We start from the raw sequence: 120,020 nt of genomic DNA, 5'->3' as shown, positions 1-120,020 counted from the left end.
CTCCCAGGTCCTTCTCTGCTAGGCAGCTTTCTAACCCCTCATCTCCCAGCCTCTAGCACTGCTTGGGGTTATTACGCCACAGGTGCAGAACCTGGCACTTGGCCTTGTTGAACTTCATACAATTGGCCTCGGCCCTTTGGTCCAGCCTATCTATATCCTCCTGCAGAGCCTTCCTACCCTCAAGCAGATGCACCTGACGTGGTGTTGTCTGCAAACTCGCTGAGGGTGCACTCAATCCCCTCATCCAGATCATCAGTAAAGATATTAAAGAGAACTGGCCCTAGTACTGAGCCCTGGGGGACTCCACTAGTGACTGGCCTCCAACTGAAAGAAACTTCATTCATCATGACTCCTTGGGCCTGGCTACACAGCCAGTTTCTAACCGATCGAAGCGTATGCCAGTCCAAGCCAAGAGCAGCCAGTTTCTTGAGGAGAATGCTGTGGGAACCAGTGTCAAAAGCCTTACTGAAGTCAGGGTAGACCACATTCACAGACTTTACCTTATCCACCCAATGCATCACTTTGTCATAGAAGGAGATGAGGTTCGTCAAGCAGGACCTGCCTTTCATAAACCCATGCTGACTGGGCCTGATCACCTAGTTGCCCTGCAAGTGCCATGTGATAATACTCAATCTGCTCCATGAGCTTCCCTGGCACTGAGGTCAAACTAAAAGGCCTATAGTTTCCCAGGTCAACCTTCCCTCCCTTCTTGTAGATGGGCGTCATGTTTGCTACCCGCCAGTCGACTGGGACCTCCCCTGATAGCCAGGACTGCTGATAAATGATGGAAAGTGGCTTGGCCAGCTCTTCCATCAGTTCTCTCAGTACCCTCGGGTGGATCCCATCCGGCCCTATTGACTTGCATACATCTAAGTGCTGTAACAGGTTGCCAACCATTTCCTTGTGGATTGTGTGGCCACATTCTGCTCTCCACCCCCTCCCACCAGCACAGGGTACTGGGTATCCAGGTTTCCCCCCAGCATCTAGTAAAGGATGGAGATTCTCCTTTGTCCTCCTTTTTGTGTTAATGTATTTATAAAAACATTTTGTGTTATCTTTAACAGCAGTAGCCAGGTAGAGCTCCAGATGAGCTTTGGCCTTTCTAATTCCATCCCTGCAAAGCTTTACAACATCCTCATACTCCTCCTGAGTGGCCTGCCCTCTTTTCCAAAGATCATAAACCCTCTTTTTTTTCCTAAGCTCTAGCCACAACTCTCTGTTCAGCCAGGTCAGTCTTCTTCCACGCTGGCTTGTCTTCAGGCATGTGGGGACAGACCAGTCCTGAACCTTTAAGATTTCCATCTTGAGGAGTGCCCAGCCTTCCTGGACTCCTCTGCCCTTCAGTACTGCCTTCCAAGGGTCTCTGCTAACCAGTGTCCTGTACAGCTGAAAGTTTGCCCTCCTTTATTTCAGGAATTTGCTGTGGTTGTCAAGTACCCTGTTACAGTATGGTAGCATTACTGAGTATGAATGGGAAGCTATCCCCATTGAAAGGCCGAATAAGGAATGAACTGATACATTTGTAGAGTTCAGTGGAGTGACTCCTTAGGCATGTGTCTTCCTGGGTCAGGCCAAGAATCTGTGAAGACTGGTGCATTAGTAAACATCCTCCGTCCCCAAAGCATATGCACATCTTTGTATTCATAAGGAAGAAAGAAGCTGTTGGTAAATCTTTGAAAATAGCATTCCATTGATGACCCTGGTTGATGTGGACATCTTCTCCTAGGTTGAGACATTGCTGTCATTGTCCTTAGTTTCCAGAAAATACTTTGTAGGCGTTTCTTTGGTGCAGTTTTGCCACAAAAATTAATCTTGTAATGCACATGCTATAATAAAAGCTGTGGTCTGGGTTATTTCTCTGCTTTTCTTGACTTTGGTAGTATCTAGATAAAGCTTCTGTCTTTTGCATGGTTATTGGAAACAATTTTTTCCAAAGTCTTCAGCTTGTAAAGCAGAGTGGTGAATTTCTTCTGTCTTCAAAAATAGTTATCTGGAACAACCTTTGTCCTTTTGGCTATACAGTCACAACTTTATTCCTGACACAACCAAAGTACCAAAATGCTGGATTATTTGTGCATCCGTTCTGTCATTGTTGACAGAAATTTTGTGAAAAGACACAGCATACATTGCAGTCTCCATACTCCCTGTACTGTAAGGCTATGTTTGAAGTCTGCTGCTAAAAATGAAAGGTAAGTCACTTATTTACAACATTGTTTCACGGTGTTTTTCCTGTAAACTTGATTTTCTTGGAAGTTCCTCTGTGAACTGCTGGAGGAGAACTCATCCATGTACCTTCATTGAATCATAAAATCTGAATTATCTTCCTGTATTTGCTTATACCAAAAATAACAAAAACAATAGTGAAGTTAAAGTAATTAATCACACACTATCTTGTAGTATGCATTGCTATTTTCAGCTTTCCAAAAGATTCAAAAATATGAATTAAACCCTGTGAAACATGTAAATTACTGTGAATCCTGAAAATTGAGAAGGAACATGTCCCTGACTTTGCAAAGGGAAGCTGGGTGTGCTCAGAGTTTGTGTTATGGCTTAGTCTTAGTGTGTGCAGAAGGAATGAAAGCAGAAACTTCACTTTCATTAGCAGTTGCTGTTTGGATTACAGTTTGTGACTTCATGTCAGAGAAAGGAGAGGATGTGTTAGGAATAATAATATTAATGGGAGATTTCATAGTACAAATGCCTGCTCATCAGAAGCAGGACTTGGGTCACTGGCAAACATTGCCTCGATCTTTGAACAGCTTTGCTGTTCTAGCATACTTTTTTGCAGCTGTGAACAACCTGAATAGGTTGTAGGTGTACAAAGTCCTAAAGTCTTGAAGTCACTTTGCATTTCTACTTTTAAGTCAAGCTGGAAACTTCTGTGCATATACTGTCAGTGTTGGGTTTGAAGTGCTCTGGATTTGTTTCACAGACGAAGTTTGGAAATACTTGTTTTCTCTTTCTTCCCCAAGATAAAAATTTCTTCTTATTATAAAATAATAATTTAAGCTGAGCATGTCCTTGAAGATGATTGTGGGAGCTATTAAACATCTTACTGTGTTTATCATTTAAACACTGAGAAACTGAAAACTTTAGTCTGTTTTGGCTTGCCTGAATGAGTGAAAATGATTAAAAAGTTAATCAAGGCTAAAAACAATTCTGTTGAAAAAGAAGGGGTATAAATAGTCTTTAGAGGAAGTCCATCCACATTCAGTAACTGAACCAGAGTAATCAGATGTAAATAAAGAAGAAGCCTCTGTAGCATTAACAAGGTGGGGAAGGGTGATGTGTGTGTGTGTGTGTGTGTGGAGTGGATTTGGGAGAGCGTAAAGAGTCTTTGCAAGAGCTCACGGTATGATTTTTGAGGAGCACTGCCATCAAGAAGGTGGCCTATAAAGGTGACAATTGTGTGCCATGGGCAAAATAAATCAGCCGGGAATGATGAACTGAAAGTATTACAATTTAAAAACAAAAAATCCCATCCTTAAATAGATGGGGTTGGAAAGAAGTAAAGCTACAAAGTCTGGAAATTTTATTTGATTTTCCTTCTTTCCACCAATCTTATACAGAGTGTAAAAATGTCAGGACACGTCACAGGTCACTTATATCATTAGCTTGACCCTGTGTCAAGCAGGAAAACCATCATCTGTGTTCTTACTCAATCCAGATGCCATCTGTTCTTCAAATCTGTTGATTAAAGTTACTCTCTGCTTGTGAAAATTGAAGCTCAAAAAGCGTTTGAACTGTCTGCTGTACTATAAATCTTCTGCCTGCCTCTTCTATAACATCAAGTTAGTCCTAAGAATAGCTCTGTGTTTCCAGTCTGCTGGCTGTAATCTGCTGGTAAGCAATGGCTACTTCTGCTTTCTCCTTTGTGGCCTTTGTATGTGTAGGGCTTTGTGGAATCCAGACACGATGAAATCCTTGAGGAAGTCAAGTTCCTCCCTCAGTCTGAGGAGGGAGGAATTAAACTTGAGGCCTAGGAGCATAAAGACAGAACCATCTACAGCCTCTTGACATAGCAAGTCCCCACCTCTCCATGCAGCCTGCAGGTACTGGCTTGTGTGCAATACTCCTCATCCTACGATGGGCAAACGTCCTGAAAACTATGGCAAACATTGTTCCCTGTGGGATCAGGCTGGGTTCTTCTCTCTCAGATGAGAGACAATAGAATAACCTGGCTATGGAAATGCAGACCTGATTGAAAAATCCTTGTTTTTCTTTTTTTCTGGGTACTAGTCTTGGTACAGAATTGACAAACCTAAGGACCGAGCAACTGGTGAGATGTGTGAGAGCTGACCTCCTCTACAGCCCTAAGTCTTGTGCTTTTTGTGCTTTTCCTGTAGTGTGTTTGAGGCCTGGTGAAAAAGGCAAATTGCAAGAACCTTTCATTTTTCCCTTTTTTCTTTGCCAGGTTGATGTTTTGATAGGGAAACTGCACCTGTGGCAATTAAGTTCAGATTACCTTAAACTGAGGTAGCTTTCAGATTTGTTTTGTGGTTTGTTTCTATTTGAAACCATCGTTATAGTGTTACAGAATGCTTTTGTTTAAAGGAACATCTTCATTCAGTGCTGCCTATTGGCAAAACCTGTCTCTGCTGGGCAATAACTTCAACCCTCAACCAGAAGGCCTCTGGTTAGTACTGCGGTAATTTGGAGCAATCCCTGTTCTGCATTTGACATGTGAGTAGCCCATAAGGCACTCAGCAGAAACACAGATTTTTGTTTACCATTAATTATTAGGTGGCTGACATTTCTTCATTTACGGTTTTGTCTTTAAAGAGTGATTTGTTGAAAGACTGGATGTTCGGGTTGGACTTTGAACCAGAACATGCACAGTTATGATTTCGTTAGGATTTTTAATTTCACATCTTTTAAAGCTAATATTGATCAACTTTGCCTGGACTCATAATACATATAGAGATATGGAAGTAACAAACATGTTAAACCTACTGAAAAAAATGGCTTGAAATATTTCTTTCCTAGTGTTTGTCTCGTAATAATGAAAAAAATTGTGTTAATTTGTTCTAACCAAATGAAGTCAGAGGTTGGAAGATACTGGATATTACACAGATAAAAAATTCTTCAGAAGAAGCTGGTTATCTAAACGAGTGAGGGAGGGTAAGGGAAGGCAACAAATGCAAACTGAGTGACTTGATCTGTGTCATGTATTTTTTTAGGTGCAGGGAAAGAAGGGACCTCCTGGGTGTTTCAGACCTCTCTAATGTGCAAGTGTCACATCACCTGGCCCCACATTCCTGTTTTATATCTTAATCCACTCTTTTTTGGGTAACTGACTATTGAAAGAAGCAGCTGCACTTGCTGCCCAAAAACAGAGGCCAAAGACTGATCAGGGAGTAGAATATGAGCTCCTCTTAATGGGGCTAATTGTTCTGGGTATTGCTGCTATCAGCATTAAGTAGTCTGTGCATAGCTTTTCATTTTCAAGTGTTTTTGAAAGCTTAAAGGTGAGAGAAAAAAATAAAGATAGTATGCCTTATTCAAACCCCATAATACATTTTCATGTCTGGCTGAAGCCTTTAACCATGCCTGCCAGGACTGTCAGCCCTGGCAACATTCACACAGTTGGCTGGAGATACAGCGAAGGTAAAGATGATTTTAGTGATGTATCTGGGAGACCAGAGTTAATTCTGACAAACATTCTTTGTAATACAGGATGTGTTGGGAAGTGTTGTTTAAAAAGTCATGGAAATCCTGTATTAATAACACAGTCACTTGGATTGATGTATTATTTATTCAGATGCTGAATAGCTTACCCTTCCTTCCACTCTACTCATCATCCAAGTTGGAGGGAGCTCCACTCAGTACATTGCCTTTGAAACAGCAAATTTGAATCCCCTTTACAGTGAGCATTGGTCCACCAGGAGGTTTTGGTGCCAAATTCCCTTTGACTTCGATGGGAGTTTGGTGACAGAATAAATCAGTGGACCAGATCCCTTTTATGTTACTTTGGCTGTGAGAAAGAACCTTAATATCGACTGTAGACAGAGAATGTTAAGGGAGTGGTTTCACAGATGAGATACCTCACCTTTAATCATAGATAATGGTCTGCAGCACTGCTGCTCTCTCCCCTCCCCCCATCCTTGCCCTGTGCCACTGTGAACCCATCTCCTCACGTCTGCCAGTGCAGCTGTTTTTGCGTGGCTTCTCTCTGGGTGGGAGTGCAAAGTGAACCCCGGCTCAGAAGCAGACAGAGGTGGTGGTTTGTTTTTTGCAAAGTTATTTTTAAGCTGCTTGAGTTCCTTTATCACAGTCACAGAGCAGCCACATCTGCATTTGTGCTGACAGAGCTAAGGGAACTGTGTGTCCTGGGACTGCCACCAAGAATTTGTCTTGTGAACCACACACAGCCTGTGCCAGGAGGGAAGGGGTTGCCAACATAGAACTAGCACCTGGTGTAATGAGGCAACCATAAGGAGCCTTAGCATAGAGACTAAACCCATAGGTACCATAACAAAAACATACCAACAAGGGGCATGCTTCCAATGAGCAGTTTAGAGTTCCTTTTTTTTTTTTTTTCTTTTTGTTTTGAATTAACGCACAGAGAGAGCTAAAAAAGAGGGAACTTCACTGTAGTGCCAAGTGAAGGAAACAGGAACTCTTGCTATTCACACAGTTATTGTTTCTCTAAGTCCCTTGGGAATGGCTGAAGTTGGCTGGGAGAATGCAAAACTTGTTAGGAAAGGAGGAGGACCCAGGAGGGTGGCAGTGGCTGTGGGCTGCTGCAACTCAGCTCTCATGAAGAGCATATTGCCTGCTTTATTTTCATGCCTCTTCCCGGCATTACAAAAGCACGTTAAAAATTTTACAGGAGGGGAGAAAGGGAGAAAAGGGGAAAGGGCCCGAGTATGCTGGCCTAGGGCTCTGCAGTCCTGTTTGTTCTCTGATACTCTTCCAGCTCTGATTTCCTGTCCATGGCGAGCTGCAGCTCCTGCTTGATGATTTGGATCTGCTTCTCCAGCTCTGTGAGCTCTTGCATCACCGAGGTCCTGGCAATGCTGAGGGAGTCTGCTTTCCCGTTGGTCGTTAAACAAGCTGGAGTCTCTCTCCTCACCTGTGGCAGGGAGATGTCTTGGTGCTGTCCGATTGCCACGTCATTTTGCCCCTCGTTGGTGCAGACGTATTTTTTCTGGTGACAGTTGCCCACGTTGGCTGTATTCCACACAGCATGCTGGCTGTTCCCTACATGGGACCTGAACAGAGGTGTGAGGGTTAATACAAAATCATAGCCTTCTCTTGTGAGTATGCAACCCCTCCCTGGGAGCCATCCTACTGGAAAAATACGCTGCTGCTGTTATCAATTACATTTAAATATTATTCGTTTATCTTTGGAATTATTTTTCCTCAGACGTACAAATTATAAGCACAGATGGCCAAATGTCTGTGGTAAGCCATAGCAAAGAATCAAACAGAATCCTATAGTTCAAGTTCCCTACATTATTTTATTTTTTTTAGGTATTGAATTACAGTCCTCTCTACTCCAGCGCAGGAAGATTTAAGTCTGCTTCCAAAGCTTTCTGACAGCTTTTGTGGCTGCAACATCTAGAGTTCTTTACAGCATTAGTCCTTTGGGGGAATGGACATGATGACATAGTTTATCCAAACCTTGCAGTGCAGAAGCATGAGCTTCCCAATTGATATCAGAGTCATTATTGCTAACCTGTCATTTCACATTTCAGATACATTTTTTATTTCACAGTTTAAAGCACAGCTCTCTGATAAGGCTCAGGTGATCTGGGGAGGTGGATGTAAGAGGGGTCCAAGTCCGCAGTTAACACTTGTGTTTCATCAGGAAGTGAAATGCTATAGAGTTCGGCTACTGATGTTGAGAATTTTTCTTAGTGTGGAGTTTAAAGAGTTTTGGAAAGTTTAGACCTGAAAAAAACAGTGGAGTTTCCTCCCTGAGGAAAATAGCAGTATGGTAATACAAATTCTTTCCACCTCTTTTCTGTATCTTGGTGCTTTTAGTAATTCCACTGTCCTCAGCAGGAATAAAATAAAGTGCAGTAATATAATTGATTTGATAGCTGTGGGTCCTATCTTATTATTCATTACAAGCTGGGCACCATGTTACTAGGTGTCTGGAGTTAAATTCACCACAATTCTATGCAAATGGCAGCTTAGACCACGTGAAGAGCAAACACTGTAGGTGGGCATGCAGAAACACACATGTGAGCTGGGTGTTGCACAAACAGGAGTTTTTAGCAGCAGCACGTCTTCACTCTGAATGATTGAAGAATATTTGTGTACTTTTTTCTAAGCCATAGCATAAGGCTTGCGGCCATTCCTTGTGTTAAGAAGTTTTTGCACTGCTCAGTATCTGTCAAATAATTCAGCCAGTGCTTTTTTTTTTTTTTTTTTTTTTTTATCAGAGATGCAATCAGAGTTCCCCCACTTGGAAGGACTCCATTGTCCTTGGACTGTGTTAGGACCTGAGGGTGGTGTCAGTGTGAATGCTACTGCCCCTGCGGGAGCAATGTGGGAGGAAGGAATGTTTTGCAGCAGGCTGCTCTAGTTACTGCTGTTTAGAGATCAAAAGCAAGGAGTTGCAGTGGCAAGGAGGTGCTACACTGGGGATTTATTGGGGCAATAAGATGAAGGAATGAACAGCGGAAATTAGTTGCCTGCATTTTTATGAACTCATTTATATATAGGCAGTCTAGAAGTCCATAAGTGTTTATTTCTTATATTTGCTGACATTGGTGCAGGACTACCAAACTGAACGTATTCTGGCCACACTGAAGTTACATGTGGTTTCAGTCATGCCAAATACATAGCAGCAGCCAGGATGATGTTTCTTTTCTATATTCTGTATCTCTACTCATTTTCTACTTGGGTATAAAAGCTGTTGCCTGCATCAATAGTTTTAAGTTACTGAGCAAGTGTTTAGTTTTAAGAGAATGCCTTGTGTTCCCAAGAGTCATAGATAAGTCAGACTGTTTGCTCTTCAGAGCACATGGCAAGTTTGTTGCCTACTTTTTTCTCCAACAAGAGACATAGGTTTTTGAAAGGACTGCGTTTTCCTTTTTTTTCAGCTTAGTTCTTATTCTGAAAAATAAGAAAACTGAAAAAAAAAAAAAAAAGTAAACATATATCACCTGATCAGTTATTCATTGCAAAGCTGTCTCACAGGGCCCTACACATCTGCCAGCTTGTTATTATATGAGTAAAAACAAGGCAGCAAACTTTAAAATCTACAATGCCTGTGTTTAGAATGGAGTGCTTTTTTGTAGCTATAAGGGAAATCATGAAAGAACAAGATTTCTGGATTTAATGCTTTCTGTTGTAAACAGCTCATTTCTGCTTCCCTCTCTTGCCTCTCTTGTCATTTCTATTTTTTTTTTTATTTTTATTTTTATTTTCTTTTTCCTGTTCTGTTATTTTTGGGGTGTATTAGACCCATAAGTAGATATCCAGACACACTGCGCTTCATTTCAAATTAATTTCTGTACTTTGTTTTTTAAGGCATACAAAAATTCCTACCTCTTTTCTACTCGTTTTGTCTTAGGCTGGCATTTGTCTTCAAGAAATGAACTGTTCAGAGAACGATGTAATCTCTAGAGGGAAAAGAAGAAAATAAATTACTAAAAGCAAGATTAAAAATAGCTCCATAAATACATACACAGTTTGGGCTTTGTGTGATGGACTTGAGTATAAATTATTTTGCTTCACGGATACAAGCAATGTCTGTGCTTTGTCATTACAACAAATATATGTTCCCATAATTTCCTGAAGAAGGGCAATCTGAAAGGTAGGTAGATAGTTTGCAAGCAATCTTTCGTGTTAGAATTCCAGAGAAGAAGGGTGGATCTTAGCAAACTACATTATTTTCTAAAAAATCTCTTTCACTGTACTGCTTGAAAGCAGTAGAAGAGCTTTTATTATTACTTTTTTTTTTTTTTTTTCTTCCTTTTGCTGCAAAGTAACCTCTTCCTTTAGAGTAAAGATGCAGAGCAATTTTCTTCCATTTTTTTTCTTAGAGTAATGGAGGAAATTACCCAGCACTTCGTGAATCAAAAAGGTTAGGAGCCCATTATAATATGATCAAATCTTTGGGCTATGCAGGCCAGAATAGTGACACTGTTGGTGTCCAAAAGAGTGGTATGGTTAAAAGTACAAATGGAAAGGCCCTTTCTCTGGACTTTGCAGTTGTGAACATTTCATAGATTCATAGAATTGCTTGGGTTGGAAGGGACCCCAAAGATCATCTGGCTCCACACCCCCTGCCATGGGTAGGGATGCCACCCACTGGACTGGATTGCCCAGGACCTCGTCCAACCTGGTCTTGAACATCTCTGGACCAGGTTGAGAAGTTTAGAGGAGTTAGAAGCTAAGGGAGTAAAACTCATGATATATCATTCAGGGTTTTGAGGTCTTGATCTTTTTTTTTTTTTTTTTTTTTTCTTTTTTTTTTTTTTTTTCCCTTTATTTTCTTTCTATTTTTTCTTTATTATTATTATTATTTTTTTGAGTTAGAATTACATGAAAAATATGCTTGAAGAAAATTTCCTCGTTCCTAGAAGGAGACTAAAGAAACATTTTCTGTGTGACTTATAGAACCTGGAAAACACGCATATTATTGCTACGGCCAAGAAAGAAAGATTGAACACTTATAAATCTGAACAAAAAATAATATAAAGTAAATAAATATTTGAACGTATATCCTTTGTGCTTTTGATTTTGTCCATAAGTAAGACTTCACATTCCAGTAGCTGCTGTCACACCTCAAATGCCACTTGGTGGTGCTCTTCTTGCAGCCTTTTACATGTTACTCTTGTCCAGGCATTCCTTATCACCCTGACATTACTTTCACAGGGTTACTACCGAATACTTACCTGACTTGTATGGAGCCAGTACTTCATCTTGGATTTCTTCTTGATCCGTGGTAGAACCAATCTGTACACAGTATGTTCCCCAATGGTAGTTAAAATAGACAAGACAAACCCAATGCACAACATCACAAAGAGCCCAGAAAAATGTTTGATGCCCATTTGCAGTGTCTGTGAATAAAATCAAAAGGGGAAGTTAATTAAGGAGACTGTTAGTTTATTTTAATAGATACTTCTGTTTTATCATTTGGAAATGTGGTCTGACTGAATACACAGCAATGAAGTATTGCAGAATAGTCTGGATCCTGGTCACAGCAAAACCTTTCTGTGCTGTGTGGCCACTTCAGAGCTTGGTGTTTAATCATAGAAAAAGACCTGTAATGGGAGTAAGATTCAGGCCACAGATCAGGGATTTTTATATATATATATATATATATATTTGCTGTGCTCTTTCCCTAATGTGATGAAGTGCTGAGCACTTGAGAATCCAGTACTTGGGGTATCTTTGCATTTGCATTTGTAAAAGCACATACTGCTTGACAGAATATACTCAATGAACGAATGAGCGAATGAACAATGAGCGAATCTTTCATCAGCAATGAGCTAAGACTGTTCATATTTTCTAAGAACTGATCATTAACTTTCTCTTTTTGTGCTTTATTCTTGATGGAAGGTCGTGGAGAAAACGTTTTGAAGTAGCACAAACATGGCATCTCTCTGCTCCCTACATTAACACGACTAAAACTGTGTTTTTTAGGAATCATCACTGCCATTATGTAACATGTTCACTCACCTTGGCTTCCCCTGACCCACTCCTTTCATGTAGTTTAGGAGCCATTTATTAATTTGAATCTCTTATTGGCATTAATCATGTCTGAAGACTGAGGAACCACGTACAGCAGCAGTCTATACCACAAAAACCTGCTCTCCAATTCATAGGTCAGGTATGCATGTTATGTAAAGTCTTAGTACCCTTATTGTCATGCCCCTGTAACTCAGTTATGAATTCATCAACAATTAAAAACTCTTCCTAATAATTACTGCCCACAGACTACTTGGGAAATATTTCCAAGAATACAGATTCTACCCCTATCTTTCTAGTAAAGAATGTTACTCATCATGACATTAGAAAATCGCTTGGGTAGGGTTACGTGTCAGGAGATGCCATCTTGGAGGCTATCACCATGAATAATTGACCTTTGTGTTCCTTGAATTTGTTGTTTTTGTCATGGGGGTGGGGAGAGTGCTCTGTTATGACTATCACTGTGCAACCGAGAAAAGAAATCAGATCTAGTTGAGAGTTAGATAAATCACATTTTTGGATAGATCTTATTATCTTATTATAAGATCTTATGGCTTATTATGGGGTCATTTTAAGCAAGAATTGATTTGTGATGAGTCTACTGAAGTTGAAGACTCTAAAGTCTCTTTATATACTTCTACTGGGTTACTGATACGATTTCCCTCTCGGTTTCTTTATTTGGTTTCTTCTCTTTAGAACACAATGATATGAGGCAGCACATCACAGGTTTTTGAGAACAAAGCTTCAGCAGTTAAGCAGAGTGTGAACACTTGTACGTAGCAATGGCAATGAAATGTCATTTTGAGGGTCCTCTGCAACCTTCTTGGCCCAAGCAGAATTCTTGAAAAGAGAATTCTTTTACTAATGAATCAACACTTCAAGAGCTGTAATGGAGGTGTAAAAATAGTTTCTAAGGAAAACTACTGCAGCCAGGAAAGGAAAGGAAGGAAGAAAAATACAAGATAATGACTTTGGGGTAGAAGAGTCTCAGAATGTTGAAACAAGGTTTTGCTTACATTGACAGTTCATCAGTTCAACCTAAAACCAAAACTCCCTCTCAGCACTGGAATTTCTTGTTGGCAAGAATCTGTTGTCCTATAGTTTGTACTTCTTGTGAGGGGAACAGGAGGGGTTACAAAAATCACAAGTCTCTAAATCACTGAAAACAACAACAACAACAACAACAACAAAAAGCAAATTCTTTGATTGGAGCTTTGTGTTACTGGCCTGTTTTTGTTTGTTTGCTTTTAATCAGCAATAAAACACAAGTTTTAGCCTACATAGCGTAAAAGCAGATTGAGGCCCTGCATCTGATCTTTTTCTCAGTCTGTAAATCTGAATATGGCCCATCTCTGAATTCAGCATACAAAAGTAGTTATAAGAAGCCAAAGTGCTGCTATCCATGCTAGCTGAACATACTGGTTAAATATGCTCTTGTTAATTCTTCCCAAAGCATTAATGCAGATCACTTGCTTCCCAAAATAGGAAGTTCAAGGACCAGTATGAAACAACATATTTAGAGTTGTAGACTTAACAATAAATACAAGAATAAGTTGAATGAGAAACAGCAAAATAATTGATAAGAAATGGACTTGCTCAATCATCTGAAGAACACACCTATATATTGCTCCCAGGCTGCTGCTGTTTGGTGTCACACAGAGGTGTCTGCAGAAGGACACTGAACTTGCCATAGATATCCCTCGGGACAGGAAGCTGTGAACCAGCTGGGCAAAGGTCCTTTTCTTTAACTCCATGGGAAGTAACACAGAAGTCCCCAGAAGCATGGGAGATCAGTAAAGAGGCTGATCTGCCAGCGTTAGGTTGCTGTATGCCAGGGAGCATCTATCTTGCTCTGAGAATAGAGACTAGGTTTAATGGAATATGAAAACTCTAAAAACTCTACCAATTCAAAGAGAAAAAAAAGATAAAGGAGACACAGTGGCAGTTGCAGTGGGGTGCAGGGATTCCTGCACACCTGAGATGTCTCCTCCAGCCTGAGGTTGGTGATTTATGCCATTCTAGTGCTGGCTGCAGAAAGAACACATGGTGTTGTGGTTTAACCTGGTCAGCAGCTAAACACCACACAGCCGTTCGCTCACCCTCCCCTCTCCCTCTCTGGGATGGGGGAGAGAAATGGGAAAGTGAAGCCTGTGAGTTGAGATAAAGACAGTTTATTAAGATAGGAAACAATAATAATAATAATAGTATGTATGAAACAATTGATGCACAATGCAATTGCTCACCACCCGCTGACCAATGCCCAGCCTATCCCTGAGCAGCTGGCCCCCCCACCCAGGCTAGCCACCCCTATATATTGTTTAGCATGATGTCAGATGGTATGGAATACCCCTTTGGCCAGTTTGGGTCAGCTGTCCTGGGTCTGTCCCTTCCCAGCTCTTGCTGCACCCCTAGCCTGCCCGCTGGCAGGACAGAGCGAGAAGCTGAAAAGTCCTTGGCTTAGTGTAAGCACTGCTCTGCAACAATTAAAACATCAGTGTGTTATCAGCACTCTTCTCATCTTAATCCAAAACATAGCACCCTACCAGCTACTAGGTGGAAAATTAACTCTGTCCTAACTGAAACCAGGACACATGGCCAGCTCCTCGCATGAAAAATAATTCTCTTGTCTTCAGTAAAGTTGTGCTGATTTATGCTGTTGAGGTTCTGGCTCACTGTCTTGTCAGCTCTGCAGAATAGTTTTCTACCTTTCCTGGAAATAGGTGAAAGAAATTCCAGTACTGGCATCCTAGATATGTTTTTCACTTGTAATGGATAGCTTTTGATACTGTCCTGAATAAGACATCTTTCACTGGGAAAGGCTGTGCCAAAACGAAGCTTCAATAGTATTTCATCTAGCAATAAAGAAGATAATGTATTGCAAGAGCTACCAGATAAAGGCTACACATTAAAGGGAAATCTTGAGAATAAATTGCATGGCAAAGAGGTGGAGGAGAAGTAATTAGCTCAGTGTGTCTTACAGAGTATGGAGTTATCTGTAGTAAAGTCAGCAGATTTACGTACCCTTGTAAGAAGATAGATTATCAGCTGTTCATAATTACTCAAGACACATTAAACAGTAAAGATAAGCATCTGATAGAGGCACCTCTCGTTTCCATAATATCATGATGATCAGTATCAGCAGCAGACTCCAATCCTTATTTTGTCATTTGTGTATGCATTTGTAGGTGTGCATATAGGCTCTATTGTGAAAGAGCAGCAATAGACTATATTCTCTGTACACCCAGTGCTTTCCTGGCTGCTGAAGTGGGGTGGATCAGGTTTGTATGCTAGTCCTTTAATGACAATATAAAAGCAACAGATGACTTTTTTAGTGCAGGTGCATTCCTTACTAAGGAATAAAAGCTCACACTGTGGTGAGCTTCTATTAACGTAAAATAAAGATAGAGTTCTTGCTCCAAATTTGTAATCATAAATTCAGGAGGTAGCTCCCTGCATTTTAGAAGCAGTTTTGTCCATGTGGTGGTTCTGAGGCAATAAGCAACCACGGACAATCCTTTGATGATTACAGCTGATAAGTGGCAAGGACACAATGGCAACAGCCTCTGACTCATTTGCCACTTAAAAATGGCCAAACCGGCGAGTTGTGAAAACTAACAAATACAAGAGCAGACATGGAGGTATCTGCCTTTTTATATATCCTTTCAGAGTCATTTCTGATTTATCAACCCTTATCTCCAATTGCTACCTAAACATTTCCTACTGTCTGTTCCATCCAGAGTTACGTGCTTTTTCTTTGGGCACCGAAGAGAAGGTGGTGGATGCAGAGAAGAGTTTGTATTCTGTTTGAAGGGGAGAGCAGAGACAAAAACAGCACTCAGTGCTTAATTATTGGATTTCAAGTGCAAAAATCCTGCTTTAATCTATGTTTCAAGAGACTGCGAATAATTTATTCTCCCTCGTTATACTGAAAGCTGTGAATAGGCCATCAAATACATTTGTGGTCCAGCTTTGACTAATCAGAAGCCTCTAAATATTTATGTGGATTCCTTGCAGGTTGGCAGCACCACACAGCTATTACTGCTGTACACTGCTGAACCCAAGCTCTGAGGGGGGATGTCATTTGTGTATTACCTGTAATAATGAAATAAGCTACCCTTTTTGATAGCATTTTCCCCACAAGGATTTTAAAAAGCTTTACTGAGATCAGGAAGTTAAATTTTGCAGCACCTCTGTGAAGAAGGAATTATTTCCAGCTTTACTAGGGGATAAATGGTTATGAAAGGCAGATTTTTAAAGTCATTTGGGCATCTCAGTAGATTTCCAAAATTCTGCTGACACTGATGCATGTATTTATGTAACTAAACAGTATTAAAAGCAGTCCCTGTCTCCGGATTGTGGCATTTCTTGTAGCTGCAGACTGGCTTTTATTTATTTTATTCTTATGGCTTTGTGTGCTCTCAAAGAAGTGGCAGCACTGAAGTAATACGTATTTAATTTCTTTAGGGAGATTATCCTTGGCAAAGACAGGTGACTATGAATTTAGGATTTCAAGTGCCAGATTTTGAGATACTGTAAATCATTTTGTCTCACATTAACAAGACAAGTTCCTTTCCCTCCTTGTGAAGAGTTTTGCACAGGACTGGAAAAAACACTCTTTTCTTATAAATCTTTTTCTTAAGGCTCATCCATTATCTAAGCCCTGTCTGTAGCAGGAAGAACAATACATATACAATTGGAATTAGGTGGTGAGATGTTTTTTTTTCTGTGATTTACATGCTGGTGAATTGGGAATAATAGTTTTGTCTCCTCAGATAGAGAACTATTTTTTTTTTTCTCAGTTTGGACAGGTGAATCTAAATCTGGTATTCATTTTCCAGAACACTCAAAAAGTGCTTCTCCAGACTGTACTGTCAGAATCCAGACTCATATACCCCTTTATTCAGGACCATGGTGGAAAATATTTTTCCTCTTAGACCAAGTGATACCCCTTGAGTGGAAGGCGCCACTGCATCTTCCTGCATTGAGACAACCCCCTCACAATGCAGTGTCTGTCACAGGGTAGTGCTCCCCTTGTGGAGGAGTCTGCATGGCCTCCCCTTGACACCTGCAGTGCACCAGAGACAAGCAGCCAAACCATAGCTTCGCAATGACGGATAAAAACCCAGCTGTTGAGCTGTCACATTACTGGTATAACAAAAATTGAAAGTAACTGTTGACCCTTAAGGAAAATAGTCAAAACTAAGAGCACAAAGGCAGTTTGCCAGGTGATAACTGGGTAAAAGTATTCAGGATGAACGGCATGATACTGAACAAAGTACTGTTTAATTGTGCATCCCACATGATACTGAGGCCAAAGATCACCAATGTAGGCACAAGCCACAGCAGGTCAGGTTTGGCCAAGTTTCCTCACAGACTCCAGAGAACAGCAATGGGTGGATTCCACCACCAGTGAGAGGAGAAAGGATGAAAAGACCTTGCATTCACTGCATTCCTTGTCTGGACAGGACAGGAGCTCATGGTGAATGGCAGATCCCTGTGGGGAAAAGCTGGGAGGAACAGTGGGTGGAGTAAGGGGTCACAAGTATCCGGGGCGGTCACGTGTACGGGTATAAGAGGCTATGTTACGCAGCAATAAATTGGCACTTGAGCTAGACACGTAGTGTCCGTCTCTGGTGTCCCTGCTCAGGGAGCTGACGTCTAGGCAGCCAATCGATGTTGTCTCTCGGGCTGGGGGTAGTGTGGAGAGAGGCAACAGATCACCACCATCAGCAGCATGAGGCATGCACAACAACGTGGCTTTGCCAGTGGAAAGCAGCACGTCTGCTGTAACAGGTCAGTCTGTGCCAGCATCATCTGTGTGTTTGCATATATTGCTGTTGTAACCTGCTGTTGGCAGGTTACATACTGTTTGTGTATTACTATGAAGCATCAATAAGTTGTTTAATTTTACTGCTATGTATCAATATAGAAAAGTGTAACTTTTTACTCCTTGTATTGGTTGCTATCTAACTGAACTGCCAGTTGTGTGTGTACAGCTAGCTCTTTACAAAGGTTGTCTAACCCCTGGCTTACAATGGACCCTTCTCGTTCATACTGTGGTGAGAAGCCTTTCTGTGCTGGCTCATCTCCTGAACACTACCCTGATCATTACTGCTTGGCCTAACAGTAAAGACCGCTGCTCAATGATAGGCAACTTGTCCATTCTTGTTATCTATCCTGCCTGCAGTCATAGTGTCTCTAGCTGTTCTGCTGCCATAAGTCAGAAGTTGCAAAGCTACCAATTCGCTCTATTTTGGTTTGCAAAAATGCTACAGAAAGAAGGAATTTGCAGTCTGTCCTAAGCTTGGGTGGAGCTTATGTGCTGGATGGGAAAGTCCTAGAAGTTTGGTTCCTGCTGACATGGTGATACTAGGAATAATGGTGGAGTGAAGAAGATCTAAGTGTATTACTGTTTGCAAACTGAAAATGCAGTGGAATGATTAGGTGATTCATCCAGATGTAACGTGCAGGTATAGCTCTGCCACCTCCACTTCCCTTCTGAACTATGCTCTGCCCTAAGTAGAGAGACATAAAGAAATTTGATTGAGACTACAGAATCACAGAACTGTCTAGGTTGGAAGAGATCTCCAAGATCACCGAGTCCAGCCTCTGACCTAACACTAACAAGTCCTCCATTAAACCATATCCCTAAACTCTGTATCTAAATGTCTTTTAAAGACCTCCGGGGATGGTGACTCAACCACTTCCCTGGGCAGCCTATTCCAGTGACTAACAAACCTTCCAGTAAAGAAGTTCTTCCTAATATCCAACCTAAACCTCCCCTGGCACAACTTAAGCCCATTCCCCCTCATCCTGTCACCAGGCACCTGCGAGAATAGACCAACCCCCACCTTGCTACAGCCTCCTTTAAGGTACCTGTAGTGTGTGATAAGGTCACCCCTGAGCCTCCTCTTCTCCAGGCTGAACAGTGCCAGCTCCCCCAGCCGCTCCTTGTAAGACTTGTTCTCCAGACCCTTCACCAGCTTCGTAGCCCTTCTCTGGACTCGCTCAAGCACCTCCATGTCCTTCTTGTAGTGAGGGGCCCAAAACTGAACACAGTACTCGAGGTGCGGCCTCACCAGAGCCGAGTACAGGGCGACGATCACTTCCCTAGACCTCTTGGCCACACTGTTTCTTATGCAAGCCAGGATGCTGTTGGCCTTCTTGGCCGCCTGAGCACACTGCTGGCTCATACTCAGCTGACTATCAACCAAAACTCCCAGGTCCTTCTCTGCCAGGCAGCTTTCCAACCACTCATCTTCCAGCCTGTCATACTAGAGTATAACAATTTTAAATCAAGAGAATTCAAGCTAGCAACTAGCAATCAGTGAGGACAGTCACCACTACCAACAATTACTTGTAGTGGAGAGGGCAATTCAATGTAGAAATTCATTCATGTTCTGTTAGCTGCATCCCATGTGAAAGAATACAGACCTGAATACAGCAGTTGGATTAAGGCTCTCATGATTAGAGGCAGGTCTCTATGCCCTATCTTCCTCACACCTCCTTAACCTATATGCTGCTAGTAAGGTATTGCAGGTCTTCCATATTAGTTCTCATGTCTGAATGAATCTGAGCTGTATCAACGCTAGCTTTCTGGATGCCTGAAAACTTAAGTATTTTTCCTTTTCTCACTATGAGAAAAGAATATACACGGGTGGGCTTCTTCACTGTATGTCTGTTTAAGAAGTCAGAAGCCACATAATGGTGAGCTGGATGAACTACTTCAGAGATTCCCAAAAACCTTAGGGATCGCAGGAAATACTGGAATCCTTCAATATAAATGAAAGGGGGATCTTATGCTTATAGCATACTGTGCAATAACAAGCTTGTCCTTATTGATGAGGCAACAGACTCAGTTTTAATTCTAGTGCCTGGCATCAGGGGAGCTGTAGATCAGCATTTCCCAGGTGCAAGTATTTGTCTGGATTTATGTACAAGGAGGGAGGGGAAGAGCAAGGAAAGAAAGTTAAATATCCAGTGGCAGCAGTTATGTTTGCAATGGAGGAAGCTGGAATTTGAATCAGCATGTGAGATTTTGTAGGTATCTAGAAGGCAAGAGGCTGGGAAAAGAGACAGGCTTGTGAGCATTCTGTTACTTGTTGCTGTGCGACTGCTCAGATGTCGCTGATGTGATATTAAGCATTGTTAGGCCTTTGCACATTTCATTGAAACTTCAGACAGCATCTTTTGGGGGATACTATGGTTAGGCTTTTGGGTATCAGTATCACATATTAACATAAGTGACACTAACAATGATAAAGCTACCTTTTCATGTGATTAAATCCTGTGAGCCACAGAAGAAACTGGTTTTCATGAGGCTTCTGATTACAGCTTCATATTTAAGGTCACTTTTAATTCAAAAGAAATGGTGCTGTCCCTCTGATTACAGCTTCATATTTAATGCAAGGTCACTTTTAATTCAAAAGAAATGGTGCTGTCCCTTGCTATGACTGCGGATTGTTTCAAAATATACTTTTCAGGCAATTTTTTACCTTTTTGCCCTGTTTAAAATGCAAATAATAAAAGTACTTAATTGTTTCACTAGGGAATTACTTACATGGTAAGTTTGTCTCTGCTATAAGGAAGTTTTCAGTTTTAAAACAGTTGGGGTAATTAATACTGTTACGATCTGCTAATTTTCATGATATTTAATTCAAAAGATTGTGTTAAAGTGTAGAGTGACAAAGGGTCACTGAGTGAAGTGCTTGTCAGGAACGGATCTGCAAGCTACCTTTAAAAGAATGTTCTCCTGTCCCTTTCTTGTTAGATGATAGTTTAATCTTCAGAACATCCAGATCAAAAATAGCAGTGAATAAATTTTTATTTAGCTGTGCTTTCTTGTGTTGAAGCAATCACAAAAAATGGAATAAGTTGAATAAAAATAAATTGGATTTTCTTATACAAATGCCCACTGTTAGAATTTATTTTATTTCATATTGGCATAATCTTAATGAAAAAGTTAAAAATGTAATAGAAGAAGCAGAAATACCCAAGCAACCAAGGTATTAGAGCAGTCAAAGTTTTCCTTCATCTGACCTCTAGAAAATAGGAACTGCTAATTTTCTAGTTATACAGTCAGCAATGAGAGGTTGCAGACAAGAGGTTCAGGTGACCACTAAAGAGCAGGAATCAGAGCTCTGGGAAACTGGTCTTCCCTTTCAGGAGAGAACAGCCACGCTACCACTTCCTTGGGGAACATGGACGGTTGTCTTGATGTTTGGCTGAACCTGCTCTGAAGAGAAGACAGCATACTCTCAGCTATGTGTTTTGTACCAGTGAGAACACATAACTGATGTGTTTTGGAACACCTTGAGTTAAAAATCTGCAGGCATGCTAGATCTTTTGATTCCTTAGTACTTTATCTTTTTTCACTTGACAGTCTTGAGAATTTGAGAAAAACTGCTATTCCGATAAGAGCAGTCTTTTTTCTCATAAATAATGCCTATATCTTCAGCTGCCACAAGCTGGCATAACTCCTCTGATTTAATACCAGTCCATAAATCCATGAGGATTTGCTTCCATTTCTTGTAAATGTACTTAGACTTAAGACCTGCTGCTCATCAGTTCTTAGCAGGGTATCTTGGTGGGGTGTTCCTAGGCTGCAGTCCTGTCTTTGGTGCAGACACCTGTGACCCATGTTAGGAAGCAGTCAGGGTTACATTACTAATTTGGGATATATTAAATTCCTGCTGTCTCTGTTTCTTTTGCTTTTGTCACTCTTTGTGTGGACTACTTCAGCAATCACTCCTGTGAGTCCAAAGTCCCTGGCTGCTTCTGTAGCTGGTGATACATGTAATGGAGTGGAATCATAGATTTGTTGTGCACTGGGCAGATCACTTTTTTAATGCACCATTACATACCCTGCTTGTCTCTATAAGTGCTCTCTGGTTGCATACACTGCCTAACTTAGCAGCAGTGTCTCGCTGATGTTTTTCTTGTGCTCTAACCTGAACACTGTTGGGTGTAACGACTCTTGCTTCTGAAGCTTAATGCTTTCCTTCAGCTGTAGCCCATCACTGTCATGTGTGTAAGTCTATTGCATGTTGTGTAGGAGGGGAAATAGCTGGCAACTTGGGCAAATCCTCAGCACCTTCAGTTAAGTGACCAATTGTTCATCGCTTACCTCCGTGACAGCAAAGCTTCTTTTCCCACATGGAACCACCTTGTACCATTTGTCATGCAAAACATCCATGAATCCGTGGGACTTGTACTGACTTATCAGTTCAGAGATGTTGGAGGTGAGCGGAGAGTTAGGGGGAAGACCAATACCATATCCTAGAAGGAAAAACACTACAGTCACATCTCTTTCTTGTTAGCTTCTTACTGAATATATTGCTTTCTGGTATTGAGTGCCATCGTGGCAGAACAGGTTGGCATTTTATTTGAGGTCCAAACCTGGATGCTGGTTTCCCATGGATGGAAAAAGCTGAGATGAGACACTGGTGTGCAAAGTAAAGTAGCCTAATGTAAACAGGATTCAGAATGATTAAAGCCACAAAATAGTATGTAAAAATGGAGATTCAAAAATTTAAGATGGCAGTACATATAGATGAATAAACCTGTTGTATATTTAGAAACACAGCCTTTGTGTGCCTTCATCATGGGTTCTTCTGTTTTATATTGATTTACCAGTGCAGAAGTAAAGTCAAGCAAACCATTGTGATCCCTTTATACTGTTAGAGACATGGATGTGATTGTGGTGTCAGATGTGACATTTTCTTTTCTACTTGTGTATTTTCTGACAAGAAGCTGTGTGCATGTAAATGCACATGGAGCAGTTCATATTGTTATCACACAACAGTTTAAACCTGAGGGGCTGGACTTCCCATTCATGTAGTTCTGCTCTGGCCAGAGTTTAATTTCCACATGTTCTTTTACCACTGCAGCATGCTAGTAAAGGTCTCAGTCTAAATGCAAGTGGATTCAGGAACTTTAATATGGTCTGCTACACTTTACTGAATCCTGGCTTGGATTTAGAGAAATACAATTTATGCCTGGAAAATATGCAGGTGCCCACAGAGGTGTCCTGACAATATAGAGATTCCTTTCTAATTCACTGTGGATTTTTTTTTGTTTGTTTGTTTATTGTTTTTGTTTGTTTTCAGCTCAGAATGCCACATTTCACATTGTCCCACAGAAGAAAGGGAAGGGAAGGGAAGGGAAGGGAAGGGAAGGGAAGGGAAGGGAAAAAAACAAAAAACAAAACTTAAATGTACAGGACTGGTAAATTTGCCAGCACAGTGCCTTGCCTTTCAGTGATGTAGTGATATGTGTACTTGCTGCTGATTTTTCTACCTTGTGTCTGTATTTCTACCTGAATATATCTGCTAACATTGAAGGAATGGTTTCAGATAAGGCATAGCTACCATTCATTGTTACATTTACAGTCTATTTAACTGTTCCACAATTAGGTGTTATGAAGTCCAGTTCTTTAAAAATGTGTATTTGCAGGTTAATTCAGTTTTTCTATATTGACTCAAAGTTGTGGAAGCTGTTGTCTTACTTTGGTAGAGCTGTCCTCTCTGAAATTGAAGATATATTAAGTTACACATGCATGGTGAAAAATGCAGCTGCACACACACGTCCTACTTCTGTCTGAAAAGCTCTCTGCACATCTATCGTTCCAGTAACACCAAAAAAAAAAAAAAAAAAAGGAAAATGGATTTCTTTCAAGTCTCTGGTGCAAACTCAAATGGGAAACAATGACAGAGTGAAAAGAAGCATTCTATTAAATCTCTAGTGCTGGTGACTTTTAGCTGAACTGTTTAAAATGCTCAGCTTCTCCTGGCCTTCATTTAGCATTTTGCCTTCCTCAGTTAGATTTGAATATTTCCAAAGGCGATTGTTTTAATGGCAGATGGGAGAGGCCAGTGTGATTGCCCTTGGAGGGGAGGGAAGGAGGAGCTTCAATCATTTTTGCTGGTTATCCATCACAGAAGTGATTCCTTAGGACAAACGGCTGCTAATGTGTTTGCCCATGCTGTAGGTGGCTTCAGACAAGCCTTGTTTCCAGGCTGCCTTCTGCTGCCTTCTGCTGGGTCTTTGTGAGTACAGCAGGACTGCAGGAGACCACAAACCCGGCTAGGCTCTGCTCTTTTGCTGCAATTAGCTACAGATTCAGCAGGGATCCTGTAATGACGTTTAGAAAGGGAACGGTGAAACTGTGGAATGGCATTCTGAATGCACTTCTCTGAATTTTGTACATGTGTAATGAAAGTGAGCCTAGAGAAAGCAAGCCTTATCTCAGGAGCAACTTTATTTCATTGTGAGTAGTGAAAAGGGCTGTGTCTCCTGCTTCTTTGGAGGCAGACCATTTGAGCACTTTGAATAATTCCTATACAGAGTATGGAAACAGATGGTGCAAATGATCTAAAAGCTCAAAAACAAACAAACAAACAAAAAAAAAACAAACAAACTTGGTCCTGCTTCATCACTGAGAATTTTACCATAAGCTGCAAGGGGTCCACCTATACAGTTTCACTGAATCACAGTAAAGCAAAGTATGAGACATAGAGCAGCATGCTGTAAAATGATTACCTTCAATGGCAAAGGGCTTTCCCACAGTTAGAAGCTTGCAGTCGGCATCTATTGATACTTCATAATCTAAGAGTGCTTTATCCATAATGAAGGCATCAAGTTTCTCTGGATCATTCCTGTATTCAACATCAAAGTCAGAAACAGAATCATTTCACTATCTAAGACTCAGTGGTACTCACTGAACATTTATCTATCTAGTTCTCTGGAAGCTTACCAAACAGAAACAGGAACCAGGGACTGCTATTTTAAATGCAAGACTGATTTATGTTTGAAGGAGGGAAATGAGCTTGAAAGATACAAACTTTGTGCATCTAGAACAGGGCAGCAGGGCTATGACTTACATTGCTCCCATTAAATACCTGATCTGAAAAATGGAAAACACTACAAGTTAGACTTTGACTCAGCTGAAAGGCAGCACACAGCCTTATTGGAAGAAAAGAGCAAAAATTGCCAATACACTTGTGCTGTCCTGGTTTCCTTGTGATTTTGAAATTTAGGTCATTAGACCAAAATGCAGGAGGATAACTCACACAAAAGTGTTCCTCTCCCTTTTTCCTGAGTATGTGGTAAATTCATTTCCTTCACCAGACCAGCTTTTCTCTGTGTTCAGATTTCACGAACACAGGCAATTAGATTTTACTAACCCAACGATCAACGAATAGCACAATTACATAAGCTGATGATAAAAAGGAACAGTTGCACCACCTGTTTTCATCTGCCCTTGGGGCTGCACCCTCACCCTTGTCACTTTAAAGGTCTGGATGTTCTCCTGACGTGAAGTTATACTGTGTCATTGATTTTGATTGAACGATTCCAATTTAACCCAAACAAAGAACTGCCATGTATATGAATTTTTGTTAGAATGGGCTTGGGAAAAATATGTAAACAGGAAACAACTTCTGGCGAAAAATCCTCAGGCCATCTGCTATGCAACTTTTGTGTGTAAAACGAATGAAGAATTTCAGGCTTGTTATCTCCTCTCCAGTTTCCTAGCAGAGTGAATCGATTGTATGACCCCAGATTGTTAGACACAAATTTATTTGAAACACAGGGATATCACGATTCCCTAAAGTAAAATTTGGTGTTTATTTCTTTTTACCAGTCTAATGCTGCTATTATTCATTTTAATGACAAATGCTTTAAGGGTCTGTCTGACAGGCCTTCTTTTCCACTAGCATGGTGAAGATGCTGAGGGTCTTCATCCTCAGCTTCTGCCTGGAGGGTAAGGAGTTTTTCCTGAATGTTTCTCACTGTCTCATGAAGGTCTCCAGGAATAGAAACCTGCTTGATGGCACCCTACTAGTTAATGCAAAGCACAGCTTCCCCTGGAAACGCTTCAGCTGGTGCTATGTTAGCTTGCTCTCCAAGTATCACTCTATCCAGGTGATTACATGCTTGCCACACTGTCTTCAATGACTATTTTATGGGATGAGAGACACTCAAAGTGGGAAGCGCATCGCCATCTCACTGCCATGCCCGATCTGCTGTTGCATGCAGAGGCTCACTTTAGATATGCTACTCCATCGGGGGTTGCAGGGACATTGTACCGCCGCATGTACTCATGCATCTCTGGGAAGCTTTGCCTCACATAGTCTTCTGCGCTGCTTTCACGCACAGTTCCAAAGCGAAACCCTTGGGATGGGTGGTGGAGCTAAGGAGATGAAATTACAGATTAGCAGAGTCACTTGCCTCCTTCACATACAGTATCTTGGTGTTATCTGTGAATGTTTGTCAGAAATTCTCAGCATAGACCTTTATCTTATGCTTTCCTATGGTCAGCTTTCTATGTCACAAAATAAGTATGTAAGGACTTACCAGGTGACTGATTAGCCTGTTTGCGTACTCTCAGGATTTTCTTAATTACATGAAAAGCATTTCCTTTGAGACACCAAGAACTCCCAAATCTAGGTGTTTAGTTGTACCATTTGTCCTAAAATGGTGTGTAGTGATAGGACAAGGAGTAATGGTTTTAAACTAGAAAAAGGTAAATTTGTATTAGATAACAGGAAGAAATTCTTCACTCAAAGGGTGGTGAGGCACTGGCACAGGTTGCCCAGAGAAGCTGTGGCAGCCTCATCCCTGGAGGTGTCTAAGGCCAGGCTGGCTGGGGCTTGGAGCAACCTGGTCTGGTGGGAGGTGTCCCTGCCATGGAAGGCTGGGGTGGGCTAGATGAGCTTTAAGGTCCCTTCCAACACAAATCAATCAGATTCTTTGATTCTATAAATTTACTCTTCTGCAGAAGGGCAGCACCACCATTTAATCTCTAGAAGCCCAGAAATCATGTTACAGACTGCTGCTGCCTTTGCTGTCACTCACCACAGTGAAACTAAAGACTGAATTGTTGTGGACACAAAAATGCCTCCCCTGGCTGAAAGGAGGATGAATACCCTCAGCAAAGCCCAAGGTCTACGTTTGATTACCCAGCTATACATACCATTTTTGTACCAGACAAACATGCAATTGTGTGTCCTTTCCTTTTGAAAACCTGCTTCCTCGTTCCACCCCCTGTATTACAGTCCTCAGTAGTCTGTCTGATCACAGATTTCACAGACTGATGTTTCCACAGTATCATGCTTGTCTTGGGAATATTTAACACTTCAGAGAAATTCTCAAAGTGCAGCAGCTCAGGCAGTGCCCTCTAGTTATGCTGAACACTTCCTTGAGATGACTGAGTGTTGCCAAGACCATGTTAATTGGAAAAGCCTTCAGCAGTGTACCAGCCTCAGAGCACAGGAAGCCAAATAAAGCTAAGGCAGACATACTCTGTTTCCTGGGAAGCTGAAGGTCTCCACCTCAGTTTGCAAAGACGATCCCAGCATGGCCATGCTCTGCTTTGCAAAGAGCAAGCAGAGGGGTGTTCTGCCAGTCTATCTGGTTCCCTGCATTATCATCTATGCAAAACAGAGTGCACAGCAACACAAAGCTGTACAAAAAGACCTTCCCCATGCTTCTCTTCAGTGACCCCACAGATAAAAGAATATTCATAGAATATAAGGATAACAAATGTAGGACATAAATTCATGATCTTCTAGTTCAGTCTGAGAAGGAATAGAGAAAGGTCTTTTGAATGGTATTTTGGTATCCTGGAACCCATGAGTATACTTTATTTCCAGTAAATTTATCTGGAAAGTGGGCAGCTGCTTTTCACATTGTGCTCTGCTGAGCTGGTTCTTGTGGTGCAATCCAGAAATAAGACCTGGAGGTAAATGCTTTTGTGTGGGCATAGAGGGAGCCTTAGCATATTTTCTGAGGTGTCCTGGTCTGGATGACTACAGGATGCATGATGCACGGCGTACATCCATCAGGAGCTGGCCATAGTGCATGCTATGCCAGAAGGACTGTGGGCGCAGAGGAAAATGTTCTTGCCTGGAAGTGTGGAAACAGCATTTAAGTGCCAGAAGACATAAATAACAGAGCAGCGCTGTGACAATACATCACGGAGCCTTCCAGAACAACATCAATCTGAACTAGGTCTAGTCTCCAGACATGGAAGATGACCTGCTTAAAGAACGACCCTGGAGAAGGCTCCATGTACTCTACGACCAAAGAAGCTAGTCACCACAATAAGTGTTAATTCTTCAGGTTTTATTTCTTGGCCATTTCAGTGAAGAGACCAGAAACTTCTCTGGGTCTCAACATTGAACCATACTGCCACCTTTCAAGTCAGCTTAGGTGTTTGTTGTGACATTTGTGGTCTACCTAGTGATGCCAATTGCAGTGCCACATCTGCTCTGCAGATAAAGACTGTTGATGGAAGGTGAAGTCTAACTGAGACTGTCACCAATGCAGCAAATCTAGCTAGATTTTTACGCCTCTACGAAAAAGGCAGGTACAAATGAAAGAGTTAAGTTGATCTCCAATTTTCTGTCCCAAAAGCCTTACTGAGGACTATCCATGCTTTGCTTTGTGTTGGGCACGTGTCAAATTTCACCACAAATGACGACAACAGTGGAATATGTGTTAGATCAAAGGTCCATCTGTCTTAATATCCTGTCTCTAGCAACACCATATGCCTGGTGGGATGTCGTGGAAAGTTTGTGTAGGGAAGTTATGTAGTGATCCTTTGCATCCTATGCTCTTCCTGCTTCCGGTGATTTATGTTATCCTTAAGCATAATTATGTGTCTGCAATTCTGTATTTGATGACTCAATTCTTTTCTTGAAGGATAAATCTTAACGTTCTAATCCTGTATATCTGTTGTGACTTCTGCTTTCTTCTTACTGCTGCTTATTCACATGAGGAAAAGGTTTATTTGAAGCTATACTGAACAGCAGATTAACAATGCAAAATGCTGCCAAAAGCAGATAATGGACTACCTGCACTGCCTTCCCTGCCTAATCCACTAAGATTCCTAAGGGTTACTCGCTTCAAGAGAAGATAAAAACTTCAGGATGTAAACAAGACTTTTCAGTTTTCACTGTTGTGTCACTGTTGCTTTCTTACTTTCTGTAGTCCTCTCTGGGAGAGATTCTGTGAAAAGATGAAAACCACGAATATCTGTATGCTGACAGTACGGGTAAATGTCAGTCTTTGTGTGAGTTTTGCCTTATTAATTGCCTCTTTCCTGTTTATCGTGCTCTGCTTCTTTTGTGTTTCTTAGATCTTAAGAATTCTGTATTGAAAGAGTCTTGCCAAAAACAAGTCACACAATCCTAATGCTTAGGACTTCAGAGAAATCCTTGAAAACATGAACTCTAAAATATCAGCATTTTAAGAACCACAATTTGAAGATTCAAGAGTTTATTTACTGTTTAAACTCGTGATTTGGTGAAGACAGTTACTTATGTCTGTTATCAGTTACAGCAAATATAAAAGCTGTCTCATGGAGAAGAAATAGCCAATTTATGGGTATTTTTAATATGTGGAGACTGCACTTCTGTCTATATTCTGTTGCGTTTTTTCATTCAAAACTTAAGTCAGTATGAAAGGTGAATAACCAGTACAAAGCAGGTAATGGGCACCAGGAACTGCTAACAATTTTTGCACCTGTTGAGTGTCTGGAGATTTGCTGGTGATGCAAGTATGATTAAAATAAACACAAAGGCTGCAGATCCATCTCCAGGTGGTGGCAAGTGCGATCCTGGCTCCCATCTTAAAAAACCTTTCAAGGTGCCTCCAAAATCAGGTATCTAACACTGTTAAAAATCAAAGGAACTGGGTTTGTTTTGGCCTAGAGAGAAGCTTTCAGCCTTTTCAGAAAAACAAGGAAGTCCCAGTTTGACAATGCATTGAAAAAGCTATAGAGGTTATATAGGTACAGATGACGTATCTCTTTTAATTCACCTCTTGAACTGCCAGACCTCCCTTCTGAAGGCCTGGGAGAAAAGGAAATCACTCATTTTCTAAAAGGGTCATTGCTCCTGACTGCAACAGCTCCTCAGCCAGAAGACTAATTCTGTGCACTTCCAAGTAGCCTCTCCAACACAATGCATGGGAATCGAGCATTGCTGCAGTACATGGGACTCATTTCTGTTTAACAAGGTATGAATGTTAGCCAGTGAGGCCACCACAGCACACAACTCCGTGAAGTGCAGTGCTGAGCTACGAAGTGGGAGATGCAGGAAGGCATCACTGGGAGCTGCTGAAGGACAGAGCAGAGCCCAGGCATGCTCACTCCCTGGAAGGACCTGGGTGCACGTATCATGGTTGAAAACTGAGAGAGGGGTGGTCAGTTTGCAGCCTTTCAGGTGTATCCCAAATTTTTAAACCACCTCCCCTGTCTACTGTGAGCTAGCTGGTGCACATGAAGTTGTGATACACATGGAGGCCTCCCGTTTGGATCTGAGTTCATGTGTAGGGCCATCTCAAGAAAGAAGAGATGGATGTAGTGCCAGACAGGGCTGAGCACTTATCTTCTTCAGTCAGCACTCTGACTTCACATATGCAGGGCTGTGAAATGCCAAGACTAAAGGATCTTGCAGCACAGGTCTGGGGGTGGTTCATGAAGATGACAAATCTGTGAAGACAGAGGTTGTGGGAGGCCTACAACATGCTGCTGGGAACAGCAGGACAAAGGTGCAGAAGAAAAGCTAAAGACCTCTGGAAGTAAGTATGCTTTCTGTAATTAGGGTACCAAGACTGTCTCTGTGGCCTCTGAGGACAGTATCTACTGTGGGATGAATATGCTGGTGTTTCTAAGGACAATTCTCACTGCATAAGAAAATGTGGTATCCAAGGTAGGGCTGGTGATTCAAGGTGCTGAGAAGGTGAAGTGTTGGTTGGGTCACTTGAGTACTGAGGCTCAGGTCACTCGGTGTTTAAGGGAACTCAATATCTCTGCAGAACACCCAACCTCTCTGAAAGTGCCAGGAAAAGCTTTGGGACTTCTCTGAGTCTTCTGTACTTTGTATAGCATTATGCTACTAGACAAGTGATGTTTGGGAAACAAATTTGCTGAAAGCAAATACTGCAGACACCATTTCCATTGGCATGCCACCTTACTTCTGGATCTTCTTGGTTTCTGTCTTCTCTTGTTAAAACATCTGCTGAGTGGGAAGTGGAGAGCTAGTGTTTTATTTGGGAAGATGTTGAGAGGAATTGGGTATGTGCATACATCTATGCCTTGGGGTGCCAATTATGCATGAAAATACCAATGTGATAAAACCACAGGAGCAGAAACAGAAAAATAAAATCCTAAATGTCAGGGATTTGATTACCTGGCACATTCCAGTTTATGTAATACTCTGCCACTGCATTCAGTACCATCAGCTAGGCTGAGATCACCTAGACTCAGACCTGAAAATACTTAGGCATAGAAATGTCCTGTGCAAGTTGGGATTTAAAGCTGAAAATGCATGAGATGCTGCTAGGAGTTAACCTCCAAAGTTGGCTGTTGTGTTTGGGGATCCTTCTGGCAGATTTTGGCTTCTGAATGAACTTTCAGAACTTTCAGAGCTGCAAAACTAGGTTTGTCTCAAAGACTTCATCCTTGGTGTCCTGGTTGCTGTCTCTACTATCATTCTGAGGTCTGAATTACATTTGGTTGTCATGTATTCTTGCAGTGTGTAGGAAATGTAGGTGTACAGAATATAAACAGTGAAAAGATAATCTCAGTTCCAAAAAAGACTGGCAATAGAACAGGGGGAGTGAAACTACTCAGTGAGAAAACATTTTTTTCTTGTAGAAGTTCTCTGTCACATCTTCATGGTCCTCCTAAGTAACTAGCTCTCTGCATTTGTATGTGAATAAGAGGGAGAAGTGGAACAAGGAATGACTAGCTGATCACAATGCATCCACTGTATTTAGGGAAACTTTCACAGAAGCCCATCACTGAGGCAGGAGATGCCAGGCTGTGTGTCCAGAGTACTTAATTAGTGAAGCACCGTGGGGTCTCAACATGACAGAAGCTACGCTGAAGCATGAATTGGCCTGGTGGACTTGTTGAAGTGAGGTTTGGCTTTGCTTCCTTCTGATCCTGTGGAGTTTGAGCTTGCCGGGAATGGTGAAGAGATAAGGAAGTTCTGAACACAGAAACTGTAAGGAAGTGGAATTATGGCTATTTTCTGTAAGCAGATAGATCAACATTACCATAAATGACTGAATTCTAGGCATTTTTTTTCCCAGTACTTGACTGATGGGGTGCAGTAATTGTCCCAATGAATTTGATTCAAGATCATTTTGTGAATGCTGATGGCTGGTTTAAGGAGGACTGGTCCTGGGACTGTTTCTAATCAGCATCTCAAATCATGAACATGATTTTGTCATTCATTCAGCTAGCCTCCCCTTTCCAAAATTCACCTCCATGAAAAGGGCAACGCAGTATGCATTGAGGTGCAGTGGCAGTGACTGCACCTTGCAGTGACAGATGCAGAAGTAACACAAATTCAGTTTTTACCGCCACCCGCGATACTGCATTTTAATTTTAATAGGGTATAGAAAGAGTGAACATGGCTGAAAACACTTCCCTAAGTTTTACAAAATACTTTAAGGAAAAAATATTCTGAAAAGGCTTTGTTAGCTCTGCCCCGTGCTATTACTGGTTACCTGGTGTAACACTGTAGTGTTCAATGGTCACCCCACTTATCAGCAAGCAGGCTGCTGGAGCCAGCACGATCTCTGCCAGGCAACTGCTGCGGACTCTGGAAGAAATGTTCAGTTTTGGTTGTTAACTGCTGGAGTGTGGCGGCATTAAGTGGTCTGCTCTGCTGTGAAGGGCTGACATGCTTTAAGAGTCTGTTTTGCAACAAGCCTTTATGAATCAGTAGCTTTTTATTTTGCCTTCCTTAACCTAAACTTTTAAGTGGTTGCCTACCTGCTAATAGATTTCTCATGACCCACTGATAGATAAAATTCAATTGCTAATGCCAAGAAAAAATTCAGGGTAAAAAGAACAAAACAAAATTAAAAACAAAGTAGAACTATGTTCATGGGCTTTTCCCAACTTATCTGCAAGACTTTTTGAACGCTAACTCTTAAGAATATTTATGCGGTGCAGAGAAGGATGAAAGAAAAGAAAATTATTCATAGTGAATAACCTGAATTTCAAATTTTAGCAGATGAAAATTCACAGCTGAACTTCTGGAAGTGTAAGCTTTGTTCAGAAGCTGTCCCATGTGTTCAGGCTTGGGATGTGGAGATGTTCTCAGGGACTCCAGGAGATGGTGCAGGCAGGATATATCTGAAAGCTCGCATTCCTTTCTCTATTGCAGGAAGCATCAGCAGAGCTGATTCTTGGCTTGCCAGGATAATGACAGATTTTGTTAAAATCCTGTCACTTTGAATCAACTCAGCTAGGTCATTAGCTGGCATAAATCTTTACAGCTACATTGAAATTAACGAGCAGTTTCAATCTGGGAACCAATGCACAGTCCAGTACTGAGAGTTTCTTCTCCTGTATTTCAACCTAAGTTTATATGAAAAAAAATCTAAGATCTCTGTTTAAAAATATGAGGCTTCTTTAGTGATACTCCTTGTGTGAGTGCTAAGAATTAATTAAAAAAACTTCTTTACTCCTCTGTGGGCCATAGAAACTACATTGCTAAAGGGTGAAACTGGGCACTCTGGTCTGCAAAAGTATTAATTTCTGAGGATTGTTTTGCTAATTGACATGCTGGGCAGTATCTTAGTGCAATAACATTCATAAGAACAGAAAGGTGGTGAATAAAAACTTCAGGGTGTGTTTATCTGTTTTTAATAGCACTTTTTCTGGACAGAGGGATCTTTCAGGTGGGATTTATTCTAGGCGAGTTGAGAACTGCAAGATAGTATGTGCAATAGTTATAGGCAAAATTGATAGACTGAAGGGAAAAAAAGGGATGTAATTCCCAACAGACAATAGATCACTAGTTCCAGTTGTACTTCAGCAGCACAAAGCAGCCATAAAAATGCTCCAGACTGTCACTTCACCTACTGTGTTCTTCTGCCTCCCTCCTGTAAACAGGGCAAATGCTTTAAGGTGAAGTCCTTTCCAAACCAGAAGGTAAAGAGAGCTGCTTGGCTGAGTATGTGTTCAGTATCAAAGATGCATGGGAGTTTTCTGGTTAAATAGTCCCTCTTGGCCTTCCATTCTGGGTTTCAGGTTTGCTGATGAAAAACTGCCTAAGAGCTGTATAATATCAGCCAAGGGCTGGAAGGGGACTCCTAATATTACAGCAGCATATTGTGGATGTAGCTTCCTCACCCCTAAGCTTCAGAACAAGTGTCTTTCAAGTAATTTTTCTTACAAAATCCTCTTGCTCCAGCTGTTGCTGGTCAATCAGAGCCATCCTGCCAGTCCTCCTGCCCTCTGGCACTTGTGCCCCAGGTGACAAAGCATGAACACTGTCCTCTGCGGTGACAGTGCCTAAGCTTGGGCGGTAGGGGTTGTGTTCTGTAGCTTCTGGGAAAGGAACAGGAAGCAGTTTCATGTTGCAAATGGGTCACTAGTTACAAGAAATTAATGTGATTAGCACTTTGCCTCTAGGAACACCAGAGCTTTCCAATCACTGACTGTGGAACTGTCTACCAGCACAGCTGTAATTTCTCAAAAATGTTACCTGCTATCAGCAGATCTTTGTTCAAAAGCATCAAATGACCGTAAATCAGAGGAAGTCCTTAGTTATCAACAGATCCAACGCTGAAACTAAGTGTTTTGGGTTTTTGTTTTGCTTCTTGGAATCAATTTTGAACAGTGAAGCATGTGTGAAGCACAAAGAAAAATGATGGGATCATTTAGATGCCTTGGCCTCTTTTACAGTGAAATACAGACAACACTACTTGACTTTACCTGGTGTTCAGTCAAATCTCATTGTATTTGATGAGAACTATGATTCTTTCCAGGGGGCTTGACCTCTTGGCATCCCTGAAATCCAGCGGTGCTGGTGCTGACTGAGGACTTCTGTCATTAGGAATAGCTGGTATCCAGGTGTGTTTTTATAAATCACAATGGTTGTGAGCAATAATAAATTTATTTTGTCCTGCTAAGTCAGCTGTACAATGATCCTTCATCTGTCAGGAGGTAAGATCAACCTTATGTGTCTTCTCTGTCCTCTGTTCTTTGCCAATTACTTGAGCAGCACCTTCTCCTCATCTTCATCTGCTTGCTTTATTTCTTTCAAGGGTCTCAGCCTCATCTACAATGCAGCTGCTGTTTCTGGTGGTGTGTTCACTTTCATTAATTTTGAATGACATGACATACAGGTATATTGCGGCTTGAGAGTAAGAAACTGATGTGAAGATGGCTGGGAAAATTGTAGAAGACATTAATTCCTTCTGGTGCCAAAAGAACAACCTTCATGATGTTCTTCAAGAGGAATGAAGACAGAAGGACTTTCTCTCTTCCCATGTGCAAGCAGCACAGTGAAGTAAAGAGCAGTCATGACAGTCGGTGAGAGAACAAAGCATTCTATGTAGAGGAAGACCTGGAGCAGCAGGGGATAATATGCAAAGATACCACAAGGATGATGGTTGGCAAAAAGGCACAAAAAATAGGTTTTGAAGGGAAGGGAGACTTGATTTGGAGAGTGGGGCAGTGCACTGTCTGATACCTTGGATATAAGCATGAAAAAAAATCCAAACTATCCAGATTCTGAACTGTCAAAGCCATAACTTTACAAGAAATCTTTAACAAGGTGATTGGGAAGCTAAACAAGTTAAGTTTTTACCACCATAAACAGCATGGGGGAGATAAAGAAGTCAAGATTTCACCTCCATACATTGCATGCCCATACAAGATTAGTCTGCAATGTCTGTTCTTCATTCTGACTCTTCGGTTTCATACTTAATTTCTCTTTCATTTGATTTTTTTTTTCATTTTGTCTGGTCTCCATGACATAAAAAGTCATCCTGAGTTCAAAACCATCACTGACTCAGAAAGGCACCATACACTAATTAGCAAGCTGTGGTGCTGTCAGTCATGACCTTCCTCTGTCCAGTAACTTCCCACACAGAAATTTATGCTCTCTAGACATTGCAGCCCACTTCTTGTAACTCTGAAAAGAAATGAATCACACAGTCCTGGACAGATACAAAACCCCATGGGAGCAATAAGATTTCTGTTAACTCCTCCAAGGTTGTTGATTGCTTTTTAACATACAATTTAATGCATTTAATGCATATTTAAACACTTGCTGTTTCATTATATATTTAATACAAAACAGTGTAAGTAGCACTTCTGATAATGATTCCTCTTAGGTTGATGCAGTGAAAGACCCCAGCAGCCTTTAAGTGCATTTATGTTGGTGTAATTCTTACAAGACTTCTTTTTTTTTCAGGAAGAAAATTTGTCAGTAAATGCATAACAGTTACGGCCTCACTCTAAAGCTTGTTGGACTCAGAGGAAAATCTCATTAAATGCAATATTATTTGGCTCATGCCTCTAACTGTGAAAAAGGCCTATAAAGCGGCTGGAGCTTTCCTTTTCTGTGGTTTGATACTGCTAAATCTCATCTGCAGTTACTCATTAGTTGGTGTTTCTAGATTGTTTTAACACTACATGTAACAATGAGTTTTCAGCTGATACAGTCATAACCATAAAGCCTCTAAATTAACTTAATTTTTCATAAATCAAGATGTGAGACTTTGCACCCTCGCATTTTACATTTTAAATTTAGAAACGAAAAGCCAGGTGATTGTAAACATTGAATTCCTGAATAACAATATCTCAGTAATCTTGTTTGGATTATTCAAAGTGCACAGTCTTGTAATAAACAGATGGACAGCTTATAAAAAGCAGGTGTTCTGGTGGCACGGCAGTGGGTTAGAGATTTCTGGGAGAGAGCATCTGATATTTCTGAGGATTAGCTCCAAAGCACGCCAAGGTGTCTGGAAAGACATGCCAGATGGGGCTTGTCGGAGTGATTGTGGGTGTCTGCGGTGTATTCCTTGGGGACACTACAGCGTTTGCAAGATATGCTCCATCACCATCATGCATGCAGGAGAGAAGCAGAAAATTTCAGAGTCTGAGTGATCTCAACCCAAAGCGTCTTCAACAGAGGACTCAGCCAGATGTGCCTGCCTCTCCCAGCTAATCACGAAAGCATACTAGATTGTGTAAATTACCCACAATGCCTCCACCATGGGTGGACATGTGAAGTTAGGTGAGATAACATGATAAAATTGATGATGGTGGGATTCAGAGGCAAGCATAGCACTTTTTGTTAAATGAGTCTCAATAGGCATGATATTTAATGTCAAATTACAATGTGGACAGTAACTTTGCCATTGTCATAGTGTTTTGAAGATAAGTGACCCAGAGAGATTAAAATATAGCCATTCTAAATTAACAGACATAGATGCTAAAGTGAATCCTCAGTTTGGCAAAGAAGAGCTTATAGCTGCTACATCTGTGACAATGGTAGGATAACACCTGAAAAGCTCGTTATATGGTTGAACGCATGACACCTTTATTAGCAGAAAGAGAGGCCAGGTGTTGGACCACCTCCTGGAAAGTCTGTCCAGCCCTTCAGCTTCTGCTGCTGTATGCTTTCTTGTTGGCATGTTTGAAATGTGTCTTCTGTCCTCTGGGCTTCCACAGTCATTTTGCCTCAGGTTATCTGGACTACTCAATATGTTCCTGACTTTTACTGTGCATTTCCAACATAGGATCTTGCATTAGATGCCTGCAAGCAAAGTCCCTGCTTCAAACAACATACCACTGACAATCCCAGCTCCCTGTAAACCAGGACTTCAGTTTGGGATTGACAGTGAGGAGTTGTACTGGATCCAGCCTTATTCTGCAGAGTTGCTGGGCAAAGCAAGGCGCTGTGACTGCCTATGTACTTACAGAAAATCTCTTTTCCCTGCCCGTGGCACCGAGACCTAGACCACTCGCAAGCAGATGGTATCCTTTTATGGAAACCATACTAGAAACTAAGACATAAAATATCAGGGCTTGTCACAAAACTGAATAAAAGACACAACAGCCATATGGACACATGCTTCTGAAGCAGCCTGGCAGCAAATTCTCTTTTGTACCCAGAACCCCTTGCTTATCACCATGCCCTTTCTCCACTCTGCCCGTGCCTGCTGGCTGCGTACTCAGCGTGCAGCTGTTGGTCTGTAATGCAGTCACAGAGGAATGAATGCCTGTCAGTTGGGAAACAGACAACAGCTGGACTCATCTATCCCCCTCTGCATATCTCAGTGCTGCTCTAGCAGTGGTCAGTTTTAACATGTTACCTACTGCAACCTGGTCTTGCTGCTGTGAAAATGTGTACTGGCACCAGCGAAGGATAACAACTTTGGGCAGTGGATGGCTTTTTCAGCTGAGACTGATCACAACATCAAGGGCCTAAGCAACTATGAAATACACAAGGTGGTGAGCAGATGGGGGAGATGTCAGGAATCATGCCAGTTGCCTTCCAGGCCGTGACAGGTAGGCAGGACAAATGACCAGACCAGCTCAAAGGCAGCCTGCTGGTTTGTGTGCTTGTAGGCTGAGCTTGTACAGAAGTTTACACAACAGATACACAGTCTGCCATGCAGTCTGAAAAAGAGGAATGACATAATTTTTTGTGCATCCAAAGAAGTGACATGAGAAGAACAACTGAAATAAGCTCCTGGGATTCAGATGAGAAAAGGGATGAAAGCATGACCCAAATAAAATGTGTTTCACTGTGTCTATCTTCTATATGCAATGAAGCTTTTAAACTTATTTGCCATGTGGTGTTGAGAGTGGTCTGCTGCTTCAGATGGGGGATCAGGGCACTGCAGTAACTTTCATCACGGTAAACAATGCCTTCATCCTGCAGCTATCTTTTTTCTGCTCAGACAGCAGCCTGAGTATGTTGAAGTGAATGTTTCTTCCCCAAAAGACGTCTGCTGGTTTGCACTGGGAAGAGATGAGGGTCTAAATTGTGTATGATTTGAAGGTCTTATTGAGAGATACCCAAGATCACTGTTGATTTAATTTTCTGCTGATTTCTAATGAAGAGGTTGTACCTTTGAGACTCCAGCAGCACAAAAGGACCACGTCTCCTTCGCATAGCTATATCGAGCACTTGCTAAACACTGTACAGCTCGGTCCAATTAAACATCACTGCTATAATCTGTGTTTTTCTAGAAAGGCAGATGTTGTTTATTTTTATGCAGAAAAGGAAGAGTATATATACTCCTGGCGATACTGACTTTAGATACCAGGTTTCTCATCTTGACAAAGACTTTCAATTTTTCCCTACTTGCCTTCTCTTCTGACAGCTTTCAGTCTCAGATGGGATTTACTGTTTGTGGCTGTCAGCTTAGAGAATTGTATGTTTTACATCAACTCAAGAAGGTTGCTCAGTTGCTCATCTATTTTGGGCTTTTTTTTTAAATACTTTTCAAAAGCACAGTACCAAGGCATACCTATATAGAGAGCAGTAGGAGAATGTTTAAAAGCACATTGATATTAAAAAGATTATTTAGATGGCATCCTGTTGCCATCTTTTTCTTAAAAAAAAAAAAAAAAAAAAAGAGGCAAGCAGATCTGAAAAAGGGTAAAATATTCAAATCACGTAAAAATGATTTTAAGGAACTAACTAAATTTGTGGGTGTACCTGTACAACTGCTGTGCTGCAAACATCTCCTAAGCCTCAACTTTACACATTAGAGAGCACTTTGAAAAGGTACAGCTCAGGCTCTGTGTGAGAAAAGGTTGAAACAGTGCATTTTCTGTAATAACTGCTCTTACACACTAAGACTTCAGAGGCAAATGCGTGAATGAAATACCTGAAACTATTTTGCAGTTCATGTCACATCAGGTGATCTTCCCCCATAAAATCTATTTGTTTTATTCCTACATTGGAAACTGGTAACTATTCAGAAGCTGAGCTTTGTTTCATGAAGCAGAGAAATGGCTGTCTAGAAAAGCCTAACAATGCCACTGATTTGCTGGGATCACTGAGGTGATTAACCCCAAACCATAAGTCAATGTTGTTTTTATTCAGGCCTAGGACCCATGTTTGCAGTTCCCAGTATGCTTCAATACTCTGTGCCCAATTTTGTAACCTGATGGAGAAGTTCTACCATGCAGCTTTAAAATAATTTCATCTTCTTAAAATTGCAGAAATTTCCCAATCCTCTTAGGAACTCCATGTGTGGTCACAATAATGATGCAGAAAAATATGATGCATCACAGAATCACAGAATTTTCTAGGTTGGAAGAGACCTCAAGATCATCAAGTCCAACCTCTGACCTAACACTAACAGTCCCCACTAAACCATATCCCTAAGCTCAACATCTAAACGTCTTTTAAAGACCACCAGGGATGGTGACTCCACCACTTCCCTGGGCAGACCGTTCCAGTGTCTAACAACCCTTTCGGTAAAGAAGTTCTTCCTAAGATCCAACCTAAAACTCCCCTGGCGCAACTTAAGCCCATTCCCCCTCGTCCTGTCACCAGGCATGTGGGAGAACAGACCAACCCCCACCTCGCTACAGCCTCCCTTGAGCTACCTGTAGAGAGCGATAAGGTCACCCCTGAGCCTCTTCTTCTCCAGGCTGAACAAGCACAGCTCCCCCAGCCGCTCCTCGTAAGACTTGTTCTCCAGGCCCCTCACCAGCTTCGTAGCCCTTCTCTGGACTCGCTCGAGCACCTCCATGTCATTCTTGTAGTGAGGGGCCCAAAACTGAACACAGTACTCGAGGTGCGGCCTCACCAGAGCCGAGTACAGGGCGACGATCACCTCCCTGGCCCTGCTGGCCACACTGTTTCTTATACAGGCCAGGATGCTGTTGGCCTTCTTGGCCGCCTGAGCACACTGCTGGCTCATATTCAGCCAACTATCAACCATCACTCCCAGGTCCTTCTCTGCTAGGCAGCTCTCCAACCACTCATCTCCCAGCCTGTAGCTCTGCTTGGGGTTATTGCGCCCCAGGTGCAGGACCTGGCACTTGGCCTTGTTGAACTTCATGCAGTTGACCCCAGCCCATTGGTCCAGCCTCTCCAGATCCTCCTGCAGAGCCTTCCTACCCTCGAGCAGATCGACACACGTACCTAACTTGGTGTCATCTGCAAACTTACTGAGGGTGCACTCAATGCCCTCATCCAGATCATCAATGAAGATATTGAAGAGGACCAGCCCCAGCACCGAGCCCTGGGGAACGCCACTAGTGACCGGCCTCCAACTGGATTTGACTCCATTTACCACGACTCTTTGGGCCCGGCTACCCAGCCAGTTTCTAACCCAACGAAGTGTGAGCCAGTCCAAGCCAAGAGCAGCCAGTTTCTTGAGGAGAATGCTGTGGGAAACGGTGTCAAAAGCCTTACTGAAGTCAAGGTAGACCACATCCACAGCCTTTCCCTCGTCCACCCAGCACGTCACTTTGTCATAGAAGGAGATCAGGTTCGTCAAGCAGGACCTGCCCTTCATAAACCCATGCTGACTGGGCCTGATCGCCTGCTTGCCCTGCAAGTGCTGCGTGATGACTCTCAAGATAATCTGCTCCATGAGCTTCCCTGGCACTGAGGTCAAACTGACAGGCCTGTAGTTTCCTGGGTCAGTCCTCCAGCCCTTCTTGTAGATGGGCGTCACGTTTGCTAGCCGGCAGTCAACTGGGACCTCCCCCGATAGCCAGGACTGTTGATAAATGATGGTAAGCAGCTTGGCCAGCACCTCTGCCAGTTCTTTCAGTACCCTTGGGTGGATCCCATCCGGCCCCATCGACTTGTGCACATCCAAGTGCCGTACCAGGTCACCAACCATTTCTTCATGGATAGTGAGGGCCACATCTCTCTCCCCCATCCCCTTCCACAAGTTCAGGGTACTGGGCATCCAGAGAACAATCGGAATTGCCGTTAAAGACTGAGGCGAAGAAGACATTAAGCACCTCCACCTTTTCCTCATCTCTTGTAACTAAGTTTCCCCCCGCATCCAGTAAAGGATGGAGATTCTCCTTAGTCCTCCTTTTCGTGTTGATGTATTTATAAAAACATTTTTTGTTATCTTTAACAGCAGTAGCCAGATTGAGCTCCAGATGAGCTTTGGCTTTTCTAATTTTGTCCCTGCACAGCCTCACGATATCCTTATAGTCCTCCCTAGTGGCCTGCCCACTTTTCCAAAGATTATAAACCCTCTTTTTTCTTCTAAGCTCAAGCCACAATTCTCTGTTCAGCCAGGCTGGTCTTCTTCCCCGCCAGCTCGTCTTTGGGCACGTGGGGACACACTGTTCCTGCGCCATTAAGATTTCCCTCTTGAAGAGCGCCCAGCCTTCCTGGACTCCTCTGCCCTTCAGAACTGCCTCCCAAGGGACTCTACCAACCAGTGTCCTCAGCAGCACAAAGTCAGCCCTCCGAAAGTCCAATACAGTGGTTTTACTGGTCCCCTTCCTGGCCTTGCCAAGAATAGAGAACTCCACCATTTCATGGTCACTCTGCCCAAGACAGCTCCTGACAATCACATCCTCCACCAGTCCTTCTCAGTTTGTGAAGAGAAGGTCTAGCGGGGCGCCACCCCTGGTAGGCTCACTAACCAGCTGTGTCAGGAAGCTATCTTCCACGCTCTCCAGAAACCTCCTAGACTGCTTCCTCTAGGCTGTGTTGTGCTTCCAGGATATGTCAGGGAAGTTGAAGTCCCCCACGAGAACCATGTAATCTGATGTGATTTGATTTGATGGAGGTAATGCTCATGCAAAGAGCAGGACTAACCTAATTTTCAAGTCCATGTTATGGCTTACACAACAATTACTGAAAGGCTCTCATTTATTCACTCAGAATGCTCTGAATAAAACATATACATGATTTCAGCAGTTTTGAGGCGTAACGAAATTAAGGATGTAGAATATAATACATTTTTCTGGAAGGACAAAGGGAGATTATTAATAGAAACTTGGTTTAAGTCATAGATCAGAGTGCCTTAGGCCAACCATAGAAAATTCTGTTATTTGTTTAAAATATTACTGAAGGAAAGGATCTAGATTATGTTGGAAGAAGTGAGTCAGAATGCAGACTCACAAAGTCAAAACTGAACGGTCATCAGTCTGAATGAAAGATCTCACTAACATAAAAGGTGGAGCTTGGTGTCTGGAGGGACATATATAACCTTTATTTTCAAAATTTATGAAAGTAAAATAAATGATCAGTTCCTGAATTCTTGAGGTGACTTATTCTAGTGGTATAATGTTGTATTTAGCTCAGCTACCTGAGACTAGTGGGAGATAGTTTCATAGCCATGTACCAGCAGTTAAGTCATGAGTATAAAATTGTGAACAATACCATGAATCACAATTTTGCTGGAGAAAGCACCCAACAAGGAAAATTTGTTGATGTCATCCTGCTCCCTAGACACAATTGAAGAGGATGCCTGCTCCTGTGTCACTTGCAGCCTTGAATTCTTTGCATAAACCCTTCTGCTCTCTTATTCATGACCATCACTTTGTGGCAAATAAAATCATAATAGTCTTTTAAAATTGTTGGACTGGGGAATTTAGCTTAAACCTAAATTCCAACCAGAATTTGCTTCACCTCCCCTTGGGATTGAGGGAGAGAGCAGATATGAACAGTCCTGATTTTGCATTTTTCTTTGCCTTCCCACTATGTTTTTCTGAGCTATTTGCAGGCAAGTTGTCTACTACATAATCCATTTCCTCCAGTGTACAGTTCCCAGTATGACATTGCAAATCAAATGTTTGACTACTCATAAAGTGAATCCCACTGTTTTGATGCAGAAGGTAGGATTTTTCAAACAATTTCAGTTCTTCTCCATTTGATTTAGCATTCATGGGGAATTTTGCCAGTAATGCCCTTAAGTAAGTACTGTTAGGACCTCTGAAATACTAACAAAACCCTACCTAGAACACCAGTGTTTTTGTATCCATGCTGTGTGTGTGCTTGAGTAAACCTCTGAATGACCCAAATCAGCCAACTGATCAAAACAACTGAAGCAAAAGAGATTTTGGAACTGAAATCTAACCCTGAATCTGCATATAGAAGCCACTTATCATCTCTGCAGTGAGCAGAAACAAAATCCTTGACAACCTTCCTTACCACAGATCTTTGAAATCAACCCCGACACTTCTATGGATATTTAAAGATCTCTCAGTGGACATTTCTACTGAAATGACATCAGATGATCATTAACCGTAGTGTAACTGCTGTTTTGCAGACAGGTTGCTTTCTGATTTTATTAGAAACCACAAATTGTGCAGCAGTGAATTTCAACTAGGAAGAAGAAAAGGATAAGTAAATAACAACAGACATGCTTTACCTTTGGGTCATGTATTCCAGAAAGCTCTTCATAGATCTTTTCCCCTACCATGACAGCAGCTAGGTTGGCTGTGTATGTGGACAAACAAAACAGACAGAAAATAGCCCATAGATTCATTAAAAATCTTCCAGTCCAGCACTTTGGAGGTTTGATGGCAGCTGTTCTTCCAAACAAGATCGCGTAGCAGACATTCAGAGCAGATGAGAAAGAGAAGACTTTGTTCCTGTTCCTTCCCTTGGGGGTCATCCCAAAAGGACTTTTCCATTCATATAAGGTGAGGAATATAGCTGTGATGTGCAGAGCAACAAATATCCCCAGCCACATAGTCCAGTGAAGTGGCCACATAAAGGCTCCAGTTGGAGCCGCGGTGTCTTTGGTCCTCACCAAGATGCCCAAGCTGGTTGAAAAGAAAGGGCTGGTGAAATCAATTACTTGGCTGCGGGCAGTGTTAATGCTGAATGACGTCACTGCCATATGAGCTGTCCCAGAAAGAAGGTCTCCCACCAGTCCTGTCCAGTGGCTGTTCTTCCAGGCTCCGTACTTTCCATCACCAACAATATACAAATCAAAATCAAAGTTCATATCCTCAGCCAGTTTCTCCAGCAGGTCAATGCAGTAGCCATAGCAGCACTTCTTCAGCTCAATGGGAACGGTGTCATTTCCTCCTTGAAGGGTTTCAAACAGGTTATCAAGCACAGCTGAATCATTGGTCAAAGGATCCAGGCACAGCTGCCCTGCTGGGCAAAGACCTTCATCATCTACATCTCTTGTAAAGACAAATGGATGCTCAATGAGAGTTACCACTCTCAGGTGCAACCGGGTGGGGTGTTGCATGTGATTTTTATGTCTCTGGGCTTGTTCTGGCCATATCCCATAGTCCATGACTATCTTTCCTTCTTGCCAGCTTCCCAGACGAGTCCACATTGGGTTCCCAACAGGGTCGTGTTGCAGATTCCAAATGAAGAAGTTGTTTTTTGAGCTAACAACGGAGGAGCCTTTCACCTTAATGTGGCCACTGAGGCCATCAAATGTTGTGTTGGCTAAAAACCTGTTGGGGAGAGAAATCAAGAGTAAACAGAGGCAGACATCTCAAACCATATACAGAAACCATGAATTTACGTTTAAAGGACTAGATTAGGAAATCCAGTTGAACACCTACATAATTCATAGCTTTCTCATGGCACAATGAATTATCTACTTAATTTATGATTAAAGTAACTGGGAATGCTCTCTCTCCTGCATATTTTATGTAATGTAAATGGAAGCTCTTCAGAAATGATATTCTATTTACCTATTAGAAAAAAATGAGTGACAAATTACCTTTTTTTTTCAGTTATCTTTCCTCCATAAGAAAATGAAACATAGGTTAATTCTCTGCTGAACTCACCAGATCAGTGTCAGTTTGCTAGACAAAAGTATGTATGAAAATGGACAAATGGAAATGATGAAATGTCCTTCCAAGAAAAATCTTACAATTTCAGTAAGATCTAGTTTATGTAATAGACGCTACTGAAGTACTGTCAACGGATTTCAAGCACTCTGAAATGAACCAATCTGGATTTTAAAATGCAGATTTGGTATTGGTAAGCCACTTCAGAATGGGGAAAGGGATTGAGTGAAAGAAGATGGCCCTAGAATGGGCAGTTTTAATTATTTAAAACAATAAAATAAAGTATCTTGAAAAGCAATGTTCTTAAGGGTGAGATTTTGACCTACAAGATCTCATTAAGTGTGCCAGTTTTGCACTGTACATTTTGCATTAAAGTTTTTGGACTTTTACTATTCCAGATATTCAGAGTAAAGTTAAGTATTTCCTTTGTATTGTGCTGGCAATATTTGCTAGCAGTTGTCATCTCTTTTTGCAGAATGCAGCTTCTGGTAACTCATTATACAAGATGCTAACATGACATGGATAAACGAGCAGGAAACAGAATGGGAACATGACCAGGTGAACTGCTCTCTGCTAATGAGAAAGCTGTTGTACATTTCGTAGGGGCTGTAGAGGGGCACTACTTAGACTATGCAAGTCTTAGTAGAGTGATTCCATTAAAAACAACTGAGTTAAATTGCTGCTGATGTTGGTGATGCTGGTGTAAGGTAAGTGAAGCAAATATTTTTTCAGTAAGAAGCATTCAGAAGATAGACTATTTAACTGTCACAGTAGAATATAACACGTCAAATTAGCTCTGGGAATTGGATGAAAGTGAGTATTGAAAGAAGTATAAAGACTAAAGTTGTCATTCGAGCCTCAGAAGACAAGACATAACCTTTAAGTGGTGTTAATTGTTTATCAATAGCTAGAGGGGGAAAAAACCTAACCTGAAATTGATTGGAAAAGGATAAATATGTAGCAACTGTTTGTGCATGCATGCTTCTGACTGGACTACAGCCTTTGTTTTGATGACTTTTGGTGAATTTTGATGGATTTTCAGCAGTCAAAACTGCGTATGTGTTCAGATCATACTTTTTTTTTTTTTTTTTTTTTTTTCCCTCAGCAAAGAGCAAATTTAAGAAACTAAATAATATAGTTTTGAGTGTTAGTTGTGTGAGAACCTTTTCAGAGACGGCTCTGAAACTCTTCTTATGCAGCCTATTTTGAGTGTGTTGAGTTTGGAGAAAGCTTACACAGCCAACACTGTCAAAAGCTCTTGTATATGTGTCACCTGAGTCTTAGAATTATGCCTAAAAATGCATGTAGGTGTTTGTATACAGGACTGATGCATAAATGTGAATCACATTTTAAAAACCTTTACCATTTAGTCTAGTGTTAGCTAAATGATACTGCAAAATCATTAACCAGTGGTCTCTGCCATTGTTTGACTGGTGCTTTCCTCCCAGCCCGTGTTTTGTATTTAACTGTGTTTGTGCATGCTCATGCATGTAAACATTATCAAGACAACATCTACAGAAGAACACAATCCCAATCACTAAAGAAGGGTTTACGTAGCCATTAACTTTTATGTTTTCTATCTCTCCCTCTCAGTCTTTGTAAAAAAATAAGCAATTTCCTCCTAACAAGCCTTGCTGGGCTTATATGCTGAGGTCATCACTACGACAATAACTGAATGTGTAGATGTACCTATGCATAAAATTATGAAAGAAATAGTGTGGAAAATAGTGCTAGCAATTAACAAAATGCCAAAATTGAGGGACACAAATTCCCAAAGGGAATAAATTAGCAAAGTTCTGATGGATTTGCCCCCACATTTCCATTGCAGTAGCACAACCTGGATATTAGAAAGCTGCAGACCAGGTGTTTTGGGAGTAGATGAAGCTATGGAATAATGCCTTAGATTTATTTTCTACAGGTAGGATGAGAACAGTGAAATTTATGCACTGTGTTCTCTGACTTTCAGTGTAGAAATAAGCATGCCCATGAGAGTAAACCAAGCACTCGGTACCTGTCCTGTAGTTGAATTGTGTTAGAAGCATTTACCTGAGAGATTTAGTAGCATTTAAATGTATGACTTTTCTACCTTATCGAGGTAGTGGCTTACTTTTGCAACTCATTTGCATGTTATATATTTTTGGTAGTGACAGGACATTAATCAAAATAAATGAGTGTTGTGGTTTAACCCGGCTGGCAGCTAAACACCACACAGCCGTTCACTCACCCTCCCCCCTCCCTCTCTGGGATGGGGGAGAGAAACGGGAAAGTGAAGCCTGTGAGTTGAGATAAAGACAGTTTATTAAGATAGAAAATAATAATGATAATAATAATAATATGTACAAACAAGTGATGCACAATGCAATTGCTCACCACCCGCTGACTGATGCCCAGCCCAACCCCGAGCAGCCGGCCCTCCACCCTGGCTAGCCACCCCTATATATTGTTCAGCATGACGTCAGATGGTGTGGAATACCCCTTTGGCCAGTTTGGGTCAGCTGTCCTGGGTCTGTCCCCTCCCAGCTCTTGCTGCACCCCCAGCCTGCCCGCTGGCAGGACAGAGCGAGAAGCTGAAAAGTCCTTGGCTTAGTGTAAGCACTGCTCTGCAGCAATTAAAACATCAGCATGTTATCAGCACTCTTCTCATCCTAATCCAAAACATAGCACCCTACCAGCTACTAGGAGGGAAAATAACTGTCCTAACTGAAACCAGGACAATGAGGCAAACCATGTGGGAGATACATTTTAACAACATGTTATATATGCGAGTGGCTATGGCTGCTAATCATTTTCATATGCTGTATGCAGTACTAGTGAAACTCATGCCAGGGGCTTCATGGAAAAACTCAGTAACTCACAAAATAGATATGAGGATGTGACTATATTATTAGGCCAGCAGTCTCTAGTATGAAAATTTGGGAAATTTAAAGTGCTGAGTATTACACTGACACATTGGAAATTCCAGAAGTGGTCCTTTTTAGTAGGGCTATGGACAGATTTGTAAGGAAAGATGATGTGTATAGGTTTCAAAAGGTGAAGGGACAGATCCTCAATTAATTAATTTCATTGATGTGCCAGTATCTGTGATTTGATGATCACTCTGGCAGGCTGATTGCTGTCTCAAAGCTTTACTAGCATCACTGCAGTTTGACCAAGCAGTCCGAAGTGTGCCAGTTGCTCTTTTCACCTTTAATCCTGTTTTTAATGTGCTTTGCTGTAAGAACTGCTCATTACAACTTCAGTAGTACTACCGCACTCCAGGAGACATCTTTTAGTACTTTTAAGAATGACTTAATTTAACAATTTAATTTTCTCTCAAGCTTGATGGCTTGGCCATTCTTTATCTTACAAAATTTACCAGAAAGTAAGAGTCAGAAGAGGCAGGCAAATAGCAAGCTGGTGAAATTACCCAAGAGGGCAAATTAAAGATGTAAGCTAGTTCGAGATATAAAGACAAGGCTTTAAAATTTTAGTATCTCATTCTGCCAAAAAGGATGCTCCCATGAGCAGACAGGAATGGATGAGGGAATCAAGTTGTCATGAGAGAAATTAAGGATGGAGATTTACAGCAGCACAGTCTTTAACTGTGTGTATCTCCATGTCAATACCTATATCAATTAAAGCATGTTTTGCCATGGAGCAGATCTTTGTCTCATTCACCATCATTATTCTGCTCTCGGGTGGCATTTAAATGTCTCCAAGGCCAGAGTACAAGCACAGCACTGGCCACAAAAGCCCAGGTGCCAGGCAGGCCAGCCTGTGGGCCTGCTGCTTCTCTGCACACAGCAGCCATGGTGGTGAAGGCCCGTACCTCTGCACCTTCTCCATCCCCACCACCACAGCCCCAAGGCTATGTATTGAAGCATGTGGATCAGCTTAGGCAGAGAAATGCACACGTAAATAAATACACAGTTATGCACCAGATAAAAATTTTGACTTTTGAGGGGCTCTGATCGCCTAAAAGCAACCATGAAATTGAGAGGGTTGGTCACTGTTGAGATGGTCATCAGTGCATCATGACTCAGGAATCACTGTTACAAGGGTGAATTAATAGGTATGCTGGTAACTCAAATATATCAGTTCTGGCCATCAGGAATCTGCCTCACTTACACGCTACAAAAATAGCTGCAGTGCTTCAGGCCAGGAGTTTATCTAACCTGTTGTTTTGCCTTTAATAGGGTCCACAAGCAGATGCCTAGGGAAAAGCAGACCAAGCATATGACATTTTCTTCTAATGATCTGACTGTTTCCAACCATTTTGAGTTCCAGAATCTGTTGAAAGATGTCTGTGTCATGTCCCTTCCTCTGTTCTCACCTCCAGGCATTTTATTCAGCCTTACACTTGAACCCACTTAAGGTGCTAGTGTTTGTTAAGTTCTGCCAGAAACCTTACAGGTGTACTGGCTGTAATGTACTGTACCATTGTCCTGTGGTATGAATTGCTGCTTTTGATTTATTTTGAACCTTTCTGACTTCATCTTCACATACTGCCCTTGCTTCTTTCAGGCAAAAAGACAATGAACTATTCATCTCTGTCTACTACCTCCACTCCATTAGTGATTTTTTAGACCTCCATCACCAACCCCATAAGCTGTCTCTTTTTCCAGCTTATTCAGTCATTCCTTGTAAGGACAGATTTCTCCCTACCTTCTGACCCTTTTTTATTTTCCACAATAGCTTTACAAAGATGAAGGGACTTGAAATTTCAAAGATGTGAAATTTCATTTTGTCACCCAAAATATCACAAGAGTTACAGCAATGTTCATGTGATAGGTAATAGTTTTTTGAATAAACAATGATGTAGAAATACTATGCAGGAATATGTAACGGAGCTTTCATCTTGCTTTTCTTTCTCTTTGTCATTCCTTAATCCTCAAAATCCTCAAAATCCTCAAAATGTCTGTCCTACCAGCACCACTACCTCAAACATTTGGTATTTCAAGAAGCCAGTTTATGGATTTTACTTTTCAGGAAATTAGGTATGATCTAGTTAAAACAGACAGAATGATGATGCAGAATTAGTATCACAAATTGGTGGATATATTACAAAGCAGTGCAATATTACTCCCAAGACCTATTTCACTATTCAAAATCTTTTTTTTTTGTTGTTGTTGTCCCTTATGTTATGGATGAGGGCTCACTAAGGAACTGTTAACATCTCCAGTGGTTGTATTTTGCGCAATGCTCTTACCACTTCATTGTGAAGACACATCTCAGATAGCATTTCCAAAAAAAAGTTGCAAACATAACAAAAGCTTCAAGAACTCTTATCCTAAACCCATCTATTAAAATCTGTAGACTGAAAACCAGGTGAAATGGTGGAAAAATATGCAACAGTCACTGGATGTAAAACAGGTGATGAATTCACATACTTAGCAAGGACTGTTCTGTTTGTTTTTAAAATGAACCATGCATTTTTCCTTATGTTCAAATCCAAAATATTTGTAGATGTGAATCCCAAGGTGGATTTGCGAATAGCTTCAGTACAATGATGTGCAGTGGTCTATAGGACTAGTTTTACAAGCTGAAAGAGAAGCCTCCTGTACCAAGCAACAGAGGGTTTAGTCTGCATCAGTGGCCTATGATACGATCAAGGGTGTTTTGTTGTTTGTTTTGCTTTGTTTTGTTTCTTTCCCATGGAAGCATGCTACCAAGTGCCTGAAAGCAAACATCTGCTTTTATATTCTGTGATTACTTTGGTAGCACAAATATTCTTAATGTGTTTTGTATTCTCTCATGTATCTCAAAACCTGAGGGAATTTGACAATAGTCCTGACTTTTCCCTTACAGACATAACACACAGGCATAATTACAAGATACTTTTGGAGCTTAGTCTGTAACCTATCCTACAATTACTATGCTATCTCTACTGCCATGGAACAGGGTTTTCATCCACAACTAGCTTCATCTCTTCTGTGGCTAAGTTTAAGTTTATTTCTCCAGCAGTAATGAAGTAGGAAGAAATACTGACACAAATGTGCATATTAGGGAGGACAGCATTATAGCCAAGTCATGGAGAATGGTGGGAAGAGAGAAAATTACGATTTTATTTTATACCACAAATGCTAGCTATAAAAGAAAAAAAAAAAAAAAAAAAACAACAACTTACTTTGATAAGTACTGCCCTGAAGTGATATTTTTTTCATCTGTGTCCATGCAATTCATTGTACTTGGAATAAGCGCTAGTTCAGGCTGAATCATGGTGGCTGCTGCTACAGCTCTTGCTACCAGCTCCATTGCATCCTGTACGTAATACTCAAAGACTGATTGTGTTGTCTTGCCATGAGCAATGAGACCAAGTGGCAAACCTTCTGTCCTCAGTTCTTCTACATTCTGTGAATCCCCAATAATCCAGTGAAGTTCTGGAGGCATCACACCAAACTGGGTAGTTATTTCAAAAATTCTCCTTGTTTTTTCCATATTGCATCCAAACATCACCATAGTAGATGTTGTTTCTTTGATATTCTCCAGATAAAACTGTAGGTAGTTCATAAGGTCACTGGTTGAAGTGAGATTTGCTGTGATGTTTATAATGGATCCCAGGTGAAACTTGGAGCTCTGTTGTATGAGGAAGAGAAAATCTGTGATGTTCCACTCCTCCTGGCATATCATCAAGCTGAAATTGTACCAGTTGTTCATTGCAAGGATTGAGAAAGTGACATCAGCATCAGAACTCAATGGGTTTTCTAAACTCATTTGCAGGTGAAGGGGATTCTGTAGTCAAAAATATGAAAGATACTGTTTAGAAATATGCTGGAACCAAAGTCAATGTGTTTGCTTTACTTTTATATGAAGATCACATATTCATTCATATTGTTCAAAGTAATCACCTGTTGATCAAGGTAATGGTGTGAGAAACACAGAAACTTAGACCAGCCCAAGCTTAAATGGACTTCATGGGTTTCCTTGGCTTCGTGAAGTTTGAGTCAACTTAAATAATCACCAAAGAGTAAGTTTCCAGTACTTTCATAGAATCAGTCAGGTTGGAAAAGACCTCTAAGACCATCTAGTTCAACCTTTAGCTTAGTACTAAAGTTCACCACTACATCATGCTATTAAGTTCTAAGTCTACACATTTCTTGAAGACCTCCAGGAAAGGTGATTCAACCGTTTACCTGGACAGACTATTCCAATGCCACACAATCCTTTCAGTAAAGAAATTTCTCCTAATATCCAACCTAGAATTTCTTCCAATCAATAATCTGTATTTCTTTAAATCCATTTTTGGATTTCTTGGTATTCTCAGTTGACGAATTCCATGGTCTCCTGATTGGACATATGAGAAGGTATGCCCTTATTGTTTGCATTCAGTCATGGTGTTAATATTTTGATTTCATGGATGCTGCCAAGTGCTTTGTTAAAAAGTTGCACTGGGTCTGGCTGGGACGGAGTTAACTTAAAGACGGATGGAGTTAAGTAAAAATAAACTCCCTGTTCTTTTAGTTATCTCTTTCTTATTTTTGGTATTTGGGGACATTTCAAACACAGACATGAGTAAGCCAATTAAACAGATCACAGCCTACAATCAATGCACATCATGTACTACCAATAAAACATGAGAAGATTGATTCTTTGGTAAAAGACAACCTAGTGAATGCACAAGAGGCTAAGACATTCAGGCTCCATGATTTCTGAGCTGGGAAATATTCGATAAATAACTATTCCATACCAATTTTTTCCATATTGTTGATAATACCACAGAACTTAGCTGCTTACATTTCCCAACATCATTGCTTTCAGCTGTATGTCTTCCAGGAAAAGAGAAAAGAAAAAGGACATGAGGTTCATTAATCTGCTCTCTTGAGTATTTCCTCCTTGCTTATTATTTCATCCATTAACACTTTTTCCCTTACTCTTACTCCTCCCCCTTTCCTGACCCCCAAAATAAAATTAAATTTTATCTGAAGATTTAATAAGCAAGAATAAATGAAGGGAGCCAAACAATTTCTGACATGAAATTATTTTCTCCTTTACCAAAATGCTTCTGTCAGGCCTTCATTTAGCATATATGCGTTACTTTGCTTGGTTTCAGCTGAGAACTTGACAGTCCATAGTGTAGCTTTACTAAAACTTTATTCCAACTTACTTTGGCATTTGATTCCAGCCATGAGACTGTTCAAGAAACAAACAACAACAAAACTGAGTTATAAAATCAGCTTCCGTATTTTATTTGCTTGTGAGATCTTTGTTATGGCTTAAACATTTGTCAGTATTCATGCTCCCTCAAATCATATGCTACCGTATACAGGCTCCTGTGTTTTATCATCTTTCTATCCATTCTCAAGTTATTAAACACACTTCAGGTCTGTTCTTCATTCTCTTACATTTTAAGAAGTTAACTTGTATTATGTATAAGTGGGATCAGACCTTTACTCTGTTTAAAGCTAGTATAAAAAGCTGTCATTTTGATTTTGATAGAATTTTATCATTACAGACGCCAGTTTGGTTGGATCTTAGAAATGTCATTAGGAATAACTCAAAATTTACTGAAATAAAATCCAGGCTCTCTGATATAGATGCAAGAGGTGAATGAGAAAAAACAAAAATACAAGAAAACAATGAACTAAAGAGCTAAACAGCATTTATAAGCAACAAGCTTTCACTGTGTTAATTTGTAGCTATGAGAATACATCATCTGTTTTCCAGAGCCCATAATTTAAATTCAGAGCTTGATAGAGAGAATACTGTAATTGAAGATTCACTCAGCTCTTTTGTTATGTCTTGGTTTTGGTATCTGTGGCCTGTTTTTACACAGACGCACGAATAAGCTAATTAAATAGATCACGGTCCACTATCAATGCACATCATGTACTGCCAATAAGATGCAAGAGGATTGATTCTTTGATCAAGGACAAGTTACTGAACGCACAAGAAGCTAAACTGTGCAGACTCTCTGAGTTCTATGCTGGAAAAAATTGCTTATTAATTAAAATACATGATTAATTCAAAAAAAAAAAAAAGCTTTGTGCATCATATCTGGATTTGGGAAGCTGATTTGAATAAAATAGTCTCTGAAAACACATTTAAGATAATATTTTTTTGGCTAAGGTTATGAGATAATATAGCATATTAACTCTAGTTTGTCTCTCACTTGAAATAGAAGGGAATAGAAGGAGTTTTCCTTTTGTCCTCTCTGCCCACAATCAAGTAAAAGTATTAATATTTTTTACAAAATTATCTGCCTTCAACCAAGAAAACTTTGCAAGTGTATTGGCATGGTTAATTTGTTAGTTAAGAAATGAGTTATTCTATGTAAGTAGAACATTTTAACAGAACATAGACAGCACACAACCAGACCATACTTGTACTATTAAGATCAAATTTCTCTCGTATATTCAGAATCCTATCATCCCAAGTGTAGTTGTATAGCTATTATAATACAGGTGCAGGTGGAAAAGAAAAAAAAATCTAATGGATGCAGAAAAACAGCCCTGTACTGATGACTGACAGAATTTAGCAAGAATGTCTGCGTCTATACTGCTGAATAAAGCCACCCTACAAAACAAACATGAACATTTGCCCTGCTTACTTTGTTCCTGGTCGTGTTTTGGGCCATGGCAATTAGCTCTGATGCCATGCACTGGCACTGTGGGTTGCAACACGTTTTGGGGATCACTCACAGTTGGCAGTATGGGTAAGACTGCATGAGAAATGGTGCTCCATCTTATCCAGCAGGTTCGTATCTTCGAAGGCCTATCTGCACTATGGTAAGCCCAGTGCTTATGCACTAGGTTTCACACTATGCAAGACTTCTTGAACATAGCACAGTTCTTCTAGTATTAAAACACTTTGAAAGACATACAAAAAAGACATATGAAAAACACATACAAAAGGTACGGATTACACCTCAGGGTCACTGGACATCACACTGCACCTACAGCAAACAAAATGACACATAACCCAGAGAATGGGAAAGTCTCCTTTGGGGCTGAAAAACTGGATTTAATTTTACTCAGCTGTCCAGATGATGACAGTTTCCATCAGACTTGTGTGTAGTCTCAGGTGTGAAAAGGACTCACTACCTAGTACGGCAGCTACAGGTTTAGTCCTGAAGAGCTTTCATGCTGGTCCCATTCTTATGTGCAAAATAGTTAGGTGTGCCAAGGTAGTCCAACAGACTGTTCATGTATTGAGACACTGCTTCTTCATTGAATAGAGATGGATTTAGGTTAAACTGTTTTAGGCTGAACGTGCTTCAAAAACTAGTTCTTAATGTTAAACCATCCATGTTTCAGTTGGCACTTTCTAAAGGCAACAGGTACATCTACATTAGCATTCATCACAATGATTTATAAATTGCAAAATTCCTTGTTAACATGCTTGGTCAACTTTCAGCCCTACCAAACACACTATCTATCTTTTCTTCATTTAATATTCTGGAAGCAGATGGTAGTTTGAAGGGAACTGACTGCAAATTCATCTTCAGAACTCTTCTGATACAATGATATGCATAATATTCATCTAGTAGGTATCTGTCTTTTGCTTAACCTTCAGCCAATCCTCAACCCACCATCCAAACACCCCTGTAGACTTTGGGAAGGAAGAGGCAATTTTGTCATACGAGCAGTTAATTAATGTCTGTTTTGTACTGGGATTCAGCACAGGAAAACTCATATCAGCAATGCTGGTTTCACAGTTCAGACAAGAACTCTCTCTTGCCAGCTCTTGAGAGCTTAGGTTGTTTTTACTGGTTTATACAGAGAGGTATGGAATTAACAACCTTTTAAGATTATTTTGAAAGGTTTATTTTTCATTTGTAGGATGCAATTGAACATATGAGGCCTGAAAAAATTACACAAAATCAGGATGTAAGGATACAAACTTTGATATGGCAGTGTTCTTAATTCTTTTATGTATTTTTGTCAATTCATTGTTCTAACAAATAAACAATTATTGCTTTTTAATGAAGAACTTCAAGAAATTGTTTATTCAGTGATTCAGTACCAATCCCAGAAACCACATAGTTTCATTGCAAAGGGTTTTGACAACTTAAATGATAGTTTAGATGTGTATAACTTTGTAATTATCCTGAAAAAGAAGATTTATGAGATAATATCGGTGTATTGAACCATGCCCATCCATCATTATCAAAGTTCTTAGGCAGACACCTTTATTACTTGACTTTGGAAATTATTAAAGTATGACTACTTCAGTCAAACTGTCAATGAAATTTTGTATAGAAAATCAATTGCTTTGCTTAAATCTGACTTTAAGCTGTCATTAAAGGTTATGGCTTGCATCAGTTTTTCTCTAAATTATGCAGAGAATTAAAACTTATTTGAATAATGTTAATTGTGATTTTATTTTTAATAATATATTTGCATTTGCATAGCCTCACTAGCAAAAACATTATCTGTGTTTATGAAGACTTAATTTCTTGCTGGACATCATTAGTTTCTGTTTTATAAACCAGCCATGATGAACTTGCCTTCAGTTTTTACTGGGTAAGGAACAGGCCTAGAATCCTTAATTTCTGACTAATTGCCTTTGCATCGGATACCAACAGACTTTCCACTGACTTTCAGTGGGCTTTGTTTGGATCAAGCTTTTCACAGAATATAAAACTTTACATGGTCTGATGTGTTCCACTTTCCTACATCAGAAGAGACAGTAGCTACTTACTTGCTTTCTGTATCTCAACCAGAACAGTTTTTAGTTTCATTGCCTGAGATACCTTAGATAGTAGGTTCATTTAACAACTGAAACATGATTTGCATTTCATTAATGCATTGCTTTCCAAGGCTCTGTTTTGGTGGTCTGTAGAACTGTTCTTAGCCATTGCAAATCTTGTGAACACAACCAATGCCTGGAGCTAAACTGTACCCTGAAGAATCTGACCATTTATCTCTTCGTCCAAAACAGTAATGCTAACTAGGCATGGTGGCAGTATTTTATTTGACATTATGATAGATTCATTAGCAAAGCTAAAAGCATGTATGTGAGTATTTTTGCCAACTGTTTAAAAGTAAGTAATACACTAACAATATTGTTCCCCACTCAGGTGCAATGATAGTACTAAAATATTTATTTATGATAAGAAACAAAAAAGAGACAACAGGATATATAGTTACATCAGAGAAAGTTCTGCTGAAGGAAGAAAAAAAGCTTTCTGGCTTTCAGTGCAGCTGTGGGGACTCGCCTTTACAGAGCTAAATGGCAGCAGTGAGCAAACTGATGCTGCAGCCTTAAAACCCAGGGAGATCTTTATTCCACGGCTGAAATTATAAAGTTTAGGCTTAAAACCCAGTTCCCTAGACGCTAAGTGACGACCTCTTACTTTTCCTTTCATGCCATTGTTGTGGTTTAACCCGGCCAGCAGCTAAACACCACACAGCCGTTTGCTCACCCTCCCCCCTCCCTCTCTGGGATGGGGGAGAGAAACGAGAAAAAAATGAAACCTATGGGTTTGAGATAGAGACATTTTTTGGGGACAGAAAAATAATAATAATAATATGTACAAAACAAGTGATGCACAATGCAATTGCTCACCACCCGCTGACCGATGCCCAGCCCAACCCCGAGCAGCCGGCCCTCCCTCCCCCCAGCTAGCCACCCCTATATATTGTTCAGCATGACATCAGATGGTATGGAATACCCCTTTGGCCAGTTTGGGTCAGCTGTCCTGGGTCTGTCCCCTCCCAGCTCTTGCTGCACCCCTAGCCTGCCCGCTGGCAGGACAGAGCGAGAAGCTGAAAAGTCCTTGGCTTAGTGTAAGCACTGCTCTGCAAGAAGTAAAACATCAGTGTGTTATCAACATTAGTCTCATCCTAAATCCAAAACATAGCACTCTACCAGCTTCTGGGAGGAAAATTAACTCTCTCCTAGCTAAAACTAGGACAGCCATAATGAAAAATGCTATGAAATATATATAATTTTTTCCTTTGATATCCACCTATCTGCTGAAACTGCAATGTTTCACAGAGGATTTTGTGTTGGCAGGGTGCAGGAAGCACTGTAGATGGCGAGGTCCTGCCAGCCTGCCCAACCTGCCACTGAGCTGCCCATTGTACCACTTCTGTGTGGTCCACTTGGAGGAGTGGTGGGGAATCAGGAGAGTGGGAACACTTCCTCTCCCTTCACCAGAGTCACTGATCGTCTCACCCCACAACCACTGAGATGGGAAGCTTAAAGCTCTCCATATCTTCCACGCAAAGAAAATTGATTTCCCTGCCTCAGTCATTAGCCTAAAGAGCTCAAATGCTGTGCTTGTGCTGAAGGGTCAAGAGAGCTCCAAGGACTAATGGGAGACCAAGCCCTTTGCACACAACCAAGTCTTGATTTCTTGTTGGGATGGCCCTGGTTGTGTGTTCTTCCTCTGTGCATCTGGATTTGTAGCACTGGGGAGAGATGAAAGGTGTGCTCCAGCAAGTCCACTGCTGTGCTGCAAAGTCAGGGCAGTAAGAAACCTGTTCTGCCCGAGATGGAGACTATGGGACTATGGCCCAGAAGTCAGTCACACATCTACAGGTTCTCACAGTCATGTGTGCAACATCCAGACTTTTTCCTCAAAATCCGTTCTTCTGTTCAGCTGCAGTGTTTTCCACAGGTGGAAAGAAGGTCTCCCACCAGAGCTCAGCCTCAGGGCAGTTATTTCTTTCCCCTCCAGCGCAGCTCCTGCAGAGCCAAGAGTGGTGGGCAGGGCAGGCACACATCCACTGCTCCTCTGTGAAGAGCACAGGGTACTGGGCTCTGGTATAATGCTGCTTCCAGGCTTTCTTCCAGACCCAGCTAAACCCCAAAGGCTTGTCACAGACATCACTAACCATTAGATTCAGCTTCTAGGCCTTCATCCAGAAAAGCACTTAAACATCTGCTTAAGCAGCATCAGTATGATTAAAAATACCAGTGTCTTCTTCTACTTAAAAAGCAGAATAGTCCCATCTTTTGGTTCTCTAGGGAAGAAAATCCCATACACAGATGATTAGGACTATTAATCAGTTTTAGAACAAGCCTCTAACAAGCAAATTAATTTCTCCTGTGTTGACCCACGAAGAGGAGGATGACTTTACTAATTCCTCTTTTTTTCATGTTTTGCGTATCTTCTGCCTTCACATATACACCTCATAATATAGCATCATTTGAAACACAGTAGATCCCAAAATTAGAGGCTATTTTTTGCAAACAGTTTTAAAGTTTCTGAGAGAGAAAATCCTTCTTAAACTAGCAAAAGCTGTTCTGATTCTTGCAGCAAAAAAAGCCTGGCATCTGTCCAGGCAACGCTTATCAACAGATCCTGACAAGGCAACAACTGTTGATTTAACAAGAAACAACACACAAACCCGCAACAGTTAGATTAATTTAAGGCTTGACTTAGTTTGTCCTCAGAATGATTCCTCTACTTAGACCAGACAGTCATGACTTTGGGTTGCTTAACATCTCTAATGGCTACATACAAATACTCCAATCTAATCCTAATATATACAGTTCTCTACAAGGTCAAACAGGCAGTATAAAATATGAACATTCAGCTGTTCATGGAAAGTAAGGCCCATCATTTATCTTCATAGCCACTTATAAATTATCATAAGTAATATTACTTCAAAAACTTCAAGGTGTTCTTTGCTTCAGGGAAAAAAAATGAAAAAAAACCAAAAACATAAAGTTCAACAAAGAGTATTGCATACAGGTGCTAAGACCCAAACCAGTTTTTCCTTCCCTAATATGTCTCTTTACAGTTAGCAGACAGATGATTGCTAACACAAATAGATCAGGGGAAGTTGCGTTAATTCTCCATAACAGGCTTTTTTCCATCATTAAATGCAATGCTCTAGAGAAACTCTGTGGTGTGCTTTGCATGGGAGAAAGAGTTGGCCTGGTCCTTGTTTGTGAGTGGCTCTGGCTCCCAAGTGCCATCGTACTGTAAATGGGAGATATAAAAGTGGGAGCTATTTTCTTGCTTTTAAAGAATACACTATTTGTAGGGAATACAAATTATTACTACTTGCTCTTAACCCAGCCATTAATTCATTACATTTGTAAATAATTATTTGTTCTTTTCTTATATCAACAGTTACATGAGGAATCCTCCTTTTTGTGGGAAGATGTGACTTGTAGTCCGTGTCTGCAAAGCCATTGTAAACACTTGTATAAACCATGCCAGGTGATATTAAATGCATGTATTAGCCAAAACAGACAAATCATTACTGCGCGGCATTATTTTCTAGAAGCTCAACACCATTACAGAATCAGGTTGTTGCACCAAAGCACACACATACCATCAGGCACAATAAGATATTCACCAGGTCTGCCTCAGGCTTCCTTTACAATGCAATTTCCCAGTAAGACACTTTCTTACAGCTGACCTCACCTAGACCGTCATGTCCATGAGCAGGATTTCTCATCTGGTGTTTATGCTACACACAAAAAGACCAATCACAAGTCCTTCCATTCTTGCAACGGATGCAAAGTACAGGGACAGTTCCACAGAAGCATATCTTTTGAGGGTTCATGTGAACACCACTGCAAGCATGGATGGTTGGAAAACAACACTTAGTAGAATTTAATTCTTCCTTTAAAGGTACATAATTCAAGGACATACAATCAACTCATAGCTCTTCAGCAGAATGTCTAACAGTGTCTGTGTGTTCCTCAGTTGAGTGATGCAATCACAGACTCTGGTGTTTTTCACACATCAGTTATTGCCCAGAGAAGCTGTGGATGCCCCATCCCTGGAGGTGTTTAAGACCAGGCTGGAAGAGGCCCTCAGCAACCTCATCTAGTGGGTGGCATCCCTTCCCACTGCAGGGGGGTTGTAAGTGGGTGATCTTTAAGGCCCTTCAAACCCAAGTCATTCTATGATTCTGTCATTAGTCATAGTGTTAGGTCTCTGTGTTAAAGTGACGCCAAAGCAAACCTCTAACTGCAGAGGTCTTGCTGGATCTAGTGGGTCTGCATAGAGGGCAAGGGCAACCTAAGCACCACACCACCAGATCCTGCTCTCAGGGTGCAGCTGGAATAGCTGGTCTCTGGTAGTGAAAGAAGTAGCAGGTTTCTGGTAGTGAACAGAGAAAGCTGCAATGCAGCCAGCAGTAGTAGACTCAAAACCATGGCAGCACATGGGAGAGGACAACGTAAGCACTTTGGGGTTGCAAAGTTACAGATCTGCCTCCTCCATCCTGTCCCTCCTAACATCTGAGATGCAACAGAAGTCTCTGTTGCTGTAAAGCAATTCTCCTAACACACCAGTGCTGCTGTCTTAGCTTGAAGGTAATATTTTAGGTGGCTATCAGAGCACTCCATGTCCATCTTTGAACGGAAGAACTCTTCTTACTATTACTATATTTTAGAGTGATTTCTAACAACCTTAGATAAAAGAGTCAGGTAGATGTCATCTCGCTGCAGTAATAAAATGGTAGTTAACTTATCAAGAAGTCGCAGCTCAAAGGCCACTGAAAAAACAAACAAACAAACAAAAACACACAGGAGGGCTTGTATCAAGGACCCACATAAGTATTATCACAAGATGACAGCACAAGTCTTGACACTGAAAGCACAGGATGGCACAAGAGGTGCCAGAGCTAAAAATCACCACTCACCAATGGTCAGTTACCAGTCAATAAGAGACTGCAACTTTGTGAGCTGAGAAAAATTGGTTTTAGGGAGAGCAAATAAGTATCCAACATGTTTTATGTCCCATATACCACAAATGCATATAAAAGATGGAAGTGCAAATGAATGAGAAATTGTCAACTAAGTACGGAAGATATGCAGACAGCATTAGCAAACATACAGAAATGACCAAAAGTAAACTCAGGGGACAAACAAACTCCAACCATCAACATAATACTCCTCCCTTCATAGATCGCTGAACACATGCTACTTTCCATTACACCAATTAAACTGCCCCTCAGAAGGCACTCTTGCTCTGACTCCCTAAAGGAGGTCTGTGATGTTGACCTAGGATCCCAGAGATGCATGGAAAGGTGAGACTAACACCTGAGAAAAGAGAAGTGCGTGCATGATAATTCCACTGATGTTGTTGCTGAAAATGAGCTGTAATATTTGGATATTTTGTCTCTAAGTGTTAGTATCATTGTTGTGTGACCAGTAACACTACTTTGATTAGACTGCTAGGACATTAACTAGGACTAACACTACATTCTTGGCTTTGCATATTGAACATATTTCCATAGCTCGTGCTAACTGCATGCAGTGTTTGCTCTGATGCCTCACTCTTGAAGACTACTATTAATACAATGCAAAGAGTTACAGAGAATTTGGCAACCCAAGCTGTAATTACAGTGCACATTGCCAAGCATTGTTCTCTACTAGCCTCCTTGGCAAGTCAACCCTGCTGAGCCCCTCTGTATAAAGAGCTTTTGCAATGGCATTACCATCCTGGCTCTGTTACAACAGCTCCTACCTTGCCATCAGCACAATGGACCTGTTGCAGACCATCACTAGAAAATGCTGCTTTTTCACAAGCACTAGAGGCTATGAGTACACTTTCAATTAGACCTAATGTGGTGGTTTTACCGTGCTAGGCAGTTGAACACCACAACCGCTCTCTCACTCCCCCTCCTCAGATGAGGAGGGGAAGAAGTAAAGGAAAGAACAACTCACGGGTTGAGATAAGGATGATTTAATTAAAGAGGGGAAAAAAAATATATATATATATATATAATTAAGGAAATATTATTATTAATTAAACAATTCAACTAAAGGGAAAAAAAGGGAAAGGGGAAGAGGGAGGGGGAAAGGGAATAACTAAACAAAACAAGTAAAGGCTATGTGGAAGTGCAGAGGAAATAAATTACTCTCTACTTCCCACAAATGAGCGATGCTTGACCACGTCCTTGAAGCAGGGCCTCAATGCACGTAGCCGGTGTTCAGGAGGAGGACAGACATTTTCACAATGAGAGCCCACCCCTCCCGTCTTCTTCCTTTTTCCACCTTTTATTGCTGAGTGTGACATCATATGGTATGGAATATCCCTTTGGTTGGTTTAGGTCAGCTGCCCTGCTGATGTTTCTTTCTCACTTTTTGCCCACCCCCTAGGAGGGTCAGAGAGAGTCCTGATGCTGTGCCAGCACTTCTCAGCAGCAGACACAACACTGGTGTGATACCACTGCTGTTCTAGCTACAAGTGCAGAGCGCAGCACTGTATGGGCTGCTGCAGGGAAAGTTAACATCCCAGCCAGACCCAGTACACCTAACTTTTAAGACGTGAGCAAAATTCTGTCCAAACAAAAAGAAATGAATCCAGGAGAAAATGTAGAATGTAAAGTGAGTAAATAGAAGATTGATTCAGGTTATGAAGGTAAAAGAAGTTTGATCCTGTTCTATAAAAGCTGCTATTGTCCTTGTGGTTATATACCCGTGTACCCACACAGCACTTTATCCAGTTAGATTTTATTCACCACTAACACCTGCAGCAAGGAACAAAATCTGGAGCACTTTTTTCACCCACTGGTCCAATTCCAGCCTGGCTTAAATGTGTCTTCAACTCACCCCGTGCATTTTCATTCCCTGTACTTGCAGAAGCTCTGTCCCATGTCTCGTTATTTTTACAAATGACTATGTGCCTGCCAACAGTCTGTGCAGTGCTATCCGGTGTTTGCAGCCCAGCAGAGTGAAACTAGGCCATTTGATCCTGGGGACAAACGGGGAAGGAGGTGGCAATTCAACCAAAAAGCCTTTCCTGTTCTTCCCGAGACCATACCATGAAGTGATGCAGGGCGCAGGGCGCTGTGCTCCTCGAGCACAGTCACTAGCCACTAAGTTAGCATACACATCTTCAAACGCCCCTATGTGCTGGAGAAGTGCCTGTGGGGTGTGAGCATGCAGTTACCGAAATAACAGCTCTCTATGGCAAGGTACAGTGGGAGAAATGAATGCTGATCTGTGTCCTGCTCCTCAGAAAGCCAGCACCAGCTCATCACTGCATCCTTGTTTGCTGAGCCTTATTCTGGGCATGTCGCACAAGATTAATTTCACCTACAGGTACATTTTACTCTATATTGATTTTTTTTTGTATGAAAGAAAGCTGGGAATTAAGCTTGCAAAGACTGATCTCTTAACTCTTATCAATGAGGACAGGGCAGATTAAGTTAGTAGTTCATCCTTCTGAGACCAGACATCTAAATCATGGCTCTAAGGTGAATTCTGTGTGTACTTGCTTGGCTAAAAATCAGGAATAGCATTAAAGTATCTCCGCTTGAGGTTTCCTATTTAATACACCAAGGATTTAGAAAGCTGGGAAATTAGAAATTAGGAATTAGAAAGCTGGGAAATCACTAACAGTTATAATTGCCACTTAGGGGAAAGGCGTGAGGAGACAGAAACTCCAGCAGAGCACCTCTTTTAAAAACAAATACTGCCAATTTTTACATTTATTTTCCAAATGGGCAGCCCTGAGGGCTTCCTCCCGCCTCAGGGTATTTCCCGCTGCCCTGCCCTGGGGGCTGTGGCCCTCCTGGTGGGGGTGGGGCTGAGGCTGAGGAGGCCACCTGGGGCCAGGCTCCCCTTAGATGGTAGCTGAGGTCTGTCTGGAGACTGGCTGGAGGCCCTACCAGAGGCTTCAGTTCCCCATGGAGGCCTTGTCCGGTTCCGTGGAGGCCACCCTCCTGGGCAGGAGACAGCCAGCAACAGTGGAGTGTGACGTGCCAGCCAGTGCCAGCAATTACTTCAGGAGGATAAAATGAATAAACTGGGAGGCGGGATGCTTGTTAGCTTGCAGGCTGCAGATTTATGAGCCTTCAATAGGAGACGAATGCGAGTTTTGGAAATGCCGCAAGGCCTAGTAACTTACATTCACTTTCAATTTTCAGTCACTGCTCCCTGTTTTTCCTTCCCAATCCTGGATTCACTGTCATAAACAACAACAGGCAACAACAATACCCACCACCAACAAAACCACAACACAACCGTAATACAGTTTGGAAGTTTCATCACACACTGCCAATCTCTCTCCTGGGCATGCAGCAGAAATGTAAGGCGTGATCCTGTGATCCAGAGTGCCCCTTCCACCAAAGGCAGAAGTGTTTGAGCTTCCAACCACACACTTTGCAGCCACCCACATGAGCATGCGATGGGCTGTGCGACGTGCTGCTACCAAGCTCAGAGGGAGAGCAGGAGGAACCGGAGACATAAGACCTGGATGGGTGTCGAATACGGAAACTGGGCAATCTGGTCTGAAACCCCTGCCCTGCCTCATGTTCCCTTTGTAAGCAAGCACTTTGTCTTAGAGGATATACCAAGATTTTGCCAGAAGCAGAATCTAGGGCTCAAAACTCCTATTCATTCCCATGCTAGACACAGCTGCCTCCAAAGATAAAACAATGTGTGCAGGAACAAGCATCCATTCACTTTATGGGTTACTGTTAAATAATTTGGACATTTGCACCATTACACTACTCACAGCGTGCTGGTCTGTCTTTTTTATTGACCCAATGATGTTTGCCTCATTGGGACCTGATGCCTGCAAGCTTAGTATTCTGCAGTTTCTTAATTAGTTCTAAGTGGGTAAACAAGTTACTGATAATCCATTGTGTTCCAACAGAGTCTCATGTACACAATGAAGAAGCCAGACCTTAAGGTAATAGACAGTGCACAGAACAGACATGGTTTACAGGTGGTACTGTGGTGGGGGTTGGGAGAATACTTCTAGTCACCCCCCGTGACTGCTTCAGCCCTCGATGTATAAAGAGCAAGACCATCGGGTGGACATTTACAGCTTCATTTTGTGACTCACTTAAACACTTGACAAAAAATACGCAGTACCATCATCTCTCTACTGGGCACAAATATTTGCATTAGCTACCATGTTTTCTTTTATCTTGCACCTATCATGGACATTCAGTCCAACGATAAAGTGATGGCATGGAAATTGTAAGTCACTGTAAAATATGAATGATACCTATTTATCCCTCCTTTGCACTGGCCACTGAGTCTGAACTCAGAGGAGCAATGGCAATTGATGCTTTCTAGATTTGAAGCAAGGTACCCATTCATATGCATTGGCATGTGATAGTTGGCATAGACTCAAGATAAATATATGACTGCAGACATTGGGAAAAACAGCACACTGTGCTTGACAGGACCATCGGGCTGTACTGAGGACTTGTACTGCTGTCTGCCACCATCACTTGAGAGCAGCTAGCACGGATCACAAGATGCTGGCACTGGCCATGTCTCTTGTAGTGTGGCTCTGCCCATGAAAGAGGAGTTAGCTCCAGCATTATGTTGTCAGAATAAGCTCATCAGTTTTGCCCTGTAGGTCCCTTTCTGCTATTGTAGCAGAATGCCACAGCTGCCCCGGGAGTGAGGGCTAGGAAATCTCATGGAGATGGAGTTACCTGCAGCTTCCCCCTTCCTTTGAAATATCCACCCAAATGCATGCTATTACATTGCACAGAGTCAGGGGAAAAAAAAATGAAAAAAAAAGGAAATACATACAGTGCCAAAGAAATACTAGATCTTTCTTCCCTTGTTAACGAAAATACCTAATAGCATATCGATAGCAATAATTCAGAGTACTGCTCTTACTAGCAAAACCTGTGATGATAGAGAAATTATTCAATATACTTTTTACTCTTACAGAAAAAGAAGTAGTAAGGACCAACTGGGCAGAGCATTGTGATGGAATTAAATATCAAATTGCCTTCATTGTAAGCAAAGATGGACATCCTATTTATGCAAAAAACTTCTTTGTACTGCTATTTTATGTTCCTTGAGGGAGAAAAGGAAGGAAATGTTGCGGCAGGTTACTGGGGTTGGCTTTGTTTATGAGAAGGTAATGAAACTAACAGCAGCCATTTAGCAGGCTGGATGTTATTGATGGGTAGAACACTTTACAGTGTGGGCATGAGGGGAAAGATCTTTACAAATCCAGTTTTCTCTTCTATACTGACTTGACCTTCTCTGTGGCAACTCCTTTAAACTTCCACTACCTCAACATTCCCCTCCTACAAAATAATGCATCTCCTCCCTGAGATTATGTGAGGTTTGCACAACCCTGTGACAGCTGAAAACCGTTCCACTCACTGAAAAGCTCCTATTACCCAAGCACATTGGGTATTTAATTTATTTTTTAAGAGCTTTGTGCTTTAGGATCTAGGAAGGCTACACATTTCTGTGAAACAAAACACTCTCAAATACTCTGCACCATAGGAATCAATAAACTCCTGCCAGCGCTGAGCTGCCTACTGACATACAAGACGCCTTCACCCTCACTGCTCAGCTCTAAAAAAAGTCTTGCATCAAGGCTAGGCACTCATTAGGTCAGCTCTTTTACCGTGACGTCAGCAGGTGGGTGACATGCTGGCCCTCATCTCCTGCTATAATGAACCCAACAAATGCATGCCAGCAGCCAGACGGGGATCTCTGGGTGTGGGCTGGGCACAGCTGGGGCAAGTCAGCATCCTGGTTTGCATAATTGCACATCTGGAAACACAATGTCTGTATTTGTGAATCTACCTGCATGCGGCTGCCCTCCCCTGCACTTGATGGCTTGTAAACCCTCAGGGCACCGCAGCTGTGGCTCGTCGTGAGCATGAGTGGCACCTCTCCGGCTGGAGCCACCATCCTTCCCACCACCCTCGACAACACAGGGCCATGGACAGCATTGCGGTCCCGCCTCGCGCTGCCAGAGTTTGTGAGTTTATCAAATGAGGCAAAAGTTACAGATTTAATGATCTGGGAGCCCATCCTGAGCTATGCAAAATGCATGGAGTTAGGTATTCACAAAATTGCCTCAGTATAATTGTCAGCATGTGGATTGTTTGCAAACAGCTAGCACAAACTACTTAGTGCTAATCATTTGTTCCATGACATAGTTAGTCATGTACTATTTCTGCTTCTTGAGTGGGTGATTGTATCCTCCTAAAGGAGAGGATAAGAACCAGTGAAAATGAAGCACACCCTGGGATGGATAAGCAGTTGTGATAAAATACAAAAGTGTCATGTCTCACTAATCTCAGCAAAATGCTTGTGTCCGTTCATATCCATGCAAATAATCCACAATGGCTCTGCGCAACCTGGTGAACCACACCTGGGGGCCAGGAATCCATGTTGGTGCTTTTTGGCTCAGTGTTTTTAACTCTCTAAAGTTGTTTTTAACAACTGCAAGTGCTGTAGAGGAGTACCTAATTCCCCCAGACAACCTGAAAGGAAGGAATGACAGAGCACTGCTCTTATGGGTTTGACAAGAACATGCAATCAAAGCTGCGCGCTCTCTGCAGGAAATGATGGTGCTTCAGGGGGAGAGAACCTATAATAAAAATCACAGAAACAGTGTATATCCTGGAGAAATTGGAACATATTTTATCCTTCCCTTTCCCCATATCAGATTCTCTCTGTGCTTTTGTGACACTAGCACTTGAATGCAAGTTTGGGTCAGTTTTTCAAAGGATAAACTATGCTTCTACACATTTCAGTGACCTGGAATGGAGCTACAGAAGGTCAAAAAAATGCAAGCTCTGAATTTTGATATTTTGCATCGACATGGAGGCTGCACTGCCCCTTTTGAGCAAGGGAGCTGAAATATTCTGTAAAATTCCCTGCTTAAAACCCTTGGTGGTACCACACAGAACACCAGGATGTATTATTAATAAATCCGAGCGAAACGGTCAGCCAGCTGTGAGAACACAGGAAGAGAGAGACACTCATAGAAAGCACCATCTTCAGTGAAAGGTTTGCTTTGGAGCTCTTTTCCTGAAAGAAAAGGAAGGTAAACAATGTTTGTTTGGAGACCACACTTAAACCGACATGAGATTTTGTAAACACCTCCAGACTGTTAAGCCAGGGGTGGGGAGCACTGGGCAAGGCGGTGTGAAGGTTGTAGGAAGAGCACCCTCTGTACTCCTGGCAAAGGAAACAGGACTTGTCCCCGCAGTGGACAACGCTGGTCTTCTCCTGTCCCACTCCATGCAACGAGAAGCGCTGCTCACTCCTGATGCAGTCCTGGACATGCAGGGCTGGCTGTTTCTTCCTTCCCACGCCGCTCACACTCTTCAGAAGGAAGGACGTAGCATACTACCGCTCCAGCAGAGACCATGTCATGGTTATGCAATGCTGGGGCCAAAGGCACTTGCAGACTTGGTGCTCCATTTGCAGGCAGGCAACTGGCTGCTGCTGCTTTTGACAAGCCTGCAGAACTACTAACCTCCAAGAGGAGACCCCTGACAAAGCAAGGAAGTTCAGCCAGCCCTCTCTGGTCCCAGACGGGCAGACCAGTAACTACTCCTGTCCTTAGTCCATTGTATTTTCCTACAGATTTTTAAGTCTCCGTTGGAGAAGACTGAAATCTCCATTTGAGTCCTCTGTTCAATGATCAGACTGAATTCTCATTTCTCTCCCTCTTAACAACAACAAGAAGCCATTTTTCTGCTTGTTATTCTCTAATAAGATTGCAATAATTTTGTATAGCTCTTGGAAGACATGCTTTTGCTCTTATAATGCTGGAATAAGTAGGGTCCAGAAAAAGATGAATTGTCTGAATTATCCTTGATCTTACTCAGAAAATGGCTTTCTATAGAATTTTAAGTAAAGGGGGTGGAATCTCTGGTGAAAATAAGTTCAAGTAAGGTAGAATTAAAGGTTAAAGATGATAGCAGTGTTAAGCTCCCATGTGAATATAGTTTAAGTATCACAGTAGCAAGCCATGGACCTATTAGACCAGTTCCTCATCCACAGCAAAGCCACACCATGCTTAAAAGAACAGGAAGTCTGAATATATTATATATATATATAATATAATATATATATATTATATATATATATTGTTAACAATGACAAATGCATCAGAAACAACACATACATACTCAAATGTATACAGCTGAAATTATTCATTTCAGCTGTTCTCATACTCAACATTTGCTTTTCATGAACATTTAAGTAATCCAGGACAGATGTTTGTAAAAAATGAACAACAGAAGTGTATGCTTGCAGTATTTGCTAGTTTCAGCTTCCATGTACGTCTCCAATTCTCATGTTCATCAGATTGGAAGAGAAAAAAAATATGACGTGGCTTAGCCAAGCAACCAAAACCATAACTCAAACTGGTCCCAGTTCAAAGCCAGGGAAGTTTTTACATAAATTTTTGGAAGCTCCAGGATGCAGTTAGCCCTAGTTGCTCATGCTTGTTCCAGAAATTTCAGGTGTTTTTCATGCAGAAAAATTGTCAGTAATTATCAGATGTATTATTCACTGTGAGTTCTCACTTAAAGTACACTTCTGGGGTGGAATACAAGAGCAGTATGATCTGGGCAACAAGCTCCTGTTCTCTAAGCAAGGAATCTTTCTTATGCTAATCATGTGGTACGCTGCATCCCACCACAGGTCTCAATTTGCAATTTATTCTTTTGATGTGAACCTCTATGGGTTGTGAATGCCCACAGAGAACATCGTGGAACAGCTAACTTTCACATAACTGCATGTTACATATTTATATGCGCTGTCAAAATGGTGGGAAGATCACAGAATCACAGAACTGTAGCGGTTGGAAGGGACCTCAAAAGATCATCGGGTCCAACCCTCCTGCCTAAGCAGGTTCCTTAGAGCAGGCGACCCAGGTAGGCGTCCAGACGGGCCTTGAATATCTCCAGAGAAGGAGACTCCACAACCTCCCTGGGCAGCCTGTTTCAGTACTCTGTCACTCTCACTGTGAAGAAATTCTTTCTCATGTTGGTGTGGAACTTCCTGTGCTCCATCTTGTGGCCATTACCCCTTGTCCTTTCCCCACAAACCACTGAAAAGAGGTTGGCCAAATCCCTCTGTCTCCCACACCTCAGGTAATTATAAATGTTGATGAGATCCCCTCTCAGGCTTCTTTTCTCCAGGCTGAAAGGTCTCTCAGCCTTTCTTCATAGGGAAGATGCTCCAGGCCCTGTATCATCTTTGTGGCCCTCCACTGGACTCTTTCCAGGAGATCACTGTCTTTTTTGTACCAGGGAGCCCAGAACTGTGCACAGTACTCAGGTGAGGCCTGAGCAGGGCAGAGTAGAGGGGGAGGATCACCTCCATTGACCTGCTGGCAACGCTCCTTTTAATGCATGCCAGGATCCCATTGGCTTTCTTGGCCACCAGGGCACACTGCTGGCTCATGGTCAACCTGTCATCCACCAGGACCCCCAGGTCCTTCTCAGAGCTCCTCTCCAGCAGGTTGTCCCCTAGCCTGTACTGATACTGGAAACTAGCAGGCTGAGCTATTTATAAATAAGTGCCTTATTTTTGGTGCTCTTCAGAAAATGTGATTAACACTGAGTGATGAGCAATTCATGTTGCTGATCATTCGCATCACAATAGAGCATTGCAGTCTTTTTCTGGAGTCAAGTCTCTGTTAATTTAGGAACTGCATTATCCTACAGTCGAAGACAGAACCTCAGAACAAAGACCAATGGGCAAGATGAAGAAAGGATGAAAGAAGCAAGGTGCAATGAAAATGGAAGAGTAGCTTTTGAAAATGGTGTAGCTGAGTAAAAGTTGAGGGTTCCTGGGGATTTGGGGCATCAATATTCAAAACAGACCACTCACCCATCTCTCTCTCTCAAAAAAAGACCTCATATGAGATCTTTCCCACAAGTATTCTGCGCTGGAGGATTTTCTGTTTATACAAGGAAAGATAACATTAAACAAAATGTGAAATAATGAATGTGAAATAAATACTGGTAGAAGAACTACGTGCTCTGAAGAGATCTTACAAGACTAATAATGAAGAAAGCAGGTTTTCATTAACATGTGTACATTTGTTACCCTGTAAGTAAATAATTAATCTGTATAAAAGGATGATCATAAGGGTGACTGGATAATGATCATTTTGCCTTCCCAGGGCTGACTGCTGATGCAGGATTCTTCCTTCATCAAAAGCCACAAGGGTATTGTTAACCACACTGGTCTATCTAACACGTTTCTATACCAATACATTTTATAAGAACTTTCGAAGACGTGATTAATAGGTGTTTTTTTCTCTCCAGAATCCCTGGGAAATTAACACTGATGCCATCTTTGATCACTGCCTCCCTATTTTTCACTCCAAGAAAAACACCCAGTTGAGCTGAGCCTGCCAGCTGCACTGATCAGACACATCTACTCACACCCTGAGCATGCCTGGAAACCAGCAAGGGGAATACTGCTCCTTCCAACCTCTCTGCGCCCTTCAGACTCAAGCAGCACCTGAGCTCCACTTTACCAAGTCTTCTGCACAGCTTAGCATCCCCTGCCTCATGAAAAACATAAATGAGGTATTTGAAGCTCTGCACCAGACAACTTTATTGATGCCAGAGTGAGTTTGGCAGGAGCTGCCCCTCTGGGTGTCTTGCAGCAACTGTGGATTGTTGGCCTGCCACACCAGGCAGTATAACTGGTTTTGCCAAACTGGGAACAAGGGGGGATGTGGGGATCTTAGGGCACCAAACTCCCATGGGCACACCACTTTCTTCTGGGGTCCTGAGGCACCCCAGCCAGCATCACCAAGTGTCACCAGTGCCAGCTGTGTGCTGATGGATGAGTGAGGAGGAAGGAGTGACAAGAAGAGCAGAACCTTGCTTGCTTCACAGCCCTGCTTGGTTTTGTACTCAAAAACAGCCCTTGGAAAATCCTGTCTGGCTATCACAGTAATGACATTCAAAGCTTTCATGTCCCAAAGCTGAAACCAAAAGCACCATTGTGTTTTGCTTTAACTGCTTACCTCTGTTTTCCTCAGGGCTGTTACTGGGCATGTATTTGTCCCATCAGAGCTCTACATTTCAGCACCTATCACATGCAATTTAAGTTGAGGAAGCCCATACAAGTCACTCTGTTTCACCTTGTTGCCCTCCTTCTAATGCAGGAGCAAAACTCCAAGCTATTAGCTAGAACAGCACCAGTACACTCTAGAGAGGGCAGCTATCAGCTCCAAGTTATGTCCAGATCTATTTTTCCCACGTTCTGATGCTTATGTCGAGTACAGTAAATTCTTAGAAACAACTGTTCCCCTACTAAGAGCTGTTTAACTGATATATATATGAGTGAGGCTTACAAGCTGAGGAAGTGATAAATAATTATGCTTTCATCATAGCTCCAGAAAATTATCAAACTGTGAACTCATAATACTGACTTTTCATCTGATTTGAAAAAACCAAGAAAAATTCTTTTTAAGCTGGTTTGAGTGAGTACACTATTAAGATGAGTGTAATGTAACTGCTTTATCAGTAGCAACGCTGTGAGAGCCCAGTGCATAATACAGCTGCTCTTTTTGGCTATTAATTGCAATGTCTAATATTTTTTTCCTTGCATCAAATGCAAAGCTTCATTTTTAAAACCTCAGTTTTTTACTCAAAGATCTATCTCATCTTTTAACTCTGTCTTAAGTTAGAAAGCCTAGTAAAATGTCTGATGAACAGCATGGGCAATTGTTTCCTTCACACTCTTAAAAAAGCTGAAAGTGGAATAGTACGCCTTTAGGGAAATGCTAGGAGCTTAAAATCTGCCTGTGCAGCATATCCATAGTTTTTTTTACAATGCATTTCAAATACTTTCTACATTGTAAAATAGGCTTTGGAAGCTATCATCACAGATGAAAGCTGGTGAAGAAAAAGTAATAAAGATATTGTAGCAGGAAAAGGAAAATGGTGCCTGTTTCTGAATTTTGTGACATTTGATTTCTCCTCTGTAACAGCAACAATCAAACGATCATAGTAATTTCCCCATTTGCTGTTTTTTAGTGGCAGCAGAGGAAACACCTGTGCTCATGATCACTCTTTCTTCCCTTCTGTCCACCTCCACATCTGCAGCCAGGCAGATTCAGGTGACTGAAGCACTTCCGATAGAAGTTAATAAGCCAGCACACTGATGAGCAGATCCTTCCCGCTGGGTGCCAAGTGGAAACCTTCCCATCAGCTCCAGAGGACTCTCCCAGCTCTGCAGCTCGTTGCAAGGGGGATGCGAAGCAGCTGTGTGCAGCCGAGGGGCTCAGCACCATCACCCCGCTCGCTGGCCCTGCATACACTCCCTGTAGGGATGGATGGTGTGGCCGGTCATGGAGACAGCAGTGCTCACAGGCCCTCTGCTTACACCTGTAGGGTACATATAACCTATGTGCAAGTCAAAACCACATCCCAAGGCCAGCTGCTTGCAAACATCTGGTTTCAGTGCCCTCCACCAGTGGCAGGCTAACGCTGTACTTTGCTGCGCCCCGCTGCCAAGTCCCTTCTTAGTCTTGGCAGCTCTTGGCATACTTGTCAATAATTGCCAAAAGTAATGTTAGGAGCTTGATGTGACAGCTGCAAAGCACTCGGGGCCAGATTGTGGACTTGTTAGTCACACTGCTGTGAAGTCCCTTGCACAAATGGTTTTGCTAGAGTGTGACTCCCTTAATAAATGAATCATCTATCATTCCTGCCTACTCGAGCTTAAATCCCTCTCCCAGTTCTTTTGTTACTTCCACCATCTGCACATCCTCTCCCCATGGTGGTGAGAACCAGCCTGGCTGATCAATGGGATACCTGGGGAAGTGGGCAGCCCATCAGGGCCAGTTCAGATGTAAAGAACAGCCACTGATGTCCAATGATGCCATCCCACAGCCGCTGTGTCTGGACTTGCTCCCATGTATTAAGTCCTGCACCTACTGATCTGATGCTGCATGTGTTGGCATGAACTTGCTCTGTCTCATGGTGATGTGATATGCTGGACCAGAAGACGCCTGACCCCCACCATGGCAAAGCTGTTGGCTTAGCAGTCCCCTGGGAGGTCTGTGCAACTTGTTTGGGAAGAATTATACAATGGAGGCAACAGTCCCTAGCCAGGGAGCAAGGCAGCCCTGCCAATCCAACGCTGACATGGGAGAGATGCTTTGCTCTCTGCTTGGTGACCCCAGTGCCTGGAACAGTGATTTCATGTAAAACTCAGTTCTTCTGCTTTTCTGTTTCTGGAGGCACAGAATTTAAGAGTCAGAGAAGGGTATCTCCTCCTTTGTTTCTCAATTCAGTTTATTTTCTCCTTATCTCCCCCTGTGTCACTTACACTTATGTCTATAGTTTTCTCACTGTGATTTCTTGTTTTCTTCCCTCTCTTTTCTGTGTCTCCTTTTAGCTATTCAGAATAAACTCTGCAAGTACTACTTGAATGGCAGCGAGATTCAGTGGGCCCTTTTGTTCAACTGAACTGAAAACACAATCCATCCCTTCTTTAAAAGCTCTTCACTCACATCTACAGAAACTTGATTCTTCTTTGAAAGACAGATACGGAATGTGGAAAAAAACTATGCTCTCTCCAGTTTTCTGTTAATCACAAGTATATAAATTCTAGCTCTGATATGCCTGGATTTCTTTCACATACAAAAATTGCAAGGAAAGCCATGCAGAAAATGAATGGAACATACAAGCTAAGCATTTTATATGATGAGCTTTCAATATTTCATTTGTTTAAATAATAACCCATTAAACATAACCTAGATGAGAATGTTTCTAAGTGGTCTTTGAATTTAATTGTGAGCATCGAATTGAATAGCATACAGCATGACAGGATACTTGGCTCTTTGCTGATTTCCACAGGTTACTCAGGTTTGCTACATATTTTAGGGGAAACATGAGGTGCTCACGCTTTTTTGGAAAAATTCTCTAGGGAGGTTATACCGAACAACCTAACTTACATTTGTCTGTTTGCTGCCGTAACTTTCATATTCATATAATATCTACTAGTATCTACTATCTCAGCCAATACTTAATTTTTACTTGGTGAATACCACTAAGTTTGGTGTTTCTTCTGACAATGGCTGTCCTTCAGTAAAATAATAATTAATGGTTTAACCCTGTCATAGTTTTTTCACCCATTATCAACATGTGCTTGTCCAGTATATTATAAAAGACCTCTTCTAGGCTATACAATGAGGAAGACATCATTTTGCGAATACCCAGAAGAGCAAAAACTCAAAAGAAAACATCAAGGATGTTATTTAATCCGATGTTAAGTTTTGTTGTTGTTGTTGTTGTTGTTTTTCCACTAGAAAAACTGCACAGGATGAGGAATGAGAAAATCTTGTTACTAGCCCCTTGTGTATTTTCTCCAAAATCTACTGTCATATGATGAGTACATCAAGGAAGGGGACTAACATACAAATGTACATCAGACTACAAGGCAGGTATCTTTGCTTCTGAGTTTTTGTATGAATTCAGTGTATTTTCTTTTAGTTTATACAATAAATGTCTACTGGTACAGTATTCAACTAAAAGGATCATCTTTCCTCCACCTCCTTTCCAAATTGTAACACTTAACCCCCAAGTTGTAACACTTAATCCCCCTTTTCAAATGAATTGATATAACTGAAACTGCAACAGAGCTTATGAAGTTGACTACGTGATTTGGTAAAACTTGACAGAACAGATGCACTTCAAGAACAAAGTGATCATTGACATAATTTTATCAAAAGATTCACAGTCAGATACCCTAAATAATTACAGACGTGGTGCACATTCTGAATCTGGGTAGTCAATCCTTGCTGTATTTGAGACATTTTGCTCATGGCTGAGCTGAAGCCACTTGAACAGAGAATCTCTGGAGTATGTATTTCAAACAATCCTGCACTATCCAGTTTCTAGTGTCTCAGATCAGTATGTTGCCCCCAACTCTGAAATAAGCAGACATGCAAACTGAGGCATGACTAACATTTCCTTAAATAATAATTGCCAGGAAAAAAAAGATAAGCGTACAGAAAATTACTGATAGTAAATAATGCCAAGATTGGTGGTTGACCAAACCAAGCCTCACAACTTGTGTTACTAACTACAACCACTAGAAAATAAGAATACCTTTACACTACCATACGTGTTTAAAACAGGTGAGTTTAAGAAAGCTGCTGAAATATTTCACTGTGACTTAGGTGATAAGGAATACCAAATAAGCTTCTAGTATTACAAAGAACTTCAAGTCATAATCTAATATGTTCTTAACCACTTTTCCAGCTCATGACATTGCTCCTCCATAAGCAACAAAACAGCTGACAAAACGACATAATCTTGCAACTTGAAGTTTTGTATGTGTTTATCTTATGCCATGCTAAAATACTGTAAGCTGCAAGATACTCCTATTTTAGAATGGTAGGATGGCAAATTCAAGGGGGTTTCTCAGGAGCTTTATTCTAACGAGAGGGGTTGGAAATAGTACTTAAAGGTCAGATTTGGAAAAGTTCACCCCAGCAGAGTACTGAGTACTCAGAGAGTACAGCAGAGGACTCCTATCTCAATGGGATGCTAGAATTAAGGATCCAGAGGAGAGAACTCTTACCACTTTCCTACATTCCAAAAAGATGATCCTTTGCAAACACAGTGATCTGAATCCTCCTCCTATAATGTAACCAGAATAAAGAAGGTAGTTCTTTATTTTCTTTCCATTGTCCCATGTTTCTGTGTATGCAAAGCTTCTTTACAAACTGCTCTTAAGAAAGTCACCATGGGTAGGTAGGCTGCAATTTTCAGTTTTAGTCAAGAACTGAAACAAATGGATGTCCTCTAACAATGTCAAACAGTGTTTATTATGACAGTTTTGCGGACAGGTAAGGATGACCCTGGAGTATCAGGTGTACAACAGGTAGAGAAAACAGACCCTGAGCTAAGGCACTTAACAAGGAAAAAACCCTCAAAATATATTAGGTGCCAATACAGCTTCTGAATGTTATGCCAACATCACTTTCAGAAAACTTCAGTGATTTCTGATCATGGACCAGAATATAAACAAGAACTCCTTTCCCTTAAATACACATCATCTGTCAACTTCAGGTAACAGACAGATTGGCTTCTGCTGACAACCCAGTGAACCATCAAAAAACTCGCCTCATCTTATAGCCTGTGATGCTCAACACAGACCAGGACCACATGCAAAACCATTCTCAGAATAACAACGTGAGGACTACGTAAAATACTGGGAAGAAGAGCACATCAGAGGCAGGAGATGGCAGCAGTTAGCAGGTACCAGAGTTCACCTTGATTCTGAAATGGGATCAGAGAGCAAGCATTGCATTGCTGCGTTTCAGCAGAGGACTGACCTCTCACATGACACCAGGACAATGATGTTGCTAGCAAAATTGGAGTTACACCTCTAAATTTGTGTTTAAAGAATTTATGACTCTAGGAGAACTGACTACAGGCAAACTGTAGTTTTACATTAGGTGGCAATACAAAAAGACTCTTGTTTTATAGCAGAACTGTAGCCTAAATTATACAAGTTTCAAAAGGAGAACTGCAGAGAGCCTTTTATCTGAAGAGGAATGGCCTTTCAGTTTCCATCATTTTTTCCTTTTGTTCCCCCCAAAAACATCTCTCACAAACCCTCCTCAAGTGCCCAACAGTTGTGTGCCATGCTATTTATGCAGTGAGGTAAGGAGGGCTGATCACAGAGAAAGACTAAACACATATTGCTCCTCTGTACGGTAGCTAGTACAAACTCCAATATATGGGCCAAGTCAAATCAGCAATGATAGATTGAACTACCAGAGGCTGCAGTTAGGCAGATGTTTTGCAGTATCCCCTGGACAATGAAATTTGATTTGATTTGATTTTTTATTTTACTTTATTTTATTCTATTTTATTCTATTTTGTTCTATTTATTTTTTACCAAAGCAGAGTTTTCTATAAAAGCGCAATCCTGTCTTGAAGGAGGAAGAAAACTGCCTCTGAGCTACTAGTTGGAGATAAGCTTTTCCCCATCCCCACTCCCTTTTTCTTTTCAAAAGAAAACTTAATCTCTTAAAAACAACAACAACAACAACAACAACAACAACTAAACAAACAAAAAATCAGATGTTAATGGTGAATGTCTTTTAAACCTCTGAGCATGAGCTTCCTACTTTACCAGGAAATTCACAATTTAACGTAAAACTCTGATTTGATTTATGTGTTCTTTTGTCCCTCCCTGAAGTCATAGCAGTGATCAGCAGTGCTGGCAATTCCAGTTACTCAGGAAACCAGATAAAGCATGGAACTATGATGAATCAGATTTATTTTGCTCTGTTTTGTTGCTCTGAGAAGACTCCTTTTAATGTTAAAAGACATCAGAGCTACTGATTTATCTGAAGCACACTAAAAATACTCCATTAGTTCTGAAGTTTGGAAAATGCTGCTGCAAACATTATCTCCCTTCTGTTTCTGATACTATCTCCTGTAAAATAGAAATTATAGGTTATATATAGGCTATCCTTCCCCAACTCTTGGCTCTGTACTAGAAGTGATATCCCTTTATCTCCTTGTGGTTCATGTTCCCTATCTCTTTTCCCTGTTCCATTTCTGGGAAAATTATTAATGACATTGGCAGTCTTGGAATGAAAAAATGAAGTATGCTTCTTCCTTCAAACACACATAAGATGACAAGCCTTGCCTCAATGACATCAGTGCTCATGAGCTACTGTCTCCAAAATAATGATCTGTCAAAGCTTCAGTGCAATCTGCATTCGTGTAAGTAGTAAAGAAATCCAGTGGTTTTTTGCTTGCTGAATGATGGTGATAAATTGTTACTTTTGCTTACTGAGAGTGTGAAAATTTACGGGAGTGACAGTAAACTCAGAAAAGTAAACAGCTTTTTTCAGGTCACAACTGTGTCTGGATTTACTGTCAGTATATGTTAGTCACTAAATCACATAAACAAATTTAAAAAAAAAAAGTCACATTTTACTCTGTGTAGCATCCCTTGAAGCTGTGTGTTTTGACACAAACAACTCTGAGCCTTCAGCAAAAGCTGTTGCCTGTGACAGGATAAGCCCTGTATCTATGTGATGGTTGCTGCCATATGATCGTCAATTGTTGTGTGGAAACACTGTGAGCTTTTTTATCCCCTTAACTTCAGAAGGGTAGAATTGAATCACAAACGTAAGTTTAAGGATGCTTGAGCACAGTATTTGAAAGCACTAGGCATCCAGCTTACTTCGGATGCCTACTTTTGACATTTTTGACCATGGATCCTCTTGATGTTATACTTTTGAAGTGTCAGTTGTAGTGGAGGCAACAGCCAGTACAGTACTATTAAAACAAATTTCATTTCTAGAAACTGCTCTTCCTTTTCAAGTACTGCTTTTTGCCATGTTACAGAAGATCTCCTCAAAGACCAAAGTGCTTTTCCATTACAATGAGTATTTGCTTAGTATAAACTTCTCAATGAAGTAGTAAGACTGTTAGCACTCAGCAGCAGCACAGGTGTCACATTTGTACACTCCCATCATGGCACAACATGGAAAATGAGATCTTGTTTGTTGCTACTGTAAAATCATCCTAACAAAACCTTGGAATAAGAGTGAGGATTGGCTGCTAGGACACTGCCCACCAGATGTAATGTTTGTCAGCACACCTGTGATGCTCCCGAAAGAAAAGTTCTTCAAGGGCAAGTGTGTGAGGGGTTTGCTGCCAGCAACCTGCAGGGAGGGAGGCTCCACACAGGCCACCGTATCCCACCTCAGAAGTAAAGTTAGCCCCCCGCTCTCAGGCTTCTGCCCTCTGAAAATAATGTCTACTGAGACTATTTATGAGCAAAATCTGCCACAGTGACACTGCTGACTGCCCCTCCAGTGCTGCTAGAGGTGGTCGGCCTGTGGCCCTGGGCCTGTGCAGCAGGAAGGTGGGAGGCCCGGGGGATGTCTGTTTCACACCACTACTAGTGTGAGACAGAGTGACAAAATCCTGGGGTACATCAGGCAGTAAAGCATCAGGGTCTGCTATGGTCAACCTTGCCAGGTCCCCAGGACCAGGACGGTGTTGGAAATCCCACAACTGTGGGAAGTGTGTGAGGTAAGGCCTCCAGAGTTGGCCTAAAATGGTGTATACTACATGAGGGTATGCAAGTGTTCAGAGAGATGTTTAGTCTCTCCAAGCCAATTTTGGAGACTAATAGGCTTGTATTACCTGCTGGCCTTTGAATAAGGCTGAGATTTTTTTAAATCCCCAAAGCCTTGAAGAGTGATTTTTTTTAGCTCATCTGAAAAAAAAAAATTAATCTATTCAGGGCTTAAGCACAGGTTTAATGTCTGGCATTGGTTTCATTGCCATTAAAGACTGACATTTAAACATCTGCTTATGAACAAAGTCCTGATTTGGACAGATTTATTCAATGAAGACCTCCATGGCAATGAGTACTCGCCTCCCCAGTTACAATAACGTGAAAGTAGGAACCTTGGAGCTTGTGTAAAGGAACAATGTCTATAACCCTGCATTGAATGTGTCTTTTGTGTCCTCAGACAGCTTCAGATGAACTCAGACCCATCTGGCATAGAACAGAAAGTATTTCTGATTTTAACAGAGTAAGGAGATGCTGGGTTCAGGCTCTGGTCTTAGGAAGCTCTTTGGCTGTTGACTCAGGTACAACTGAGAGTGTAACTGAAAGATTGGTAGATTTAACCAAGATAACTTGGGTGCTACATGCACCAAACATACAGCTGTCATGGCAGTTGGTGGCATTGATTACCCCTGAGTTTGTGCAAAAATCTGCAGAGAAACTCAAATTACTTTTTTTTTTTTTTTTTAACCTGGATTACATATCCAGGCTATGTGCTTTTTTTTTGTATTTTGCAAAGCAAATTCAGTTGGTAATCTTTTCTTCTGATTAACATTTTGAGTGCAAAGTTGAGCTATGTCTTTTTATATAAAGCAATTGTTTCTCCTGGCTACTCAAATGACAGCTTCTGCCATTTTACTTGCAACTTCCCTTGCATGGGTGACACGGATGAGATCATTTTCATCCTACACTTTTGCCAGAACACGATTTCTGGCATGAAACCCACACCGGCAACATATTGAGCTGTTATCTTTTTCCAGAGTGTACAACATTAAGATTCTGTCTCTGCATGATAGAAAGTTTAGCTCCCCTCAGATACTACTATTATTTGTGCCTAGGACAGTCAAACACGCTGACTTTCTTTGCTACTACTTTAGCTACACAATCAAACAGACACGGTCTGAGTTTAGTTTCTACTATTTTAGCTGGGCAATTCAGTGCCCAGATCTAGCAGAAATACATGAACTACAAGGGAAAGAAGGTTGTGAGCCAAAATAAATGGCAAAAAAAAAAGCTAATGCTTTAGACAGCTCAATGAAAAGTCAAGTTACAGTGCGTTCATTTCAACCTCTTTTTTTGCCATTTATTTTGGCTCACAACCTTCTTTTGGTCCGGGAAGCTTCTCCAACGGACAAGCAGAGGACCTCCAGAGGAGCCCCTTCCCACCAGGCAGTGCTGGACCGCGGGAGCCTGCCTTCACCTCTCAGCTCCGCAACTCAACGCGGGCTGAGCTGTCACCGCCGGGTTCCTCTCCCGTGCAAGCTGGGGGATCCTCGCTCGTCCCCCGCCGCCCCGGGGCTCTCACCCGGAGTGCAAAAGCGTGGTTCCCCGCAGACAACAGGGGGGACCCGCTCCCTGCCGCTCTCTACGCCGCCCGCAGCCTACCACCCCGGCGCTGCGGTGGCTCGGCGCTGCCCTCTCGCCGTGCAAGGGGAGCCCGTCTCCCCCCATGTGCCCCAACCCCAGCTCCTTACCGGGCTCCGCCTGGGGAACTCGCCGAGCACGATGCTGACCACGGGGATGCGCAGCGCCGCCGAGACGAAGTCGAGCTCCAGCATCTCCCCGCGGCTCTGCGGGAAGGCGAGGATGGCGGAGACCCCCTGCACCACCACGGTGTGGCAGAGGCTCTGCAGGAAGGACGCGGGATCGTTGCTCCACGAGGCGCTGGGGGAAGAGAACGGGAAGAGGGGCAGGTCGCCCAGCCCCGCTTCGATCGCCATCACCACCTCCAGGGACAGGTTGTAGGGCAGCAGCCCGGACACGCCGTTCAGGTTCGCCACGGCCAGCAGCAGCGCGTCCCGCGGGGAAGGCGCGAGACGCGTCCGCATCTCCCCGCCGCCACCCGGCCGCCCGCCCCGGGACCCCGCCGGGACCCCCCCTTCGGGGCCACCGCCTCCTTCCGCCGCCCTCTCCCGGGGCCAAGCGTCAGAGGTCAAGCGGGGCTGCAGGTGGGTGGCCCCCACTCTGACGGTGTGCCCGATGCGCCGCAGGATCTGGCAGGGCTGCGGGTGAGACGCGGAGCCCGGCACCGCCGCCAGCACCAGGGCGCAGGGCGGCAGCAACAGCATGCACGCCCGGACCACGACACCCCGTACCCCTGGCCCCTGCATGGCCCGGAGACCCCCGCCACGACCCCCGCCGCTTCCACCGGCCCCAGCACTGTCCCGCCCCGCATCAGACGCCCCGCGGCCGGCCGGCAGCGGCATCAGCCGCGGCGGGCGGATCCCGCAAAGAGCCGCCCCCGCCGCCGCCCATGGAGCCCCGCTATCACCGCGCCCCCTCCCCGAGGACGGAGAAAGAGGAGGAGGGGGCTCAGCCCCCGGACCGCCCCTCGCGGACCCCTGGCTGCAACGGGGAGCACCCCCACACGGTGCAGTCACCCCCCCCCCCCCGCCACGTGCAGCCCCCTCCCCAAGCCGCAGCACCCCTCAAAGTGCAGCACGCCCTCTTCCCAAGACGCAACCCCGTCTCCAAGCTGCAGCCCCCTCCCCAAGGTGCAGCACCCCCCGGCTCCCCCTTCTCCTCAGCCTCCCCCCCCTCCCTCCACCCCCGCCCCCTGTCCGGCTCCGGGAAAGTCGGGGCTGCCGGGCGGCGGTCGCTGGGCCGCGCGAGCGGCGGACTCGCGCCGGCTCCTCCCCGGGCAGCCGGGACTTGTAGTCGCCGCCGCCCCCGCCGGGTGCCGCCCGCCCCTCCGGGGAGGAAGGAGGGGGCTAACGGGGATGCGACCGCTCGTTTCCCCGGCGGCGCGTCCCGGGACGGCGCCGACGGATGCACGGAAGGGCCGGAAGGGGGTCTGGAGGAGGGGGGGCGAGGGGGCGCGGAGAGCGCGCCCCGCGGCTGTGCGGGCCTCCTCGGCCCCTCTGCGGTGGGTGCTGAGCTGGGTGCTGCGCTGGGTGCCTTCTTCGTGCAGACGCCGCTTCGCAGGGAGCCGCTTCTCGGCGTGTACGAGCCGCAAACGCTTTCTAAAATCGCGTCTGTGACTGAGAGCGCTTCTCCCGAGGGAAAACGGGGTAAAGAGGGGACGGGCGCGACGGTGTCCGGGGCTGTGCAAAGTCCCCGCCGCGCCTCAGTGCTGGTAATTTGCCCTAATCCCAGGTAGGGTCGGAAGCCGCGCTAACACCCAGTTTAATGTTCTGCCCGGGGCACTAGAGCTCTCTGATCTTTCTTCTGCGCTCCGCGATCCGTCTCCAGGATCGGTACCCTGTCCCCCAGCCACCTTGTGCACCAAAGGGGCGATAACTTCGGCGGCACGGCGCACCGACCCGGGGACACCCGGATCCCGAACCGCCTTTGTGCCTCTGCCAGTCCTGGCATCCTTCCCTGGCTGGTTCAGTGCTGCGGGCTCCTGTGTGGAAGGACAGACGGAGACCTTCGCTCCTGGAGTGGTCAGAAATCTTTGTTTAACACCTGCACAAGCTCACCTTGCCCTAGTGCTGGCCTTGCTCTCTAATGTAAAGAATGTAAAGAGCTCCTCTCTTTTGAACGTTAACCTTTTCTCTGAGATTTATCCTCACAGGTATTTATGAAGTAACATCATATGCTCCCTTTCGTTCTTCCCTTTTTTTTTTTTTTTTTTTGGTTTTTTTTTAATTTGGCGTACACAGAATCCGTGTAGCAGGAGACACTTAGTCATGCTCTAAAGATATGGTCACTACCTTCTGACAGCTCTGTAGGGCATGTTTTCTGAGCTAACTTCATCTTTCGTGAGGGGAGCTCACCGGCAGTGTACACAGTATTCAGAGTGAGGTCTTACCAAGGTCTTGTACAACCCTGCTGATATTTCTCTGTCTCTATAAAATGGTTTCACCTCCTTAGGTCCATCATGTTACCGCTGTTTCACACCTGGTGTGCATTACCATCGTCCAACTGACCTGCAAAGCCAAAACTTCTTTCACACTGCACCTCCAGATTCACACATGGCTCTTGTTGGTGGTCCGTCAGTAGCAAACTGCAAATGGCAGAGTGGTGGTGTGTATGCCAAGACTGAATGCATTGTCTGCTGTGTGCAGAAGTGAGAAGTTAATATTTTTTTTTTCCCCTTTTCTTCCTTTTTCTTCTAGCCTTAGAATCACATATTTTTCTTGGTATCTTTATCGTTGATCAGCCCTGGTTCCACCTGTACCATTTCCTCATCATTTTTGGAGGAGTGGATCGTATTAACACAAGTATTCAAAGTCTCCTCCCTTAGCAATAAGTAATTATTAGCTCGGAGAACTGGCTTTGAATATAGAAGGTTTCACACAGTGCAGACAAAAATGGGTTTCTTTTCCCAAAGACACAAGAACTAGATTTCAGGCGGAAAGCATGAGTTCATGTGAGCTCTGTACAGCTCCAGAGGAATTTTCTGTGTTTGCCACCTTTTTCTCAGGTTTGTAAAAAAATGGTAAGCACCTAATTTCTCTGCTGTGCAGTTAAGTAATGACTTTTCTTTGGGATTTTCATTGGGACTAGTCACGAAATACTGGCTCCAATGTGAGAGAGGGTATTTTTGTCAACCACAGGTAGAACCAGCATCTTGGAGATCCTGTGACTTCTAGCCTAATATTTAGAGTAACAAGGTCTATAACACTAATACAAGCTTTACATAAGTATTTAGGTTTCAGAAGTACACAGCCTCAAGCTTGGTTAAAATCATTGGATAAAATGCATTCAAATTTTTATAAGGAACAATAAGTTCCTTAATAAGTGTGTCTTAACAGACAGCCTAAACTGACATTTATCTGAAGCTTCATTAGAGGAGAGGCTCCTTGTATGACTTTAGGGCACAGGTTGCACCAGTCAGAAAAAATTATAATAATAAAAAGTTTTCAGAGAATGTAATCAAGCAGGTTATTGAAAAAGCTCTGAAAATTACAGAATTCAATTAAGAAAAGGAAATCAGTATCTCAATTTTGTTTGTTTGTTTGTGGATTATCTATGAGCAGATTTCAATTTCTGCTCTTTTTGGTGATGATGCAGTCCCAGTCTTGGGAATACTGCTGTAGATGCTGTAGATGTACTACTCCTGGTTTGGAGCTCATTTTTGAGCACTTCATAGCAAATGGTCACAGACAGAAATCTGAACTGTGTGGAAAGGGGAAACTCTGCAGGTGATACAAGAATTTTGACTTGAAAGACTCCAGTGCTTTACAGATCAATTATCTATAGCAACAAATTACGAATTGCTTTTCTTTGCATTTTTTTTTTGTTTATTTTTCACTCAAATATATTCCTGTTAATAAAGTTCTCCACAATATCACTGATATACCAAAGTATTTAGCACAGGCTTTAATTAAGAGGACACTTAAACCCTTAAGTGCTGTTCTGTGAGAATCTGGAATATTTGTAGAAAGTGGTCTGAGAAAGGATGTAAACCTCAACAAAGTGTATACATGCAACATTTGGAAGATTGTGTAATCAATTTATTTGCATAAATGTGCATGTGGAAAAGAGGCACATTTTGTTTGGATTAATAAAGAAATCCGAGACTGCTGTGAGTCAACTGCACTCTGCTTTTTAGCAGCACTGCAGTCCTTCCAAGGCAGAATGAATTTTTAAATTTTAACAGATTTTTTTTAATTTTAATTTTTATTTTAAATCTTCAGCCCAAGGACTGGCTGCCTTCTACTTTCCCCTTTCTCATGGGGGCTGCTGCAGCAAGAGCATCTGCTCTGCTCTTCCTCCTGTGCCAGTCAGCTGAAATAAGTCCAGGCAGCTTGGTGCAGGCAGATGGACCTTCTGGGGATCAGCTGTCCTGTTGGGTAACCACAAACAGAGCAATGCTGGTGGCATTGGCTGCTGGGGACAGTGACCACAGAAAGCATTCAGCCTCTGTTGGTGGCTGAGCCTTGCCCTTAAAGCTGAAGAAAACCCTTCAGCAATGAAAAATGCACCGGGGAGATGTGATTAAAATCACCATTCATGTTCCTCTTGCATCTCTTTCTGCTTGCTTGGCTTGTGATTTCTATGAAGGAGAGTTAGTTTGTGTCCTGGGATGCAGAACGATTGTCCTGTCCTCCTGCAAGGCCTGGCCCCTCTGAGCAACTTGGCTCACTTGGAAGCAGGATGTGCTGTCCTCTCATTCAAGCCTGTGTTTCTCTGCTTCCCTTGCTCTGTGGGGGAGGCTGCCTGGGCTTGACAGAGCGTGATAGCCAGTTGCTTAAGCTCATGTTCATCTGTCCCTTTTTTAGCCACTTAGCGTTCAAAAACGCCTGAGTCACTAGCTGAGATGTAGGATGTCATGCACTGAATCTTTAGCCCTGGATAGGGGTGAGGGATTTATTATCGGTCAGCCTGCAATGAAATTATTTTCCCTTTTTGCTTTCCAATGATTATAACCATCACTGAAAAATAAGAATTAGGGAAAAGTGCTGGAACAATGCTTAGAGCACTGGCACAGGCTTCCCAGAGGCTGTGGAGTCTCCTCCTTGGAGATCTCCAAAACCCACCTGGACGTGGTCCTGAGCAGCCTGCTCTGGGTGGCCCTGCTGGAGCAGGGGTTGGACCAGATGGACCCAGAGCTCCCTGCCAGCCTCCCTCTGTGATTCTGTGAAAAACAAACCATTAAGGTAAAATTTACACAAAGATTTATCAGCTTTTTTCTATATAGATGCCCAAATTATCTAAACACAGTTTCAAAATTTCAGCATGTCAAGTTTTTCATTTTAATTATCATTTAAAGGGGAAAAGAGAGTCAAAATAAAATCCTGAATGTTCCTTTCATTCCTTCCTCCACAAATCTTTTTCCAGCCAGAAGTATTTATGAATTTGCAAACACCTTCAGGTAGCCAAAGCTGAATTAAGTATATTAAATACTTAAGTATTATGTTTGAAAAACTTCACCTTGCCCTTGTGCAGGTCTGGTGTGAATCTACAATGCAGCAGCTACTCCAGAATTATGTCTGTAAATTTCCTGGAGCAGGCAGGCCTGCTGTTGAGTCCTAACCAGCCCTTTGAAGTTAATTTGATTTTCAGGAGTCAGGACCAAGTGCTACTTTGCTGCTTCAGAAATGAGAATGAGACAGTTCTTACTCCCTGAACAAAGCTGTCATGTTCTTTCTCCTGGCAGTACAAGTCCAGAATAACTCCAATACTGCCAGACCTGTCTTGGCTTTAACTTATACCCAGGGTGCACAAAGAGCAGGTGAAGAAAAGGTGTAGTGAGATGTTTTATACCTTCTCCCCATTTTGCTGCAGTCTTGTAGCATTGCCAGGCAGTGGCTGGCAGCCCACTGCCCCTTCCAGTTTTGATGGTCTCTTCTCTGAACCTGATACTACCACAAGACCTCAAGACACTCTGGGTACCTATAAATGGAAAAAAAAGTAAGCAACTAGTATTCACTCGCAGCTTCTTCCCACCACTTGAATGGTATAAAGGTAACATTTCAATTGCCAGAAGGGCAAAGTAAGGGTTTCCTTGCAGATGGAAAATGTTCTCTCTGGTAACATGAGTGATCCGATTGGTCACTTTTACTGCTGCTTGTCTGAAGTGGCGGTGTATATCTTCCCCAACAAGCAGCTATAAAACCTTCACAATATTCCCACTTGCCACTTATTATGTTCATGCCATATATTTTGAGTTTGATACTTGTTCATGTTTTTCAATTTGCCGGTACTCTTATAGCTCCCCCCTGCTGTTCTCACCTTTGAGATTCATTAATCCCGGGCAAAGCTAAAACTAGTTGAGAAGTACCCTACGATCCAGTTCAGCACTAAGCCTGTGGATATAACTACCTGAAGTTTCTGCCACTGCCTGTAGCTGCCTTTATTTTTAAGTCTTTTCAGTTGTGTTACCAAATCTCCCAAGTTGTCTCTTCAAGGTTAATATGATGGTGATGAAAGCAGCTACTGTAGGTAGGAATGGACCCAGCACTGCTTACAGCATCGCAGTGAGTGGCACAGACAGAGAGCCTTTGGGTGGCACTTGGTTTAGGGCGATGCTTATCTGGGAACCCAGAAGATGGTTTAATGTAAAGTCTCCTGCAGCTTTCTGAGTCCTGGAGTCAAACTCTGTTAAAGCCGACCACATGGGGAAGAGCTACTTTTTGGTATACTCACCAAACCTGAATGTACAGGAGGGGTATGACCATGGGCCTTTAAACTCTACCAAAACGCACCACCTATATGCCAGAAATGTGTTAGAACTGAGTCCGAGAGGGAGAACGTTCTCCACAGGGAGTCATTTAGGACAAAAGCTATCTCCACTGCAGCACCACCTCCTCTGTGCCAGCAGGGGCATAGGAGTGGTTCCTAGTGTGGTGCGTGCTTGTGTTTGTGTGCTGCCACTGTGAACAGTGATTTCTCTCCTGCCAGCAGACAGGCAGGTACTCCCTCCTCCAATTATTCTTTCAGGTAGAGAGAGATCCTCTGTCCTGGCCATACTAAGGCTGTTCCCCATGAAAATCAGACACTGTCACACACTGTAGGACCACGCTGGATTTAACATAAGTATGTGCTTGCCTCTTTATTCCAGGATGACAGTCAAGCACTTGTGAAAATTCTGGGTGAGAAGAAGAGGAAAAAGAGAAAACGCCCTTTGAAATCAGTGTCAAAATGATTACTAATGTCAATGTTGTTTGAGTAGGCAGGTCAGACAAGCACCTTACCTCCTAACAGAGCAAACCCATAGTTCTGAAGAAAATGTCAGCCCTGGTTTGCTGGCACTGTGGTGCCTTCAGCATTGCATCATTTCCCCCATGCTTCTGCACCAAATACAAGATTATTGGAGGCTATGTGCAACCTTTGCATGGTTTGGTTGGTTTCTGGAGGCCACTTGGGGTAAATTGTCAGTGAAAATGAATAAAGACTGACTTTCGGGCGAAGTCTTCAGTTTCCAGGAGAGGAGGGCTCCCCCTACATCGTGGCACTAGCAAGACCACGTATTTCTTCCTGTATGTGGTTTCCTCCTGCTGCCTCTGGACTTAGTGGTGGGGAAGGGAGGGGAGGAGTGAGATATCATGGGTGCTTATCAAAGATGAATTGTAAGGGTGGTATAAAAAAAACAACAGGAAAACACTGAATAAACAAACTCCAGAAAGGCCACAACAGCATCTGTGTAAGAGATAATTCACCCAATTTGTCCAGCTAAACAATTATATCAAGTTTACCAAGGGCTGCAAAATTGGCAGACTGCCTCATCCTCCGAGAAGCACAGCAGCAGTGTGGGCTTAACCCTCCTGTTTGCTCATCGAAAGCACTGATTTTGCACACCCTTACTCAGAGCAACAGGGAGAACCTTATCCAAATTATTAGCCTTAATAAGGACATGAGCTAAAGTGAGTCAGACAGGAGCCACCTCATCAGCCGCAGTCATGACAACTGCCTTGGGCTGGATCCTGCCTTTGGGCATGGCATGAAGCTGTGCAGATGAAGATGCAGCTTAGCATGGATGCCCCAGAGGGATGCTGTCCAGAACAATGAGCCCCCGCCCCAGCATCCAGCAGAGCTCCCTCCCCAGATTTCACCAGAAGGGAAAGCCTCCTGGGGCTGTGCTGTCACAGCTGAGCTCCACCAGTTGATTGAGCCCATACCTGGTTGTAACAGTGAGCAGCAGCCTCCTGGTTTTCCCAGTAACTTGCTTTTTCTGCACAATATTAGCTCACTGGTCTGTGTGTGTTTGTATGTAACAAATAAATAATTCCTTAGAAGTTGCTTCTTGATGCAATTTCCATTAAGACATGGCATACTGAGAAAAAAAAAATAAAAAAAATCACCTGGTTACGCGTGGGCACAGTGCTGAGCTAGAGACTTAGGGAACCTCAGGGAGACACTATACATCTTGCTCGCTCTTTGCTTCGATAAGAGATGTCCTAGGAGGACACCTGGTGTCAGATGTGCTATCCAATCTATCTGTTTGAGTCAAATACACTGATAAGGGCATGTGCATGAATGGAGTCTTCTGCATCGAGGAGGCATTCAGCAGTTTGTTCCTATGCATCTGGGCTCAAGAACAGGCTTATCCAGCAAGGGTGTAATCTGCAATTGTAAATCACAATTAAGCCCTCTTCAAAGTGATATCAGGAAAAAATATGTGATACAAGTAAATGTCTTAGAAGGCTAAATAATGCAGAAAGTTAGGCTCATGTAGGAGATTACTGTGGCAAAAGGGAAATGTCTATAAAATGCTGACATATGAGATAAAGTACAAGTGAAAATGGCATTCACCCAAGGTTGTGTTTTTAGAAGGAAATACATAAACTGGATGTGTAGCATTTGTTCAAGGGAACCTTTAAATAATGTGATGCTGGATACTCTCCTGGTAAAACAGTACAGAAGAAGCAATAGTTAAATTAGACATTCATATATCAAATGTTCTTTGTCATGCTCCAGAAGCAACCTAAGAACTCAAGAATTTAAATACACACTCAAGAAAAACATGAAGCCTGATGTGTTTTTAAAATCTGAAGTTTCCTTAAACAACATTCTCATGAAAATCACAAGCGCTACTGCCATCATCAAATTACTCCCATTGCATGAGTGGGCAGTGTTGGAGCAAGCACAGGTATTTTTAACAGGGTTGCTGCTTAGCAGGGGATAGACATCTCCTCTGAGAAGAAAGAGTAAAGATATCTCAGGGTTTCTGATGTAATCCTGACTTGGAAACTGTGGTGTGCTTTCCAGCTCTGCTATATGGGTCCTTACTGAGTTTCAATTTCTTCCTATAAAATGCAGATTCAAGCAGTGCTGTAGCCCCTCACAGTGCAACAGAACGGTGTTACAAGCACTACTTGTGCACCACTGGAGATTCTTGAAGCATCCTTTTGACAAGCTGCTTTAAACACTTAAGAGCTATGTGAAGAGGAGGAAGAAAATGAAGGTTTTCCGTGTTTTGTTTCCAAGCCTGGAAAAACAAGCAAACATCATCTGTACCCTTGCACATTGTGTGACCACCCACTGTTGTGTAAATCTTCAGGAAAAGCCTGAAATTGTAAAAAAACAGCGACATAATGACAACATGTGGAACAAGGGTTAGATTTTTTCGTGAAAAAAGCGTTGTGTATTCCTATCCCTCTGAAAAGAGCTATGGCAAAAAAATATTTTTTATTTGCTTTTTCTTAGAAGTATTGAAAAGAAAGGCAAAGCAGCTTGATGCATTTGAAAGGTAAATTATTCAGTAAGGCTCTTCAGATAGCTTGAGTATAATTTTTGCCTTCTACGTTTTAAAAGAATTTTTGTGTAATTAGTTTTTGGGTTACTATGACCATTGACAGCTTAAATGAGAGGCCTCCAGAAAAAAGCAGTTATGGTGTGCTGGTTACTTACACTGCAGGGCAGCTGCTATAAGTGAGTTGGTAGAGAGAAAGAGGGAACCTGCTATGGATAATGCGTGCCTCTAGGAATAAAGAGGAAATTGCAGAGAGCATTAGCATACTGAGCTCAGGTGCTTGTCTTCCTTGTTTCTAGAAAAGCAAAATTATGCTTTGTCCTTTACTCGGCTTTCATAGTTAAGGTTCAGCCCCACCATTGAACATTGCCCCTGCTGAATGTCCCCGGTAATTGACCTCAGTGGGTGTACTGATGGGGTTAGTCACAACCCAACAGGAGCAAGCTGGGCATTTCTGCTCTTACAGCAGTGATGGTGACAGCTGGCAACATAGCTGTTGGCTGATTCTAACCTTCATGGCAAAAGCATTTTTATAGTTGATAATGTCTGGTGAGAAATGAAAATTTTTGAGGCTCTTTGGAATGCAGATCAGCTTCAAAGCATTCAGTTCCTCTCTTGCATCAGACTTTTTCTGCAGACAACAGGAAACTGTGGAAACATCACTTGGGAAAATATTATTGTAGTTGATAAATTTCAGTATAAACAGAAAAGATGTTCAGAGTCATCTGCTTGCCATGTGAGAAGGAGTCTTCAGTAGTAAACAAGCTGAGGGAAATGCTGAATTGTTTGAAAATTGCGCACACACACACAAAAAAGTATTCATGAACTGAGCCTGAAGAAATATGCAGGGAGGAAAGCAGAACTGTAAGGTACAATCAGATCCTCTGGGAGGATCTCCTAAAAGTGTATGTTAACCACTAGCACAACTTAATGTTCCAAAGCCTTATCCCGCAGTTGTGAGCATTTCATGTGGAAGTTGCTAGTGTGTAAGTACTTGGTTTGGCTAGGAGTGGAACAAACGGAGAAGACACAACCAGCAGTACATCCATGGCAACCAAAACAAGTATTTAACATGACCTAGAAAGAGAAAATTTCTCTCTAATTCAGGATTATAAGGATTTTGGAGTGGAGAACAGAGCTAAGGAAATCCAATATTAGACAGCCTTGTGACAAATTGTTATGATCTCAATCTAGTAAAAATAGTAGCTGGTTTCTGCAGATAGTATCTTGAGGAAACCTTTCTGATTTTATTTAAGCCACTGGTATCTTGACAGGAGAAGGATCAGTTGTGTTTAACTGAGTTAAACACTCCAACTATATGAACTCCATATTTTTCCTTCCCCAGAATTATTTACACATATAAAATCAATATTTCTGTTCTCAGTTTGTTTTTGTTCTCCACATACCCTAAGGAAAAAGGAAAATTCCAAAAGGACAATGGACGTGTATGAATATATTTGTAAAAAATAAATATTTAATCAGTTCAAGGCTGACAAGAGTCCTCCGGTATATTGATTGGTTGGAAGCTGCATGCTTCCATCAACTGTTGTTATATTAGGAAGAAGAAAAATAAAATTCCCTTACTCTCCTAAATAAATCCACACCTGCTTAATTAAAGGAATGAGTTCTAGCTCAAATCTGTATCTTGCAGTTACAGTTTTGAAATTAGTAGAATAAAAAAGTTATCCTGAGCTCTGTCTGATGAAACCTATCATGCATTTGAATTCTGTCCATCAAACACTTGCAAGAAGTTGCTTTTGATCAATCTACCATCTGAGAGAATATATTTCAAAAATAATCTGGGGAGCAACAAATATTCCAGAAAGAAGCACAAGCACAGGCTCGTTGTGGAGCAGAAAAAGAAACCATATTCACTACGACTGCTATGAATTATTCATTGATGAGCAATAATAATAAAAAAGAACCCTCAGAATTACTGATATAGATGTGCTATCCCTGCCTTGTTAACAGCCTGTGGCTGTTATGGAGCACTGCAACTTTGTCAAGAGGCTAAACCTGTCTACAGGAAGAAGCTTAATCTGTTTAGGCTAATATAGCAACTGGTTTAGTTACAGTGGTGCCAGACACCCAGGAAAAAAATGATAATATAAATTAAGTAGAATTCAGACTATGTGTGTCTTTATGCAGTTCTCCAGGCTGTGTTAAAAAAGACATTTGAAAACCACATTTTTTATTTAAAACTGTGCTATTTTTTCCATGTTCAATCCTTTTTTTTTTTTTTTTTTTCTTTGAAATTTGTAGAAAATTTGGAATAGCAGCAAAACACATAATTTGAGACTGGGATATCTTTGTTATTACTCTTCCATTCAATAGCAAAACCATAATACTCAGCTATGAATAGATAAAGCACTGTGTACTTGTTGACAGTATTTTAAACAAAGGAAGATATACATTTATAGAATAAGTTGCATTTTCTGTGTTGAGGAAGGTCTAGTTCTGGACTGGTCAAGAGCAAAATATTGCAGTTAATGAAGTTACTCAAATGAAGCCAAGAAGAGAGTCTGAACATGTGTTGGACCATGTGTGAGAGTCTGACCAGTGAATTGAAGACAGCAAAGAGCCAAGTTAAGCAAGAAGTGTGATTGACCTGCTCTTCTCAGATCAACCATCAAAAGCTTACCAAGGCTATGGGACACTTTCTGACAGTATCTGCTCAGAGGTTTTTAGGGTAGATGTGTTGGTTAAGTTCATCAGCTTATGTCTGAAGTTAGCTTGGATGCAGATGAATCATATGTTGACGTAATATTAGACCTAAAAGAGTTTACACAGCTAGACCCAACAAGCATTCAGCAGAAGCAGGACCCCCTGTGATGGCTTCAGAAGTCATCAGCTCTGGGAGGAATAAGCCCATGTGTGTGGTAATGAGTTAATCACACCCAGAGCATACTGTCTGGGCAGAAGGCCTTGAGATTGAACCAGGCAACTAGCTGTAACAGCAGGAACTTGGAAGAATGGCAAACCAAGCAGGGAAAATCCATAATGCATTATTTGCTGTTGCTCCACTGGGGTCACTGCTGTTGCATGAATTAACAGCACCTGCTGAGGACCGGGTAATATAACTGAAAGACTGGACCCCCCCCCCCCAAAAAAAAAAGGGCTTCATACACTGAATTGAATTGCTGGAAGAGCAAACACTGAGTTCTGCTGGTACCAAGCCAGGGAATCATATCCTGCTAAAATTTCTGCAGAGGACTGCCAGAAAATCAGTGAGAGTTTGCAGTTAAAAAGTTGTCAAAATACTCTTTAAAAATAGACTGACTGTGAATAATGACAAATGCTGGTGAAAAATGTGTGCAGCTAATGAATGAACGGAAAGCCGAATTACTTATAAATGCATTAAATGCCATTTTCCTTTGTGTTAGGCAAAGGACAGCTTTCTAATTAAATCAACAGTTATATATAAAGTGGGGATATATTTAATGTCCATGCGAAGTTCAGAATTTTAGAAGAGATAGTAATCTTTTGCTAGGTATTCAGAATATTCTTAGAAACTTTAGAAACAAACTGTATCCCTCCTGCAGGTTTTTACAGGCAGGCAAAGACCAAAGATAATAGATGGTACTTTTGGGGAAGGAAGTGCTCTTCTCATCACCCTCTGCTCATATAAAGCAACATTCCAAGGAATCAAAAAGCAGCAGCTGTTGGGGTGGCTTCTGTAAAGGATTGCCAATGGTGTTGACACCCTAGTGAAAGCACAGTTGAAAGCTTGAGTAAGTCCGATGTCTTGGTATGTGCTCATTTGGCCTAAAAAAAGATTATGTGTTAAAATCCCACAAGTATGTCTAAAGCCATTTTTAGAGAACTTGCTGAATTTCTATAGTTTTTTTTTTTTTTTTTTTTTTTTTTTTCATTTACCCTTATTAGGTTCCATGTGACATTTCCTCAGAGGAAAGCAAGGAAGGAATAAAAATCTTACTCATCCTCAGATCCATACATTTTTCTACTCTTCAGATCAAAGTATCAGGTAGGTTTTGCTCTCTGCTGGTGTTTACGCTTTTAACTTCTGTGGCTAAGGTCCTCTTCTGGATTCACAGGATTTCTTTGATCCAAAGGTCTAAATAGGACATGTAGGTTTTGGAGTTCAGTTTCAATATAAATCACAGTGCACTGGGTTTATAGGCTTTGCAGAACATCAGCTTACTGCAACCACATTTCTAATGAACTCAGTAAGCTTAGTACCACCTTGTTGAGGGTTGGGTTCAATTATTTTTTCACTTAAGAAAAATTATATCTCTATGTATTTTTCAAAACACAGCTGAGACTTGCTGTAGCAGATCTTGTGAGCCTGTTCTTTCTGTCTTCTGTTTCTTTCACTTTCTGCATTTTTTCTGTTATTCCCTGCATTCTCCACAGGCCAAGATCTTTTAGCACTTCACCTTCAAGTCTTCTGCCCCCTCTCACCGTCATCAGTAGTCACCCCTCAGGCAGTAATTTTTCTTTTTATATCTTGTCTGCAACACCTATTTCTCCACTTTTTTTACACTCTGCAAACATTAGGCATCTTAGTAACAACTCCAAGTAACGCAAGAGAGCGAAGTTGCACAGATAAGTATGCACACACTGAATTTTTGCAGCTGTGTGAAGTATAGCATGAAAAGTTCTGGAGTTTTGTTGTTGTTGTTTTTTGGTGCGCTGAAATACACCATAAAAAGGATATTTTTAGTCTACTAATACATTGTGTTAGACATGAAAGACACATGACCAAAATCTATCCCAAGCCTATTTACTTAAAAAATAGCAACAAATGGACTGCTGATGTAAATACCATCTATTTCTAGTCTATTCTGGGACGTGTTTAGGCTTATCTAAGCAATTTTCCCCACACTGTCTCAGAGTCTTTAAAACTACAGTTTAGTTTTTTTTTTTTTTTTTTGTTTTTTTTTTTTTTTTTTTTCTCACAGTGCCTCTCTGCTTCTCTTCTTATTTAATAATCTTCACATCACAGCAGCCTTTTCAGCAATGGAAGAATTGAATGGGTTGCATGTGTTTCTCCCACTCCTTGTTATTTTCCAGGAAGCACAGCTAGACTGAGTGCTCCTTGTGCTGTGTCATTCAAGGGGCTGAGGATCAAATTCCCAAAGGTGCTCATGCAGTTTTTGACCTCCTGAATGACTGCCACCCATGTGATACTTCAAGGACTGACCTTGAAGTTCTGCCTGAGGTCCTTAGTAGTTCTGAACTGAGTGTCTGCCTAACAGTTGACCAGTGTCCCCAGAAGAAAACTTCCCTTGGAGTCATGACACTGACAAGAGCAAGATATGGGTTGGTATTAGTATTACCAAGATATTCCCCCTCGTTATAGAGGCAACAGTGGATAAGGTTAAACAACAGGCTTGTTAAATGGAGCAGGCCTTTTTTAATAGGCTGGCCAGAGGAATGATGACTCAGTGGTAGTATGATTTGTGGGAGCAGTGCTTTGGTGACAACAGAAGAACTACAAATGCTAACATTATCCTGATCTACACATTACCCTTTATACATTTAGGCATTGCCATAGTCTTAAAATAAATAAACCTCTAGAAAATAATTATTAATAAATAAACCTTAAAAAAAAAAACTCAGGCTAGAGATTAGAATCAAAATTTCCACACCTAGGTGTGTGAAGATGCAGCACCTTGAATGTACCATACTTAAACCATGAGAGAACTTTGCATCTTTCCATAACAACTTTGGAAATTGATAGAATCCTTATAAAAATTCAGAGATTTTTACTTAAAAGACAACTTTTATACATCCAGATGAAGAATGTTGATATTAACTTATGAGATTTCACAGCAGACAAATATTTTAAAGCATCGAAGTTCATAGTACTGAAATGAGTGTGTAGCAAGGTTGTTAGTTACTTTTTACTAAAGTTTCCTGTTTCATTTCTTCTACTTCATGGCAAGAGCTCCAAGCTGTGAAAGGGCAGTAGTGGTCTTATATTAGAAGACTTCAGTTAAGATTTGCTTCTCCAGCCTGCACACTTTGCTTTTGAAGCAGACCTATTCTTTCTCTCCTTGAGTGTTCTTCAGTGTAGCTGAGAGATAGCATTCAGCAGCCAATCTGAAAATGGAATTCACTGCAGAAGTTCAAGAATTGAGGTGAAATGCTGAGAGACCACTCTGGCTTAAAACCAAAAAGGAAAGGAAACATGGAGAGATGAGGGAAAAAAAGGCAAGGGCATTACTGTCTGAAAAGGCTGGAATACTGATATTTTCACCCAGGCTTGAGGGCTGCAGAGACTTATGTGTGACAGCAGGTTAGGACAGTGAAGCAAATCATGCTGGACTACCCTAGCTGTCTTCTTTGGCTGAGGTGCTTGGCTCTGGTGACAGGGATGTTGTACAGCTTGACTCTGTCAAGGGAAGGAAGTGCTGGGGGAGGGCAACCCCAGCTGCAGTGACCCTGAGAAGAACAGGTTCTTCAGCTCTGAAAAAAAAGAGCAAAACCAAGAGAGCAATGACCCCCTGGGCCTGTCAGAGCTGGGAGGTGTGTGCAAGGGCACTGAGGGAACTGTCTGTCATCCTCATGCAGCTGCTGTTTGTAGGTTTGGGAAGGTCCTGGTGGCTGGGGGAGGTTCCTCCGAAACAACAGGCAGATGTTACCCATCTGATTGACCCTACTGATCGTGGGTCTGATTCTGATTTCAAGAAAAAAAGGGAAACCTTATAACTCCTAAGACGTTTTTCCATTTATATATTTGTTTAATATTTTATTTCTTTCCAACTTACATGATTAATACTTTAGTCCATTCTTAACCACATGCACATGCACATATAATCCTAGAACAGTTACTCTTTGGCAGATATCACATGAATTAAACTTCCTCAGTACTGGAATCAGAAATCTCCTAAATTAATATTGTATGTTTGGCTTTATTTATTTATTTATTTAGGTTCACATTTGTTAATTTGTTATTTGAGTAAATTTAGCTTTTATAGGACCTGAGATAGACATGATTATGTCTTCTGTGTGTCAGTTCAAAATTGGAATACTTATCACAGCTGATTTCACCATGGCTAGACTGTGAAGGTTTGATTTACTCAGATGCATATCCTTTTGCTTAACTGGGAAAATGAATAGTCCTGTTGACTTCAGTAAAACCATCCTTTAATTCCCCCATGGTGGGGAGGAGATGTTGAGAGGAAGGATTTTGAAAAGCCTGGAGTCATGGCCTGGTTCTGCTTCTCTGTATGTGGCACAGTGTTTACCATCCTTCAGGATTGTTTTAGTTACATCAACTGTAATAGTTATAAAGAGAGGTCTCTTTTTCAGTCTGAGGTGAACTTCTAAAGAACCACTCTCATGTTTTGTTTGTGCTGAATTTTTATCCCCTTTGTGGTTTTCTGGAAAGTGTTCTCAGTTTTTCACTTCTAAACAATAAAACAATGGATCTTGGAAGTTTATTATATTGTAATTTGCATCAAGCCTTGACTAACCACTTGGCCATCATTTTATTATCTGAACTCAGTCCTTTCGGAATTAGCAGGACATGGATTCCTATTTCCTCTCCCTTAGCAGGGATGATACACCTTTCTCAGTGGCAATTTCATCCATTGGTAGGGATGGATATCATTGTAATCCTGTGTTTGGTTTCTGCTAGTTCGATATAGAAAAGGCAGCAGGTGGTGGAAAATAACTTGTATAAACTAATTTTATTACTTTAAGAGGAATCAGCTTATAACAGATTTTGAACATAACTTTCTTCTTAATATAACTTTCTGAATATTAGAAGCAGTGTAGCTAGCCAGTCCAAACAGTTGATTCTTCTGCTTGTATTTAGCATTGCTGCAGCCTCAGCTTGAGTATTGTGTACAGTTCTGGGCTCAACAATCTGAAAGGGTTGTTAATATACTTGAAAGCTTTGAGGAGGGCTGCAAAGCTGGTAAATGGGCTGGAAGGCATGTTGTGTGGGAGAGGCTGAGGACACCTGGTTTGCCCTGTCTGGAGAAGAGGAGGCTGAGAGGCAGCTCCCTGCAGCTCCTGAGAAGGTGAAGGGCAAAGAGAGGTGCCAGCCTCTGCTCCCTTGTCACCCATGTCAGGAACCAAGGGAGGGCACAGTGCTGGGCCAGGCTGGGCATCAGGGAAGATTTCTTCACTGTGAGGGTGGTCAGGCACTGGAACAGGCTCCCTGGAGAGGTGGCTGGTGCCCCAAGCCTGTCTGAGTTCAAGAGGCATTGGGCCAATGCCCTCAGTAACATCCTCTAACTTCTGGTAGTCCTGAAGTGTTGTCAGGCAGTTGGATACAATTATAGTTGCAGGTCCCTTACAACTGAACTATTTTATTCTATTCTGTTCTGTTCTTGAAAATGTTGAAGTTTATTCCTTCAATGTTCTGGTGAGAACTCCAGCTTGAAGGACAAAACCCAAATCTCTTCCAACTCTCTCTATTTGACATTCTCTTCATAGGCCCTTCGCTCTCTGTACCCTATCCTGTTCTGAATTATTTTCTGCTAGGTACTCTTGTTTCCTCCATGTTCTGCTGTAACTTGGGAGCTCTAAGTAGGAGTCTGTCTATTAATAATCGGTGTGTCTGCTTTGAGAACACTCTCTGATTACTATCTGTTCTTCTAGAGGTTTTCTGCTAGTTGTTGATTTCCTAGATCTTTCATTGTGAATGAAATCCCCCCAGATATAGCACAGAATTTTTCAAATACACACAACTTTCATGACATCCATTTTCCCCTCTAATATTTTTACCTGTGGAACTTTTGCAGCTGGAGGGAAAGGATGGCAATCTCTGACCATCAGCTTTTCCTTGAAGGTCAAACTAAGCCAAAGAGACTCTTGCTTTTCCTCATTAATGGTTTGTACTCCGGTCTATACAGTACACAGGAAAAGGCTCTGCAGAATTTTTTGAAAACAAATAATCAACACTACTTTAATTTGTCTAAATAATGCAAAATAGATGGTCATTTTAAAAAATCTTAGATGGAAAAGGTATAGCTTGGTGTCCTGGTGGGCTGTCATCCAGGACAATTCAGCCCCTTTCATTAATTCAAAGCAAGAGAAAGTAAGATCATTCTGCAAATACTCAGCCAAAGTTGATTTATTAAAACCTTATGACTCACCAACTTACTCCTCCTTCTCAAACCTGAATTTTGGATTTAAATCCTTTTAGCAAAATTCCTGCAGGCAATAATGAAGGTGTTATTTATCAATTTTGATTGATAAAGATGTAATGGATTGAAGTTAGTAGAGCCCCAGTTCCAGACAGTCATTTCTTGCAGGCTCAGTTCAGTCTGGCTCACGGTTCTTTGGTGCTACTTGTTTTCTTTCTGGTGTCTTGATTCCCTTCGGTTGTGGTGGTAATAGATAGATAATTGTTGAGGGGCTGGAAGGTAAACTAAGATTAGTGACTGGTTATCCTGAGGATCCAGTGTTCCAAGACGGAATACTGAGCTCTTAACAAAGTGATGTAATTTTGATACACCTCATGTGGGAAGCACTGAAGTAGAGAGTCTAAAATTACAGGTTGGTTTTGAAGAACTGGACATTTGCTGAGAAGAGTACAACCTTTTAAGAAGGAGAAGAAAATAACAATAATAAAAAAAGATTAATTAAAAAAAAAAAAAAAAGAAGAAGAAGAAGAAGATTAACACTTTCAAGTTACGCAGCACACTGGTAAATTGAGTTTTTTTGCAAGAGGCAACTGGCAAAATGGCTGTGGGTGAAAATGCAGAATAAGCATGGTGACTTTATATAGCCAGAGATAGGTTCTATGGATATGGAACAGAAGAGGGGAAAGTGATGGATACCAGAGTAATGGCATGCTCTATGTTGAAGCAGTGAGGAAAAACAGTTGTGCATTTTGTCTGAAAACCTGTCCACTAAAAATCGAGCTGTCTACTATAGTTAACTGAGTGAAGTAAGTGATTCTTTTGGAACGAGGAAGAGAAGCCCTGAAGCAGTGCTGTGGGTTGCCCTTTGTCTTGGGCTATCTTGATGGGAGGTGACTCGCAGAAAACGGACTCCACAATCAGTAAGATTGTGAAGTAGGTATGTTTATTCAGCACTGGGTGGCATGGGGGGGTAGTCCCACCAAAGTCGTGCACCACTAAAGCGGCAACTTGCTTTGCTTATATACAGTAAAGAGTTACAAATATGTGAAGTTTCCCAGAACGCCTATACATATGCATAACCTGTCCCTGCTTAGTATGCTTAGTATTAAGATTAGCTCCAAGAAGTTATTTCCATAAACTCCTCCCATCTGCACTTCCGTGGTGACTTCTGGTGGTGGGTGCTGAGGGCCCTGTTATCTTGAGGCCTTGCATGTTTGACATTCTTTATCTTCCCCTTTTAAAAACAATCCTCCTTATCTCTGAGCCCTTGGTCACAGTCCAAACCGTAAGGTTGTTTTGATCTGGTTCTTGGGGCCCCAGCGGCTCATCTAGAGGCCTAAGTGCAGCACAGGCCCAGTACATCGCAAATGTAGCACGTATTAAGTAATGAGTGTTGTCTATATATTTATTCTTAATTAGTCATTCTCTAATTTCTAATTCCATGTTTCAGGAGGCAGAGCAGGCAAAAGTAAATAAATAAATAAAAGTGAATAAAATTGTACCAACAGTGGACTTAATGTTTGGCATGTACCAATGTTGTAGGGCAATGCAGTGGGATGGAACAACAGAGCTGGTTCTGGCTGTGTGCTGCTGACATACCATGTCGCTTTTTGCTTGGAGAGCAAAATGAATCCTGACCAGGCTCTGCTCTTTATTATTTCTGCTGTCATTGAGACTGGTGGATCACTGGTGGGGGTTCACACCACCTGGAGGGAGGCTTCTCTCTTGGGAAGACATAATGTCATCGGCTTCCTTCACATCGTCATGCACTGCTGACTACTGCTGCAAGTGAAGGTACTTTGCAGATACTTACTGCGGGTACTTTGCTGGATATCTCTGCCCATGGAAGGTTTTGTGAAAGTCAGCTGGATCTGGCATCCTGGTCTCTGTTGTCAGTCTGTTGTCCTTTACTGTGTTGCCAAAATTCAAGCAAATATGAACACATTCATGGGAAAGGCATTGCAGATGTTACTCAATCATTTAATTCTTATGTGAGAATTGTGTTGCCTTGTCTGAGTTAAACCTCTGGAAATAATACTATCAGAGTGTGTGGAGTAGAAGACTGGTGGTACAATGATAGAAAAGCACTGTAAATCTGTAATTTTCCATAATGAATTATTCATGGTATGTTATTCAAATCACAGACAGGAAACGCATATGTATAAAGTTAGCTAAATACTATAGTTCATTTATGAACAGGACTCAGTCATGTGAAGGCTTGCCCTGTGGCCCCCACTAGCAGAAGCAGAGATCCAGAGCCGTATTTTCTGCTGGTGCATACAAGCATAGCTCCATTGACTTTAATGAAGCTGAAGTTTACGCTAGCTGAAGATTCAGCTCTTTCTTTTGAGAGGTTGTGTTGTTGTTTCTCTGTTGTAGTTACATGTCCTTTTTATTTATGAATATGTGACAACTTTGTTTTTCCTTGTGTTGGTTAGAATGTGGTTATAAATCTCTCCTCCACAATTGCTGAGGGTTCTTCAGCTCTTCTAACCCACAACATGAATATTTCATGGGAAAACTGGATATTTTTAGCCTGGGTTGGTATTTGAGAGAAGTCATATATTTAAGAAAAGATGAGAACAAGAGATTGAAAAACATTACTAAATATAGTGATAATAATGGCTACCATAACACATTTTTATTAGGAGAAGCTCAGAACAGCTTGTTTGAGAGGACTAAACTTCTAAGGACTAAGATGGGCATCTCCTGTATCAAAAAATGGACAAGTCATTAGAGTTTTTTTTTGTTTTGTTTTGTTTTTTTTTCCTCCAGTCCAAACTCCCAGCGTGGCTTTGTGCATTTGTGCCATGTTTTTTCATGAACATGGGCCACCGTCGTTTCTCCCTTATACAGATACTTATTGCCCCATATTAGTCAAGAGAGTTGTGAAAACAGTCTGGTTGCATGGGCTAAACGAAGGCTTTCAATCATGACCTCATGGATGTGGTGTGTGGGCAGTGGTTTGCCCATTGTACAGGGCTGCCTGGCCACGGTTGTGCTGCCAAAGACCAGGGTATTCAAAAGGTGCAAAGACAGTCTATGAAAGGTCTTGTAGTAGCCTGCAGAAGGAGGTGCAATGAATAATAATTAAAACTGCCCCTGAATGTGATGGGACAATTCCGTACTTCTTATGGCAGAAGTCTGAAACTCAGTATATTCTGCTTAGTAAACATGCAAGGGCATTGCAGAATAAGGTTGTGTATGAATGCACTGACTTAAGTGATGATTCACGACAATTTTTCCTGAGCTGCTGGTTGAGCAAGGCAGCAAATAGCTAGCCAAATGTATTTTAAGCCACCCCAGACTCCAGGCTTGGTAGAATTGCTATTAAATATTCCTCTCTTTGCATAGGAACAATTGCCCAGGATGATAATTTGCAAAACAGACAAATATTAGCACATCTAAGGAAAATCTCTGCTGTCTTATGAATGTGTTGTTTTAATGCCAAACTTCTGTATCTGGTGAGCTCTGAACAAGCAGTAGGATCACCCTGATTAGATGAGCTACCATTCAGCTGGCACACCATTCATGCCAGAAAAACACTGACTTCATAAATTAATGAGATTCTGCAGTATTAACAGCCATTTTGTTTTTTTCTTATACTTTCAGATTGATTATTATTTTTTTTAATTCACAAATAATTAAGCTAACCTGGTCGTTTTCATTTTCTCTTTAAGAAAAAGTGTATGCAATAATTTGATATTGTTTGCATCTTGTACACTACCATGGATAAAACATCTTTATTGTTAAAATAAAACAAGTGTCTTTTTTTCCTACTGTCCAAATAGTGTTCATTTTTTGAATACCATAACATCATGTTCATTAGATTTTGTAAAATCTGAACAAGTGGGGCCTGAAATAACTTGTTATTTATGTTTCTGATGTCTCTAGGAGATGAGAACTTATTGGTTAGCAAATAAGTGAATTTCTCACAGTTGTGAAGTAAATCTGCATAAACACCAAGTGCTCAATGTGAAATCCAGTTTCTATCCATTACTTAAACCACATGGGCCTGTCTTATCCCCTGAAAATCAAAAAGATTGCTGTTAGGCAGTTGACAAAAGATTACATTTTGGTTTCAGGAAAGACAAGGTGTTGTGGCTTTGCAAATTATCACTGATCACACCATGGTGCTGAGATCTCATGCCTTCCCTTTGATGCCTGAACCTTGCACAGGCAGCTGTTAGGATTTGGAAAGAAGATGTATGTGTTTCTGTGATATGCCCAGGAACCTCCTGTGTGTCCACAGTCCCCTGACACGATCCTGCTCCATCCCCGCTCCAGTGCTGGTAGGAGAGAGGGTTCTGCTGCTCAGCTTGCATTGGGATTTTGCCACTGCTGATCATCATTGCCCTGTGCAGAGGTAGATACTGCTAGGGTGTATGTGGAAATTATGTTCAAACATAAATGAAATACAATTTGTTCAGAGTTCCACAGCAGTCTGGAGGATTTGCTGTGCATCATGCATATATGGGTATCTCTGAGTCCACCTGGGATGAGCTCTTTGGAGCATACAATAGCAGCATTTGTGACAGAGTTTTACTTAGAAGTCAGAAATAAAAGCTGAAATTGACCAGGAACCAACCTCACATGCATATCTGGATCTAATTTTTGTATGTAGCTTTTATTTTTTTAATTTTATTTTTTATTTTTTCACTGAACCCAGTAAACAGAAAAACAATATCCTGGTTTCATGGGAAATCTCTTATCAGAATCAAATGCCTTACTTACACTTCAGATTGTGTTTTCGTACACCAAGTTAATCCATGCAGACTAGGACAAAACCAGAGGTTTTTGTGCTCACTTCAAATCTGATGGGAAAAGAGCAACTCAGTATTCTCAGTCATGATTGGGTGAAATAACATGTTATAGCAGTACACAAGAGAGAACAAAAGAAAACTTGAAATTCTGCCATTCAAAGAGAAAATAGCAAAACCTATGCATTACATTGTCTGTGTTTAAAAAGTAGAATTTGGGACTGGTCAAGAGCAAAATATTGCATTCAATGAAGTTGCTTGAAGGAAGCCAAGAGGAGAATCTGATCATGTCCCTTTGGGACCAGAGAGCTGAAGACAGTGAAGAGTCCAGAAAAACAAAAAGTGTAATCAAACTGCTCCTCCCAGATCAACTGTCAAAGCTTATTAAAGCTGTGGTGATTTAGGAAACATTCTGACAGTATCTGCTGAGTGCTTTTTAGAGCAGTTGCATTGGTTGAGTTCATTAACTGCCAGCCCTGATGTGGCTCATCTTGTGGAGTCTTTACTCTAAATAAGTGCCACCCCCCCCGCCCTGGTCCCCCACCTGGCTCAGATGGGAAAGCTGAACTGTGAATTTGCACAACAGCTTTTCCTGAAAGCTGGACTTTGGTGCATTCCTTCAGCCTTGGTCTTAAACAAGGAATTTCACACAAAACAGGAATTAAAAAATACGATGCAGCTTGTTTCCCTTTGTTTTAGATCTGCTTGAATCTTGAATGGATTTATAGGTTTGTGAATTTATAAGAATTTATAATTTATAACATACAACCATATCCCATCTTTTTTTTTTTTTTTTTTTTTGTACCCTTCTATATACAAGGGTACCAAATGAGATGTCAGATTGTTAACAGGAAGAGTCAGACTGTGATCTGTTTCTAGAAATGCAGTAGGAATGGGAGCCTATATTTTCATGTGGCTAATACGTCATGAGCTGAGATAGTCAGAGTTCAATAGCCTGAGCAAATGAGCAATGACTCATGGATGTTCACTGTCATTTGATATAATATGAACGGACTCCTTAGGAATTCTTATCGTAAAAATCATCCAGTTTAAAGAAAATGGGGATTAAACTAACACCTGATATAACCAATGCCATTGACTAAAAACAGTTCTATAAAAGCATGCTGTAGTGCTATGACAGGGATACAAAAAATGTACTCCTAAGAAAGATAAAATGTATCTCCTTGTCATATTGCTCATGTCAACCCAGGGAACAAAGATGACTTCTGAAGCCATAGCAGAGAAGGAATTTCTCATCACTTCTTTCGTTCTGATTTTTCAGATTCTAATAATACTTCCCTGTCATAGTATTAGGATGTTGTGATGATTGATCAGTTAAGATTCATAAATACTCAGATCTCAGGACAGAAAGTACCTTTACAGAATAAGCTTTAGTGTTATCCAGCAAACTCACAGCCAGAACCAGAATCTAACAATTCTGTCTTTCTCTCCCTCTGGTTCCTAAGACATCTTTGTCCCACAAACATTGTTTTTAAAATATCTGGCTCTTGCTTTTGATGCAGGTGACATGTTGAGAAAGACATTTTGGCTTCAGCAAACGGCCTGTGCTTTGCTAGACAGCCTCTCTGCAGAACTCAAGGTTTAGGCAAGGTGGTTGACACTTTAAGTACTCTGAAGAAAAATGGCAAGAGTTGTGAGAATTTTAAAATATCTGGGCTCCTTTCTTTAGAGATTTAAGAGACTGAGAGCTCTGAAAATGTAGAATTTCCTGAAGTTTATCTAGCTTTTTTGTTTGTTTGTTTTTGTTTTGTTTTTGTTTTGTTTGCCTTTTTTTTTTTTTTTTTTAGTTTTCTAATGTTGGCTCTTTCTGTTTATCAACAAAAAACTTTTTGTTGAGGATTTTGAGAGCTTTCATGGAGCAGGCTCGATTCGTTCCAGTTCCTAGAGTCTGAAAATTCAGACCGTGAGAGTGAGAGAGATTCTTTTTTTTTTTTTTTTTTTTTTTTTTTTCCCCCTACTTGGTTTGAATTTAAGATACTGCTTGTGTAGGAAAAGTGTTCATCTATATTCTGATTTGTGGTGGAAATCCGATTCTCAGAAATTACTCCAGCTTGAACTGACCAGCTTAGAAACCCCCAGCTAACATGATGTGGAATAGCCAGAACTGAAGCCAACCTGAAGCCACAAACCTTCTTACTTACTTACTTCCTTCTTCTGTTTACATCCCTGCATTGTGCATACGAGGACATAACCTCCATGTCATCTTCCATTCCTGATCAAAGTAGAGATGAAGTTTAGTTCTTCATAAAGATAAAGTCTAACGGGACTGAAGATGGTTGACAGAATATAAGACATTTTTCTGCTCACTTTCCTATCCTCTTTCATTTCCCTTACCTCTTTTGTGTACTGTTCTAAATAATTTAAAAATATCCTCATAGGTGTGACCATTGGCAGAGCAGTGGGCAGGTGGGACACCAAGAAACTGCGCTGAGAGACCTGGTGTATGCCTCCTTCTGTCCTCCCCAGCTTCTGCACCATTTCCCCTTTTAGATCCTCCTTTTGTTCCCTTCCATGTAACAGCAAATAGCTGCCCCATGAACCAGCTCCACAGGGAGCCAGTGCTTGTAGCAAGTGTCACTGCAACAACAACTGGAATAGGCAGGTGACCAGGAACGGTAACTTCAAGAGGGTTATAATTGCAATTATAATTGCCATGTTCACCTCAGGTGGCTTTTGTTCTGAATGTCAGAAGATAAAAAACAACATATCCAGAGCCTGTTTGTGCAGGCTGCTGTAATGTAGTTGTTCTAGTCACATGTGGTATCATTTGTAAATTCGTGGAGTCTGTAAAGGTTCTATCAGATTTTTTAATTAATTAATTTATTATTATTATTTTTTTTCCCTCTTTTGGGATGTGACCTTTTTGATTGGTGTAGTCCCTGGCAATGCCATCTATCCTGCCATTTTCAAAACAGCTGTTTTGATGAACACATACATAATCTTGTTTCTCAGAAGTCATGATTTTTTCTGTGTGCATGTTTTATTAAGGGGAGGAAAAAAGGAAAAAGAAATCTGAGCATACAGTATCTGAATGTCTCGTACAGTTATTGTATGATTAAAATGCTCTAAGAATATCTGTCTGCATTTTTTACTTGCACAATGCAACCTTAATGGCTGGTAAGTGCTGAATTTTGCCACAGATGAAAAGAATACAAAAAGTGCAAAGCTTGTTAACATGAGCCAACCCTGCCATTTATCAGATATTTTCAGCACACTGACTATATTTAAGCAGTTTTGCTGCCATTATGGAACTTATTTTAGACATATCAAGTGCCAATTTTCTTTCAGATCATAAAGAAAGAAGAGAGAACATGAATTTAGTTGTTTTGTTGATAAAGCTTGTCCTAGAACATCATAAAAAAAGAACCACAATAAAGCAAAGCTGCTCGACGCACACAACGCTGCAAATAGCTGTTTTGTCATAAGTGACAGAATTAGAGGCCCGCTCTTGCTGATACCTCATATCTGTGCACTGAAGTGTAATTGAACCAAAATCAAAGGAGCGATAGAGAAGAAAAAAAAAATCACAAAACATGCATCTGGGACAATTGCATTTCTGTGCTCCAAGTTCGCTGAGGCTGGGAGCTAAGTTAGAATGACTGAGCTCAAGAGTATGGGGAGTATACAGGGATGCAAAGAGAGCATCCTCTCAGGCAGGTGTGGGACAGGCAGCAAGTGTCTTTAATGCTCCTGAATGCAGCCACTCTTACTCTGTAAACGAAGACAACTGTTTTGTTCTAGTCACTGGATCAGATATTTATATATGTTTTTGCCCTGCACTTCAAGCAACTTGTAGGGGCTGCAGGATGACTATTTGACTACTTGTCTCTCAAAGTGACTGCATAAACCCATCCAGTACACTCCAGAGATTTCTCTTCTTTCACTGATGGTGGTGGTTGTGGATGATCAGGACCTTGTTACTTAAGTGCTGTGAATTTTTTTAATCTGGTCCTAACTCATCTGCAATTGCAAAGAGAATTGACAACAGGTTGTCTCAGAATGCACGTGATGCCTCTTCCTCTCTGAGGTGTAAATGCCTAGTTGTTTTTCCTGGCAATTATTGGTTTTGATTTGAGAAACACTGACAAAAAAAAAAAGTGGGAGAAATTTCAAATCGGATCAAGGGTCTGTGTGGACTAGCATCCTCTCTCTGGAAAGTAGCTGGAGATCAACAGAAAGAATAGGAAACAGAAGTAGGTAAATGTGGAGAAAAGCTTTGTGGCAAACAATATGGAAGAGCACACTCTCAGTGTTTTATATTAATTCTGGGCAGATTTGCCAAAAATGCTGACAGAATGGGCAAAAAGACTCAAAGACTAGACACTTGCAAGGTATTTTTGACTCTCGGTGTAATTCAAAAAGCTGTAAGAACAGTGTCTCTGATCATTTTCTCCCCAGATCTACTTTGTCTTTACTTTTTGATTTTGTATTTGTGGGTGTGTAAACTCATTACACTCACATTGTAATACAGGTTTCTGTTACCAGCTGAGTGGGAAGAGCATGCAATTGGAATGTGGAGAGGTAATCATGGAACCCTGAAAAAGGGGCAGTCTAGCCTGTATATGAACTGCAGGTTGCTACTGACAGATACAACAGGGTTTTGCAGGTGCAGGAGGAAGAGAGATATTCTCCAAGGTATGATGTTCCTGCTCATTGGCATCTATCTGCAGTTCTGTCTTAAGCTTTCCTTTTGAGTCCTAAGAGAGAAAAATGTTCAAATTTTCTGAAATCAACAGCACAAATTATGAGATAATTGTATGTGTATCATAAACAAACAAACCAAAACCACTCCACCAAACCAACCAGTAATGAACAAACCTGCTAATACTCTTGCAGCTTGCTATAGACATCCATGGTCTATGGCTGAAACCCTCAAACTATTCCATCAATTACAAGATCAAGTCTAATATGCCACTTTTCCCTGACAGTGTGTCTGGTTTACTGGGCACAGGAAAAACAGAAGATGTGGTGTATTGATTCCTGTCAGAGTGCTGTGAAACATTCACATGAACTGCATAGTAGAACATGATGCAGATGTACGGCCTGTGGACCTATTTGCTGCCTTGTATTGGGAGGATGTTGCAAGTGATGTCCCGAGGGTTGATTGTAGCAGGGAGATAATGTCTTGTTTAATGACTTAAATGACAAAATGGAAATGTTTTGCTAAACCAGATGGTGTGGAGCTGGGAAGGCTGAGAGCATGATGGGTAATGGGTAAAATTAAATATGATTCTGATAAATTGGGGAAAGTGCACAGCATCAGTAAAATGAAATCCAGTAAGTGCAAATGCAGCATACTATGTTTAAGGATGAAATAAAATGAACAAAGAAGAGGCAGGCAAGAGAGATAAGCAGTAGATCACAGACTGAGTCTGAATCAGCCTTGCTGTTGGGAAGGAGGCAGGAGGGGGAGGCAGTTACACTCAGAAGTATATTAAAAAGAGCATCAAATGCAGGATGTGGGAGGAAACTATAACCCAATCCTGGGCCCTGGTGAGGCCGGAGCACTGTGTCCCAGCTTGAGCACAGCACTGGAGGAATGTAGCTTTTGAACTGGGAAGGGTGCAGGAGGCAACACCAGGAAGGATAAGGGATTTATGAAACAGGGTCTCTGAGGAAAAGTTGGATGACTTAGCAGTGTTCATCTTAGAAATACGAGGGGCTGGGGGTTTCTAGAACTAAAACAGTACCTGATTTCTAGAACTAAAAGACTGTTGCATAAGGGACAACAGTAAACCATTCTCCGTGACCTCTACAAGTGGAAAGTTAAAAGTAGCCTCCAGCCAAAGAGAAGAAAATAGAACTGGAGAGAGATTGTGGGAAGATTTTTTACCCTAAGTATAGATGATCAATAAAAGAAGCTACCTAGAGAAATTAGGGAATACCTTTTGCTGAATACTTTAAGAAAAAATAAGAGAAATACCTTTTAGAGGTGAATTAGGATGCACTGAATTATTTCTTGGGAGAGATGAGGAACCATCCTGAAGTGATACTCCTCTCCTGCAGGCTGCCAGGGGTCAGTGGAGCAGAAGCTGAGGATACAGATCCATAGCCTCCGTCCTTTTAAAAGTCATTGATTCCAGGAGATCATTTGGTTGTTCTGCAGACAGAGCATATCCGTTATGTGCCTAGGAATATATTCCTGTATCTAGTCGGGGTATTCAGGGAGGTGGAAGCAGATGGAAGAGGTGTGCAGGAGAAATTATAATGTAACAAAAATGTAGATGGATAGAAATGATAGACATACCCTTAAAAATCAATTTCATTTTTCATAAGGAAATTGCTGATGTTTACATTGAGGGTAGTGAGCATGAGAGACAGTAAACTGTTTAGCATCCATTACATTTTTGGTATTCTTGCTTTTCTTCAGCAATGGGCTGTCAAGACAATATGTATTTTATCTTTTGGTGCCTGCGCGCCTTGTGAACCCTACCCTGCAGTATCTGCAGTGCACAGAAAAAGCTTTACTTTTTTATGTATGGTAGTTTGCAAGTCTGGTTTAAGAGATCACAATTAATACATGGATTTACAGCTCTGAAAGATGTTCCCAGCTCAGAGCAAAAGGAAGTAATTCGATGACTTCTCTGAAATCCCTTCTAGCCCTACATTTTTACTGATTCTATGTTTATCTTCTCATGACTCAAACATAATAAATTTGGAGAATATAAGCATGGAGGTTAGAGTACAGATTTACTAGTATTTTCATGTACAGTGGGGTAGGATTTTAGGTCTAGATGGAGAGAAGTTCAAGGGAAAAAATGTTTTTTTATTTTGTTTGTAAGTTAATTTTAAAACAAACATGCATACACACACACAGAAACACACACACACATACACACACAAAAAGTGGAAGATTCTTTTACAAGATTGACTATAAGCAACTTTACCAATATTTGACCTATTCTGTTATAGAAAGGGAGGGGAAAAACTTCCCTTGGAAATACCTCAGGAGTCCTGTGAGACTCAGAGGGCTGCTTCTGTTTTCATTAACTCTTTTAGTAAATTTTATTTATGTCCTGTTAATCAGAATGGGTAAGCAACATGAAGGCACATGTTTTAATAGAAGAGTGTATTTTGTTCGAGCAGTGGAAAAAAAATCATAACCTGGATCTTTTTAAATTATTAATTTACTGCATCCTCTTAATTTGCTTGGTGATGACAGTGAAGACACATGGTTTTAGAAATGGTTTCCTTTTTCTGAGCTGACTTTCCTGTGTAAGTTTCCAGGCTAAAGCTTTGATTTTATGAAAACTCCAGATTTATACTGTGTTGGCAGAGGAAACATTTGATCTTCTATTAGTTAAATCAGACTTTTTCTGCTCTCATCTTCTAAAACTATATTTAAAGAATCTTTCTTCTTGTTCTTTAAATAGGAATAGAGAAAGGAATTTTGTCTCTTGGCAACCTGATCAAAAAATCTAAACCTTTTGTGTCTGTGTTCTTTTTGAGGAGCTAAGCAACCTTTCCTACACTTGGAACAGGGAAGAGCTCATGCATCTTTACACCTTCCTGACAGATAAACTTTGCAATGATAGATGTACAAGATGTACTTGCTACTCCTTTTGGGGGAGTACCTGGAATCAGTCTGGGAAAGTGGTAGCATCTAGAGATAGTGAAATGGTCTCACCAGACTCTGCACCTTTTCCCTACCCAGAGATGATCTGTGCATTCAGAGAAGGGCATAAACCACCGTAGAAGTTTTTGGAAGGATATTTTTACTTTTTCTGGTGACCTGGATGGTCCCTTTAGCATAGGGAGCTCCGTAGAAAGAGGACAACTGCTACTACTAATTCTGCAGAGAGGTGTTTGAAACCCTTTAAAATCCCAGGACTATCCAATTTTTCTTTAAATATACAGAAGGATCAATTGGTGTGGTGCTGCCATCATGGTTCTTATTTCCAAAATCAACAACAACAACAACAAAAAGTTGCTTATTTTTAAAAATTAATTTCCCAACAATTTATCATCTTGATTATTCTTGCAGTAGTGCTGACTATGTATGAATTTGTTACTTTAAGGTCATCTTGCAGATCTCTGATATTTTACACCCTAGTCTGGGTCTTACAGATTCTTCCAAATTGAGAAACAAATGCCTGTAGCTACAGCCTAATTGCAGACAGGGTATATCTATCATGAGGACCAGCACGTAACAGTCTAGATGGACAATAATTGATTTTCACCTTCATCTTAAGGGCATGGCTACCCAGCAGTCACTACTACAGTTGCTGATATTGATCTAGACTACCTTGTAGCTACTGCTCTCATGGTCTGCATGAGAAGTACTTGTTTTTGCTATATTATATGACAAGACCCCAGTGTATTTCCTTATCATTGAGCTACTCTCCTCAATTCCAATGAAGCTAAAGAAACTGTAATTAAATAATTAAGAATACCAAAACCTTCTGTTTACAACAAATTCAGACACAGCAGTGTCTGTGAGACTAAAAGGTAAAATGGACTAAGGATCAGGATTTATTAATTCAATTTTTTACCATTATGTCTCAGACACAGAAAGTGGGTTACAGTGTAGTTGAGCAGGAGAGAAACACATTTTCGTAAATTATTATATTTACAAGGTCATACAGAGACACTGATTACTACAACAAGGCACATTATAGCATAAGGTTCAGGGTTTTTGAAAATTGTATTTAAGGGAGAAGGGAAAGAAAAAAGGAAGTGGTAACAAATCCTCATTCTTTTCTGTAAATCATCTTGAGAAGTTTAGTATATTTTGTTCTCATGCTGATAGACTTCTAGCAGTTTTCTGTTTTCTTTTTCCCCAATGATTTTTTTCATAGTAGAAAGCTATGAAATTTTGTCCAAACTTCTGATGTTCCCAGTTCATCCAACAAACAAACAAAAAAAAACATTTGACATATCCTCTTAACATTTTATTTTATTTTTAAGAAAAGCAAGCACTTTCTCGACAGTTTTAGTAAAAGGAAAATGTTTCTTCACCCGCTTAAGTAGTGGGTATGTGTGATGGAGGTGAGTTATTTAAGATGGGTGTGGAAGAATAAAGAAGCGTAAGCCAAAGACTTAGCAGAGTTACACCTAATCTGCCCCAAATATCTTTCCAATGAAGAGAAGAACAGGGAGTAGCTGACACACTTTAACTGTATTAAAAAGCTAAAATCTGAAGATGTCACTCTGAAAAATATTAGACAGAATTCTACCTGGCTGTGATAGTGAAAGAAGTACAATGGAGAATTTGATTTAAAGTGGTCTTTTCATCAGGTGGACTGGTTTGTTTTCCTTGTTCTGATTGCCTGACTTTCTCCCAGCTGAAATTGACTACAGCAAGGACTGGATATGCATTAGCAAAATGCCTATAAGTGATACTGATGGTAAAGCAGTGATCACACAATCTGACTGCTACTGGTAACATTAGATTAGAAGGTTAAATGAGCATAACTTGGAAGACAATTGAAAGTGAAAACTCAAGAGTTGTTAGGAGGGTGTTATAAGAGCTCCCGCTTTTCCGTTCTCATGCTCCTCCTGCCTCTGCTGAGCTGTATTTACTGTGGAGTGGAGCACTTGAGTTAGTGCCTGAAATCATGTAAAGAACAAATCGTTCTGATACCAAATGTGCTGAAATAGGCATATACCATAGATGGTTTTGTATATCTATTAACTTTATATATACATGTACTTGTGTGTGTAAGTATCTGTATATCCATAAGTGAAATGCAAGGCTTGTATAACTATGCTGAAGATGGAAGGGCATACATCCATACCCCGTGAAGAGTAGCCCTTATGCCTGCTGGGGAGGCCAAAGACAGTTCAGATGAAATCCGTTTTTCACATATGAAACCTGGATTTTGCAATGGCATATGAATAGACTGGAAAGGGTCAGCTAAAGGCTATACCTGTGGCTGGGAACCCTGAACGCAAAAAGAAGAACTGTAGAGAACTATGAAATATGAAGAGCTAGGTATGGATCCATGTTTCAGGTAGCAGAAGAAAATTGTTGGTCATGTAAGCACACCTATTGTGCTCCATTTTGTATATAGAAATATACCTGGTAATTTATTATTTTTGGAAGTTAGTAATTCAATTCAGATATCTATATCCTAGATATACTTCTAAAGAGTTAGGTGCCATAAATCTGTACTATAATAATAAAAGGAATCTGTCCCTTTCTTAGTCTGTAAATGACCTACAAGTTGTCCCTGATCTATCTGACTTCAGGAAATCATGAATTAATTCTGCTGAATCAGGGGCTACTAGCCAAACAGGTCCTTGATCAGTAGCAGAAAAAAAAAAAAAAAAAAACTGCTTGGACTTTTGCAAAATATATCTTGGAAGGAGCTGTAAGGATTTACTGCCAATATTAGCAAGACATTAATTAATACCTACAAGTAATGGAATTTCTTCCACTCTCTTTGAGTTCAGGCATACAGCTGTGGCTTTGCTGTAAGTAATCCTGAGTACTGGTAGCAGTGAATAGTGGCTGCTGCCACAAGTTCAGCTGTAACACCAGTGACAATGCAAACACAAAGTGAGATTTCCACACAGAGACCCATACTGCCACAACCCAGTATAGACCAGGTCACAAGGCAGCTGTCCCAAAGACACCTGGGGATACCTCTGGAAGTGACCTTCCCAAGGAAAGGTGCCTTGCTGCCCCTGCATCCAAAAGCTCTGATCTTTAGCCAAAGTGAAATCTGGCATAGCTTCCCCTTGCCAGGGTCTGATGCAAATTCTGTACAGACACGAAGAATGAAGCAGATGACCTAATTACAAGATTAAGATCCAGTTTTCTAAGATACAATATTTGGGAATGGATTATGGTTTCATTCTGATTTCATTTCTTTTGGAGAGGGAACCACCCACGGGAAATATTGAGCATGCCTGAGAAATATAATGACTGTTACTTCTCAAATTTAGAACTGAAATTGTGGTCCTGTCCTGAAATCAATAGGCCATTGAATGCTGCACATGATTCAAAACACACAGGGAAATGTATGAGGCTTTACTAACAGTAGCTATTGGCCTGTGATATCACAGGTGCTGATCACGCTCTTTCTGTGGCATCTGGTATTTACAGACACACATAAATCAGTGGATATTAAGATTCATGGTAGGACAATATTGCAGCCTTCCTGTTTCTACGTTCATTTTCTTCCTCTACTCCCCAGCTGTCACTTTTAGAAACAACCTTTTGTCTTTGAGTAGTAAAAGATATATTCTTATTTTAGTTCTACCAGTAGTTATAGAAAGGCGTTGCATCATATATGTAAGCAAGCAGTCCCACCAGTTTGGAAGGGCATAAATTTAAGTAATTTCATTTTATTTTCTTTTATGTGGGTAGCTTAAAAAGCTTAAAAAATAACCTAAACCCAATTATAAATGATACTTCCCCAGGGTTCTAATGAGTGGAAACTGGTCTTTGTTTTATGCAGATGTCAAAAGAGCTAATCTAGCAAATCACTGGACATGTATAATAAAAATTTCAGTCGATTTACCTGTCTAATTGAATAAATAATCAAAACTAGGATTAACGCTTAGTCACCAGCTCTTACCAGAACTGCTGCTGGGAATAAACACCCTTGCTCTATGTATGTTTTGTGGTTTAGCCTCTTAAAATAAGGTTAAATGTGGAGCTAGGAACTAAGAGTAAAGGAGAAGTATTAATCTTACTATCTGAAAACCCAATTAAAAAAGGTAATTAAAGTTAATATATTGGACCTTATTGATAGATGATGCTGTTCATTCTGTCATTGCAACTTGATGAGCTGTTTCTACAGATTTTTTTTTTTTTTTTTGAAGGGCAGTGCATTTTGATAGTTGAGATTTTATGTTTTGAATTTCTGTAAACTGAATACTATATTAAGAAGACATGGCAAAGTTGTGTAATAATTCTTCATTCAAGTGCTTCTATATTAACAGTATGTTTATACACAGAGGCTCTATCAGACAAAAATAAAAAGTATGAGAAAAGTCAGTTTGTGAAGATCATATGGATTTCTTAAGCTCTGCTTAGGGTAAGACCCTGTGTTCTGTTGGGTGCCACAGCTGAGGAAGAGATGTTAGACCTGATGATCAGCTGCTTGTAGGCAGATCTTCCAAATATTTTCATGAAGCATTGCCTTAAAACTAGGCTAAAATGCAACCTGACAGGGCACACAGCAAACTGCTCTGACTAACCTGAATTTTCCTGATTTATGTGTATGGGTCAAAGAGATGCAATTGGTTTCCATGCTCGACCAAACCTGGATCCCAGACTGATAAGGTGCTGGGGACGTGCTGCCTGGTCAGAGCTGAAAAAAAAACCTTTCTCAAGTCCCCTTTTCTTCTTCCCTCACCAAAGGACATTCAGCATTATACCTTGGAAATGTGGGGAGGTAATTGGTCTTCACTTGGTGATCTCCATCTGGGTGTCCCTATTCATGGTGTGCTGCCTTTTTGCATTAACACCCAACAGTTATGCTGTTTTAGGTTTTGAGAATGCCATTCACCTACCAGCTCACAGAGCTCACAGAAATGAGCTCTCATGATAGGGCAGTGATGTGGTGGAGGTGTTTCAAATGTAAAAATAATAATATATTATTATTATATATAATATAATAATTACTTATCTTCCCCTTCATCCCTTCATCTTTTGTGGAATTTGGAGTCCCTTAAGCAGCAAAAATCTGCCATTCCAGCTGAAAGATGATGATTGGATCTCAAAGGATATAATACTTCATCCTGGCTGTGTTCAACATTTGGATTCGTTGCATCAAAAAAAAAAAAAAAAAGAAACAGCCATATGTGGATTTATGGAAGAGACTGAATTCTACTTTTTTTTTTAAAAAAAAAAAATTTATTTTTTATTTTTGCCTGGACTTTTTCACAGCCATTCATTTTAATCCATCAAAACGGTGAGGTAACAGATGTGCTGGATTTTGTTTCATCTGCCTTCAAATTAATAAAGAAGAGTTGCAATGATGAGGAAACTTTTCAGGGACCAGTTGAGAAACCAATACTGCAAACCTAACTGAGAACAAGCATTTCTGTATGAAACCAACATGTTCTACACTAGGTGATATTTGTGTTGCTTTTGGTCCACTGGTTAAAATGAAATAAATGACAATTTTACTAGTGATAACATGGCAAGATTAAAAACAAACAAACAAACAAACAAATAAACAAAAGGCATATCTTTCTGGTTTGTGTGTCAATGCATCAACTGAATGTGGGGTTAACATTGTGCAACAGGATATCTTTAGAAATCTACATGATATCCATCATCACTTTCACTGACAGCATCCTATATCAGGATATTTCACAGCACTGAGGTCTGCCCCATAACCATGACCTCTGTATCACTACAACCTAAAGCAGCATGTCAGTGATCTAGGGCAAATGAAGCTCCAAAATGACATTCCCACTGCAGAATTAAGGTGGTGAGAAATATGTCTTGTAGAAATGACCTGGAGACGAAATGAGGATTATCTGAAAGTTATAAACAAAAGAACAGGACTTTCAGTGAATGATGAAATTGCTCACAGATCTGTGTCAAATTGCAGTCTTTTCAAGGTAGAGAGAATTACTCTTAACATTTGTGTTTCTGGAATTATAGCTTTCTGACATTAAGAATAGGAACGTAAACCATTTGTCATTTGTTCTCTACCTTTCAAAAGTCTTACCAGACATCTGGTATGCACTACCTGTCTTGTGTTGACAAATAAAGTTGCCTGGCCAACACAATTTCAAAATGTAATAGCTGTTCAAATCCTTTTTTTTTTTTTTTTTTTTTTTTAATTAATATATTTTTAAAGAAGTGATTACAGTATCATCATGAAAGATGGGATTAGAAATTAGAGAGTGACTGATTAAGAATAAATACATGGACAACACTCATTGTTTCATATGTGCTACATTTGCGATGTACTGGGCCTATGCTGAGCCTAGGCCTCCTGATGAGCCCCTGGGGCTCCAAGACTGTGAGCAAGGGCTCAAAGATAAGGAGGACTGTTTACAAA

At 41.4% G+C, this 120,020-nt stretch overlaps 1 protein-coding gene and 2 long non-coding RNA genes across 4 annotated transcripts; 2 read left to right on the top strand and 1 right to left on the bottom strand.

Moving 5' to 3' along the window:
- The first annotated feature begins 922 nt into the window (after positions 1–922).
- On the top strand, positions 923–13,442 carry LOC118155929. Its single transcript, XR_004746065.1, has 3 exons — positions 923–1,433; positions 6,452–6,466; positions 13,431–13,442. It is a non-coding gene; the product is annotated as an uncharacterized LOC118155929 (long non-coding RNA).
- On the bottom strand, positions 5,737–83,625 carry GRIN3A (glutamate ionotropic receptor NMDA type subunit 3A). Of its 2 annotated transcripts, XM_035309595.1 has the most exons (10): positions 83,590–83,625; positions 82,597–83,529; positions 51,288–51,892; positions 43,792–44,839; positions 25,698–25,843; positions 24,193–24,308; positions 21,779–21,930; positions 10,857–11,021; positions 9,505–9,578; positions 5,737–7,214 (listed from the first exon to the last, which is right to left on the bottom strand). In XM_035309595.1, exons 2-10 carry the CDS (start codon positions 83,326–83,328, stop codon positions 6,878–6,880), a joined length of 3,375 nt encoding a protein of 1,124 aa, XP_035165486.1. In that variant the 5' UTR covers positions 83,329–83,529; positions 83,590–83,625; the 3' UTR covers positions 5,737–6,877. The 2 variants fall into 2 exon arrangements, with proteins under 2 accessions (XP_035165486.1, XP_035165485.1); XM_035309594.1 differs by lacking the exon at positions 83,590–83,625 and having other exon boundaries at positions 82,597–83,544.
- On the top strand, positions 27,921–40,246 carry LOC118155930. The gene is made up of 4 exons (XR_004746066.1): positions 27,921–28,040; positions 28,164–28,171; positions 34,483–34,490; positions 40,234–40,246. It is a non-coding gene; the product is annotated as an uncharacterized LOC118155930 (long non-coding RNA).
- Positions 83,626–120,020: the final 36,395 nt, after the last annotated feature.

This window comes from Oxyura jamaicensis, chromosome Z (genome assembly GCF_011077185.1).
Source record: "Oxyura jamaicensis isolate SHBP4307 breed ruddy duck chromosome Z, BPBGC_Ojam_1.0, whole genome shotgun sequence".
Taxonomy (NCBI): domain Eukaryota; kingdom Metazoa; phylum Chordata; class Aves; order Anseriformes; family Anatidae; genus Oxyura; species Oxyura jamaicensis.
This window is presented reverse-complemented; position numbering and strand designations above follow the sequence as displayed.

Bases quoted from the DNA above. Each gene is read 5' to 3' on its own strand.
- GRIN3A (XM_035309595.1), bottom strand. From the start codon at position 83,328: ATGCCGCTGCCGGCCGGCCGCGGGGCGTCTGATGCGGGGCGGGACAGT. The intron at 21,931-24,192 runs GTAATCATTTTA...TTTTCCTTCTAG, and splicing joins AAAGCCCTTTGCCATTGAAG to GATATGGTATTGGTCTTCCC. The intron at 9,579-10,856 runs GTAAGTATTCGG...TTTTCCCTCTAG, and splicing joins ACTGGCTCCATACAAGTCAG to AGATTACATCGTTCTCTGAA.